The sequence below is a fragment of the Hemicordylus capensis genome, chromosome 5 (assembly GCF_027244095.1).
Source record: "Hemicordylus capensis ecotype Gifberg chromosome 5, rHemCap1.1.pri, whole genome shotgun sequence".
NCBI classification, from domain to species: domain Eukaryota; kingdom Metazoa; phylum Chordata; class Lepidosauria; order Squamata; family Cordylidae; genus Hemicordylus; species Hemicordylus capensis.
The window spans coordinates 244533390-244652570 of NC_069661.1; the positions used below are offsets into that span (position 1 = coordinate 244533390).

Below are 119181 nucleotides of genomic sequence, written 5' to 3' on the forward strand. Positions count from 1 at the left end.
CACCTGCTTGGTGTCATGGACAGGATTTGGAGGCAATGCCCTTCTGGGGGTGGGAAGGCTGTAGAGGATGTGGTATGAAATGCTCGCCAGAGCCATATACCTGGTTGGCCTGGGCTAGTGGCTCAAATATTGAACCAGGTGACCACACCGGTGTCATGGGAATCCAAGATGGTAGAGTATCCGCCTTGGGATTGTTTTTAATGAAAGGCGGTATATAAATCTAACAATAAAAAAAATAAAATATGAGGACCCTACACCTAATTCGGTGCTTAAGAGTTACAGAACTTGGGGGCGGGGGCAGAAGGCAGTGATAGGAATGGGATGGATTCCTCTCACTGTGCTCCGTTATTCATTTATTCATTCATTCATTCGATTTCTATACCGCTCCTCCAGAAATGGCTCAGGGCAGTTTACACAGGGGAATAATAAATAAATAAGATGGATCCCTGTCCCCAAAGGGCTCACAATCTAAAAAGAAACACAAGATAGACACCAGCAGCAGTCACTGGAGGTCCTGTGCTGGGGGTAGATAGGGCCGGGATGTGTGGGAACAACTTGAAACCACTCAGAAGCAGATGCAACACACTCAGGAGATTCAGGATGCTATCCCGAGTCACCCGCTTTGAACAGTGTACCTGAATTCCCACTTTGGATGGTGTACCCAAGTACCGCATCCTTTAAGAATAGCATCTGGATGAGGCCAGTGGCATGTAGAATCAAGCTTGGATATCACCTGATTAAATGGCTTGAGGGAACAGAAGACTTCTCCTTGGCATTATGATTCTCCCTGTTAAACTGCTGCATTTTCCTCCCAGTCTTCCCACAAGCTCTGAAAGCTGTATGAATCAAGCCAGGCCCTTCATACTATATGCTGGGAGTTTGATTTATTTAATATGTATATACATTTATATTCTATTAAAAGGTCTTCAAGATACTTTTTTGAAGTGACTTGCAATCACCAAACAATAAGCAAACACAAATGGTGGGGGGGATGAAAGCAACAGTTAAACATTGAAATTAAAACTGAACACTAAAATTGAAAACACATCAGAAGCAGATAAAACAGTGCAGTATCAATGTTAGTAAAACTCCAGGTGCATTAGAGAAGAGATGAGAGAAATAGAACGATGTATATCTAGCAGCTAAAATTCATGAGGATATGTGCCAGGCAAGCAAACCTAGGAAGAACATTTCAAAGATGGGGTGCCATTATCGGAATGAGAGGGCACAACCCTCCCCCCTACCTCACTAGGCAAATCAGCAGAAAGACCTCCCCAGCTGACCTTGGGGCATTAGGAGGTTTGTGTGGGAATAGACAGCCTTTTAGATACCCTGGTCCTAAGATGTATTGCTTTTTTTTTTAGTAGCTGGAAGGGCTAAAATGGCCCGAGGAGGACAGCGGAGCGAGAAACCTTAGCCAAGATGGGAAGTTAGAGCCAGGTTCATAGTTCCTGTAGCTGTTTGGTTCAGTCATAGCTGGACAGAGTACTTAAGTGAAATGACCACAACCAGAACAGGTCTGGTCTAGCAATAAACTCAACTGTTCAGACCAAGAAAGTGCAATGGGTCTTGGAGCTCTACAAAATAATCAGAAAGACAAGACTGGCTCACTTGGATCACCTGATTCCAAGGATTAGGAGGATTCTGGTCTCTGATGTCTACGTCCAGACTTGAATCACCTGTAGTTCCCACTCTAAACAGTGACCTTGGTCATGCAGCAGGAAACTGGAGACTGGTGCTTGACCTGAAGCTTGCTATGTTTCAACACCACCTTCGGAGTACTTAGCAACTTCAGGGGAGGGGGAGAGAGAAGGGAGAAGGGGGTGTTTCCTTCCTTCCTTCCTTCCTTCCTTCCTTTCTTTCTTTCTTTCTTTCTTTCTTTCTTTCTTTCTTTCTCTTACAGTAAATGTTTTATTTTATTTTGTCTATTACACACTTTAAAAGCATACAAAAAGCAGGAGGCAAGATAATCTTCCTAAAATACTATAAATAGGAAACGCAGGTTGGGGGGGGGGAGAGAGATTTTCAAGGGAGAAATAACACAAAGGGTTAAAAAAACACCCCAAACCCCTGACTTCATGCTGTGGGCCACATCTGGACAGGCTCCACTTGTGGTTGCTATTTTACTTTACAATAAGCCCCAAAGTTGATAATGATGCATTTCACATTATGTTGAGTGTGATTCTACCTGAGCTCTTAAAAAATCTTGAAACCCCAGGAGGCCTTGAGTTACAAGGCTAAATCTGCCTATAAAGCATTTGACATACATTTGATGGTCTGTCTTCATTTGGCAAAGTTTGCTTTAGCCCCCAAATCTTAAATTATTGAGGATTAAGAGATCCTCAATAACTGAATATTGCAGTGATGAATTGGAAATTCAAGCTTTCTCTTGCTAATGGGATTCAAGGGCGAATTCTGCATGAAAAAATTGCTGGACATATTGCTCTGACAGGGAGCTATATACATACAGGCCAAGAAGCAGAACTCCTGTGTGAACAGTCTTTCCCATTAGCTTCATTGGAGAGAGGTCATCTCTGCATCATGTATGGTGCTTTGAGTGCACCGAGCTGTCTGTTCCATTGGACAATAACTCCTTGGAAATTAGGGAGCTCCACACAGCTCCTGGATGGCTAGATCAGAGTGACTGTTGCCTCACAGAGATGGGTTGGTTTCATTCTGGAATTAAATTGGCAGAACCAGATTTGACATCCAATGCTGAACTACTAGAATACAATGCACAACCTGTTTTAGAGTCCAGTTGTGTCCACAGAGCTTGGAATGGTGATTTGCCCTTGCTACATGTGTATGGAGTCAGGCACATTGAAGCGTTCAGGTTGGTAATTTCATCAATACAAGATCATGCAAGAAATCTCCATGCCCAAGCAAAGGGTTATCTAGATCCCTTTCAATCTAGCTTCTGTCCTGAATATGGGACTGAAACTGCCTTGTTCATTCTAGTGAACGACCTACGCCAGGAGTTTGATGGGGGAGTGTGTCCCTGTTGGTTCTGCTGGACCTCTCAGTGGCATTCGATACCATCAACCATGGCATCCTTCTAGACCTCCTCTCAAGTATAAGGATTGGAGGCATGACTTTGGAGTGGCTTCAGTCCTTTCTCAGGGGTCCAGAAGGTGGTTTTGGGGTACTACTGCTCGGCTCCTTGGCCATTTGCCTGTCGGGTCCCGCAGGATTCGGTTTTGTCCCCAATGTTGCTCAACATCCACTTGAAACCAGTGGGAGAGGTCATCTGGTTGTCAGCAATATGCAGATGACACTCAGCTCTATCTCTCCTTATCACTTGATCCTAGGGAGGCAGTGGATATCCTGAGTTGGAGGGGGGGCAGTGATGTGTTGAATGTGGGCTAATAAACTGAGATTGAGTCAGAGCAAGATGGAGGTTCTGTTGGTCAGTAGGAGATCTAATCAGGATGAGGGGACCAGTTCTAGATGGGGTTGCATTCCCCTTGACAGAGCAGGTGTGCCGCTTGGGGGTATTGCTGGACCCAGTTCTGCTTTTGGAAGGTGGAGGCGGTGGCAAGGGGTGCCTTTGCACAGCTTTGGCTAGTGCACCAGTCCTTTCTCAAGAAGGCAGATCTGGACACAATTACCCACGCTTTAGTCATGTTAGGCTTGATTACTGTAACACACTGTATGTGGGGCAGCCCTTGAAGAATATTTGGAAACTGCAGCTAGTGCAAAATGTGGCAGCTAGGATTTTATCTGGAGCTGCCCACTGGGATCATATTACACCCATTTTGAAGGAGCTACTACACTGGCTGCAAATTTGTTTCCAGGTCCAATTCAAGGGGCTGGTTTTGACCTTTTAAGCCCTTAACAGTTTGGTTCCTGGATATTTGAGGGACTGCCTGCTCCCAAGCGTTTCTGCCCACCTGACAAGGTCATCGGAGGAGATTCTGCTCCACGTTGCCAACAATGAGGGAGCCTCGGCTGTCATATATGCAGGACAGGGCCTTTTCAGTTATTGCTCCAAGACTTTGGAATGCTCTCCCGATGGGCATCTACTCCTCAAATCTCCATCACAGTTTTTAGAAAATAAGTGAAATCTTGGCTTTTTATCCAGGCTTTTACATGAGTGTTGTTTTTGTTGCTGCTGCTCTGTGTCTTATGGCCTTATTAAGTATGCTTTTTAAAACTTTTTAATTAAATTTGTATTTTTATATTCCAATTTAATATTTTTATTATGTAACTGCTTTATATATGCTAAATATGCTAAATCATTGTAAACCGCTTAGAGAGCTCCGGCTATAAAGCGGTATATAAATGTAAGTGCTATTGCTATTGCTATTGCTATTATAATTTTGTGTTGTTTTGAATCCTTTGTAAACCGCCTTGAGATTGTTTTAATCAAAGGCAGTATAAAAATCTAACAACAAATAAATACACTATGTAAGACCGGATATATCCAAGAAGCTGCTGGAATCACCACTGGAGGCTGGAATGTCTCCCACTGAAATTTCAGAGGAATCTGTCAAAGAGATCACTTGGCAACTTTTTGGCATTCAAAAGAACCCTTTAACTAACAAAGGCTTGTTTGTCCAGGACAGTGTATCCTTTCGGTTTCCTATGGCCTACTTGGGACAAGAAAAATAAGTAGAAGGAAATGTTCAAGAGATGGTTAACCCTTACATGGGAGGAAGCGGACTGCACCTCAGGTATGCCTGAAGACTCTACCTGGTTGGGGAGAAGGAAGAACTACACTGGTTTTTGCCTCCATGAGGCTAGATGAGGCAACAGCCTCAGGAGATGAGTGTGAGAAGGGGTGATGATTGCGTGAGCACCCTCTCCCTTGCTGCAGCTGTCACTTTATCTACCTGCTGCCAACACCCTGCCTCAAATCCCCCCCTTCCCCCATCACACTCATCCCTTTGCTGGCCCCACTCCTGTCTCTTTTGCCAGCTTCCAGTCTTTCCCCCAGCCTCAGCAACTGGGGCACACCACCACTGCCGATATTGTAGGGTTAATTTGTAACCTCCCATAGTGCACTAGTTCAGCATTGTCGGCCATTGCTGGGCACAATAAATTTCTTTTAAAAGCAACAACTTTGGGTTGAGTTATAAATACCGTCACCTATACTAGTAGCTTAGTGACTCGCCCTTCACTACTGATATTCCCTGCAGTGTCCAGATACCAGAGAGTGCTGCTGAATGTGTTCCAAGACAAACTCTTAAGTTTGGTTCCAACTGAGGTAGTGTCTTCCATTCGATGCTCACATTACTGAATGTTCCTCCATCCCCCCTCCCCCCAAAAGTATCCTCCATATAGGAAACTGGCATGTCAAGGAAAGGGGTTCTAGCCTGGACTTCTCATTAATATGCTTTTATGTGGAGATATTTCCCTCATTTAATCTTGCTGCCTCCTCCCCGCAAAATGACAGCCTAGGAAACTACAGCTAGAAGTCTTTCCCGCTAAGCATTTCAGCATGAACTGCCCTTAGACGACCTTACCGTTATGTTGACAGTGTCAAAGGCTTCGATCTCATGTACTGTTCTTCCAAAACAAAGTGAAGGGGTCACAAATAATTACCAGAATGGAATGAACAGTTGTGTAAACTTAAGTGCTGCTGAAATCAGTGACTCAGCAGTGTGTCCAATGCTGCAACCCAGCCTGGGGTCAAAAGAGTGCCTTGCATAATGAATTAATTTGGGAAATTATTTGAATAATTAGTGAATAATAGTTGTTTTTTAAAAAAATCAGTCCTGCCTTTAGACCTAAGGGGTTTTAGGCATGCCCAAGGATTTGTGTCTGCCCACTGATTCTGTTTCCAGCATGCGTGTGCGCACACACGCACACACACACCCATTCCTTGGGCATGAAGAATGAATTGTGCTGGTTTTTAGATCCAGGTACTTGTGACTACAGCAATGAAATATGCACAGTATTGGTTTGTTGTGTAAGAGGTGTTGCAATTTTCCCCTGGCAAGAAATGAGAGCATTGGGAGGAAACAAAAAACCTCTATCGTCACCTTCCTAGGAATTTTCAAAAAACCCTTTGGTATTTGCCTGGGTAAAAGGTAATTGGCCTCAGGGAAGAGATTTAGACTAGTTTGGAAGTAAAGAGCAACAGGAGTGAGGACTTGCATGGTAAACGTGTTATTACAAATCACACAGAGAGAAAACTTCCTATTGTCTGTCTGGCATCAATAAACACACTCAAAAATTGGCAACAGAAACATCTATTCAAGGCTCTACTCACAGGCATATACATGACTCTATATCTTAAAGCAGTTCAGTGCCTCATGACTGAAATGCTTCCACTGAAGCGGGAGGAGAGCTGGTCTTGAGGTAGCAAGCACAAACTGTCCCCTTTGCTAAGCAGGGCCTCAAAGGCAGGATGCCTCTGAGTACCAGTTGCAGGGGAGCAACAGCAGGAGAGAGGGCATGCCCTCAACTGCTGCTGTAGGCTTCCAGAGGCATCTGGTGGGCCACTGTGCAAAACAGGATGCTGGACTAGATGGGCCTTAGGCCTAATCCAGCAGGGCTGTTCTTATGGGTTGCATTTGGATGGGTGACTACTTGTGAGCACTTTAAACGTTTCCCCTTAGGTGATGGGGCCATAGCTCAGTGGAAGAGAATCTGCAAGCCTGCATGCAGCAGATCCCAAGTTCAATCTTTGGCCTCTCCAGGTAGGGCTGTGAGAGACGTCTGCCTGAAACCTTAGAGAGCTGCTGCCAGTCAGTGTAAATAGTACTGAGGTAGATGGAACAATGGCCTGACTCGGTATAAGGCCACTTCCTATGTTCCTATGAGATGATGTGCAAGCTCTCTGTGTGCTGTCTCTCTCACACATCTAGGCCCTCAGTCAGTGTGGCAGTCCCTGAATCAGGGACAGCTCCCCCATGAGGCGAGGTAAAGCAACAGCCTCAGGTGGCAAGTGTGCCACAGAGTGGCAAGTGTATTGCCGTTTCCATCTCCCCACTATCCCTGTAATTTGGTCGTTGATGATATTCTGGTCCCAGGACAGCACACACAGTGCTCTTCTGAGCAAAGGGGAAGATGGGCAGTGTCAGCTCCCAATCAGAGCTGCACCTAGGTAATTTTGGAGCCTGGACCTAAAGGCCTTTGGAGGGCCCCCGCTGCAAGTTAAGCATCATTTTTTAACACGTCGGTTCTTGAGGGCACAAACCATACCACCCAGAACAGACTAAAGAGGATTTGGGGGGGCCCAGGGGGTGTGGAGGCCCTGGACCTCAGCCCCAAAGTACAGGGGTAAGCGCGCCTCTGCTCCCAATGCTGGAAGGGAAATTCAGAGGCCAGTAAATCTGGAGGGGGCACACGCTGCTTAATACAGCAAGCAGCTGTTGTCGGAGAGAGAAAGTGGCTCCCGGAAGGTAGAGAGGAAGATGAGCAACAAGGTAGGGTTTGCAAGAGCATGGCTATGGCAGCAGTCTCTCAGGCGGGGGCTTTACTTTAATCATAAACATGCACATATAAGAACACCCTCAGTTACAAAGACCACTTCATACATTCCACAAGGGTTTTCGAGGGTGTGTGTATATACCCACTAAGGAGCTGAGACTATCCCGAGCATGTGCCCCTGTTACGGTACTTGTGGTTTCGTTGGTGGTTTCATTGGTGGGTAGCTGAGAAAGGCATTCCAGTTCCAAAGTGTCCAGTATCTGCTGCACTGGTTTCTGAGACTCTGCATTCAGCACTGAGTATTCTGTGCTTGCATTCTCCATCAGAATCTAACTACTAGACTGGACCTCATCCCCCATTATCAATATTTGATGGTGACAAATATTGTCATCAGGCACATTTATTTTTTAAAAATAATGGGTACCTAGACAATAGGCACGTTTCTTTTTTAAAAAATACTTTTATCCCACCTTTCAAACATGTCCCCCAAGGCAGCTTATGGCCATCAACTAAAACATCGTTATTAAAATAAAATGAGTGTAAGCACAATTACCAATAAAACACAACAAAAATAACATAAAAACAGCAACGTTGAGGAGTGCAAGCCAGCATGAGTAAATCAAACCCTGCTAAATGCCTGGGCAAATAAAATTGTTTTACACAGCATCCGAACAGTAACAAGGCTGCTGCCAACGGAGGCGTTAGTGCCTAAGGTCATGACTAATGGTGCATTTGCAGAAGGATATTGTGCAAGCAAGTTCCACAACCAACAACAAAATAAGCCTAGTGCAATACAATAAACAAAACACTCAAACTAGAACAAGATAATACATTCAAAGTATAGAATGATATTTATGTAAATAATCATATTTCTTTTAACCATAGCCTGCCCATGAACAGGCCCAGAGGGGTTGAAATGTGTCTGGCCAAGGATCTGTACTTTGGATTTGATCCATCTCCTTTCTGTTATATTCATTGGTAGTCTTCCGGTCTCATGTCATACAGGAGAACCCTGTTATCTGTGGGGGTACTGTTCCATGGCAGGGGATAATGGGATATTAGGGCAATGGGAATTGGGTGGGTTAGGTTCCTGAGGCAGCAAAAAATGGGAGAAAAAGGACAAAATTGGGCTGAAAGTAGGGGGAATGGGGGATTTTCTATGTTCTGTGTGTCCCCAGATATCCAGCAATGCCCCCCAAAAGTAAATAAAAAAATAATGTGCTGGAGAGGGGGTTGCAAAAAAAATCACACACACACACATTTTTCCCCCCTCATAAAAATGAGCAGCTTTCAGTCTGTCCTGACCATCAGGCCTGCAGCGGCCACATTTGCAATGGTGTTCTCAAAGCTTTTAGAAGTATTAAAAACACAAAGACGACTAGAAAATTTTATCAGTGTTGTCAGAGGGATAGATACGAAAATTGGCAGGAATGTCCTCCAAAGATTACTCCATGAAGAGAGTGCAATTTTTTCACTTTTACCTTAACTCTGATCTTAACCATTTGCTCTGTGCAAAAAATGACTGCAACTTTATCCTGACTGTTTGGAAATAGGGATAAAGAAGAGGTGATGACACAGAGAAAGCTATAAGTGCAACAAGGCTGTCACCTATTCGCTGCCTCTCAGGAGCCAGGCATTGCCGAAAATCATTGTGAGCATCCATCCCAAGATGGTACTGACAGCCAACCATGGTGGTCAGTGTTCCCTCTAACAGGGATTCCCAGACGTGGTTGACTACAACTCCCACAATCCCCAAGCAGAAGCACAGCCAGATTAACCTATTAGCAAAAGTAGCATTTGCTATGGGCCCCGCATTTTTGAGGGCCCCACACTAAATGTTTGCAAGCTTTTCTCCTATTCCTATAACCTCCTCTCGTGTATAACCTCCTCGCAGCTTAACTCATTCTTGTTGAAGGGAAAGTTCACTTTTCTGCCCAGGTAGTGCTCCAAATGGCGAAAAGCCGGGGCTTGCAGCAGCTCGAAGGAAATAGCCTGTCCATTGGCTCTTGGAAATTTCTTGTCACACTTACTTTAGGGTCCTTTTATAACATATGCTCCAGGCCCCGCACTAGCTTAATCTGGCCCTGAGCCATTGCAGCTGGGCATTCTGGGAGTTGTAGTCAACAACATCTGGGAATCCCTGTTAGAGGGAACACTGATTGTGGGCCGGGCTCATGGAATAAGACTGCACTGCAACATGGATGCATGGGCGGGTGGGGAGGCTTCCCAAGCCTTGCCTTTTCCCAGCCCCAGACAATCCTTGTAAGCCTGGTGGTAGCGCACTCCATGCTCCCACACAATCCTCCCTGCTCTGGGCAGCACAGAGAGGACGGATTGATCCGAGGTTGGGACTCATTGTCTCGGCCTCCATGGATCCCACAATGCAGTGTGTGACACGTTCTAGGCACCTGTCTCTGTGTGTGGCCGGGCCGGAAGCAACCCATGCTCACACACGAGCAGGTAGCTTGAGGTAAGGACAGCTGGACTTAAAAGCTGGGCTAGGCAGCACTGACCTGCCGGGATCGGCACCAATCTCAGGAGTTCTCACACACAGCTTAATCCAGGCTGGGTGTCCCTAGCCCAGGTTAGGCTGTGTGCGAGAACAGCATCAAGGTCTTCCACTAGTGGTTGTGCATCATCACATTGCACCAACTTCACAACAACTGTGTTCGTTATGCAAGTGAACCCATTTGTTGAGATGGCAGCCACTATGCATAACTTTTTTAAAATGGGTAAGGCTCATGGTTCAGTGGTAGAGCAGAAGATCTGCCTGCAGGATGTCCCTGGCTAAGTCTCTCATATCCCCTGTTTAGAAAGAATTACAGGTAGCAGGGATTGGGAGAAGTGAGGACCTTGGAGAGTTGCTAACAGTCAGAGTAGACCAAACTACATGTTAATGTTAAACTTATAGTTTGACCTTGTGTGTTTGTTTTTTAAGGTTAAGTTTCAGTGGCATATGGAGAGAGGGTGTTTAACCCTTTGCACTATAGTCCTGATGAAAAGCTCAGTGTTAAAGGATCTTTGCATGCAGAAGGTCCCAGGTTGAATCCCTGGCAGCATCTCCAGGTAGAGCTGCCTGAAACCTTGGAGAGCTGCTACCAGTCAGTGTACTGTAGACAATACTGAGCTAGAGGAACCAGCAGTCTGACCCAGTCTAAGGCAGCGATGTTCCTAACTACTCTTTGCCTTAGGAGGGAGGCTTCCATGGATGTGACTAGGGTTATACATAGCAAAGACAAATGTGTTAAGAACCTGACATTAAGATGTAGAATTTTGCAGTTTTATGAATCACTAAATGTTTCAGCTTTTTGGAATTTCTGAATTTGTGGAGACTTGAGAGTATTTTATCTTGGATCCAAAATATTAGGAAAGAACACAAGCATAACTATAACCTAATTTGTCTATAATGTGCAAGAACTTTGGTACAGACACAGTCTGACACCCTCACTAACCATGCAAAGAGTCCTTGCTGAGGAGAGCTTCTGGAACTCAGCTGCAGCTATCATGCAAGAGTGGCAATTTTTGCCAATCCCTCCTTCTCCCAGAAGTGCTCTGCACCAGCCAAAAATACGTACCTGAGGGCTGCACAACCCTCAGGGATGTATTTTCCAGTAACACAGAGCACTTCCAGGTGAAGGACAAATCGGCAAAATCCCTTGAGTGATATCTGTGGTGGATCTCTGGAAGCTCTCCTCAGTGGAGACACAATTCTGCTCAGCGCATGGCCCCATGGTTAGTGAGGGTGTCGGCCTGTGACTGTAGTGGTTTGGGGACAGATCCACATAACCCTCTCTCTACTCTTCTTCTAATCTGTATTGACTTTTTTCAGTCAACTCAAGTTGAACTTCAGTATAAGTTGTTCCATATTTGTTTTATATGCTGGTTGATCAACCCGCATCAGGGAGACTAAAAAAGTAGGCTATGCAAATATGGATTAACTCACAAACTCAACCTGATCTCCTGGAGGCCCTTGAGCCCTGGAGACTAGTCCCTGTTTTATCCCTGAACCCAGCAGACAAGTGAATAAACTATAGTGACTGCCCTTGTTGCTTCTCATCTCTTGAGCTGAGAGGCTCACGCCCTGACCCTACAAATAACCCCTAATGCCCCTTCCATACTTTTCAACAGATCTTGAAACAACAATGGAAATAAGTGAAATACCAGGAAACTTGGATGTGGTGCTAAACACACATACGCAGTGGGGTAGTATAAGCCTTAGTCATCTACTACTACCTGCTGTGTGTACCTTACATTCTGCAAGGTTTGCTGTAGATGACATGCACACAAGTTATAATTGGCTACGTAACCTTCATCTGAGGTTCAAGCTTTAAGTTTCAGTCATTCATTATTACTTAAGCTTGTGTTTATATAGGCAATGGTCTCCTGATGTACGCTTGTACAGTTCTGAGCTTCATGTACATCCTTCTGTTCCACTGGTCTGTTTTCCTCTCCTTTGGCTTCCATCTCAACATTCTCACTCATCAGACTCTTGGACTGTTTCTTTAAAATGAGAAGTATAAACACACAAGGGATGTAGGATAGTGCACGGAGGACTGATGGAAGTCCCAGGTACAGCAATCTGAAATACAGTTTGAAACACATTAACAAAGAGTAGCCACAAATCACCATGGCTGAAGGCTCCAGTGTACAAGGACCTCACTGCACCAGTCGTCCTGTTTTCTGTCTTGTTTTCAGTAACTGTTTCAGTATATTGTAATGTGCAGTTCTACCATTAGCACACATTACACAGACTGACATACAGTGCAAGGATACACCAGTGCAGCAAGAGAGCAGATGAAAAGAACTTCCCAACTAACTGCACTGGTACAGCTGGGAAGCGTCAAGTTTCGACACCCACCCGTTCTCCAGGAATCCCTCTGTGCCATCCAAAAATATGTCCCTGAGGGTCAGCAAGGAGGGTCGACTGCTTCCTGTGGAAGCGAGGGCATCAAAAATTGCTGCTTCCCTGCTCACCAGTGCAGTTAGTTGGGGAAATTCTGTTTGGCTGCTCTCTGGTAGGGATGTGCACGAACCTGTTCGGAGGCCCTTTTACGGACCTCCGAACAGGTTCGAACACTGGGGGGTTCGAAGTTTGAAGCGGGGAGTGTCTCACTTTAAGAGCAGGGGAGGGTGCACTTACTCCTCCCTCTGCTTTCCCCCCACCAGCACCTGGCATTTTACACGTCCTACGGGTGGCAGCATACTTCCCTCTTGCCCTGTTTGCTCTTTGGCCAGAAGTAGCCCATCAGCTACATACATGTTGCACTCACGCACGTTGGGCAGGCACATGCAATGTGCGTGTTCATGCACATGACGTGCGCATGTGCACCAGCTACTTCCAGCCACTTCCAGCTGAAGAGCAAATGGGGCGGCAGGGAAGTGCATTGCCACCCCGTAGGACATGTAAAATACCGGGCGCCAGCCAGTGGGGGGGGGAAGCGGAGGGAGGTGTAAGTGCACCCTCCCTTGCCATTAAAGTGAGACACCGCCTGCCCCCTGCCATTTAGCCAGCCCCGCTTGGTTCCGTGCACATCCCAACTCTCTGGCTGCATCGGTGCATCCTTGTTCTGTATGTCAGCCATTGACTTGGTGCAAAGGGAAGAGATCCCAAAACAGCAGTCTCCATAAATGGCAAATGTTTACAGTAAAAACCTGCTATTCTGATCTTCCGTATCATTTTTATTCTGGTAGTCTTGCCATTTTGAGAGGGTTTGAAATTTTTCAGAAGGGAATTCCGCAGAAGGAAAAACAACTTGGGGCATGCTCTGCAGCAGAGAAAGAAAGAGCAGGGAAGGTTGACCACTCCCCACCCCCACCCTGCTTCTCTGCTCTAAATTCCCTTCTCCTCATTGGGCTTGCTTTGGGGGAAAGTGGGGGGGAATGGGGTTCTGTTGCACAGATTAGCATCTATTGTGTAACGAGCCCTTGAAGTATGGTAGAATGAGGTAAAGCCACAGAGTGAGAAGTCGGATAACGATACCTGTAAGTGTCAGAATCATACATCCGACACGCTCCTTCTGCATCACAGCTCTTGGTTCCCCATTTCAAGCATGTGGTGTCTATCATAGCTCCAAAATAAATGGGTGATGGGATTCCAGCTACAAGAAAATATGACATGAAGGTAAGAAAAACAGTTGTTAGTGCTTTTGTAACCCATGTATCTATTCCGCTGTTTGAAGGAGCCATAACAAAGCTCTTGGCTTGCTATTAGTTATACTTTTTTCCTTCTAGAGGAGGGTCTGAGCATTTTATCAGACATGCTTTTATCAGATACGGCTTATCAGACATGCACTGAACCCACTGAAACATCATTCAGATGTCCATATTCTTCTGCATGTGTTGTTTTTTTAAAACATTTTTTTAAAAAAAAACGGGTTTTTTAACATCTAAGATCATACTTATGCCCATATTCTTAGAGAATGCATAGGGATGTGTGAATGGTTTCAAATTCGAACCAGTTCAACATCAAACACGGTCAGTTCGATGGTTCTCTGTAAAACCAACCCTGAACAGAACTGGCCCCTGTTTAGCCCAATCTCAGACTGAACAAGCCTCAGTTTTGGTTCGGTGGGCAGGGAGTGTTTAATTTTTTCAAAAGTGTAATTAAACTCACTGCCACCTGGGGGCTTCTCCATGGCCAGGGGTGGTGTCTCCCATCCTCCAGCTAGCCTCTATTTAATTCCAAATAGCCTGGTACGGGTGGTCTTCGGCCCATTCCAGGCCTGTCCTCCATGGCAGCAGCCATTTTGGAGGCCACTATGCATGCCGAATGGGCCTCTGCATGGCCATTTAAAAAAATGTGTGTGTTTTTTAAAAAAATTACACCCCCCCCCCCCCACACCCGAACCCAAACCAAACTGGGTGTGTGTGTGTTTGGGGGTGGCAAAACTGAACATGCCTGGTCAGGTTCGAGTCCAGTCCAGACTTGAACCGAACCGGGCAACACAGTTTTATGCACCGAACCGGGTTTTGTTCGGTTTTGTGAACTGAACCGGGCAACAGAGTTTTGTACCCCCTTGAGTCAGCAGGGAGTAGCTCAATAATCTACCACCTGAGGTGATTCTCTCACTTTGCCTCAGGAAAGGGCAACCCCTGCACAAAGACATAGCTCTTCTGGCAGCTCTCATCAGCCAGGCTGGGGAAATATCAAGCAGGGGTTGACTTCGCTTCTCCAAATATCCTGTTCATGTCCTCAGGTAGAACAAACTCAAATGTATCATAAATACAAGTTGCAGGGGAGCAACAGCAGAGAGGGCATGCCTTCATCTCTGATGTGTTGGGCCACTGTGGGAAACAGGGTGCAGGACTAGATGGGCCTTGGGCCTGATCCAGCAGGGCTGTTCTTATGTCCACCCATGCTGATATGACCAGACAGAGCCATAGCTGCTTCGGTCTCCCATTCTGCTACAGCAGCCGAGTTGTTCAACTTGGAACAGATGCAAGGGACTATCTACAAAGTGCTTTGCAAATAACCACAGTGGCCCATTGAGGGATCCTTCAGTTCTCCATGTAGGCCAGATTGTTAAAGGCCTCTCAGTACTCAGAAAGCTCTGCAGACCAACACTGTGCAGATACAACGCAGTCAGAGAAATACAGTTCAATGTAACACATGTGCCTTACCAAATACTCTTATTGCCAGGGTATGGAGGCCCACACCAAATGACTTCTCCTCAGGCTTTAGGGACCTAGGAAATGAGAAGAGCATTTATACTAAAACAATCATTGGAATATTTACTCTTGGGGTTTTTCCCCATCTATTGCTGCTGAACTGTGTCTGCCACCTGGGGGCTTAATAATAATAACAATAATAAATAACAACAACAACAACCACCACCACCACAAAAACAACATTTTCCTTCACTGGGCACCTTTGGACATAATGGAGAACCTGAGGTGAACTCACCCCGGTTCGCCACCTGTGTCTTCCAAATGATCAGAACCATGGTTCCCAGACCCAACCATGGTTCTGATTTGGCCCCCAAATCTTGGAATGAAATCTCAGTCTGTAGAGAGTTTCACTCACCCAACCAAGGGTCCATTCTGTCCACTGTTATGTCCAGATTCTGCCTTCACTCAAAACCACAATTAAGGGAAGAAGCTCCTCCCCTGGGCTGCAATGCTACTGGCTGGTGTAGGCTATCCTTCCAGGGTCGGAGGAAGCCCCTTCAGCCAGTCTAATGAGAGCTGCTGCTGCGCTGCTGGCTCAGGGCACTTTGGGATGCAGGAGGACCTCCCCGCCCAGTTTCCAGCTTTGGCCTCTGCCACGACACCACGTGTGGGTGTGTGGCATAGCAGAGGAAAAGACAGATACCACTTGTCTGCCGAAGAAGGCAGGTGAGCTCCTATCATCCACCCAGCCCTCCCAATCAGCGGTGTGAAGTTGTGTGAACAACCCCAATTACTTTCTAAGATTTAAAAGGCATTTAGGTTGCCATTCTGATGCTACAATCTTAGACATGCTTCCCATACAACATTCTATTATCACGTGCTGATACCTGAATGTTCATCATCGGATACAGTGGAGGGAAATATTTTAATGGTATATTTGCACCTGCTTTTCCCTGTAGAATTGGTGCATTTCACGCACACAGCAAGCAATGAGTCCCTTATTCATGAAGGACTCGAGTTCCCTTCACATGCACGCCCAACAATACTGAGTTGCTTCCGCATGGTACAATCCCATGCTGTACAGGCACGTGCGTGTATAACGTGACCACATGGGTGGACTGATTACATGACTCTTTACCACAAAAGCATCACCCCAAACCATTATTCTCCAAAAGAGAAGGCGGGCACAGAACTATCATCTTACTAAGCTGAAAAGATCTGCTCTTTCATATAATCCACAACAATCAACAGAGGAGAAAAATGGACATTCCCATGTCAACAACATTGCATTTTGGCTTTTTGAAACAGATGATTTCCCCCATACCTTATTAGGACCATATAACCAGGCATGGCTCCAAAGGAATAAATTAAACAGCAGATGAAGGATAAAATTAAGAAGTACTGCAGCATCACACCACATTTGTCCTCTCTGTTGCACTGTCCCAGCACTGCCGAGCCATTTCCAGCTGGAAATTCTGGTGTTGAAATGCAGGAGCAGTTTTTAAATACCTGCCAAAACAGAAATTGTACGTGCAAATCCAGCTGTGGACATTGATGGGGCTACAGACTGAAAAATGCTGCTCTCTGGGATATTGTACTAGTAAATGAAGCTTACTTTCTGCAACTGGCAGATACTGGAAACTCCCTGCCTCTAACTTAAGAGGGTGAGAAGGTACAGGCTAATCATAATAAATGCATGCATACATACAAAAATAATTCTAGTATGCAAGAGGACAGAGAGACTGTTAACAGGCCAACATTCCATCTCATGAATGGCTTAGCTGTGCTACAGTGTTAGACTCTACACTGTTTTGACTGTTAGATGCAAAATGTCCCATCTCAGTAGTAGTCCAAGCATCTTGGACTATATGTACACCAAATTCCAGCTATCCACTATTTCAAGGAAGATAAATGCATCTCATTGGACAGGTCCACACGTAACAGTACACAGAACTGTAGTGTAACCTCCAGACTTGATTACTGCAATGCGCTCTATGTGGGGCTGTCTTTGTAGTCCCTGCAACTGGTACAAAATGCAGCAATTAGGTTGATCTCTAGGGCATCTTGAAGAGACCACATTACACCTATATTAAAAGAACTATATGGGCTACCAATACATTTCTGAGAGAAATACAAAGTGCTCTCAGCCCTATCTTGGAGATGCCAGGGAAGGAATTTGGAACCTAGATGCTCTTCCCAGAGCGGCTCCATCCATCTTACAGTGCTCACACTTCTAGTCTCTCATTCATATGCAACCAGGGTGGGCCCTGTTTAGCTAAGGGGACAAGTCATACTTGCTACCACAACACCAGCTCTCCTCTCCAAGTTTGCATGTATTAATGACAGTGATGTGCCTTTGGAGTGGTATGCCTTACTGTATTTTTCCCAGTTCCATTTGAGACTTCACATCCAGCAAGGCATGCCGAGATGTAGGCTATTCCGTTCTCTCCACAAACTGGATCCCACACCTTGGCTGGGCAGCCACAACCATGATTGCAGTCTGCATACAAAGTTGTTCCTTCATAGGAGACTTGATCAATCCTGGAAAATATGCAAAAGATGAGCAAGGAGTGTGTAGCTATGGGTAAAAGACCAATGAACCTCTTCCAGATGGTAAGAGTTCCATGTCTTGACTTCAGGTGATGGCAGCAGAAAAGGAACTTACTGGGTAATTTTATGATGCTCACATTGCAACCTTTTGAGTCAAAGATTTATGAAATCCTTCTTGATTATCCTTTCCATTTCCCCCATCAGGAGTGGGGTCAAGACAAAGAGAACAAGGAAAGGTTATAGAGGCAGGAGAGTGCTGGAGACACAGCTCTATTGCATTGTCGGTTTGTACCTTCTATCCTAGTGACCACCAGGGGCATTAGGAGCAGAGATAGTGAGAAAGGGCCTTCCTCTTTATTCTCCCTCTTGTTGGCTCTTCCTCTGCTGTGGCTTCCTCTGACTGGTAGACTGATACTCCCGCAGATGTTCACTTCCTCCTTCTTGCTCCCTGCTCTGCTGCATTCTCCATTAGCCTTGCAGGTTTTTTTCTCTCCCTCTCTGCTCTGCACTATGAAGACAGAAAGCGCAGAGACACGGGCCTTTCCTGTCCAAGTCTGTAACTTCTCCAATAAACCTTACTTTATTTTGAACCTTAAACATCTGTCCCAAGATATTCTGTAATGGGCTTGCTCTTCTCACACACATCTGCTCTGCTGTAATTGGGCTGAACTAGACTTCCCCGCCCCCAACAGGGAGATGTGCTCCTGGGTTTCCAGAGAGACCAAAGTCTGGCCGCTACTTGTGCCCAAGAGGAAATCTGAGTGCAAAGCTAAAAGACATACAGCAATTATTCTCTTGCCCATTTCATTTCCCTCCTCTCCTTTGTGTTATCCTGCAGGGACAGAACAGAGGGCATCTCCTCACAACCGCCCGTAAGTAGTTACAAAGTAAGTAGGAGGGAACCAGAGGTTCCTGGGGAGTGCCTCCTCCTGGTGGGGCTTGTTGTCCAAACCCACTGACAGCCCCGTTACCACCTGACATGGAAGATTCTACTGGGAATCTCTGCCCAACTTCAAATCTAGGTGTCAAGTTGGATGGAGATTCTTGGTAGGGATGTGCACAAACCATGGTTTGAGCACATTTGGAGAGTGAGGCCTGGCCGCTTTAAGAAAGAGGAGAGCAGGTCCTTACCTACTCTCCACTGCCCCATGCAGCTTCCTGCTAGGGCGGCACACGTCCCAGGACGTCCCTCACGACGTCAGCATACACATGGCACCCATGCATGTGCAGACACCACATGCGTGCTGATGCCACATGGGACTTCTTGGGGCACGGCCCACCCCAGCAGGAAGCTACATGGGGCAGCGGAGAGCAGGTAAGGACCTGTGCCCCTCTTTCTTAAAACTCCTGGGCCCCACTCATGAAATGTGCTCGAACCATGGTTCATGCACATCCCTAATTCTTGGTAGAATCTCGGTCAGAAGTCAGTAGCTGGGCATGTCACTGGGTTGGGCTGACACACCACGCGCAAGCTACAGGAGCCTCTGGTTCCCTCTTATGGACTTTGTAGGTACTGCAGGAATTATTTATACCCAAGCCTTGGATAACCTTCCCTGGCCAGAACTTAGCTATGGGGCTCAGGTTCATGTTCAGCTGTTGTCCACTGCCTATAAAATGAAGCCCACACTCCATTGTTTTTCAAAGTAAATGCTTCGGACTCCCAGGACACTTAGTATATTTGGGGTTGGGAGTAGCTCTGCTGTGTTTTCACCCTCTTCTGCTTTTTCCCCCTCAAATTCATATTGGGTTTTCAGCTCTGGGCTTGACCATCCAATTTTGTGTGTGTTGCTGAGCTTTGATCAAAGTCTACTTGGACCGGTAAGTCTCTACTAAACTTTTTAAATGTTTTAAACTCTTTAAGCTAGCTCTTTTAACTTAACTTTCATTTCTTGGAGTGTGTGCTTCATTTTCTAAGCAGTGAGCAAACAGTTGAAGAGAAACCTGAGCCCCATAGCTAAGCTCTAACCAGGCAAGTCTAATGGGGAATCTTGGGTATAAATAATTCCCGCACGACTTATAGGCGATCATGAGAAGGTGCCCAGAGTGAACTGGTTATAGGTGGGAATCTATTGGTGATGGAGTTCGAGTGCATCGAACTTTTGCACCAACTATCCCATTGACCACTAGGGGCACTGGGAGTAGAGGTAGTTAGTGAGGGTCTTCTTACCTGCCCCTGCTTTACCTCTACTCTATGATCCCTGCCTTGATTCCTCAGGTATTTCCTGTGGGGAGTCAGTCCACTTCCTTTCCTATTAGAGAGTAGATGGAAACATATCTCTCTCCCCGCATCTATCCATTATGTAGCTCTTAGACAGAGCTAGGTATTTACTATCCAGAATGTACTTCATCAATAAACCCATTTAGTTTCGACTGTATTACAGTTTCCATGCATGTTCTTTATATGGCTGCAGCAACAAAAACTCTGCACTCTACTCTGTAACTGGAGTGGGTTGCTTCCTTTGTTGGCACTCTGAAAGATAATTAGAAACTCTAACAGAATCACCTCTCACAGAGGGAAGGTGGCAAGGGAGGGACAGATCAGAGTGGGTCAGGCACAGGAGGAAAATTCTCACAAAATCCGGGGCTCATCCTCAGTACTCTGTGGAGATAAGTAGTGACAGACTGGGCCCAAGCTCAAGCAGCTCTAACCACCTTCAGATGCTGGGTGAAACCAGCCCCATGTTAGATGGTATGGAGCTGGTGCTGCTGCCACTTCTCTTCCCAAACCATTTTACATGTTGCATGTATGCACTCAAAGTTATATATAGAGCATTCCCCAGACAGCAGGCTCAAATGTGGGCTTACATTCAGGAGAAGGGTATTCTAGAGCAGGGATTCTCAGTGTTAGGTCCCCAGATGTTATTGGACTTCCACTCCCATAATCCCCAACCAAAGGCCTCTGGGGCTGAGAATTATGGGAGCTGAAGTCCAAAAATATCTGGGGAACCAATGTTGAGAACCCCTGCATAGAGCAAATCTTGGCCAACCCCCACAAAACTGATGCCAAAAGTGGTGTGTGTTTTTTAGCCCACACATAAATCGGGATAAGCTCCAATATGCAGGGAAAAACCTGAATCATGTATAGAGTGCTTTCTGATGTGCATGGACCTTGGGGTAAATCTGACCAATATGTGAACAGCAACCTGCCCTTCCAGGGGTGAAGCAAAGTAAAGTTGCCATCTGGGAAAGCTCTTGGTGAGCTTTTCTCCCAATTTCCACTGCACACACAAGACGGAATGCTTCTTTGGGTTCCCCGCTTAAGCACCCTGTCTGCGAACCAGCAGCAAACCAGGAAAACCGCCCACTTGTGGAACAGCAGTCAGCTGCAAGCACAATGGCAGACAATATAAAGACAAGATCAGTATGGACATGTACCCTTCATAGGAGACCGTTAGGCCAGCAACCGATGCATTTTTGCAGACCATGGAAAAAGCAGAATAGTAGATGAGATACTCGATCAAAGAAGACCAAAAACCTATGTGGGCAGCTTTATAGGTGCTTATCTTGAATTTCTTCATCATAAGGCCTCCAAAAAAATATCCAGCACATATAATTGGTAAATTGTAAACACCTAAAGAGAAAAGAAAAGAAAAATTGTTTTAGACCCTATAAGGAGAGCTTTTTACAGCAAAAATGTTGCAAACATACAAGTAGGTCAAGTAGAATTTCATTGTTAATCTGGAGGGAGGAGGAAAGGACATATAATCCATGGACCAAATATATACCTTGATATGCTTTTATACTGGTTACAAGATTCTTTTGGAATCCTGAAAGTCATATGCCCTGTTGAATTATATAAAAACCATAGACACCCAGCATTCTCAGTCATTGGGAGGAACTTTCTCTGAACAGCATTTTGTCTCTGCAGACAAAACTGTTTTGTTTTGTTTATATCTTGCTATATCCCATGGGCTCAGAGAAGCTCACAGCATTTTGGGGGCGGGGGGAGAATAGTAATTTCAGTTAATATTTTAAAACCCACCCACCAACCAACCATGCGAGTGGAAAGTGGGAGGCATGCTTTATCTTTCCAGTGTGCACCATATTTGTATACAGTACTCACAGTTTTCTTAGCCAGTGAACAGGGCTGTGTTTACACATTTTACTACTTCTAGCATTTATGTAGAATTTTTCATTGAAAAAATGCTCAAAGTGGTTTACAGAGGAAAAGGATGATAATAATAAGATGGTTCCTGTCCCCCACAAAGGGCTCACAGTCTAAAAAGAAACTCCAGGTAATAAACATTAAACTATAGTTCTTGATCTTTCTTTCTCGGCATTTTGGATCCAGCTCCAGATGGCATCACCCTTTTGCACCAGTAACCCTAATGACCACTAGGGGCATTGGGAGTAGAGATACTCCCTGTTAGGGTATCCCTTTCTTTCCTGTTTATCTCTGCCTCTATGACCCCTCTATTGATAGAATTTTCTCAGGAACTTCCTGGGAGTGGCTTCTTTCTTCTTCTTCCCAGAATGCATCTAGCTCTCTCTCTGAGCACCATGCTTCTGCTATAGGTCTCTCTCTGACCAACATGTAGCCAGAAGTTAGATATAGGTCTTTTCCTATCCGCATTTATTTAATTTTATTCATTCATTCAACGCATTTGCATATCTCCCAAAATGCAAGTCTCTGGGCAGTTTACAACAAAGCAATAGAAATAATGCACTTCAGAATAAAGTAGATTAGTTCGATTTGATTGATTGATTTGATTTTTGATTGATTTGATTTGATTGATTTCTATACCGCCCTTCCAAAAAATGGCTCAGGGCGGTTTACATTAAAACAAAACAAAAATCAATTAACTATTAAAATCAAAAACTGTAAAGACAACATATAAAACCATTATTAAAACAGTTTGTAAAACCCTGGAAAACCAGACTGAACCTTTATAGTTTAAAAACCCTAGAAGGCCAGTCCAAACAGATATTATTATTATTATTATTATTATTATTATTATTATTATTATTATTATTATTTCTATACCACCCTTCCAAAAATGGCTCAGGGCGGTTTACACAGAGTAATAATAAATAAATAAGATGGATCCCTGTCCCCAAAGGGCTCACATTCTTCAAAGAAACACGATAGACACCAGCAACAGTCACTGGAGGTATTGTGCTGGGGGTGGATAGGGCCAGTTACTCTCCCCCTGCTAAAAAAAGAGAATCACCACATTAAAAGGTGCCTCTTTGTCCAGTTAGCAGGGGATACGGTCTTAAGGGCTATCTTGAAGGCCAATAATGAACTCAGATTACGAATCTCCATGCTTATCATTTGCAAGCTCTTGCCACTGAGACCCTGTTAACTTCTGCAATGGGAGCGAGTTAGCTCCTGAAATACTCTGCTATATAAGTAATTACCCCTAACACATTTGGACACCAAACTCATCATCAGTCCTGGGTGTGCTGGCTCAACAGCATCACAGGTTTAGAAAACATTTACAGAGTCATGTCATTATTGTGTTAGACTTACCGCAAGTCTATGGAAACTGTGCTAGTTTCTTAGTTAAGAGCCACAGAATTAGCCAGAAGCACCTGATTGTTTAAGCAGAGATCCGCTAGTAGAGTCTAACTAGTAATCGGTGTAGAGAACATTTTTCTCAACCAGCCAATTCAGTGCTGGTAGCTCTGCCCCTTTGTGTTAGTTTGATTCCTGGTGCCTACTGCCATGAGAGCTCTCCGGAAGAAGTCTTTGTATTTACTTAAGCCACATTCTTTGTACCGAGCAAATTATCCTCCAGCCTCTTACAACCTCAGAAGGAATGCCTCTCCTCCAGTCATTCTGAATCCCTCTGAATTCATGAACCTATCCTGAAGAGGTAGTTGTGAATGTGTAAGTCTCTGCATGCTAGGAAGTACATAAAACTACTTAAAGTAAATAAAACTACATGATTGCTGTTGTGATGCTTGCTCAAGCGACACGACCTAAGATCTTGGGTTCTGAAGGCAGGGGTGTTAGGGCATGCCCAGCTCAGTAACTGACCACCCAGCCGGCAGTAAGGAGTGGTATGAAATGGAAAGAAAAGACAGGAATAATCACCATATTCTGACAGGGAGTGGGATTTCAACCTTGAGCCCCTGGTGGCGCAGTGGTAAAACTGCCGCCCTGTAACCAGAAGGTTGCAAGTTTGATCCTGACCAGGGGCTCAAGGTTGACTCAGCCTTCCATCCTTCCGAGGTCGGTAAAATGAGTACCAAGAATGTTGGGGGGCAATATGCTAAATCATTGTAAACCGCTTAGAGAGCTCCGGCTATAGAGCGGTATATAAATGTAAGTGCTATTGCTATTGCTATTTTGGCAGGCAAAAAGGCCACCCCAGGAGAGAGAGAGAGCGTGCACATGTAGAGGCACTCTTACTCATGGACCTCGGGGCCCCGGCCTGTGGCCTCCAAGGTCCAGGGGCTAAAAAGGCTGGGGGGGCCTCCTGCTACCACCCAGCACCCGCTGCCATTCCCCCGCCATGAGGCTGAACTGCTGATTTTTTCAATAATTTTAGCCTCCAGGGTGGATGTGGGGGGGTGAGCCGAGCAGGCCTCCCTGGCCTCCCCATGGCGGCGGCAGCGGGTGGAGCGGGAGCAGCTGCTGGGTCTGACCGTCTGGCCCAGCGGCCCCTAAGAACTGTGAGGCAGGGGCGAAGCCACTACTGGGCGAACTGGTTCAAAGAACCTGGGCTGTGCCCAATCAGGGGCCACGCTTCGCGGCCCCGACACGCCCCCACATCTCACGTCAGATGTGGAAGTGCTGGTTTAGCTCCTGAGCGGGGGCTGCACAAGCCCCGCTTGGGAGTTAAATGGCCTCTGAGTTCATGGCGCAGCCAGGAGCGGCTAAGGCAGGGAAGAGCTGTTCCTGGCTGCTCTGCAAACGCAGCACCAGCCCAAATCGAACTCCCAAAGGGGCCGCGTGGCCCGTTCAGAAGTTAAGTGGCCAGTGCTACATTCGCGACGTGGCCAGGAGTGGCTCTTCCCTGCAAGAGAAGAGCTGCTCCTGGCTGCAGACTAGCTCTCAAAGGGGCTGCGTGGCCCCTTCGGGACTTAAATGGCCGGCGGCCTGACACACACTCCCAAACGGAATCACAGGGCTACATTTGGGAGCCAGACCACGCCCCCCGCGTCTGACGTCAGATGCGGGGGCTGGGTGAGCGGGGCCACCACTGCGGCCGCACACAGGCCACTGACGGTCAGGCTCCATGCCTGCTGTGAGGCACTCCAGCACACCTGCGCAGTTGGAATAGAGTGTTGTGAGCATGGCAGAGAGTGTCATGACCTCCCTTTACCATGGCAGCTGCTGCATGCTTCTTTCATGCATGGTGTACTGGCAGCATCAGCAACGGTGCTCTACCAAGTGGCTTTTGCTCTCTAGCAAGAATGAAAGAAGCCTTTGCCCATCACCACATTAAGAGGGGGAAGACCTACCAAGGGAGAAGGAGGTGTGCCAGAGACCACCTGACCCTCAAAACTGGCCCTGATCTTCTAGGTAAGCCCTCAAGTTAACAGGAACCCCCTCATGCCCATGCACACACACACACACACACTTGCATGCACACACAACATGTGTTTGCTTTACCTATTAAAAAAATGGCCTCTGATGCAGAGATCCCATACTGCTGCTCCAGATATTTTGGCATAAAGGTGATCATCCCAATCCAAGCACTAAACTGCAGCACGGTGATGCACAGAAAAATCATGTAAACTCGGTTGCGAAAAAGACTTTTCAAGTAGGGGATGAAATCTGCAACAAAATAACAACACAAATATTCTCCATCACCTTGTAATCTTACAGCCACAATGGAAGATCTCACTCTGAAATATATGCTTGTTTGTTCATGTATGCATGTACCTCTACCACACATCTCCCAAAGCTTGAGGCAGCATATGAAAGATGATGGCCCCATTCACACACTGTCACCGCTGATGAGGGGATGTGTGCATGGGAGGTCCTCCTCTGGCTGTTTAGAATTATGATAAAAGGAAGAGGACTGCCTCCTATTTATTTATTCTATTGATTTATTGATTACATTCTTTGGCCACTTTTCATCTTTTGTCCCCAGATGTGAGAGTTTCTAGAATTGAATGTTGGGTAGTCCCTATCCCCACCTTCCCAGGAGAACTGAAAGACCTCTAGGCCCTGAGCGGAAGGCAAGAAAGGAGGCGCCCAGCCCAGTGAACTCTTTTCCACCAGCTCCTGAAAAGACCAACAGCCTGAGACAACCAAGCTTTTAATAGTATTTAATTTCTTTGTTTTTTAATATTGTAAACCGCTTTGGGTGCCTTTGTCAAGGCATAAAGGCGGCATAAAAATGCAGCAAACAAAGAAACACAGGACACTATGTGGCTGATGGTACCAAAACAGATCATAATAATTAAGCTGGAAGTGTTGGAAATGGATTTCCATTGCATCTACCTTTTGCACCAACTATCCTAATGACCACTAGGGGCGTTGGGAGTAGAGATAGTGAGTAAGTTCTACCTGTCTCTACTCTATGACCCCTGATATGACTCTACAGGTATTTCCTGTTGAGAATCAGAATCCCTTCCTATCCTCTTAGAGAGCAGATGGAAACATCTTTCTCCCTCCCTACCTATTCATCCTGTAGTTCTATAGATTAGGGTTAGGATTTTCCTATCCAAAAGTGTACTTCACCAATAAATACTTAGTATTCCGTTCTACAAGAATCTCCATGTGTCTTCTCTAAATAGCTGCAACCACTAAACTATGCCACTGGAGTGGGTAGCTTCTTTGGTGCTCTGCTAACTAACTGGGGGAGTTAGAGTTATAAGAGTTAGAGTTATAAATTTATTCGGTCATTGACCAGCAAACATTTACAATAAACCAGTACGTATTTTACAAATAAATAAACTGGGGGATAAGAATTACAACCCCCAACTGGAGGTTCCTGTTCTTCTGCACGTGCATTCCCAAATGAACAATGGGACAAAATATACGCAATTAGCAGATGTCACACAAGACCCTGGAGTAGGGTTTTTTTAATCCCCTAAGGCTCAGATCCTGAGATGGGTGGATCCTGCAGCTAAAGGAAGTGGACTTAGTTGGATACCAAAAGAGTCTAATTGTGTTTGGTGGAGGCAAAAGCAACATCTGAGAGACATGGGTAGTGGTGGGAAAGGGGCTCTCTAGCTAAAGAGACATGAAAAGCTCTCAAGCCATTCAGAAAATAGTATGTCCTCTTGATTTTGGCTCATCACCTTAGGGTGGGTTTTTCCCCACCTTAGGATTTTATTCCATCTCCTAGTGACTCTGGATGATATCCTGACTAATGTGTGCTTCTGCAAAAAACAAAGTTGCTCTAATGGGCGAATTGTGCTCTTGAGCAAAAGTTCCTTGCAAAACACTGAAAGCGTGCACCTTGTCATACAAGTGCAAACTTGTTGGAACTAGCGCAACACTAGCCTGGAACATAAGCACCAGATATAACACAGCCAGCTTCTGCAACATCCATCTGCAAGTGCAGTGTTAGTCTGGATGTCGACCCAAGAAGAAGACTAAAACCTTGGAAGTGCAGATCTAAACCTGAGATCTGGTAAACTTTAAATGGAGGAAATTTACAACATTGTATATATTCCCTGAGGAGCCTTTTCCTCCAGTGTACAAGAAAGACGTTTTAAACAGTGACTGTGCTCACCTTTAGCAATTTCACATATTTTTTCTTTGGTGCGAGCTGCACTTTTGGTTTGAAGTAATGTTCTGTTTCCTTTGATTGCCAAGTCTATGTTGTTTTCCTCGCCTTCCTTCGGCAGAGACTTGGGCAAGAAGCAGAATGGGATTGCAACAAGGAGGTTCACCACTGCGCATATCAGCACTCCCAGCCACCAGGCCCCAACCCAGCGAGCATCAGTAAGATTCAATGTCACATCCACTGGGAAATGAAATGGGAAAATTGTATTAATAGAAACGGGGTGCCATTAGGCATGGACCTGGGGGCCCAGGTCTGAGTGCCCACTCTCCTAGAGGGCCCCAGGATTTTTCACAAGGGAAAAGAAGTTCCTTTTATATTTCTGGAACAGTTTGGCCTAGAGTTCTGAAATTTGGCACAGGTATAGAACAGGTTCTCAGGACTCTGTGTATAGATTTTGAAGAGGATTGGCCAATTTATTGATTTTTAATGATTTTTTAAAAAAAATTAAAACTCCCAAAAAGTCCTATAAGTGGCTTGTTTAATGGCAGAAAATTACAAAAACTTCTGGAACTGAAGCCGTCCCCAACCACACCATAATTCCACCCCCATGTGGGGAATCTGTTTTCATTAAAAAGGATAAATAGCAGCCCCCTTTTCACTCCCTTTTCTCTTTAGGGAACTGCTTGGTATAGAGATCTGATATTAGGCTCAGATGTAGGAAAGGTTAGCAGGACTCTGGGTATTGATTTTGAAGTGGATCAGTCAATCTATTAATTTTTAATGATTTTTTTAATTTTTAAAAACTTTCAAAAAAAAGTCAAAGTCCTATAAGTGGCTTGTTTCATGGAAGAAAATTACAAAAACTTCTAGAACTGAAGCCCACCCACCCCCAGACCATCATTCCACCCCCATATGAAGGAATCTGCCCTTTGCCTTCATAACAAAAAGTGCAATATGCGTCCCCTTTTGCCCTTTACATTTCCAGAATAAATAGGTTTAGAGTTCTGAAATTGGGCACACATGTAGTCAAAGATGGCAGGACTCTGTGTATTTTTATTTCAAGGAAATTAGTCAGTCCTGTGATACTTTAATAAATGTTTCCCTACTCCATTGTGTGTACCTAATATGTTGTGGTTTTAATGTTTTTTCCTTATAAAATCAGTTTTGTGTATTTATTGGTCCAAGTTGGTTTGTGTTTGAACTGTGGAGCAAGGGCCACATATTGTGCCCCAGTTAGTTTGTGAATGGTCAAGAAGGTATGCTCTTTGGCCCAGATCTGAGGGTTTGTGGTGAATGATCAAAAAGATGTATGGATCCTTTGGGGTTGTGTAGTCTTTATTTTTCTTCCCCCAAATGCACTCTGGCCCAGATCTGTGGGTTTGTGGTGAAATGTATATATACGGAAATGATGCTTATTTTGCAGGGGCCCCCATAAGTTCATTAGGTCCAGGGTCTAAAATTACCTAGCTGCACCTCTGAAGAGAACCAAGTTCTCTTCATCCAACATTCTCAGCTGTTGCTTTTCCCACTTGCTGGCTGTTAAGCATTTCACTTATGAAAAAGAACGCTGAATTCTGGCCAACTTGCTAACTTAAAGTCACTGTAAGGCTGAAGACAGATGTATATGTTCTTAAGGACATTTGCAGCAAGTTCTTCGCCCATAGTGTGTGGACCTACCATCACAAATTGCATTTCCTAGGTACATTCCAGCCAATTGAATGCTGGATCAGCCATCAATATGGCCTCTTCTTGTGTGCATCAGCAGACTCCTTGCCTTTCTGGAATGTAGCAAGAGCACTATGACACCTTCGCTATCATGCGATCATGCTTACATTAATGCCAATGTAGGGTGGAGAAAGTATGATCAGAGCAGCTAACACTCCAAATTGGGAGAATTCAGAGTCACATGCAGCTCATTTCTCTTGATGAATACTTACAGATTTAACTATTTGATTGCATTACCTAGGTTTATGAATCCAGTATCCACATATAACTTGGCACAGTATGAACCAATCATTAAACCAAGCAAGGGGCCCAAGACTGTAGCTATCTGTAGACAGCCTAAAGCAAGGGAAAGAAAAAAAGCTTCTAAAACCACAAAAGCAGTTATTTTCATGATAGAAGTTGCTTCTTTTCCAACTTGTGTTTGACTTGATGTCTTCAGCTTCTTAGAAGTCCATATAATAGGACACAAGCTCATACAAATGTTTAAACATTGTGGTTGACTTCCACACACATTCAGATCACATCAGATCACATTCCACATTCCACATACATTCCACAGATATTCAGATCACATTCCACGCACAATAGGTTGACTCACATTCTATTGGCCTCTGCTAACTCAGCAAAGAGACACCTTTTAAAGTGGTGATTCTCTTACATTCATTCATTCAGTCAGTCAGTCTCTATACTGCCCTTCCAAAAATGGCTCAGGGCTATTTACACAGAGAAATAATAAATAAATAAGATGGATCCCTGTCCCCAAAGGGCTCACAATCTAAAAAGAAACATAAGATAGACACCAGCAACAGTCACTGGTGGAGAGCAACTGGCCCTATCCAACACCAGCATAGCATTCCTCCAGTTGCTATTGCTGCTATCTGCCTTATGTTTCTTTTTAGATTGTGAGCCCTTTGGGGACAGGGGACCATCTTGTTTATGTATTATTTATATTCCAATGTAAACTACTTTGAGAACTTTGGCGGAAGTGGGGTATATAAATATTTGTCATTGTCATCATCATCATCGTCATCATCGTCATCATCATCATCATCATCCAACACTACCTATCTGATTAAGAACTTCAGCTTGCATTAGAGTAGGGCAAAACAAGATGTGACCTACCAAATCTGAGCACAGTCTAATAATAATATACAACACATGAGAGGTAGGAAAGGTGTGTCATCCACACTGGGCAGGACACAACACCTGGTGAGTTTTGTCACTAATACTGTTTGATGTGGCTACTAGAGTAGAGATAGTTAGTGTATGGGTCTCAGATTTTAATCCATGACCACAAGAGTTTTTTAAGGGAGGTATCACAAAACTAAGTATGAGAACTAAATTCGTATCTGTGATTCTGGGGCAAGCTGAGGGTCTTCCTCACTATTTGTTCAAATGTTTTCTGTACACACTTTTCTGTTAGCTGTCAAAAAGAGCTCTTGGTCCCAGTTCTTGCTAGAATGCAGTTTTAGGCAACTGCACAGAAGATTTTCTCTCTCTCCTGTTAGAGATGTTGAGCTGTCCTTGAAAGTCCCAATCAAAGAGCGGAGTCCTTAACTGTGACAGTAGCATACCAGTGGCTGACATCATGACTAAGAAAGCATTTGTGTACGTAAGAACATAAGAGCAGCCCTGCTGGATCAGGCCCAAGGAGGCCCATCTAGTCCAGCATCCTGTTTCGCACAGTGGCCCACCAGATGCCGCTGGAAGCCACAGGCAGGAGTTGAGGGCATGCCCTCTCTCCTGCTGTTACTCATCCACAACTGGTACTCAGAGGCATCCTGCCTTTGAGGCTGGAGGTGGCCTATAGCCCTCAGACTAGTAGCCGTTGATAGACCTCCATGAAGTTAGCCAAACCCTTCTTAAAGCCATCCAGGTTGTTGGCTGTCACCACATCTTGTGGCAGAGAATTCTACAAGTTGATTATGCGTTGTGTGAAAAAGTACTTCTGTTTGTTGGTCCTAGATTTCCTGGCAATCAATTTCATGGGAATGAGCAAAGTGTCAAGAGGTTTGCATAGATGTACTAAAAATCAGGGGCCAATATGCTACACAGTCCAATACTGGTGCTTCCAGTCCACTGGGGCTGCTGATCTGCTGTGCATATATGAAAGGCAGCTTCAGTGGAGCTCCAGAGAGGAGAGCTGGTCTTGTGGTAGCAAGCAAGACTTGTCCCCTTAGCTAAGCAGGGTCTGGCCTGGTTGCATATGAATGGGAGACTAGAAGTGTGAACATTCTAAGATATTCTCCTCAGGGGACGGAGCTGCTCTGGGAAGAGCATCTAGGCTCCACGTTCCCTCTCTGGCATCTCCAAGATAGGGCTGAGAGAGATTCCTGCCTGCAACCTTGGAGAAGCTGCTGCCAGTCTGTGTAGACAATCCCGAGCTAGATGGACCTATGGTCTGACTCAGTATATGGCAGCTTCCGATGTTCCTATATATGTTCCGATAAGTGGTCAGTAGTGCAACAGTCTAAAACAGTGCATGCCCTTGTGTTGTGTGACTTTCCATTCCTGCAAGTGTGCCCACTCACTGAGGCTGTTCTCACGAGCAACCTAGCCCAGATCCAGGCGCTCCCACCCAGCCTAACCCTGCTCCCAAGTCCAGCTCTTAGCCAAGGTTAAGGGAGCAAGTATTCCCTTAACCCGGCTGCCGCGATTGAGTGCCTCCTCAGGCTCCACACATCCCAAGGAGACAAAGAGGCTATTCCCACGATCAGCCGAAATGGGGCTAGGGGAGCCTAGCCCTATTTTGGCTGATCATGGGAGCCACTGGGCTTGCAGTTAACCTGCCTAAATACCCCTCCCCTTAAACCGGGTTTGCAGAGCGAGCACTCCACAAACCCGGTTTTTTTAATCATGAGTAGCCACAGCACGGCTCCGCACCATGGCTACTCATGAGTAGACCCCCGGAGGGGAAGCAAAAAGCCGCCTCTCAGCTCCGGGGGTCTCTCCAGTATGCCCTGCACACTCACGCAGGGCATACTGGAGCTTGTGGGGGCCGCGCAGCCCCCGAACTCCCCAGCCCCCGCCGGCTCCGTCACGGAGCTGGTAGTCATGTGGGCAGCCGATCCAGCCGCCCAGGGCTCCCGCTCTGCTCATGTGCAGGGAGAGCGGGCTTAGCCCATTCTCCCCGCAAACCCGGTAAAAGTGATTCTCTCTGATCGTGGGACCCGCCTCAAAGAGACAAGTGCCTAAAGCACCTGTCTGATGGGGAAATCTCACAAGGCACAACATAATGAGCGTGATGCCTTGCAGGATTTCTCCATCAGAGAAACACGGTGCCTTGTGGGATATACGGAGGCCGGCAAAATGAGTCCCAGCCTCTGTTGATACATGCTGCCAGGAGCAGCATGGGTCATGTGGACATGCAGCTCATGTGCCGAAGAAACACAGAGCAGCCTTCTGGGGGGAGGTAGGTTGAATCCTGCCCCCCCCCCGCTCCTCCAATCACCTGCCCCTATGGTCGTTTGAATAGCCCCACTGTTTTAGGTTGTTGAACAACTTCCCACCTCTGCAACACTTCCAAGGCTGCCTTTCACATGTGCAGCAGCCCTAGTAGGTCAGAAATACCAACATTGGATGCACAGCGTGTTGGCCAGGGAATTGCACAATTGCACAAACAGTCTCTCTAAGAGAAATGGGATGCGCCACAGTTGTGCACGATTGTGCAAACACAAGCATGCTTGTGGTAGCACAACGCTAATCGGGAATGTAAGCTACAAACTTAAAAGAGCAGCTTTGCTCTAGAGTGGTGTCCTGTCCTTAACACAAGAACAGCCTTGCTAGATCAGGCCCAAGGCCCATCTAGTCCAGCATCCTGTGACCCACAGTTTCCCACCAGATACTTGTGAGAAGCCCACAGGTAAGAGAGGAGGGCTGCCCTCTCTCCTGCTGTTGCTCCCCTGCAACTGGTATTCAGAGGCATCGTGCCTCGATGCTGGAGGTGGCCTAAGGCCCCAAGACTAGTAGCCATTCATAGCCCTGTCCTCCATGAATTTGTCTAAGCCTCTTTTAAATCCATCCAGGCTAGTGGCCATCACTACATTATGTGGTAGAGAATTCCATCGATTAATTATGCACTGTGTGAAAAGAAACTTTCTGTTGTTGGTCCTAAATTTCCTGGCAATCAGTTTCATGGGATGACCCCTGGTTCTAGTGTTGTGAGAGAGGGAGAAAAATTTCTCTCTATCCAGTTCTGACCCAATTATGCACAAAATTGGGAGATTGGTTTAAAGTGCAAAAGAGCATGTGAATCTGGAGTGTGTGTCCCTCCCTCTGCCTCTTACCCACCTCCTTGCACTACTCCCCCAACAAGGCTCAGCATAGGTAGATGATTGAGCATCCTCCATTTCTTCATCCCTTTTACTCTTAAAATCAGACATGCACATCCTCCGCTGGATGGCGCAGCAGAACTGGGTGGCATTGCAGACCTGGACATGTATCTCCCATCATCACATGTAGTTCGAGCATGAATGTCCCAACATTTTTGTCTTTAATTGCATTTCTATTCTGCCTTCCTTTTGAATCCCAGATGGTCACATGTTAGAAACCAAAGAACCTGTTTTGAAACTGATATATAATACTAAGGGGGTATTTGTGGGTTTACCAATATAGAAAGGAGAATTCTCTGTCCTTGCAAAATCTTCCACATACGAAATGCCTAGAGGAGTGATGGGAGTTTCACCAATGCCTCGAATGATGTTTCCCACCAGCACCAACACCCACATCAAAGATCCAGCCTGTTTTTCACACACTGAGAATAAAAGAAACAAAATCTGAAGGAAGACATTCAACAGGTAATAAAAGACTATAATGCTTCCCATTCAGAAGTAATGAAATACTTATTACACCTTCATGCACTATGCGTCAACTGGATCAAGAAGAAGTGACCGCAGCTGATTTTGTGACATATCGGTTTACATTCCCTGTTTCCCCATGTGCTAGGAAATTTGGGGGGCCAATCAAAAAGATCACAGCCATACTGGCTGCCCTTGGCTCAGGTGCTGTGATGTCACACAGAGGTCTAATGCTAGTCTTCAGAGTGCTAAGTGAACCAGGGAACCCCTTAACATTGCAACTTCAAAGGACTTGAACAACCTGTGAAACTGAACAATGGGTAGGTTCACACATAATGCAGAACTTGAGGTTAACTGCAGACTTACACATATTTCAGTTTGTGGGAAGTCGCTGAGTTGAGCCAGAGCTATGCCATGTGCAGGCCTTCCAATGAGGCCCTGGTTGCTAATTCTGCTTTGCTCTGCCCTTTGACTGGCAAGCCCTCCCTATGTCATCAGTTTCTAACCCATTGGTCCAGAAGGAAGAAGGGGTTAGCTTGCCACCTGGTTTGGCAAGCCAACTTCAACTCTTGATTATACGTCTAGGTTTGAGGCTCTGAGTGAACCTCTGATTCCTGCCTTAGCAGGTCAGTTGCCATCTTTGAAGGTAGGTTTTGGATTATGTGTGAATTGGGCTCTGCTCAATGTAAATATTGGGGCTATTCTGATGATCTGCAAAACTCAGGCTAGAAGAGCCTAGCCCGATTTTTGCAGATTGTCAGAACCACCGGGTTTGGCTGCGAGCCCGGTGGTTCTAGAGTGGATAACCCACTCAAGAACCCCTGCCACAAAACCAGGTTTGCGGAGCGAGCACTCCACAAATCTGGTTTTCAAAATCGTGAGTAGCTGCAGCACGGCTTCGCGCCGCACCTACTCATGAATAGACCCCCGGAGGGGAGGCGAAAAGCCGCCTCCCGACTCTGGGGGTCTCCCCAGTATGCCCTGCGCACTCGTGAGCCGGCAATCGCATCTCGGAGCCGGCAGTCATGTGGGCGGCCGATCCGGCCACCCAGGGCTCCCTCTCCACTCTCCCTGCTCATCCAAAGAAACTGGGTCTCACGGGTCATGAGACCCGGCTCATTGACTGCCCATTAGTTGAGCTATTTCAGAGTTTTCTAGTGACAGATGACATGTCCTGGTCTTGGGGCATACCTCCCCTGAATCATGCCCATCAGTGACCTGGGTAGAGTGGGCACAGGATCTCATGGTACCATCAGGCTTCAGGCTAAAATGGCCTCCACACAAGCATAGTGGCCCTAACTGGGCCAAAGAAGGCTTGAACAGGCCTGGTCTAGAGGAGGCTGGCCCAGGAGATAGGAAGCCGCCACCTGCAGCCACAGTTGCTAGAGGCACTTTTAAGTAGTTTTTTCGTCCCCTCCCACCTACTCTACCCATAGGGAAGCCCCCATGCCCCTTTACTGGTAAAGGGGAATCATCACTGGATCCCCCTTTACCAGAAGAGCCCCAAGCCAGTCGAACCAGCTTGGTTCAAACCTGAACCAGGTCCAGCTCGACCAGGCACAATACCAAGCCGGGTCGGCTCAAATCCAGCCTAGATTCGAGCCAAGCCAGAAAAATCAGTTTTGTGCACATCCCTCCTACCAAGCCCATGTTGCTTGGCTCACTTCTCACTGAGGTGATGAGGCTGTATATGGGCTGCACCATTTCAAACTGTTTTGCCTCTTTATTTTGTGGATCTCTGTCCTGCTTTTAAACCATGCACCCCACAGTGACTTACAATTATTATTTTTTAAATGGCAATAAATACATTACAGCTCCACTTTAACAAGACTAAGCCAGAAGAGCAAAATCAGTCCAGCTTCCTCAGAGGACCGTTGGTGTTAGATGACCCTGTGATGTGGGCATGGGGCGGGGGGGGGCAGTCCCATTGGAGCAGACGCCTGATGTTTTGCTTGCACCCCTCCCTGATTCTTCACCCTCACAGAAGATGGCTCTGTGAGGAGGATGGGTGGGATGATTCTTCTGCATACCAAAATAAATTTTCTGCACATACAATGTGCCTGGTTCATAGAATGTTCTCTTTCTGCCTAGTCTTTTGTGTGCCTGGAACCTGTGTGTGTATAAGGACACATGGCCCACATGCAGATGGACACTTATGTTGCTACTCACCCTTCACGCAGGAGGATATGACCATGGCCGGGGTGGAGCCACCATTGTGTGGACAGGTTCAAAGAACTCGGGCTCTGGAAAAAACCCCAAACAAGCTCTCCCTTGTCCTTTTCAGGCAGCACTTGCTGCCTGACAGAATGTATTTCCCTTTCTCTCCCTCGCTGGAGGAAGAGAAAGGGAAATACATGATGTCAGGCAGCAAGCACAGCCTGAAATGACAAAGGGAGAGCTTGCTTGGGCTATCCCAAGCCTGGGCCACGCCCCCTTTGTGTGTGACATCACGCACACGGGGGCATGGCTTGGGCTCCATATCTCAATATCTCGCTGGAGGAAGAGAAAGGGAACTACATGCTGTCAGGCAGCAAGCGCTGCCTGAAAAGGACAGAGGAGAGCTCGCTCAAGGCTCTTCCGGAGCCAAAACGTGGGCGGGGGGAGTTTGCTTGTGGCTTTTCCGGAGCCTGAACATGGGCGGGCAGAGTTCATTTAGGGCTCTTCTGGAGCCTGAGCCACACCCCATGCGTGTGACATCACGTGCACAGGGCATAACTAGAGGAGCCAGACGAGGCTGGACACAGGCCAATGTTTGGCTGGCTCCGCACCCGACCGTGGCTCTCACTATGGCCGACTTCACATGTAACACAGCACCTGAGCTTGCTGTGAGCTGCCACAACCTACTTCTGGTCATGGTAGTTCAAGTTCTTTAATGTTACAGCCACAAGCCAAAACAGAAGAGAAAGATTACAGTTATCTAACAATAAATTGATTGTATATCATTAAAACAGGCTGAAGTTAGAATTAGGTCATGGTAACAATTTAGCTAGATTGGGCAACTCCCTTAATATCTAACTTACAGATGTTTGGTTTAATGCCGCAAATAGGGTGAGATAGGCCAAGACTGGTGGGTTCGTACAACAAGGGCAATCTTGGAGATTTGTTACCGTGACCGGAAGTAGGGCAGCTCATGTGAAGCCGTCCAATGGAGAGATGATCTTGTGGTAACAAGCATGAATTGTCTCCTTTGCTAAGCAAGGTCTGCCCTGGTTTGCATTTGAATGGGAAACTACATGTGTGAGCATTGTAAGATATTCCCCTTAGGGGATGGGCCACTCTGGGAACAGCATCTGTATGCTTACAGGTGGAAGGTTTCAAGTTCCCTCCCTGGCAGCATCTCCAAGATAGGGCTGAGAGAGACTCCTGGCTGTAACCCTGGAGAAGCCGCTGCCAGTCTGTGAAGACAATACTGATCAAGACGGGCCAATGGTCTGACTCGGTATAAAGGCAGCTTCCTACATTCCTATGTAGAGGTGTCCGCTCTTTTTACTACCTCATACTGTAACACAGAGTTCAGCCTGATCAGGAACACTTACAAAGCCCTAGAATCCAATTCACTCCAAATATATTAACCAAGGCATTTACATGGGAAGAAAGAGAAAGCAAGTGCTGCAAACAGAGGGGACACTCACCTGCTGAGGGCTGATTGGTAGGCATGGAAAACTGGCTGTGATTTGCAAGACAAACAGCCACACTTGAAGAATTTTCAGACAATGTAACCGTGTTTTCATACTCGTATCTGTTGAATAACATGCATGTGAAATGAAGATAAGCTATTTATTTATTTCCCTTTACCATATAATAGGGGCGTCATCATCAAATGCTCTAAATCAGGAGTTCCCAACCTTCCTCCAAGGAGCCCAGAACAATGTACAGGGTTATGTTTATCCCCACAACAACCCTGTGAGGTAGTCCAGGCTGAGAGACAAGTGACTGGCCCAGAGTCACCCAATGAGTTTCATGGCTCGAAGGGGGATTTGAACTCGGATCTACCTGGTTCTCGTCCAACATTCTAATCATTGTACAAATTTAGTGTAAAATTGTGAACTCACTTCCACAGTTCCAAGGAGGATATATGGTATGTATGTATGGGAAACATTGGTACTGGGACATTAGTACTGACATTATTTGTTCCTTATTTGTACTGACATTATTTGTTCCTTATTCCATCCTCGGAAGGATGGAAGGCTGAGTCAACCTTGAGCCCCTGGTGGCGCAGTGGTAAAACTGCCGCCCTGTAACCAGAAGGTTACAAGTTCAATCCTGACCAGGGGCTCAAGGTTGACTCAGCCTTCCATCCTTCCGAGGTCGGTAAAATGAGTACCCAGAATGTTGGGGGCAATATGCTAAATCATTGTAAACCGCTTAGAGAGCTCCGGCTATAGATTGGTATATAAATGTAAGTGCTATTTATCTATTTATTAGATTTTTATGCCGTCTGATATATACATCTCTAGGCAGTGTACAAAATTTAAAAACAATATAAAAGTCACAGATTAAAATCCACAAAACACAATCAAAACAATAGCATAAAACAGTTATTAAAACAAATTATTGAAATTAATTCTAATAAAAAGCCTGCGAGAACAGATGAGTCTTGAGGGGCTTCCTGAAAACGAACAGAGAAGGAGATGCTCTTATTTCAGCAGGGAGCATATTCCAAAGTCTGGGGCAGCCACAGAGAAAGCCTGGTCCCAGGTCGCCACCAGACAAGCCGGCGGCAACCGTAACCGGAGCTAGCCAGAAGATTGTAACAGGTGGCAGGGTTCATGACAAAGAAGGCACTCTCTTAAAAATCAATTAGTGCTAAGACTCACCTTCCCATCAGGAAATGAGGCAGTGCTATCAAAAAACACCCCAAAGCCATGACTGCACAACCAAGAGCAATTAGGCGAGGTCGGTGGAGTTTTGCTCCCAAGTAGCTCACAAAGGGTATCACCAGCAAGTTGCCTGCAGAAATAAGGAATACAGAACATGATCCAGCCACAAATAAAACAAATACCTAGTGTTTAATGTTTGGATCTAGGTTAGCATCAGTTAGTACATTGGGCCCTTTGGCTGAAGTGGAGCTGTGAGTTGGATATCTCAAACCATGGAAAAAAGTTTGCCCCTGCTAACTTGGCAAAGAGCCACCTTTTAATGTGGTGATTCTCTTGATTTAGCAGGGGGAGAGTACCTGGCCCTATCCACCCCCAGCACAGTACTTCCAGTGACTCTTGCTGGTATCTATCTTATGTTTCTTTTTAGATTGTGAGCCCTTTGGGGACAGGGATCCATCTTATTTATTAACCACCCTGAGCCATTTTTGGAAGGGCGGTATAGAAATCAAATCAAATCAAATAAAAAAATTAATAATAAAACCAATGGGTAAGCTTAGCCCCCTGCGTACCCATTTCAAAGCTTCCATTGATAACTCCAACCAGTGAGGCAGGAATGTTGAACCGTCGTTCAATTTGTGTGAGCATGCTGTTCATGTAAGCCCCAGACATGGTCTTGCCCAGATAGGCAAAAGATAAGGCCAGTAGAAATATCTAGAAAAGGAAGAGGAGAACTGATTACATAAATACCAGCACATTGTTAAATAGAATTAAAGTGGGACCTCAGACTTCTGGTCTTTAGGGACTGCAAAACAAACAGCTGGAACACTATTTATTCTTGTGAAACCATAAATAGAGCTAGCGTGGTGTAGTGGTTAGAGTGTTGGACTAGGACCAGGGAGACCTGAGTTCAAATCCCCATTCAGCCATGATACTTGCTGGGTGACTCTGGGACAGTCACTTCTCTCTCAGCTTAACCCTACTTCACAGGGTTGTTGTGAGGAGAAACCTAAGTATGTAGTACACCACTCTGGGCTCCTTGGAGGAAGAGCGGGATATAAAATGTAATAATAATGATAATGTACTATAAACAATGGTATGAAACTATTATAGTATATATGTCCTGTCTCTTTAAGATTAGGTTGTGTTTGGTTGGGTGTGACTTAGCTTTCTGTTTTCTAAGATACTACAACTATAAAATATATCAATAAAACATACCTGTTTAATCAGGCTTTTCATTTATAGTTTAAGTTTTTGAGTTTTTATTTATATTTTAAATTGCTTTGTGTTAATGTTTTCATTATCCTTGGGTTTTAAATTGCAAACTTCCCGGAGATTTGTATATGGGTTAGTACAGAAATGTCCCCAATAAATAAATAAGGTTGAAGTGAGGAAGCTTTTTTTAATGGCTTCCCAGTGGCAAGTGCTGGGAGTTAGCAGCGGCAGAGATAATAGCAAAAGCTTGTGTGTGCCTTTGAGCCTGGGGGTGGCCCACGCAGTAGCCTCTGCTTGCGCTACACAGGGAAGCGGCTGTGAGAGCAGTCCCCACAGCGACGAGGGCTTAATTGCCTGCCCAATGCCCATTTGGCCTGCCTCCGTTTGACACAGCCAGTGGGGTGGGGTGGGGACGGGGCGGGTTGGTTATGCAGAGGAAATACACATATGTTCTCTGGTGTGGTCTCTTAGGCGGCAACAACATGGGAGATGCTGTCCTTGGACTAAGCTCGACAACCTGACTTCTTAGACCATGCATCGGAAGCATATACAATTAGTGCAGGGGTTCTCCAACTTGGGTCTCCAGATCTTGTTGGACTCCAACTCCCATCACTGTTTGGCCATTGTTGAGTTGTAGTCCAACATAATCCTGGGGGTGAAGGCATTACTGACCCAACTAAGTAACCTGGACGTTTTTCACACAGGGCTTTTAAAGCCCTTTGACTCGCATCTCCTCCAGAATGGGGGGGGGCACGTTCACATATTGGCCAGATTTACCCCAATGTCCCTGTGAATTATTGGGGAGTAGTTCACACACAATTTGGGGTTTTCACTGCACCATAGAATGTAGCCCCGATTTATATCCGGGGTAAAAAAAATCCATTATTTGTGTCGGTTTTGGGGGGACAGCTTCGAGTTCTCAGTAAAGCCTCCCCGTAACCTGACAGTAAAGCCTGCTGTGTGTAAAAGTCCCTGGTGGACTTTTAGGGTTGGTTCACAATAGGGATATGCACAAGCTGCTCCCTTGCAGGGCGTGGAGGGGTGCCTTAAAAAAACAGGTAAGTTGCTCCTTACTTGCTCATCCCCTCCCGCCGCTTTTCCCTCACCACCTCTTGTTTTAGGGATCGGAATCAGCATGCAAATGGCCTTCATGCATGCGCCCCAGTCATTTGCATGCTGGCACCGATCAGTGGCAGGGAGGGGGCGAGCAGGCAAGGAGCTCCTTACCTGTTAAAGGCACCCCACCCCCGACCGCCTGTCAATCCTGCTCAAATGCCGGCGTTTGAACAGGTTCAGTGCTCTGGAAAGAGAGCACCAAACTTGTTCGTGCACATCCCTAGTTCTCAGATAATACGGAACCCAAAGTTCACATGAGTTCTTGCAGTGCCGGGAACGTGTGTTTCATTCTCTCAATCTAGCCTAAGTGCTTACTTTCTTTCTGCTGAAATCAGTCATAATGTCTGAACCCCACAATCATGGCATATCCTAACCTACCTGCTTCAGGCAACCTGAGATCTGAAATGGAGCCTACAACTCCAATCATCAAATGGCCAAATTACCAAAGGCCACTGTGGCTGAGGATGATGGGAGCTGTCGTCTCAGTTTTGGATCTCAGGTTCCCTAAAGTGGTAGGCTGGGAGATGCCGAGATTGGCGGAGGGCAGGGGGCTCAGACATCTTGACCAATCTAAGCATATCCTAACCGACAAAGGAAGTAGATGTGCACATGGGGTAATAGGGAGAGAGCTTGCACTCCAAGCACTGTGGGAGCTCACTCAAACCTTGGACTCCGTGTTAAGTGTGAACTACCCTTACTCTGACTTCACTCAAAACAATTCTACCATCCAGCCCAAATTTCTAACTTTAACACACACAATCCTGCCATTAGCCCAGAATCAAAACCCCAAAGCCTGCTGGTTTCCATTTTTGCTGCTCTTGCATAATAGTAAGCCTGGGCCTGGGCCTACTTGACACGAAGCGACTAGCGGAGGTTCGGTTCAAGCAATCAAACCAATTCAAACCGGTTCGACTGCCCTGCTTATAAAGGGGAGTTCCCCTTTACAAGCAAAGGGGGCCAGGGGGGATTGGGGTGGGCAAGAGGGTACCTTACCAGCTCTCACAATGGCAATGGCTCCTTGGCAGGGGCTCCATGATGGCAGCCCCTCTCAGCCCTTGCCATGCTCCCCCCTGCACCACGAGCCAGTGGGCAGCTGGAACTGGGCCACTCACCAGTCTGCAATGCGGGGGTGGAGCACCGGCGGGGCTGAGAGGTGCCGCTGCTGTGAGAGCCAGTAAGATGCCCTCTCACTCCCCCCCCCTTTTAGATAGGGGATCCACCCCGTCCCCCTTTGCTTGTAAAGAGGAATCATCCCATCCAAGTATCAACCAGGCCTGATCCTGCTTAGTTTCCTAGATCAGACGAGATCGGGCATGTCCAGGGTAGTGTGGCCATAGACTGTAAAGGGGAATCCTTACCGGAGCGACCTTGTTCAACAACTCGAACCGAACCACTGACCAGTTTGGTTTGAACTTGGACTGGCCCGCTAGTCCAGTTCAAGCTCAAACTAGCCAAACTGTTTCACACAACCATACTGATAGGGTCCCTTGCAACTCCAATTTTAGCATTTTTATTTTCAATCCCCTTCCTAAAGATCTCTAGCATGGAATTTGCCTCTTTCACAGCTGTCGACACTTTCAACGAGCTGTTGACTTTGATTCCAAGATTTCTCTTCTGGTCAGTCACTGACAGCTCAGAACCAATCAGTGTATATGTGAAGTTGGGGTTTTTTGCCCCAATATGCCTCACTTTACACTTGCTTACATTGAACCACATTAGCCATTCTGTCACCCACTAATCCAGCTTGGAGAGATCCTTTTGAAGTTCTTCACAATCTGTTGTGAATCTCTCTACCCTAAATAGTTTAGTGTCTTTTGCAAATTTGCCCAGTTCACTGCTTACCCCAACTTCTAGATCATTTGTGAACAAAAAGCACTGGTCCTAGTGCAGATCCCTGGGGGACCCCACTTCTTACTTCCCTCCATTGTGAAAACTGTCCATTTATTCCTGCTCTCTGTTTCCTGTCCTTTAACCAGTTACCAATCCACACATGAAACTGTCCCGTTATCCCATGATTGCTAAGTTTACTCAAGAGTATTTGGTGGGGAACTTTGTCAAAAGCTTTTTGGAAGTCCAAGTATATTTGTGTACTCAGTCCAAGTATACTATGTCAACTGGATCACCTTTATCCACATGCCTGTTGACACTCTCAAAGAACTCCAAAAGGTTGGTGAAGCAAGACTTGCCCTTGCAGAAGCCATGCTGGTTCTCCTTCAGCAAGGCCTGTTCTTCTATATAACAATTTTGTCCTTAGGTGTGCTTTCCATCAAATTACCCGGCACAGACGTTAGGCTAACTGGCGTGTAGTTTCCCAGATCCCTCTTGGATCCCTTTTTGAAAATGGGAATTACGTTAGCTACTTTCCAGTCCTCTGGTACAGAACCTGATTGTAGAGGCAAGTCACATATTTTTGCTAGGAGATCAGCAATTTCACATCTGAGTTCCTTCAGGACTCTTGAGTGGATGCCATTTGGCCTTTGCGATTTGTTAATTTTTAGTTTTTCAAGGCAGTTTAGAACATTCTCTCTCATTACCTCAAATTGGCCTAGTTCTTTAGCCTCCAAGCCTGAGAAGCTCAGTTCCAGAGTGTGTATATGGTCAGTATCCTATGCCATGAAGACAGATGCAAAGATGCTATGCAAGCAAATTACACTCACATACCATTGTTGTGGCACTTCTGAATTTTCTTTTTAAAAAGCCCTATGGAGTGAGCTAGATAGACCAATATCAATACACTTTTTTGAGTGTTAGGCCACAATCTAACACACCTGCCCAGAATTCTACCTTAATAATGGACTAGATAAACCAACCTCTGACTCTGTATAAGAGCTTCACATGTTCTCTTCTGCAAACACCCGCCCCAGTTCCAGTTACTTTTCTCTATGATGTTACTAACATGTTTATGGAACTCAAGCTGGCAGAAAGGTTTTGGAGAAAATTGGGGGGTGCAAAGGGTAAATGGTGGGCGAGGGAACAGTTTTAAATACCTCTTTCCTATACCTGCCATTTCTCTGCTGTAAATTTCTCTGCTGTAAATCACTATTTGCTGCTGTTCAGCAGCAACTCAGGGGTGCTTCCAGATGGCTATTTATTCCAACTTCAGTGCAAATTCTAATGGGAGATGTAAAGGGCCATCTAAACGATGTTCAAAATATATTGCCTAAGTTCTTAATGCCATCTGCTGGAAATCTGTGAAAAAGCTGTGTCTTTTCAAACTACTTTTATTCTAACTTGAAAAGGAGATGGCTTTTTAATGGATTGACAGCAGACTGCCAACAGATGATGCTAAGAACTTACGTGACATGCTTTGAACATTGTCTAGATCAGGGATTCTCAGCATTGGGTCCCCAGATGTTAATGGACTTCAGCTCCTATAATCCCCAGTCCCAGTGGCCTTTAGTTGGGGATTATGGGAGCTGAAGTCCAACAACATCTGGGGACCCAACGCTGAGAATCCTTGGTCTAGATGACCTGTTACATCTCCCATTGAAATGTGCACCAAAGTTGGAATAAATAACCATTTGGAAGAACACCTAGAGGTGGGTCTCACGATCCATGAGACCCGCTTTCTGTAAAACTGTGGGGAGAGCGGGCTAAGCCCGCTCTCCCTGCAGACAACCAAGCAGGGAGCCCTGGGTGGCCGGATTGGCCACCCACACAGTTGCCAGCTCTGTGACGGAGCTGGCAGGGGCTGGGGGGAGCCGGGGCTGCGTGGCCCCCGGAAGCCCCAGTATGCCCTGTGTGAGCGCGCAGGGAATACTGAGGAGACCCCTGGATCTGGGAGGTGGCTTTTCGGGGGTCTACTTGCAAATAGCCACAGCGCGGAGCCATGCCACAGCTACTCACAAAAACAGATAGCCCGGGTTTGCGGAGCACTCGCTCCACAAACCTGGGCTAAGGGGCGAGCTACTTGAGCGGGTTAGCTGCTCAAGAACCACCGGGCCCGCTTGCATGGTTCTTACGGTTAACAAAAATCGGGCTAGGCTCTCCTATCCCGATTTTTGTTAATCGTGAGAATAGCCGCCTAGTCTTCTCCCAATCATCAGATTCAGCTGCTAATTAGCCATTTATGTCCACCCCGTTGAAAATCTCTATGATGAAATTCAGCATACATTTCCAGTATTAGATATTTAAGCTGTTGTCTTGGTCGCAATAAAACTACAAGCATTCCCAAAATAAAGAGCCTTCATTTTTTTAATCCATGGGCATTATCTGCAGCATCTGTTTATCCTAAATCCATTTGTTTGAAGCTGATGGCTAAAGTGCGGATGGTCAAATATTTGCTACCCTAAGTCCAATATTTCCATCATAGTTCAATTCCACATAGCAAGCAGAGCATGTGACCGGGTGGGAGAGCTTGGGAGGAGCTCTGGATGTCCAATCACAGGCCTAGAATGAGTTCCAGGATGATATATGGATGACCCTATGAGACTTTGGGGCAGATTATTTTCCTTGCCACTCAGAAATTTCCTTGAGGGATCTGTATATAAGCAGCTGTAATAAATGAATTTGAATTAACAATGGAAGTATAAAATCCCAATACCTTTAGCTTGGACATACAACAGAACACGGGCAGCTTTTTCTTCGCACCTTTCATGTTGCTTCTCGAAGTGGCCATGGAGTCTTCCTTCTGGTTACTGGTAGCGGTCTCTGTGTCCTTTTAAAAGCAAAAAAAGAGATGTGTTGGTTACCAATATGTAGAAGAGCAACTTTTTAAACCAATAGACACCTAAGGGGCTTTCCCAAGGGATGAGAAAAGTGCTTCAAGTTGCAGACCGAGTTTTTCAAGTGTTGTGTGTGATAGTAGGCATATCTACAAGTTAATATGTTGCATTGCAATCCTTCTTCAAGCACCACAGTGAGACAGAGGCAGAGATAATAACATATGGGTGTTTGTCTCTTAGTCATGTTCTGCACAGCATATACCAAGACTGAAAGAACAAAGACTGAATGGATGAGGGCCCGAAGGGATGGTTTAGATTTGAGAATGAGGGACCCTGCTGGAGATGGTCCCCAAGGAAAACAGTTAACCTGAAGCTAAAACCCTAGAACTCTGGGTCAAACCATGCAGCCTGGAAACCTTTCAATAGGGTTTAAGGCAAGTTCCCACATGCATGTTCCTCACTTGATGAGTGTAACATCACAGGATGATTTTATTTAAGTCAGTAAGTCAGTTAGATGTTAACTACTTTGGGAACTTTTGTTCAAAAGTGGTATATAAATATTGGTAGTATTCATATAAATATTCGCCGCATTCGTATGATTTGCATGTGTGCATGGGCTACCACTGATCCAGCACCGCAGCTTGAACCATGTAAATGGCTTTATTCTCACGATCCTCTTCAGGGCAGGAAGAGCAGCTAGGCTGGGTTAGGGAGCCATGCACACTCCCGACTGGCCATCATGAGAATTCTTCAAGCAAGGGAGGAGGAGGGGAAAATGGTAATCCATGATTTGGGTACAGGGGCGGGAGGTGTGGGGAGTGCTTTCCTTCCACCCTCACTCTGGAGCTGGGTATGAGTTCTGGGCTTGCCGTTGCTGCCCGCCTCCATACCCAGCTTGCAGATGAGCATTTCCCCCTCCTCCTAACTTGCTTGTAGAATTCTCATGATGGCCAGTCGGAAGTGTGCCTGGCTCCCAAACCCAGCCTGGTCATTCCTGTTACCCTGAAAAGGATCGTGAGAATAGCCCCACTGCTTGTGTGAATAAGCCCATTCCTGTGGCTAACTTGCACTTGGTTGCTCTTCCTCGGGCCCTCCCAAAGCTGCGACTATTTTTCTCTCCTCCTTGATCCTATGAGAGTTCTGGTCTCAGTAGGTGTCTGGCAATCCTTTTATTCTGGATATATGAGGAGTTCCATTCCCCACCCCCATCTACACAACCCACATGATTCTCCCAGCTCAGGTATTGCCTTTGAGATCATTTTTGGAACAATAAATAATTTATTCTATTATTTGGTTTAGAGACATTTGTGTCATCCTGCTGGCTGTTCTTTTGTAAGGCAGTGCTTGGAGCGGGAGAGAAAAGAAGGTGAGATGGGTTCATTTCCAATTAGGCCAGACGCAATTACGTCCACTGAAAAGAAGTGGGATGGTTGTAGGTCCAGTGAAAAGAAGTGACCTGGCATCCTCTTCCTATCCCACCTCATTTCTGGCCCTGTTTCTAGGTTAATAGTCCATAATGGTCGGCTGATGGGAGAAAATGGTGAGCAGATAGCTGGAAATCTTTCTCTTGTCTTTGAATGTGATAGCCATCAAAGCTTGGGGAAGAAGGCATCCCCCCACACACACACCGGCTAAGAGGAGGGAGTGTGTGAGTCTGTGTGTGTGTGTGTGTGTGTGTGTGTGCAAAGAAAAAGCAAACTCTCATCTTGGAGAAACTGAGGAGAGCGAATGAGCTGAGCTGACTGAAGGTACCTTGAAAGTACAGGGTATCCAGGGGCGACCCTTCCATGAGGCATGGTGAGGCAGTCACCTCAGGCAGCAGATTACTGGGGTGCAAGCAGGACAGCATTTTAGGAAGCAGATTATTAGGGTGCTGCCTCAATGGGATTTTTAATCTTTGGCAGCAAACTATCAGGCCTCTGCTGCCGCCGTTGGAGCAGCTCTTCACTACTGATCCAACCCTTCTTGGCAAGGAGTGCCTTCCTCATCCTCCTTGCAAAGCCTGAAAGAAACACGAGGAGAGGAGAGGAAGCTGCTGGCAACCTTTACTCCTCCAGGCTCTTGCAAAGCATGCAAAGGTTACAGGGCCAGATTATGACCTGCTGAGGCCCTAAGCTTAGATCAAGCTTAAAAGGCCCCAGTGCATTATGAAATGGGTCAGAAGTTCCGCCCCAGCACGTCACTTGTCTCACCTCACCACACTGCTCACAATTATAGCAATGTTCATTTGCAGAGGCAGATGCTGCCTGCTGGACCTGTGATCGTAGGCTTTGGTACTGGGCTCCATACTAAGAACATCTCAATGTAACTTACAGTTTTTTCTGCATAGTCCTGTGAACTCAACATGATAAACAATTGTGTAGCCATATACGTATATTTTTTTGTCTTATAAGAATAATAATGTCTGCTTTAGATTCTCTTCCCCGCCCAACCTCCGCCTTATCCTTGATTTTTCTAAATATTGAAATTTAATCGTTTTTTGGTATTCAGAGGCCACTCAAAATGTGAGGCCCTAAGCTGTAGCTTACTTAGCTTGTGCCTAAATCTGGCTCTGAAAGGGAGCTGGGCAAACCTTCGCTAACTGGGCAAAGAGGCACCTTCTCTTATTTTTAAGAGGGGACAGCAACTGTTTCTATCCAGCAACAGTGCAGCATATTTCCAGTGGTTGTTGCCGGTGCCTAACATAGCTCATTTTCTTTTGGTTGTGAGCCCTTCGGGGGCTCCTTTTTCTTTGTAACAACAACAACAAATATTTATATGCCACTTTCCAACAAAAGTTTCCAAAGCGGTTTACATAGAGAAATAATAAATAAATAAGATGGCTCCCTGTCCCCAAAGGGCTCACAATCTAAAAAGAAACATAAGATAGACACCAGCAACAGTCACTGGAAGTACAGTGCTGGGAGTGGATAGGGCCAGGTACTCTCCACCTGCTAAATAAAGAGAATCACCGCATTAAAAAGGTGCCTCTTTGACCAGTTAGCAGGGGGGTTGTAAATCACTTGTGGGGTGTGTGGATTTTTTTTTTTTTTTTTGGTTGAAAAATTGTATATATTTATTGGTGGAGGTGGGGAGGGTGAGAGTGAGGATAGCTGATCCCCTCACCAGGGTCGGGGGACAAGCTAGTATTTGGTGCCTTGCCTTAGGTGCTTCGCTATATTGAGGGTTTCTCTCTGGAGAACTCGTGTAGGGTAGCAGATCTGCTGCCTTGTAAGTTTGCCTCCTGTTTGCCTCCACTTGTATATGCTCTGGTTGCATATGTGTAAATAAAGCAGAGCTTTAGAAATGCCATACGTCTCCAGCAGTCTTTTTCATTCAGAGGAAAGCAGATTCAATCAGTGCTGCCTTTAGAATATCTCACTTCTCAGGGAAATGGGCAGAACAGTGTGTTTATCTGTTTCCTTTCCCCATCAGATTCTTAAGGCTAGCAGAGAGTCGGGATGAGGACTGGCCCTTCACATCCTGCTGTGGGGAAAACAGCTGCCTTAGGGAGCATGGTTCCCTGAGCCCTCTTCCTTCCTGGGTCCCTGCCAGTTTATATAACAGCCAATTCCTAGCATTCCATCACACTTGAATAGGATCAGGAAGATCTCAGCATAAAGCTATGCAGATAGAAGCAGGATCTCTCTCTCTCTCTCTCTCTCTCTCTCCATTTTTAAAGGCTGGTGTTACTGGAGACTTACTGCAGGTGTGTTCCTGAAACCCTAACAATGTCCCTGAGAGCACTCCCATAACAATGAGTGGTTGCCAGTGGAGAAAAACTGTTCTCCACACCAACACTGGCCCTCACTAATAAGGGTCTTGCAGAAGGTCCCAGGTTCTCCAGCCAGTGGGGAAACCCCCCATCTGCAACCCTAGAGCTGCTTTAGGCAGTGATGAGCATGCTGCGCCCATGGTCTGCTCAGTGTAAGGCCGTTTCGTTTTAGGGGAGAGACTGAAGCTCAGTAGTAGAGCATCTGCTTTACATGCAGAAATGTCACAGGTTCAATCCAGGGGTGGAGCCACCATTGGGTGAACGGGTTCAAAGAACCCAGGCCGCCAATGGAAAAGGCCGCCGACGCCCTGTGGCTCGAGCTCCAGAGGAGCCCAGAGCAAACTCCCCCCTCCCACTCCCGAGCCGCTGGGACCCTGGGCGAACATTTTGCCAATTATTTCAGGCAGCTCTGACTGCCTAATAGGACGTTTACCCCTTCCTCTCCCTCTCTGGAGGGAGAGAAAGGGGGAAACGTCCTATCAGGCAGCCGACACTGCCTGAAATGACGAGCTGAGGGGGAGTGGCCTGGGCTGATGAGGGCCTGAATGAGCTCTCAGCTCATCATTTCAGGTAGCATTGGCTGACTGATAGGACATTTCCCCTTCTCTCCCTCCAGAGAGGGAGAGGAAGGGGAAAATGTTCTATCGGGCAGTCGGAGCTGCCTGAAATAATTGGAGAAGAGTTTGCCCGGGCTCTCGGCGGCCTGTGTGTGGGAGGGGGAAGTTCGCTCTGGGCTCCTCTGGAGTCCGAGCCATGCCCCCATGCACATGACGTCATGCGCACGGGCATATTGGAGGGGGCTGCCAAGCAGGGCTGGATGCAGGCCGCCGCTTGATGGGCTCCGCACCTGGTTCAATCCCTGGCAACATTGCCAGGTAAGGTTGGGAAGGACCCCTGTCTGAATCCTGGGATCTGCGCTGTCGGTGACTGACCAGGAGAGGGATCTTGGGGTCATGGTGGACAGCTCGTTGAAAATGTCGACTCAAGATGGGCCTTGGGCTTGATCCAGCAGGGCTGTTCTTATGTTCTTCTGATTCAGTATACAGCAGTTTCATATGTAGAAGTATATAGAGGAGATTCCAGGAACTGGGATCAGTCTCCAGGAGACTTTTGAAAGCAACCCAGGAGATTTTAATAAGTTGATATTGTGCAAAAATAAAATAAAATAAAAAGAGGGACAGGGAAGTCTCCACAAATCAATCCAAATCCAATCAGAGTTTTTAGTGTTAAGGCATTATACATCCTCCCCACCACACACACACATACACACATACACATACACACACCACATAAGGGCAGGCATTTTGCTATCTAACCAGAGGAACATCAAATCTGCATGCTGCAAGCTAATGTTTTGAAACTTTTCCTGTTTCTTTAAGGAAAGGTGCGACACAGCAGATTACCCCCACCCCACCCACATCTCCACCCCACTCTCCCATCTACCCTCCAGCACAACTTTGGTTATGAAGAGCAGAGGTCTTCGCAACCTGAAGTCTTCATAATGCATTCCATACACCAGGCAAATCCTGCTAGCTTCCCCAATGCATGTACTAACAGCATCAGGTTTTTCTGAACTTCTGCTTATGCAATTGTTTTGGACATTTCCGCAGGGCAATCAAAGGGAGCCTGTATTTGGAACACAAGCACTGTGCTACGGCTTTAATTGCTTGCACAGTCAGTTCAAAGAAAGCCAGCAAAAATAAACTATGCTACAGTCTAGGATTTAACAGCATGCCAACTGCAGATAGCCTGTGGCGTGTGTATGTCCATGTGTCCATGTGTGAGTGCAACAATGAATTCTAAGAATCTCAACTTTTCCTCTCTTTCTTTCTTTCTATTCTTTCTTTCTTTCTCTCGCTCATGGTTAAAAGATAAATTTGTAGATGTAATGGCACCCATTTCCTGTGCCAGACAAATTGCCCACCTCTGCACTAATTAACCAAAATCTCCAATTAAATATTTATTTTGAACGTTCTCATAGAACAGTTCTCCCCCATGAGAAATCAGCTGATTCTCTTTCCTCCCATCCCTTCCATCACTTAATATCCAAACAGCCTCATGTCTTTATTATTGTCCATACCTCGATAATCCTGATAGTGGCAAATGAATTGGTCTCCGTCCTTAAATTTAGCACAGCCTGGGGTTTCCTCTGGGTTATATGCAATGCAGTCTGGAGAACTAAATAATCTTTCAAGTTAGAGAGGCACACCAGGGCAAAGCAGAGAAAAGAGTAAGCCTGAATTTGTCAGAAAGAGTCTGTGAAACCTTTGTTTTACTCAACAGCAACTTGCTGGGCGACAGAAGACAGAACTTGAGCCAACTGAATAAACCAAATACTTGCCCTGTGTACAAAATGGACAGTTAGCACTCCTTCTTGAGCAGTCAGGCAATAAACTGGGCATAATCTATTTGATGGGTCACCCACCTTGGTGCTCTCACTCATCTTGGCTTCCATCTCCATATCAGACCAGGATCAGACCATACACTCCCTGTATGCTTTCTCTGCTCTCTCTACTTTTCTAACCAAGCCTGTAAAAGACTTGGTCTCTAATTCCCTAAACAATGTTAATCCTTGCAGGTCTTTGATTACCTTGATTTCTGGCCAGTCCACTGACATTAACCCCTAATAGGACCTGAACTTCATGTTCAAATATATATATAAATGACAAAATACGGGCCCAGTGATACCAGAAGCAGAGCTTCTTGTACAGGGCAGCAAATAGTATTCTGGGACGGAGAAACTATTCCCTTCCTCAGAAAGGGAGCATGCAATCCCTTATCGCTCAGCATCAGGAAGGGAGCATGCAATCCCTTATCACTGAGCTCTGGGCTTCCATAAATAGGTCCTCCAGTATTCTCCTGCCTAAAGCACTATTTTTATACTTGTTACCTTGCTTTCTGACCAGAGCAGCCACCAGGGAACTCTCCAAGCTCCTGGCGCTACCACCAAAGTAAGCCTCCTCCAATGGCAGGCAGGGGGATATTAAAAGAGTAAACAGAAAAGAAAAGAAACAAGAGGAGATGCTTTTTAAAAAAAATTAAATGCCCAATGGGTTTTGGATTACACCAGAGTTTCTTAAACTTTGGGTACCAAGATGTTGTTGGAATACAACTCCCATCATCCCCAGCCACAATGTCAAAAGGCCATTGTGGCGGGGGGTAATGGCAGTTGTAGTCCAACAGCATCTGGGAGGATCCAAGTTTGAGAATCCTTGGATTATTCCTTTCTCAAGGGCTCTTGTTGATCTTTCAAACAAATGACATTCATCTAAGTAAGAATAATTGGGCTTATAAAAAATTTCTGAGGCACTATGAGAGGTGAGAGGACTGTCTTATTGGTAAAGAAAGAGAGTCTGTCAGTGTGACTGTGGAGCAGTGCTCCGAGCTGCCAGTATCTCCACTGCTCAAGAAAACCTTCTCAAGAGTTTGGGGGAGGATTCCCACTCCCTTCATGTTGGCAGTGGCCCGGAGTACTCTTTAGTTGCTGCCTGTCTTTTGACCAATAATGCAATGCCGTGACCCCCACAATTGCAGCCCATGATGCAATGGCAGAGCCCAGGGCTGTCCTGAGAGAGCGGGGTGCAGGGCAGTGCCCCCTCATGGACACACAGAATGCCGGATGATCTCATAAGCCTTCTGGAAAGTTGGCTAACAAAAAATGAGCTAGTGTATTGTTACAAGTACAATGCCTTCTCTTATGACACTTTGAGATGGAGGGTAAGGAGGGGCAGAGAATATTTAGAAAGCGCAACGGGAGGAAAGGTTTGGTCAGGAAACACTGAAGGGGTGAAAAAAGAAAGAAGACACTGAAAGGAGACCTACAGGAAAAGAGGAAAAGACATAAGAAGATCAACAAGACAACTCAGAGGAAGAGTGAACACAAGCAACAGGACTATCTCAACTGACTTTAATCTATAAGATAAAGAAATTCCATTCATTAGACTCAAGAGTGATTGAGGCTATTCTCACGATCGGCCAAAAGCGGGCTAAGGGAGCCTAGCCCGCTTTGGGGTGAGCGTGAGAACCACCTTGCTTAAGTAGCTCTCTTCTTAGATAAGGTTAGTGGAGCGAGCTGTTTGCTAACCCTAACCCTGTTTGATTGTGTATTGGTGCAGTGTGGCTCCGCTCCGCAGCAACACACGGGAAGACCCCCACCAGGAGACTGAAAAGGGCCTCCCGCCCCTGGGGGTCTCTCCAGGATGCCCTGCACGCTCACGCAGGCCATCGTAGAACTTCCAGGGGCCGTGCGGCCCCCGATCCCCGCAGCCTCCACCATCTCCATGACAGAGCCGGCAGTCGTATGGGTGGCCGATCCGGCCACCCAGGATTGCCGGCATGCTCGTCTGCTAAGCCCGCTCTCCCAGCTAACCCCCTTACGGTAAGTCTCACTGATAGTAAGGCTCGCCTCATTGTCTATCTGCCTTTCCTCACATAAACCCAGCGTGGTGTAGTGGTTAGAGTGCTGGACTAGAACCAGGGAGACCCGAGTTCAAATCCCCATTCAGCCATGATACTTGCTGGGTTACTCTGGGCCAGTCACTTCTCTCTCAGCCTAACCTATTTCACAGGGTTGTTGTGAAAGAGAAACTCAAGTATGTAGTACACCGCTCTGGGCTCCTTGGAGGAGGAGTGGGATAGAAATGTAATAATAATAATAATAATAATAATAATAATATCACTGAGAACCGTGTGCATTACACAAGCAACCAGTCATGACCCTGGATCTGGAACCCCTTAGGCTGGGGAATTAAATTCAGGGGATGGGAAGGGGTAGGAAGCAGTGTTCCCTCTAACAAGGATTCCCATATGTTGTTGACTACAACCCCCAGAATCCCCAGCTGCAATGGATTTTGCTTGGGGATTATGGGAGTTGTAGTCAACAAGAGCCACTTAATGGCGCAGCAGGGAAATGACTTGACTAGTAAGCCAGAGGTTGCCAGTTCGAATCCCCACTGGTATGTTTCCCAGACTATGGGGAAACACCTAAATCAGAGAGCAGCGATATAGGAAGATGCTGAAAGGCATCATCTCATACTCCGCAGGAGGCGGCAATGGTAAACCCCTCCTCTATTCTACCAAAGACAACCACAGGGCTCTGTGGCCGCCAGGAGTCAACACCGACATCGACAGCACACTGTACCTTTACTCTTAGTCAACAACATCTGGCAATCCCTGTTAGAGGGAACACTGGTAGGAAGACCCAATGACCAAGACCTTGGGTGACCCCATGCCACATGGTTGTCGTGGTATTGTCCCCAATACCAGGACAATCAGAGGAACCTGAGCCAGCATTTCCACCAAGACCCAAGGACACAGCCCTGCCTTCATCCTCTGACTCAGAAGAGTCTGCTGAAGGCTCACCAGCCCTTGTACAGATCCCCCAGCACTGCTGGAGCCCGTTCTTAGAAAATTGGGCAGGACTCCTTTAAACAACAGAGCCTTCTAAAGGGGAGTGGTGGGGCCAATTCACTTTTCCTGAGCAGCAGCCATAAAAGCTAACCATCTACTCCCAGCAGTTGCTGGAGCAGTATCCCTCTTATGTTGCTAAACCCAGCTCTTGTAGATGCCTGTCTGGAGCTATCTAAGGTCCTGACCTCTTTACCCTGGGAGCTGTCTGAGGTCTCTGTCCCTCCCAGATCCCTGCCTTTGTGGGGACTGTGACTTGGCCTAGAAGATGATACAACCCCCATCCCCAAATCTGTGAGAAGTGTAGGAACACCGTTTTGGGGTTTTGTTTCCTTTAGAAGAGAATCGTGGAGACTTTTCTCATGCATTATACTAAAATCACATAGAACTTTAAGAAGGCCCAGTGTTCTGAAGTTTTCATAAACATGCTGATGTAACTGAAAACTTGAATTCGAGAAAAGCAAGCTTCAGCCTACAATTAACACATCAGTCAGTTCATCTCTGGAGAAGCAGCAGCAAGTATGTGAACACAGGGATGGGTGGAAATGCTCTATTAACAAAAATCAACTTCCAGCGGGTGGCTGTGTAAGTCTGTAGTGGCAAAAATTACAGTGCTATTCACACGTTATGTTCAACACTCATACAATGACTATGCAGTGTACACAGGTACAGATCTGCACACAAGTGCAGTTATTCACATATTATGTTGAACTCAGGTAAAGCAAGACATTTCCTATCTGTACCATGCATTTGAGGGATCTGTATCCAGGTTCACTTTTTAAAGCGAATTCAGGTAACAGTCATTCAAACACATGTATGAGTGTGCAGTCACCGGTACACATTATAAAACATGTCATACAACATAATGTCTTAATAGGGCTAATGTGTCAGGAACGATCTATGTTAAGGCTGAGAATCTAAGAACTTTTCTACTGCTGCCTCATGTGGCAGTCAGCTGAATTACAGCAGCCTTGCCACACGTGAAGTTCTCAGGCTCTGGACTGACTCTGCCCAGCTGGGCTGCTCATTCGATCCTTCCAGGACAAGAGGGATATAAAAACTTCCCGTCTGAGATCAAGCACAGCCTCAGTAACAACGTATCCTTAGTCCTGATTCCTTCCTGCTCAGCCTGACATCTGCTCAAATTGATCCTGGTCTTTGACTCTGACTCATAACTTGTCTCTTGAATCAACTTGAAGTGTTTGGCTTTGACATTGACTTCCGACTTGTTTCCTGGCCCCAGTTCCTGGCCTGTCCCTTGCTGGACTCAGGGCTGGCCCATCCACTAAGCAAACTAAGTGCCCGATTAGGGTGCAAAGAGGGCAGGGGCAGCGACGTGGGGCCCAGGGTTGACCGTCCTCAGACCCCTCCCCATAGCCTCTGCCCTGCTCATGTTTTCACTGTGGTGAGAAGGGCAGGCATGAGGTGGGTGATAGGGAACACCCACCCAATTTCTGCTACCAACTTCACTCACCATGAAAGCATTGGTGGGGGCTGTGGGGATGGCAGGTGGGAAATCCCCATCACCCATCACACTGGGAGGGCTGCGAGGAGGGCACTCCCTATTGCCTGCCCACCCTCCTGCCTGCCTCTTCTGTAGCATTCAGCTATTGCAGATGCTGTGGCCAGAAGGGCAGGCGGGTGACAGGGGTGATGAGGTTTCCACAGTTCCACCTGCTGGTCTACTCTTGCTTTCTGTGATTAAACAAAATCTCCTGTATTCAGGCGGACTCCATTATTTCTGCAAGGTTTGTGAAGGAGGTCGGTCCAGCAATCCCTCTTGCAGTATTAGGTGGGATCAGTTTCAATTTGCGACTCCTGAGAATGTGGACAAGCTGTTTGGGGCGGGGCGGCCTACCACTTGTTCTCTGGATCCTTGTCTGACTTGGCTGCTTCTATCTAGCAGGGAGATTGTTGGTGGTGACCTAGTTGATATCATAAATGCATCGCTGAGGGAGGGTAGAAAGCCTCCTTGTCTGAAGGAGACAGTGGTTAGACCGCTTCTTAAGAAGCCTTCCCTGGACCTCTTAGCGATGGATAGTTAAAGGACAATCTCCAATCTCCCCTGTTTGGGCAAGGTGATTGAGAAGGTGGTGGCCAACCAGCTCCAGGGAGTTTTGGAGGAAATGGGTCAAGATAATAAAACTGGCTTTAGAGGTGGCTATGGGGTTGAGACAGCCTTGGTCGGCCTGATGAAAGACCTTTACCGGAGAATTGACAGAGGGAGTGTAACTCTGCTGGTTCCTTTGGCTCTCCTGGTGGTGTTCGATACCATTGACTATGATATCCTTCTAGATTGCCTGGGGGAGTTGGGGACAGGGGGCACTGCTTTTCAGTGGTTCCGCTCCTATCTCTTGGGTAGATTCCAGATGTTGGAGTTTGGTGACAGCTGCTGCTCAAAACAGGAGGTGTTATATGGGGTCCATCAGGGCTCCATCCTGTCATCAGTGCTTTTTAATATCTACATGAAACTGCTGGGTGAGGTCATCAGGAGGTCTGGTGCTGGGTGTTTTCAGTAAGCTGACGACACCCAAATCTACTTCTGCTTTTCAGCTTCATCATCAGGAAATGGCACTCAATCTCTAAATGCCTGCCTACAGGTAGTAATGGGCTGGATGAGAGATAACCAATTTAAGCTGAATCCAAGCAAGACGGATGTGTTCATTGTAGGGGCTCAGAATCTGAGGGATGGTGTTACACTGCCCCAGAAGGAGCAGGTGCGTAGCTTGGGGGTAGTCCTTGACCCAGGCTTCACCCTGGTATCTCAGGTGGAGGCCATGGCCAGGAGTGCTTTCTGTCAGCTTCGGCTGATTCGACACTGCACCCTTTCCTTGAAGAGGATGACCTCAAAACAGTGGTGCATCAGCTGATAACCTCTAGGCTTGATTACCGCAATGCGCACTATGTGGGGCTCCCTTTGTATGTAGTTCAGAATCTTTAGTTAGTTCAAAATGCGGCAGCCAGATTGGTCTCTGGGGTAACCCAGAGAAACCAAATTATGCCTGTTTTGGAACACTTACACTGCTGCCGATATGTTTCTGGACAAAAAAGCCCTGAATGGCTTAGGTCCAAGTTATCTTAGAGAGTGCCTTCTTCTGTATGATCCCCACCGCACATTAAGGTCATCTGAGGAGGTCTGTCTCCAGTTACCACCAGTTCATCTGGTGTCGACTCAGAGGTGGGCCTTCTCTGTAGCTGCCCCAGGGCTGTGGAATGCACTCCTGGCAGAAATCTGTAATTTGAGTTCATTACTTACTGGCCTTCAAGAGAGCCCTTAAGATCTATCTGTTTGGCCTGACCTTCCAGGGTTTTTAAATTGTTGTAAATTGTAACGGTTGTAAATGTCCGGCCTGGTTCTCTAGGATTTTTAACTAAATGTTTTAACTATTAATTAGTTTTATGTTTTTTAATAGTTTTGATTTTAATCGTTAATTGATGTTAATTGTTTTCACTTTGACATAAACTGCCCTAAGCCATATTTTGAAGGGCAGTATATAAATCAATCAAACAAACAAACAAACAAACAAACTGAATCTGCAGGTGGTACTGCAGAATTCACATGAGGTCCCTACTAGCCCTGTGACTAGCCTCAGTTTTCCAACACAATCTCACACACAGGTCACAGGGCTAGTAGGGACCCCACGTGAGTTCTGCAGCGCCACCTGCTGGCCAGCTCTTGCTTGAGGTGATTAAACCACCCTTTTCTGTTTTCATCAGAAAAAATAGTATTGAAAAGTGGTGGGTTAATCAGAGAAAGCAAGAGCAGACCAGCAGGTCAAACTATGGAAATTGTGCAAAGTTCCCACTGCCCACCTGACTTGTGAATGAGATCACACTGAAAAAAACAACAAAAGTCTGCAAGAATGTGTGGATGCTGAATACGCTATCACCTTCAACATACGCATACATTCTACTCACTCTTCAAAGCGCTGCTTATTGCTGTCTGGAAAAGCCTTTTTAAAGAGATAAGAGATGTTCCAGAAAAGGTAATGGTAGTAACCCTAATCTCAACATAAAGTTTAGTTTCAACAAATCTCTTGAATTCACATTGGTGCTCATTTGAATGTGAATATCTGCTAAATCCAGACTGTTCAGAAGCAAGTTTTCCTCTTTTGCCAGATGTCTCCTGTGAATTTGTAACACTGCAGCTTTACCTTTTTTTCTGTGCACCATCATCAGTACTATGTAAATTAATATGTACTATTTTAATTGAATATCTGTTAAATAAACTCACTTTTTCAAAACTAAAATGGTGGTGTCCGGCTACACGTCCTGTCTCCTCTATCCAGCCTGGCTAGGCTTATTGGGACCGGCCTCAGGGCAGGGACAGGGATTGAGCGTTAGGGATGTGCAAATTGATTTGCGTACAAATCAATTTGTACCCAAATCTAGCTGATTCGGGGGATTTGGAGACAAAACAAATCACCCCTGTGGTCCATGGGCTAGATTCGGGTACATATCAAATCGTGCCTGATTTGATTCCAATCGATTTGAGATTTGTATCCCTCCTATTAATTTCCCCAGATTCCCAGCTTTCATTTTTTAAAAAAATGTGTGGTCACTATTTCTCAAGTGTTTGGATTCTTTGGTGTATAATAACTTCCCCTCAATGAATCCCTATGAGGATTCATTATTTATATTATTATTTATTTATTTATTTGATTTGATTTGTATACTGCCCTCCAAAATGGCTCAGGGCAGTTTACAATTAAAACACACCACTAAAACAGTAAAGAGCTAAAACAAATTAAAAAACAATATAACAATTAACAATTTAAAAACATTTTAAAACAACAATTAAACAATTACAGTGATTAAAAAACCCGAAATCGGGTTTTGAATTTTAAAATAAACCAGATATTAAAACCCCCACAATTTAGGAAGCTGAGAAAGCTTGGATGAAAAAAATGGTTTTCAGGTGTTTTTGGAAAATTGCCAGAGATGGGGAGGATCGTATCTCAGCAGGGAGCGCATTCCACAATCTCGGGGCAGTGACTGAGAAGGCCCGTCTCTGTGTAGCCACCAAACGAGTCGGCGGTAACTGGAGACGGATCTCCTCAGAGGACCTCAATGGGCGGTGGGGCTTGTAATGAAGAAGACGCTCTCTTAAATACCCAGGGCCTAAGCCCTTTAGGGCTTTGTAAGTTATAACTAGCACTCTGTATTTTGTCCGGAAACCTATTGGCAGCCAGTGTAACTCCATCAGTAAAGGAGTAACGTGGTCTCTCCGAGATGACCCAGAGACCAACCTGGCTGCCGCGTTCTACACACCTTCATTTCTTCTATTCATGTTGACTGTCTTTTCAACAGTGCCAACTGTCACCTGCCATATGCCAACTACACCCCACTCCCACCCGCAAGGCGGTGGGGTACTGCTCAGTTTATGTTCTGGGATTTCTTTCAAGTGATGGGATCTTTGTTGTCTAATAACCTTTCCTCATAATGAATCCCTATGAGGATTCATTACACACCAAAGAGTCTAAACACCTCAAAAATTCCTAAAATATAAACTGAGTACCCAGTGGCTTGTGGGTTGTGGGGTAGTTGGAACATGGGATGCCACTAATTCCCCACCCCCACCTGCAAAGCAGTGGGGTCAAAATGAACAGAAGAAATGAAGGTGTGTAATGAAGACACCAAAGAATCTAAACACTTCAAAAATGACTAAAAAATATACTGAGTACGTGTGATGGGATCTTTGTTGTCTAATAACCTTTCCGTGTGTGTGTGTGTGTGTGTGTGTGTGTGTGTGTGTGTGTACGGGGGTGTAGTTGACACATGGCAGTTGATAGTTGGCACTGTCCAATGATAGTCTAAATAAACAGAAGAAATGAAGGCATATAATGAATCCTCATAGGGATTCATTATGAGGAAAAGTTATTAGACACTAAAGAATCTAAACATTTCAATATTCCTAAAAATTAAAATGAGCACCCCACTGCCTTGCAGCTCGTGGAGGGGTGTAGTTGTCGCATGGCAGTTGACAGTTGGCACTGTCCAGTGACAGATAAAATGAACAGAAGAAATGAAGGTGTGCAATGAATCCTCATAGGGATTTATTATGAGGAAAAGCTATTATACACCAAAGAATCCAAACACATGAAAAATAATGACTGCCCATTTTGCTCCGTAACTCCACTTTTACAAGGGCTAGCGCTTAGCTTTTAAAAAAATGAAAGCTCTGGCTCTGTTTTAGGGTTAGAATATGGCAACTTCGAATCTCCATTGTTTCCTATGGCGGAAATGTTCAAAATCAATAAAAACTAAAAATAATAATTAAATGTCAACCAAGTGACCCACTGCCTTGAACTTTGGTTGGTAGGTGGCACCCATGGGGACCTTCCCACAACCAAAATCTGGTGCCCCTAGGACCTAGTTAAGTGGTCTGAATCGGTCCAAATCTGAATCAAAGCAAAGCAAATACAAATAAAATCTGGGGTGATTTGGAAGGGGGTTGATTTGGATACAAAACAAATCAGGGGTGATTTGTTCTTGGCACAATTCGAATCAAAAAAATCAATCTGTGCACATCCCTATTGAGCATCCCCTTTTGCCTCCTCTGTCCCAGGCTGCTTGTTCTTCTGTCTGCCCCTCTCCGGGGGCCCCCGACACTCTCCACCAGCCTCTACTCATCCCTGGCTGGCTCCTTATATGCCTCCTCACAGGATATGCATCGTCCGCCCCCAATTATGGGACCAACACCCCTCTTTATGACCTGTAATTGATTACCCCTTACAGCTGTTGCCAATGCCTCTCCCACTTCTCTTTCCTCCTGCTCAGACCCCCTCCCTTCAGGAGGTGTGCTGCTGATGTTATCCTCGCACACCTCCCCTCCAGTCTTATCAGGGCTCTGCTCCTTCTCCACTGGAGCTGAGTCCCTTCCTGTTGGCAGTCTTTCCTCCTTCTGTCCCCGGTTGCCACCCGTACCTATTGCCTTGGGCCCTCTCACCATTCCATCCTCGGAGGTAAGGAAAACCCTGCCTCGCCGGACAGTTGGCCACAATCCTAAAATCACTTATTCTGAAGCTGGAGTGGTAACTTGAAGACACTCAGGAGTCTGTAATTTTGCAGTCTGCAGTCTTTACCATTTTTGCCAACTTTTTAACCAGCTGATATAGCTAAGCACTTGCTAGCAGCTTGATGGAAAAACCATAGCAGCTGATCATCGTGATCTCTGTGCTATGAAAACATTCACCTGATCATCTCTGCATATCCCATTGCAGAAGAGTGACTCAGCCCTGTTCTTCTGATCAGTTGGCAACCCTGCTCCACAGAGGCTTATCTAGGGAAAATAGCGGCTAGGGCAAGCACTGAAATTGCTCCCCCTGTCTAAACATCTGACACCCATCTTTCAGATAACTTCACCATAATATCAGCTGAAAAATACAAATCAAGCTCATTAATCTTTTAATATTTCAAAAACTATTTAGCAGTGGACGTAGCCAGACCAAAAAATGCTGGAGAACTACAGATTTCAGTATGCTGGGGCTCATGAAATACCCAAAGACTATGTGGAGGTGTACTTGGAAAACTAAACAGAAGTGCCTGTCTAATTCTCTACTATGTATTGTAGCATCACCATTACATAAGTTTTAAAAATCAATGGAGAATTTGACTTTTCCCAGATACTCTGTAAATAATTAAAGGATATGCAGAGTAAACTGTGTCAGTGTTCGGAATATATTCTAATATTTCAGAAAGACAAAATGAGAGAAAGAGAGCAAGAAATTCCCAGTGGGCCTTAATACTACGGATTTCACACTGATTCAAAGACAAACTCACCATTAATAGCCATATTATTAAGACATCACATTTAACTCACTTATCACAAGAAGCAAAGTAAGAGCAAATGAATACAATCCTAGCTCATAAACTTCAGCTCAGTATTCACAAGCCCTGATTCTCTGTACATAGTGCCAATCTGAATATGTGTACAGTGTCTTATATTAATTTTTTTTAAAAAAATTTTTTACCTGTAGCCCCTTCAGGGGGCTTCCTAAAGGCCGTGGGGGGTCTGCAAAAGTTCCCCCTCCCCCCACTGGCCTCTAGGGCCTCACAGAGGCCATCTGAGCTTGCGTGCTGGCCATTTTTTTTTTGGCAGCCTTTTTTTAAAAAAAGATAATTTTACAAAATGGCGCCCCCCCTTCAAGTGGCACCCGGGGCACGTGCCCTGCCTGCCCTACCCTAGATACGCCCCTGCTGCTCCAATATCAAAACAAACTAAAATTGAAGAGCATTCAGAAAATAAATACGGTTTACTTACTGAGATTGCTGTGAGATCTTGAATAAGGTCTCCTGATTTTGACTTCTGATCTATATTTCCCAGTGTGTTGAAAATTAACAACACAAAGAGTGATCACAATTGAATGTATCTCTGTCAAATATTTGCAGTCTCACCTTTTAACTGGCTGTCTTCTAGTCAAGGAAATTGTTCATCCATATCTATTCTTGACCCAGTAACCACAATAACCCCCATAATAGCTAATGGATTAACAGATAGATGGTACATGATGGATTAGTGCATTTCAAAAGCACAAAAAAGAGCTCTCTGTATGATAACCAAAGACCATTGTGGATGGGGACAATGCGAGTCCAGCAACGTCTGGACATGTTTCCTGACAAAACATGATACACCATAGCAGTCTCGCTTGCACTATATGTGATAGCTAGCATGCAGCAAAAGTTAGTATATCTGATGGACTTGCAATGGCATTTAGCAAGCATGTATTTGATTAAATGAATGAATGAAACCATCAAAACAATCAAATTTTAAGTGCTCAAGAGTTCAGATTTCAGCATCTGAGTTGTAGATTTTGATCCTGTATCACTTTCCAAATTCTGCAAACATTTTGTTTGGTTATCCCCTTACTGGAGCACTTCAATGTTTCCTGAGAACTTGCACTCAACAGTGATCATCATAAAAGCTGTGGCAGACTAAATGTCATTGCATTCAAATGACTTTCCATGGATTTCATCACAAGCTCAAGGTCCCAACGTTTAGAAAGTGCTACATCACTGCAGTATGTTGCTAATTGATTCACGGCTCTCATGATTTGCCTGGGGAGGGGGGCAGATATTTTGTATGTGTTTCTTAACATTCCATTCTATGCTGGTCTTTGGCCATAATGAAGACTGATTGATTAATTGATTAACATTTCATTCTGCCCCTTTCCACTCCCCAGAGCAACACTAATCCAATCAAAATTACTTTTGTAGGTTTCCCCAAGATTTAAGATCTCTAAAAAACATTTGGAATATAGAAAATGTGCATATATGTACACAGAGTTGTTAGTTAAAACAAAACACAATTAGGGTTGCCAATGGGCCAGGGAAATAGCCTGGCCCACTCCTGTGCCTTTAACAGGTTATCTGCAAAAACCACTCAGTGAAGATTTTTGCAGCACATGGAGTCAAGCTTCATCAGCAGAGAGTATCTGCAGCTCATGCTGCTGCTGAAGAACAAGAACTGCAAAAATCCATCCTATCCTATCTACCAAGCATGCACCAAAACATACAAGGAACTGCCTAATTATCATGGCCAGATTGCCAGCTCAGATATGCATATAAATATTTTCGTTTCAGGGTCCCATTCATTTGTGGGGCCGCTGTTGACCTTCATTTCAGGCTCATTTGGGTCCATTCAATTTTGATTTGGGACCCTTCCTTTACAAGGGTCCCAGACCCAGTTCATTTCATGCCCTCATTCTTGGGGGGGGTGGTTCTGCAAACTGAAGTCCCAGGTTAAATCTCTGACATTTCCAGGTAGGGCTGGGAAAGACTCTTGCCTAATGTCTTGGTGAGCCTGGCCAGTCAGACTAGATAATATTCAGCAAGACGGACCAATGGTTTGATTCGAAAGAAGGCAACTTTCTATGTTGTGTTTTACCACAGCCTGTGTTGTTGCAATCAAGAGTGTTGAGATAGGCAGATGTCTCTTGGCTGGTGCTATACTGAATGCTCCCACTGCCCAGCATTACCCCAAGGCTGTGTGAGTAAAAAAAAAATTATGACTACCATTGTGGGGGGAAATGGCCGCCACCAGTAGTATTGCCTGTAACAGGGATTTTCCAAAGTTGACTACACCTCTCAGCATCCCCAGTAGGGATATGCATAGAACCGCAGCAGGGAGACTCGAAGGCAGCGGGGGTCTCTCTTTAAGAGTGGGAGAGGGGGCACTTACCCCTCCCGCCGCTTTCCCCCTGCCGGCGTCCGTGTTTTACAAAGCCGATCCGGGCGGCAGCATACCTCCCTGCCGCCCCATTGACCAAAGAGAGTGTGTGGAGATACAGCAGCAAATAAATCATCAGGGCTTACAAGTCATGGAATGTATGTGAGGAGGAGACTGGAAGCCATTCTACCTGTACCTTGTCCACTTGGTACCTTAACGAGAGGAAGAGGAGGAGGAGAATTCCCAGGCCTTATGGTAACAGTGAATTGGGGGGGAAACAAGCCCTGTCTAAGGTGAGAATTGGATTTTTGATGGAATCTAGGTTGCCAGGATCAACACAGAATATTAATCTTAAGTATTCTTCCCAAAGTGGCCCCATCCCCTAAGGGGAATAACTTACAGTGCTCACACTTTAGTCTCCCAATCAAATACAAACCAAGGCAGACCCTGCTTAGGAAAAGGAACAATTCATGCTTGCTACCACAAGACCAGCTCTTTCCCCTTAGAAACTTCCCATTCATAAACTCATGGGGCAAACTTAGATAAGGCGCTAGCACTCAATTAGTCCTCCATTTGTAGCCTGAAAGTTATGATACTGGCTTCCTTTAGAAAGTTGTTGGAAAGGTTGTTTAGATAATGTATGTGAAATTACTCTGAGCACTTAAGGAAACTATCTTTACCTCTAGGCCTGAGCCACAATGAAAAACTATTGGAAAATGTGCTTATTGAGACTGAAGCTCGACATAGATAAGGAGGAGAGCTGGTCTCCTGGTAGCAAGCATGCATTTCTCCCTTTGCTAAGCAGGGTCCACCCTGGTTTGCATATGAATGGGAGACTACATGTGGGAGCACTGTAAGATATTCCCCTCAGGGGATGGGGCTGCTCTAGGAAGAGCACTTGCATGATCCATCTCCAGGATATGGCCGAGAGAGACTCCTACCTGCCTGCAACCTTGTAAAAGCTGCTTCCAGTTAAGGATATGTAACTGTCCGGCAAGGCCGGCTGTCCTTACCTCCGAGGACAGAGTGGTGAGAGGACCCAAGGTGACAGGTTCGGGTGGCAGCCGGGGAGAGACGGAGGAAAGACTGCCAACAGGCAGGGACTCAGCTCCAGTGGAGGAGGAGCAGAGCCCAGACCGAAGGGGAGGCATGCGAGGATAACATCAGCAGCATGCCCCCCGAAGGGAGGGGGTTTGATCAGGAGGAAGGAGAAGGGGGAGAGGCATTGGCAACAGCTGTAAGGGGTAATCAATTACAGGGAACAAAGAGGGATATACTGAGTCAGACCATTGGTCTAGCTAACTCAGTATTGTCTATACAGACTGGCAGAGGCTTCTCCAAGGTTGCAGGCAGGAATCTCTCTCAGCCCTATCTTGGAGAAGCCAGGGAGGGTACTTGGAACATAGATGCTCTTCCCAGAGCGGCTCCATCCCCTGAGGGGAATATCTTCGAGTGCTCACACTTCTAGTCTCCCATTCAAATGCAACCAGGGTGGACGCTGCTTAGCGAAGGGGACAAGTCATGCTTGATACCACAAGACCAGCTCTTGTCTTGCATTAGCAAGCATGAATTGCCCCCTTAGCTAAGCAGGGTTGGTTTGCATTTGAATGGGAGACTATATGTGTGCACTATAAGGTATTTTCCTGAGGGGGTGGGGCTGCTCTGGGAAGAGCACCTGCATGCTTGCATGCAGAAGGTTCTAAGTTCCCTCCCTGGCATGTCCAGATAGGGCTGAGATAGATTCCTGCCTGCAATTTTGGAGAAGCCATTGTGAGTCAGTGTAAACAATACTGTGCTAGATTTACCAATGGTCTGACTCCATGTAATGCAGCTTCCTATGTTCCTATTCTGAAAATGAACACACACGCCTACTTCTCACCTGATGCTTGCAGTTGTGTCTTTAACAAGACACAGTTTGTCTTTTTATGTTTATCTCCATGCTAATTCCTGTAAATCAATTCGTTGGAGGCACAGCTGCAGGGGCTGCTCGAAAGGCTGGCAATTGCGATCACGGGTAGAGGACAGTCAACAGTAAGCAAGAACCAAAGTACAAAGTTCATTTTTAAAAACTCTCACTCGGAAAGGAATGGTACACTGAGAAGCCAAATATTAAGGATTTTAACAGAGGTGCCTCCATGAGGTCATTACCTTCATGCAAACTCTTTCATTGTTGATCACTTCATATCATGGGTATAGACAGGATAGAACTTCCTGACCTGGATGAGGTTACACTCCCCCAGAAAGAACAGGTTCATAGCTTGGGAGTGCTCTTGGACCCAGGTCTCACCCTGGTGTCTCAGGTTGAAGCTGTGGCCCGGAGCACTTTCCCCCAGCTGCAATTGATCCAACAACTCCTTGAGGAGAATGTCCTGAAAACAGTGGGACACCAGCTGGTAACCTCCAGGTGGGACTACTGCAATGTGCTCTATGTAGGACTACCTTTGTATGTAGTTTGGATACTTCAGTTAGTTCAAACTGCAGCAGACTGGTATCTGGGGTATCCTGGAGATACCATATTATGCCTGTTCTTAAACAGTTGTACTGGCTGCCAATATGTTTCTGGGCAAAGCACAAAGTGCTGGTTATTACTTTTAAAGCCCTGAATGGCTTAGGTCTGGGGTACCCGAGAGAGCACCTTTCTGCACAAGATCCCCACCGCTCATTAAGATCATCAGGAGCTTTCCCACACAGAGCTTCCAGCTCTCGGGGTACATGATGAGCGAAGCCACTTAGAATTACACTCTCAGCATGAGAGAAGCAGCCCCTCCCCTCAGAGAGAGAGTGTGAGTTTGAAAGCTCCATGGGGAGGAACACAATGTTGCCATTAAAACCTTGTGTCCTAGACTGGGAGCATTTGTATGATTGATTAAGTGCTGTCAGGTTGGTGTTGACTCTTAGCGACCACATAGATAGCTTCTCTCCAGGATGATCTGTCTTCAACTTGGCCTTTTAGGTCTCTCAGTGGTGCATTCACTGCTGTCATCATCAAGTCCATCCACCTTGCTGCTGGTCGTCCTCTTCTTCTCTTACCTTCAACTTTTCCCAGCATGATGGACTTCTCAAGGCAGCTGGGTCTTCGCATATTGTGTCCAAAGTACGATAGTCTGAGCCTGGTCACTTGTGCCTCGAGTGAAAATTCTGGATTGATTTGTTCTATGATCCATGTATTTGTTTTCCTGGCTGTCCATGGTATTCTCAAAAGTCTTCTACAGTACCAGAGTTCAAAAGTGCCAATACTTTGTCTATCTTGCTTCTTTATGGTCCAGCTTTTCCATCCATAGTGTCATGGGGAAAAACCATTGTCCGAACGATTCTAATCTTTGTAGGTATAGACACATCATAGCATCTAAATATCCTTTCCAAGGCCTGCCTTGCACCCCTCCCAAGTGCTAGTCTGCAGTGTATTTCTTGACTGCTGGATCCTTTACTCTTGATGGTCGATCCTAAAAGGCAGAAGCTATCCACCACTTCAGTGTCTTCATTATCAGTTCTGAGGCTGGTTGCTGTGCCCATTGTCATTAGTTTAGTCTTCTTTACATTTAGTCATAGTCCCATTTTTTCACTGTGCTCCTGACTTTCACTACTAGAGCTTGCAGATCATCCGCATTTTCAGCTAACAGAGTGGTGTCATCAGTGTAGCGCAGGTTATTGATGTTTCTTCCTCCAACTTTAAAACCATGCTCATCTTCTTCCATTTGTATACACTAACAGATTTCTTCCCTTTATTCCAAGACATGTGAGGTGTGCTTTACATCAGTTTGTTGGTAAAACCTTTCTTTAAGCAGCAAAAACCTTAAGCAAACAGACTAACCCCTGCTAACTTGGCAACGTGGTGATTCTCTTTATTTAGCAGGGGGAGAGTAACTGGCCCTATCCACCCCTGGCACAGTACCTTCACTGACTATCTTATGTTTCTTTTTAGATTGTGAGCCCTTTGGGGACAGGGATCCATCTTATTTATTTATTATTTCTCTGTGTTTTTCCATTCTTCTCATCTAGGCAAGGCAGTTCTATTTACATTCCTAAAGAGTGCTTTCCCCTTATCATGTTAATAATTATGGAAAGACTCTAGTCAGTGCCTCTCCCTGGCATCTACTGTGGTGTATTCAGAAAAACTCGCCTAAAACCAGGATTTTTTAAACCTGGAAATATATTGGGACAAGCTAGAATTTGGAAGAGAAAGCCTGATTGGTGTGTGGGGTTCCAAAGATCTCAAATGGACTTCAAAGTAAGTCTGGCTGGCGTGTGAACGACTCACTCTCCTCTGGAGGAGATTTGCGGTAACAGCCCTGTGTGAAAACCCTCCAGGAGGGGTCTGTCCTTGGGTGCCACCAGTTCATCTGGCAACCTGGAATAGGGCCTTCTCTGTTGTTCCCCTAGGTAGTGGAACATGCTCCCCCCACCCCAGATATTAGTGGATTATCTTCCTTGGGGGCCTTTAGGAGAGCCTTAAAGACCCATCTTTTTAGCCTGGCTTTTAATGATATTTTAATTGGAATTTCAATCTGTTTTTAATTGGTCTCTGATTTTAATTGTTTCTGATTTTGGTGTAAACTGCCCTAAGCCACTTTAGGAAGGGTGGTATATAAATCAGATAGATAGACAGATAGATAGATAGATAGATAGATACAGGTGAAACTCGGAAAATTAGAATATTGTGCAAAAGTCCATTAATTTCAGTAATGCAAATTAAAAGGTGAAACTGATATATGAGACAGACGCATTACATGCAAAGCGAGATAAGTCAAGCCTTAATTTGTTATAATTGTGATTATCATGGCGTACAGCTCATGAAAACCCCCAAATCCACAATCTCAGAAAATTAGAATATTACATGGAACCAAGAAGACAAGGATTGAAGAAAAGAACAATATCGGACCTCTGAAAAGTATACAGTGTACTGTGCTTGATTGGCCAGCAAACTCGCCTGACCTGACCCCATAGAGAATCTATGGGGCATTGCCAAGAGAAGGATGAGAGACATGAGACCAAACAATGCAGAATTGCTGAAGGCCGCTAATGAAGCATCCTGGTCTTCCATAATACCTCATCAGTGCCACAGGCTGATAGCATCCATGCCACGCCGCATTGAGGCAGTAATTGCTGCAAAAGGGGCCCAAACCAAGTACTGAATACATATGCATGCTTATACTTTTCAGAGGTCCGATATTGTTCTATTCTTCAATCCTTGTCTTCTTGGTTCCATGTAATATTCTAATTTTCTGAGATTGTGGATTTGGGGTTTTCATGAGCTGTACGCCATGATCATCACAATTATAACAAATTAAGGCTTGACTTATCTCGCTTTGCATGTAATGCGTCTGTCTCATATATCAGTAATTACTGCATTACTGAAATTAATGTACTTTTCCAAGTTTCACCTGTATAACTTGGGAAGTTTTGAGCCAATCTATCCTTCCTCCAGAAAAATATAAGCTTAAGAATGCCATGCCCCTCTGCATCTTGTTTATAATGGTAGAATGCAATTTGTGTTGCATGCCCCTAACCATGCAGTGCCAACAGGCACTCCAAAAGGAGGCTTATATTAACTGAGCTCTCTTCATAGGATGGATTTATGCTATTTCCAGGGCTTCAGACTTCCATTCAGCTTTGCCTCTTCATATTTTTGCCTGCAGCTCAAAAGCTTTCTGTCTTCTCTGGAGAGTGTACTCAAAGATATCAGCTAGCGTGGTGTTATGGATCCCACCTTGCTGCCACCGTGTGTCACAGCGTGGTCTCAACCAGCCCCGTGATCTTAAGCTTCACACGGCTGCCACCAAACAAACTTTTGCCCCCATCCCACGGCTGTGCCTACTAAACCAGCCTTCCAAATCACAGTCTCATTCAAAGTTAGGTAGGACGGAAAGGCTTCTAAGCATGGAGTGGGAAAACAGACAGAAACTACGAACTTTTAACATCATAACAAGAAAACTTTTCTTTAAAATAGTTCAAATCCACACAGTAGTTCTTTTGGTAAATTTAGTACAAAACAGCAACCATAAGAGCACAAGGAACAAATAAAATATGAGAAAGATACATCCAATCTATCCTGCGCCGATGCTGGGCACCTACCAAGAGTCCTCTTGCAATCACCCCTAGTCAGCTTCTGCAGCAAGCCTGGTGTGTCCCTTGCTCAGCCTCAGGTCCTGCTCTTCCTTCCCAGTTCTGGGGGTTCAAGCCCAGACTGTTCCTTCTGCTGCTTTGAGAGAGATTCAGTTCTCCAGAGAGTTTCAACTCTCCCAGTGATTGCTCAGCTCTATTTCCAGAAGCTCTTCTCAGTTCTTCTTTCCAACTCCAGCTCTGATTCACTCTGACTCTGCTTTGGACTCTGACAGCAACTTGCAGTCCTTGAACTCCTACACTTGAACTAACGTCAGCTCTCTAACTTGCACTAAAGCTCTGGGGAAGGCAGCGTCCTTATATTCTACATTTCCCCTTTAAATTTCTTCAAACCAATCAAAACAACTCAAGCTCCCTCCATTATCTTAAAACATATCCAGTCCAATCAAACTCTCTCTTCCTTCCAAAATTTAACCAGTACAACCCTTGGAACATAAGAACAGCCCTGCTGGATCAGGCCCAAGACCCATTCAGTCCAGCATCCTGTTTCACAAAGTGGCCCATTGGAAGGCCCTGAGAGGCCCACAGGCAAGTTGAGAGCATGCCCTCCTTCTTGCTGTTGCTCCTAGTATTTAGTGGCATCTTGCCTCTGAGGCAAGAGGTGGCCTATAGCCACCAGACTGGTAGCCATTGATAGTCCAGTCCTCCATGAATCTGTCTAAGCCCCTTTTAAAGCTAACCAAGCTAGTGGCCATCACCACATCCCATGGTAAACTCCATAGATTAATTATGTGCTATGTGAAGAAGTACTTCCTTTTATTGATCCTTGATTTCTTGGCAATCAGTTTCATGAGATGGCCCCTGGTTCTAGTGTTGAGAGAGGGAGAAAAAATTCTCTCTATCCACCCTCTCTATCCACCCTCTGTGCATAATTTTATACACTTCATTCATGTCTCCCCTTAATCACCTCTTTTCCAAACCAAAAAGTCTCAGATGCTATGGCCTTGTCTCATAAGGAAGGTGCTCCAGGCCCCTGATCATCTTGGTTGCCCTCTTCTGCATCTTTCCCAGTTCTACAGTGTCCTTCTTAAGATACAGTGACCAAAGCTGTACGTAGTACTCCAGATGTGGCTGCACCATTGTAGGGAGAAGTGACATATTTTTGCTAGGAGATCAGTAATTTCACATTTGAGTTCCTTTGGTACTCTTGGGTGGAAGCCATCTGGCCTTTGCGATTTGTTAATTGTTAGTTTTTCAAGGCATTTGAGAACATCGTCATTCGGAAGCTCAAATTGGCCCAGTCCGCCTCTTCTCCGTCCCAAATCAACTGCAGAACAGGAGCTGTGAACCTTTGACCCCTCCAAAGCTTTTTTAACACCAAACCTAGGGAGAAAGCAAATAAATATGCAATACAGAATTCTTTAACACAAAAAGAGGGGGTTCAAGCCTCATTCCTTCACACGTGGTGTAGTGGATGAGTGTTGCTTCTCTATAGAAATGGGTATATTCCTGTATTTCCAGGACCAATAACACATGGATCCATCTGTCCCTATTTACCAGGGACAATCTCTATTTTCAGGACTCTGTCTCTGGCAGATCATTGTCTCTATTTTGTCCTGATTTTTGACTCTGATGCTTTGTTCAATATTTTTTTCCTCATGTGAATTGCTAGAGTTGTCATTGTCTAGGATTCAACTCCATCCCTTAGTTTCTAGATATGGAATTTCACGGCAGGCAGTGGGCGGGGGGAGAGGAAAGCGGTGAAGGGCAGCAGCCGCCCACTGCGGCTCTCTGTGTGTGGAGGAACGGGAGGGGAGGAGGGCTGGAGAGCAGGATCCGGAGGGAAGGGGAAGAGAGGATAGACCGGGGAAGGAGGAAGAGGGAGGGGAAAACAGCCGGCCCCAAAGCGCCGCACAGATGCTCTGTGTGGGGTTGGCTTGTATTTTTTAAAAGAAGTATCACAAAAGAGTGAGTTTTAGGCAACCTCGCCTTTATTGCAGGCATGAAAGGACTCTTTGGGTGCATCCATTATGTGTTTAGAGGAACCTTCTGTTTCAAGGCATTTTCTGTATAACTAGAAGAAGAAGAAAAATCCGGGAACAAACGTGCAGCAGGTTGACTGACAATTCAAAGGCCATTAACTATGATTCATCAATCAATGCTTTATATAACCTGATCATATTTCCATTTCATTATCCATTGGGTCCTATTTCGTCAAGTGGGGCACCAGTGCTCCCCCTGGGCAGAAATTGTCAAACAAATCTGGTGAAATTGCAAGACACTCAAAAAAGAAAAGGGCCATTTTTTTTAAAGGGTGGGGTAGTTACTGCTTTTGAGTTTGTCTCCCTAGCTATTGTTTTTAGAAGGCTGTGTGGGCAATTTGGCTAAAATTCAGGGAAATCAGAAGGTAGGACCTATGTGTTTCATTAAGAGGCCCTACTGTGTCCTCCATAATTTGAGTACTGTGTTCTGTGGTGATTCTAAAATGCCGAGACTATTTTTATTTGGCATCAGAATGTAGCCAGGGTGCTTTGACCGGTAGACCTTCAGACTTGAATCAGTGAGCCTAGGGTTCAAATTCTTACCCGATCACAAAGCTCACTGGGTGATATTGGATCAATCACCATCTCCCAGCATAACCTACCTTACAGGGTTGTTGTGGGTATAAAATAGGGGGAGGCAATTCAAGGCATTTTGCTCCTCAAAGGAGAAAATCCCTCAATATGTTGTTGCCTCCTGCGTTTGTTGCTATGACAACAGTTTAGGGATGTGCATGGACCAGTCCGGAGCCCATTCTAAGGGCCTCCGGACCAATCCGAACCTGGGGCCTGTTCGATGGTTCGATGCCGGGGGGGGGTAGATCTTTAATGGTGGGGGAGGGTGCACTTTCCCCTCCCACTGCTTTTCCCCCTCCAGCGCTCCCCGCTTTATAAGCATTTGGGGCAGCAGGGTACCTTCCTGCCGCCCCTACCCCCGTTCCTCGTCAAAAGGCTTCAAAAGCCTCACTGCGCGTGCGCACATCGCAAGCATCACCTCCGTGCATCGCACACATGCACACACCCAACATGCACATGTATGTGACGCAGGACATGACACACGCGTGCAACGTGTGCATGCGCAGTGAGGCTTTTGAAGCCTTTTGACGAGGAACGGGGGTAGGGGCGGCAGGAAGGTACCCTGCTGCCCCAAATGCTTACAAAGCGGGGAGTGCTGGAGAGGGGAAAGCAGTGGGAGGGGTAAGTACACCCTCCCCCACCCTTAAAAACCCCTCCTCCCCCGTGCCAGACCGGTTCCGTGCACACCACTACAACTGTTTAAATCAATGTGTATTGTTTTATAACTCCAATATGATTAATTCCTTCTTTTTAAAAAAATCATTTTGCTTTTTACCATAAGCCATCTGGGGCATTAATTGTGTGACCAAAAATATAAATAACTTAAGATTACAATGAGTGGTGTCTCCCCAGTTTTAAAAATACAGGCACAAAATATAGGCCCTTTGAGATCATCTGGAGAGGTTCATCTGCAGTTGCCACCGGCTCGTCTGGTGGCTACTCAGGGATGGGCCTTCTCCATTGCTGCCCTGAGGCTTTGGAACGCACTTCCTGCTGAAATAAGAGCCTCCCCATCTCTTACAGCTTTTAAAAGGGCAGTCAAGATGCATTTGTTCACCCAGGCTTTTAATTAGATACTGTTTTAATTGTGTTTTTAATAGTTTTAACATTTTTAATTTCAATTGTTGTAATGTTTTAATATGTTTATCTGTTGCTTTTATTGTTTTGTTGTAAACCGCCCAGAGACTTGCATTTGGGGTGGTATACAAATGTGCTAAATAAATAAACAAACAAACATACGCAACGTGAGCAGTTGAAGTGGAGAGAACCATTTAAACACCACAGACCATGCTGCACTGGTATAAGCATAAAGTTGTGCAAATGCTGCCATGCAGCACAACACCTGTTTCCAGTAGAAATTGCACTGCACAAACACAGTTGCACAACATGATATTGGAGCAGAACAGCACTGTTGTACAGCATCACTAGCCAGGGTGAAGCTATAATTGGATGGGTGGGTTCAAGGGACCCGGGGCCCCCAGCTCCTGAGGGTCCCCAACTCCACCCCTCCCTATTTTCTTCATTATCTCCTTTCCTCTGAGGGGCCACCAGGGAGAGGTGCGAACACGGGCCCCCTCTCCCCTAGCTATGACCCTGCCACTAGCAGTGGCTACAGCAGCATGGGCAGTGGTCCAACAGCCCACATTGTGTTGTGCGGTATCTGAGCCACTATTTTGACAACTGGATGTAGTGGTACTCCAAATTCTGCTGCTGGAGCAGGTCACTCACTCTGCCTGATGGTAGAGCTGGCTTCAGAAAAATCCCACACGTGCCACCCTAAGTGCCTTGCAGGGAGTGTGGGATGAAGATGCATCAGCAATGGATCATGGGAGCTACTGGAGGATCAATCACAGCGCCAAGTCAGGACCAGGAGGGTCCAGCGGAGGACCAGGTGTGAGAGAACTCACCAGGAACCACAGCCAGGAAGCAAGCTGGGGGAAACTTCAAAGCCAAGTAGACAAGGAGGTACAGAAGACCAATAGAAAGCCAGGGTTAAGCTGAACAGGCACTAGGCTCAGAATACACACCAGGGCCAAGTACACCTTGAAACTGAGGCAGAGCCTAAGCCCAGGTAGGAAGCCTTTACAGACATCCCTTGCCAAATGCGGTTTTGCCAACCACGGTTTTGAGTCTCCACGAACAGGACATTTTGCTCAGTCTCGCCAACTGCAACCCGAGTATCCACAGTTGGCAAGATTTTTTAGTGGTTGAGGGGGGTTAGTAATTGGGGGGGCTCAACCCACTCATTTTTCTTGCAGTTCCTTGCTGACCCTTGCCAATTCCTCATGATTTTAAGTGCCTTTGAGTGATTTTGGAAGGAGGTTCAAAACATTTTCAGCGGTTCGATCTGTCCATTCCTCTGGGTGACTCTTGGCAATATTAAGGGATATGGAGGAAATTTTGCCGATTCACCCCCCCACCCCCACCCCCCCACACACTTACTTTTGGTCTTTTCACAATCTCGGTTCCCCAACCCCCTGTTTCCTATTCATTTCAATGGCTCGCCAACCATGAGTTTGCCAATAGTGGGGTTTTGCCAGAATGGAACTCTCACGGTTGGTGAGAGGTGACTGTATATCTTTCCTGTCTTGCAAAGAGCCAATGCACTGCCTCACTGGGTGGGGTCAGTCCAATGGCTGAGAACTCCAGGGTTGGCAAAGCTGCTGAAGTTCCTCTAGCTGCCACACAGGGCAGTGGTAGGCAAGTTCTCACATTCAAAGCCTGCTACACTTACCAACGCAGGTAGTCCCTAATAAGATGCAATTTCAAAGTAAAAAATATTTATGCAGCTTTCCTTACCCAGCAATTCCTATATGAGCTATGGGTAATATGAGAGAGAAGCAGTGGTCATGCTGTCTTCGTGTACAGTGTGTCCGTGTGTGTGGCAGCGAGGGAATCGTCTCCTTTTGCGGGGCTGGTTTTCTTGTGCAAAAATACTGGAAACAAAAGACGAAGCGAAACACGCAGTGGCAGGCCCACCAATGCCGAACTGGAGCTACGGCTGAATCTCTATAAAGTGGTAAGGCAGTGGAGGTCAGTTTAAGTGGCAGCATTGAAAGGTGGGTGGACAGCAAGTGTGATAAGAACAATTAGTTCTAGAGGCAAAGGGGTGGCAAAGAATGTTATTAGGGGAGTGAAGATTTTACATAGGAACATAGGAAGCTGCCATATACTGAGTCAGACCATCGGACCATCTAGCTCAGTATTGTCTCCACAGACTGGCAGTGGCTTCTCCAAGGTTGCAGGCGGGAATCTCTCTCAGCCCTATCTTAGAGAAGCCAGGGAGGGAACTTGGTTACTTCTGATGCTCCTCCCAGAGCAGCTGCTCCATCCCCTAAGGGGAATATCTTACAGTGCTCATACTTCTAGTCTCCCATTCATTTGTAACCAGGGCAGGCCCTGCTTAGCTAAGGGGACAAGTCATGCTTGCTACCACAAGACCAGCTCTCCTCCTTTGCTATACATTGAATACTTATTGAGGAAAGTCAATTACTGTTATTAATTTATTTACCGTATTAAAGAAGCTTGTGTGACATGTTCAAACATTCAGAAATGGGCCAGATTCCTCTTATAAAATACTGGCCAGGTCCAGACGTGCCACTGCGCCCCACTCCCCCTGCTCTCCTGTCCATGTTCGGACGTTGAGAAGAGGCAAGGAAGCTGGCTGTGCATGCCTCCTTCTTGACAGAAGGACAGCCTGCACAGCCAATTGGGCCAGAGTGAGGGAGGAGCTTCTTCCTTCATCTCTGGTCCTGTTGGGCCCAAAGTGCAGTGCCAGCATTTGAACGTAGCATTGTCACCGTTAAACCGGAGTTAAGGGCATCAAAACTCCACTCTAACTGAAGGTAAAGAGTGGAGTTTGACGTGGGAAACCACAGGTCCCTTTTCACCCTTAACTCCGGTTTTCCACGTTTGGATATGCGGCTTCAGAAACCAGAGGTGAAGGGACCTCTGGTTTCCCAGTACATCCGAACTCGGACACTGTCTTTCTGGATTAGGCCAAACCTTCAGGCTAGTTTTTCTGGTCCAAGACCATGTTGGGTGGGGAAAGAAGTAAGTACCAGGCCAACTGAAATCTTCATGGGAGCTGAAGCTGCCCCCCTTCCCTACATACATGGCCTCATCCGGCCCAGTTCCTGGCCAGGAAGGAAGTGAAGTGGTTGATGTGGCTCCTAGGAGGCTGGAAGAGTCTCCTACTGACCTGGCGGCACTGCCTTCTTCTTCTTTTTCTGGGGGAAGGAAGTGTGTGGATGAGGCAGGCATCTTTAAACAACAGAGGCCTTTCAAAATAATTAATTCTGGCTATAGGACTATAATGTAGTCTTACAGTACTATGACTGTATTGTTTGACACTTTGTAGTAATGTTCCAGTCCGGTTAAATGGGGGAATGGGGAATATTTGTGGGGAGCATCACCCACTGCCCTTTGTTACCCCTTGGAGTCATCCCTGGAGGGCAGAAGAGAAGGGGCATCTTTCCCAGTCTCCCCCCACTAACTGATGTGGCTTTTAAAACCCCACTTTCATCCCAATAGGGAATCTAAGACTGGAAGCAACTTCTGCTGGAGACATATGTCTTTAGAAAGCTATTTGGAATGGGAAAGAATGGGTGGGGTTCAGCTCCCCCACCCCCGTTGCTCATGCTTTGCTTTATGTTGCTCTTCCCCACAAATTCCATGATTTATAGAGAACAGGGAGGACAAAGCTTGGGTCCTGTTGCTGCCACATCTAGTTGCCTATGAATGCAACTACAAATATTTATATGCCACTTTTCAACAGAAGTGCTCAGAGCAGTTTACACAGAAAGAAAGAAAAATAAATAATAAACAAGATGATTCCCTGTCCTGAGAGGGCTCGCAGTCTAATTTCTTTTTAGAAAAAGAAATATATGGGCTCCTTGTAGGAAAAGCAGGATATAAATGTGAATGAATGAATGAATGAATGAATGAATGATTAACATTAAATTAAACACAAACCAACCAACCACTGGAGGGATGCTGTACTGGGAGGTTGGACAGTCCCCGCCCCCTGCTAAATATAAGAGAACCACCACCTTTAAAAGGTGCTTCTTTACTCTCTTAGCAGGGTGCTTTGTGTAATTAATTCTTCATTTTCCAATGTACACGCTGAGCAGAAAGGCAACAGGCATACAAGCCCATAGCGCCAGATTGTATTGGGAATTAACAGTGCTTCTTGAAATACACACTTTAGTTGCCGAACTACAGGTTGAACAGATGAGAGTGGAAAGCATGAAGGCAGGACCAGAATGCACTGGGGATGCATGGTACCTTTTGTCATAAATGGTTTATTTGCCAATGTGCAGTCTGAGAAGATGGAAAGTTACTAGACAAGCAGACAAGCTTGTCCCAAATGCAATATCACCCAGTATCACAGAAGCAGTTTCTGCCATCTAGAAATATCTTATCTACCCTTTCCTGCAAGCTCCAAACTCCAATGCAAAAACCAGGTCTCTGCCTTTACCCTGAAACTTCCAACCACTCAGGAAAGTGAGGAGCGCAAAATGTTACATTCATTCCAGGCAGCGTAAATCCACCTACGTGAGTGACTGCATGTTTGTTTGTTTGCTTCCTCGCCTTTGCTGCTGGCAGAAAACTCTTACGAACATCTCTTGATTCCCAGTTCGGCTCATGCTATTATCTCTCTCTTTTTTTTTCCAGACCGCAGAGAAAATGCCACTATTAATAGCACAACTGTCAAGGAAGCATCATCTGAAAACCCTTAAGAGTGCCTTAAGACAAAGGCAGGTTGTCATTTTTCTCCCTCACTCTCTGCATTTTTCAGAAATCTCTGTGTGTTGGGGGTGATGGCTGGGATGAGAAAGCTGACAATTGAAAGTGAGACACGACCAAAACTTGGATAGAACTTGGAGCAAACTACACATTACATGAGGTTGCAGGCAGTTTTCCCCAACCATTGGTTTAAAACAGAAAGCAGCCAAGAAAGGCTGTAATCAGAAATGGTTGGTGGGAGAAAAGGAGTTGCTCAAATATTTCTGCTATTTTTCTGTTCAGATTTCACCCCCTGCAAACTGTTTTACCACTCGCCAGGATACCCATAGTGGGAAAGCACCTAGGGTGATTTTAGTAGGTAAACGGCAGGAGGCTTTACAGACAGGGCTTCTACCCCAAATCTCCTTCAGAAGAGAGAGTGTGTGTTCACACACCAGCCAAACTTACCTCAAAGTCCCTTCGAGATCTTTCGACCCACTCCATACACAAATCAGGTGTTATCTTGTGAATTCTAGCTTATCTCGAGTTATTTCCGGGTTTTTAAAATGCTGGTTTTAAGCTACTTTTTCTGAAAACACTGAAGCAAATAGGGAGAGGCAGTGATGTAGAATCTTTAGCATGATAAGAAGGATACTCTCTTTAGAAATGCAGATGTAGCTCTTTAGTAATCTCTCCCCCACACACCATTGGCTAGAAGGAAACCACAGAGACATGCCATGTGAACGTGCATCAAAACAAAAACCAAGAGCAGAGGGCAGAGCTGCTTCCCTCAATGCCATTGAAGTGGCTTCGCTCAACATTGACCCCGCAGCATGAAGCCATGGGTGAATAACTCCCAGGAGGGGAACGGGTAAAACGGTTTCTATGAAAAGCAGCCTCTATGGCTGCTTTTCATTTAAAACACTATGAAAACATTCATCTTTGGGAGATGGACCAATGGATTTCCTGTGTAACACCCTGTTTGGCTGGAACAAAGTAGGCAAGGCTGAAGATAGTCTTTCTGTGATATTCAGACACACAAAAAGCAGGTCTACACAACAGACCAGTTGAACTACAGATATTGCTATTACCACAAATATCTACAGTATATACCACTTCTCAACAAAAAAAATGGTTTATGTAGAAGAATAAATAAGATGGCTCTATGCCCCAAAAGGGTTCATAATTTAAAATGAAACATAAGGGGGGCACCAGCAACAACCAGTGGTGGGATTGGCTAGGGACGCTGTCCAAAGGATCCTGTGAAATGTAGTTTGATGAAGGTGCTGAGAGTTTTCTGGTAAAGATCCTTTGCGTGCGCCTCCATCCGAATGGGTTTTTTCAGTGTTTCCTGGGAAGGGGGATGAGTATTAAATCCATTTGAGTCTGGAGTGTGAATATACACAAAGTCAGAACACATTCTTCTCACAGGGGAAGGGAAGCAGGGTCAAGAGTCCCATAACTGTTTTACTTCTCTAGGGTGACACTCATTTTTAATCTGAAAAGCTTATTTTCTTGTACAGATATGGGAAGAGGGAAATTCCTGCTTGTGGACTATTTTACTTTCAGTTGGGAGGAAGGTCTTGAGAGTGTCTTGTGAAGTGGTGTCACAGTTACTATCCAATAGGTGCCCATGACAGCTGAGCAGCCACATTCCTCATTTTACAAGGCAGAACCAAACTTCAGCTTTTGTCTACCCATAATATGGGGAGATCCACACAGATCTAAAATACAAACCATGGTGGTTATCAGGGTCACAGAGATAATGTATGTGGAGGGCTTTGTTTATAATTATTTAATTTTTATTAAAAGGTAAGTTATCATTGAGGCTGTTCCCACAAGCCGCCAAGACCAGGCTAGGGCAGCTAAGCTTGGGCTTAGCTGCCCGTGGGAACCACTGGGAGCCAAGCGGATACCAGTGGCAAGCCTGCCTGGGGAGCCCGCCTCTTAAACGAGGTTAAAGGAGTGAGCACTCCCTTAACCCTGTTTACCTGACCATGTGTCAATGCTGGCTGCATTCAGCCGGTGCTGAAACACTGACAGGTGCCCGCCTGTCGCTGGTTGGATCCCACAATGCACTGCACACTTGCGTGGTGCATTGTGGGATTTCTGCGGGCCTGGATGGCACATCCTGGCCGCCGCACTTCCGAGCTGCCAGGGGCAGCAGCGAAGCATCTGGATGCGCAATCCGCATGCCCAGCACCAACAGGATGTTCATCTGTGGAGGAAGTAAGCTTTCCAGGGCTTCCTTCCTGCCGACACAGCTGGCCGCCCTCACGCTTGAACATGGGAAAGGCCTCATTGTTTTCTATAGCTTGCCTGGCATATAGATAGATCTGGATATCTACAATTTTTGTGGTGACTGGTTTTTCTTTTATTTTCCCATCCAGAACTCCTATTTGCATTTCAGTGTCTCTGCATTCTGCATTTTATTTCTTCTTGCTTCCTTCATTTTTAAAAAATTGCTTTGTTACCTTATTTAGCTGTCATGAACACCCCCAGGAGCCATTACTTCAAGCTTTTTATTAGAACTCTAGAAACGGTGGCATCCGTTCTGGTGTCACAGTACCACGTCTTATTAGGAATCACTTCACAAGGGCTGGCTGAATGGGCTTGACAAAATTTTACCAGTGCATTAATGTAGTTGTGACCCATCAACCCCTGCTCTTCACTGGGGAACTTTCTATCTATAGGGATAGACGTTAATGACAGAATCTCTCTCTGTCTCTGTGTGTGTTTCTCTCTGTGCTGCCTGATGTCAGAGCTGGGAAAGGTGTGAAGGCTATATAAGAGCTGTATGCTTGCCAGCAAGGGAAGTGGAGGAAAAGGATACCCCAGAGTCAGAAGCAAGTAATATTGTTGACTGCCCTCTTCCTTCTAAAAGCAGACTTTTCTTGGATTTTCCTCCAGCTAATTCCACTGAAAGGTAACTGTGCTGCTTAGGTTCTAACTTTTTATTCCTACAGATAATCATGCTAATCGTAAGATAGAGAAAAACAGAGAACTTTGAAGCAGTATAGTTAGTACTATTTTTCCAACTAGCATAGAAAATTCTTATTTTTCTTTTTTATAACAATATAGCATTTGGGTAAACATAGACAATGATGGAACAAAATTATTTCTGATCCTTTAGATTAGAAAAGGGACAGATATTATATTTTTCACCCTCCGGAATATGCTTTTTTCTGTACTTACCAGATATCCTTTGTATTCCCACTCAATATTAGTTCTGGCTTATTTAGGTCTTGCTAAAGTTGTGGTTAAGTGCATGCTTTTGGCTGAAGTTTTTGCTGAATGGTTCCTTTTCAGAAGCATCCAAAGAAGAGATGTGCAGTCTCAAAGGACCCTTTCTTTTCATCATTATCACTTTAAATTCCCTGGAAGCAACGCCTGTTGAGAGGTCAGTATGGAACTCATTCAGCATATCCTTTGCAAGGAGAAATCCAATGGTCTGATGAGAAATCAGATTATATGGTTGCACAGTTGACTTTTCCCCCATGTTGTTACAAAAGATGGGGAGGGGTGGGGAAAAGTGTAAAACTGAAAGAGGAATATTGCCTCTCTCTCTCTTTTGGTTATTATTTTAAGACTTCTCTCTTTGGCTGACAATTTATCTGATGGGACTCACAGCAGACAAGAGTGGCTCTTACCCATCCTGTCAAGAAGTACGGGCTTCTTGGGACTTAATGGAGCGCTGCTGGGAGATGAAGCAATCAAGCCCCAAAGGTATAAATTACTTCTGATTGCTTTTGATTCAAATGCAAAGAATGCACTAAGTGCCAGCAGATGTAATTTGCATGAGAGATTTTCTTGGCTTAGATGTCTTTGAGTTTTATTCAAACTCTTGTGATCATTCATATCTCAAAGCAGTGTTTTATGATGTCCTCCAGATGCAACTTGATCAAATATCTCAATTCAATGCCGTTTCACTAACTTCAGTGGAGTTGTTCTGTATGCAGTGGCTTATGGGCCGGTGGCTCAGTGTTGGAAAGCCAGCTATTAAAATCTTCTAAGATCTCTAAGATATTCATTCTCCTTCTTCTTGTAAAAAATCTTCACTAATTAGATATTGGGGTTCAACAGAACCCCATTTAGACATAATTAACCCCTCCCTCTGCTTGTATAAACTCTTTATTAATTAGATATTGGGGTCCAACAGACTCCAATTTAGACTTTAAAACAACACAGATAAATTTGACAGTAATTCCAATTTAATGAAAAAAAATATGACATTGCATTATGGATTACTGTTTATTCTACAGAAGTACGAACAAAATAAGATGGGATCTGGTTTCTCTAATGATCTCTGTTACTTCCTATTTGTAACCTTTTCTTTTAGCTTAAAATATTCTGGTGATATGAATCTTTTTAAAAGCACATTTTAAACGCGTTATCTTAATTATTGCAAACAATATAGCTCTGTAATCAATATAAAGTATATAGTGTATTCTCTTTTTTAAATTTATTTTTTATTAATAGTTTTACATATCTTTTTAAAGGTGGGGGACAAAGTGCGGGGGGGGGCACCAACAAACAAAAAGTAGCAATAATGCAGCAAGATGTTAGCATTGCGGGGGATCTGTCAGATGCAAGACAATTAGAAAAAGAAAAATAGAATAAAAGCGAGTTTTCTTATTTCTGAGAGAAAAGAATATCATTCCAACACGTAAAGTTTCTTCTAGAACCACGTAAGATATTTGGATGCTTGTGTGTGATATAAGAGGATCCCAATGGTTAATACAACAATCTGAGGTGGAAGTTCCTCAAATTTGAAGTTGTTGAGCTAATTTGTCCATCAGTGCAATGTTCCACAGAGAAAGACCCATAATAAATTGGAGGTGTAGGGTTTCATTTCCTCCTGTTCACTTGAATTAGGGTAATTGATCCTAATGCCATTTCCATGAAGTGAAAAGGAGAGGAGAATGTCAGACATGTAAGACTTACGGGCACATTCAATATCCGGAAACTCATCAGAAAGTGTGGCCCAGGCTTTGCAGTATACTTCGTATGGTTGCTGACAGGTGGCATTTTGAATGTGTTTTCTGTTACATCTTTTGAAATCTGAAGAAGACCATCCAAAGATGGGGCTGTAGCTAGAGCACCTCCTTTGTATGCAGAAGGTCCCTGTCTCAATCCCTGGGATTGCCACGTACAGCACAAAAAGACCCTTGCCAGAAACCCTGAAAAGCCATTGGCAGCCAAAGTAGCCAATACTGAGTTAGATGGACCAATTGTCTCATGGGGGATGGAGCCATAGCTCAACAGTAGAGCACAGGCAAAAGAGCCAAGGTTCAGTGCCTAACATCATCAGGTAGTCCTGGGAAAGACCTCATCTATCTAGAACCGTGGAGAACCATTGCTAGTAAGTGTAGACAAGACTGATCTAGATCAGGGTTTCTTAACCTTGGGCCCCCAGATGTTGTTGGACTACAACTCCCAGAATCCCCAGCCACAAAGGCCATGTCTGGGGATTCTGGGAGTTGTAGTCCAACAACATCTGGGAGCCCACGGTTAAGAAGCCCTGATCTAGATGAACCAATGGGCAGATTCTGTATACGGCAGCTTCATATGTTCATAACAGGAGTTTTCATTCCTCCTGAAGCAAAACAGTTTGTGAGGGAGAGTCTTGTCAAGCTTGGAAATAAGGCTCTTTTTTCTCAAGTATTCCTTGTTCTGGAAAATGAACTCAGAATCACATGGACAGATCCTCATTTTTGAATGGTTCCGAGTGCAAATGCATTTCAGGAACTCTAAATGCCATCTTCTCGTAGAATGTAAATTGCCATAAAAATAGCAATGCAGAAGTGATCTTGAGTGATAAATAGAAAGAGGCATAATAAAGGGGGGAGCCCTTAATAGACTTCTTGTGCCCCATCAATTTTACTCAGGAAGCAACAGATAGACTCAGATCGTGTCTTCCAACCTGAAAAGAGATTATTCAAAGAATGATAAATTCCTATAGATCATTTAGACAAACATAAATGCACACATACCCTTGAAATGCTTTGTAGCTAGCTCCTCACCACATTTCCTTGAATCGAAGACGACTCTGAATTTAAGACAACCCCCTTAAAAAGCAGAGGTTAAATACAGGTTATACCACCATGGGCCAGCATGGTGTAGTGGTTAGAGTGCTGGACTAGGACCGGGGAGACCCGAGTTCAAATCCACATTCAGCAATGATACTTGCTGGGTGACTCTGGGCCAGTCACTTCTCTCTCAGACTAACCTACTTCATAGGGTTGTTGTGAGGAGAAACCTAAGTATGTAGTACACCGCTCTGGGCTCCTTGGAGGAAGAGTGGGATGTAAAATGTAAAATGATGATGATGATGATGATGTGACAGAAGAAGACCAAAATAATCCCAGTAGTAACTGGCGCCCTAGGTGCAATTCCAAAACACCTTGAAGAGCACCTCAACACCACAGGGGCCACAGAAATCACCATCAGCCAATTACAAAAAGCAACTTTACTGGGAACAGCCTATATTCTGCGACAATATCTATAATAATAATAACAACAATATTGACCTTAAAATTCAGCCAGCCCAGGTCCTTGGGAAGGACTCGATGTCTGGATAAAACAAACCAGTCAATAACACCTGTCTGACTGTGTAAACAAGAAATAATAATAATAAGACCTGCATTTACTCGAAAGGAACAGGACTCTGAATTTAAGATGACCTCCTGATTTCCAATATTAAAAATAACTTGGGAAAAACCTAACCTTGGGTTCAAGTGACATCCAGACAGCATGCTACAGTGGGAAGGGAGTGCAGCTGAATAACTGAACACAGATTGTAACCATATAGGTAGCTGGTCATCTGTAACCTTCCTCCCCGTGGTGAGGAGCATTTCACTGCTCTGCTCTTTCTAGGGATTTCTGGAGTGGCTACAGGCAGGGGTTTAGCATCCAAAGAGCCATGAGTGGAAGGAAGGAAGCAATTAGTGCTCTACCTCAAACCTTTGGGGAAGAGCTTGCACAAGGAATCACACATTGCTATAAATAGGTAGATTCTATTTATTTAGTTCATATCCTGTTCTACCCCACTGCAATTCTGATGCTCCTCCATGCACAAGAGCATCACTTTGGATTTCACATGCAGAAGGCTACCTCTGGATCCAATCCAATAGAATCATGCAACTGACAAAGGCCTTGCAGAGCATCTAGCCCAACCCTGTGCTTTGATGCAGGAAATCCAGAGCTGGAGTATCCACCACAGATGGCTGTCCACTCAGCCGCTTCTTGAAGTCCTTCAACAAGGGAGAGCTCACACATTCCCTAGGCACTGGATGGTTCCATTGTTGAACTGCTCTCTTACTGTAAAGAGGTTTCTCCTAATCTTCAGGCAAAATCTACCCTCCCATGACTTAAGCCCATTAGACCAGGGGTCTCCAACCTGTGGTCCACCCCATGTTGCTGAACTACAGCTCCCATCAGCCCCAGCTACAATAAATTGTGGCTGGGGGTGATGGGAATTATAGTTCAGCAACATCTGGAGGACCACAGGTTGGAGACCCCTGCATTAGACCAAACCCTGTTCTCTGGGGCAACAGAGAACAAGCCTTTGTGCTCATCTACGTGACAGCCCTTCTAATATTTGAAGAGAACTATCATGTCGTTCATGCAGAGGTGCACCTAGGTAATTTTGGAGCCTGGACCTAAAGACCTTTGGAGCGCCCCCCCCCCCCGCAAGCTAAGCATCATTTTCTAACACATAGGTTCTTGAGGGCACAAACCACATGACCCAAGATAGGCTAAAGATGATTTTGGCCCAGGGAGTGTGGAGGCCCTGGACTTCAGCCCTGAAGTCCAGGGGTAAGAGTGCCTCTGCTTTCATATCAGTTTTCTCTTGTCCAGGCAAAACCAATCCAGTTCCTTCTACCTTTTCTCACAGGATGCATTTTCCAAACCCCTGACCTCATTGCCAAGAGGGGAAAAAATCAAGGTAGAATGAGGCATTAGAACAGACCTAAGGCTGCTGCACTATGTCACTTCCTTACCGTAGGGTCCAGTACATCAACAAAGAAAGAATGAGGTCATCATGCTTCAAGTTTCTTCACCACTCATCCACCACTTGGATTACCACCACTAACCCACCACTGGTAATCACTGGCCACCACTATCAGGGGTGGGAAAACTTGACACAATGATATCATGTCTTACATTTTTATTTAACAGACATGACAAGGAAGATCAGAACAAAAGAGATGCTGTTTAGGGGCAGTCACTCATTGCTTCTTTAGCTAGTTTGTATTTGTTTGTTTGTTTGTTTGTTTGTTTGTTTATTATTTGACATAGTTATATCCCGCCCAAAACGTCTCTGGGCAGCTCACAATAAAATACAATTTACAACAAGATAAAAAGTCTAATACCACAAAAAATTTAAATTTAAAACAATGTTTAAAATTATCAGAATAGTATCTAATTAAAAGCCTGGGTGGACAAATGTGTCTTGACTGCCTTTTTAAAAGTTGTCAGAGATGGGGAAGCTCTTATTTCAGCAGGGAGTGCATCCCAGAGCCTTGGGGCAGCAATGGAGAAGGCCCATCCCTGAGTAGCCACCAGGAGGTTATTCACACATGGCTTTATGCCTCGGGGTATATAAGAGGAAATCTGCTTCGCAGCAAATTCGCAAGATGTTTAATTTGGGGCATTAAACAGACAGTTCACATAGTGTTGGCTCCTCTCCGCAATCCCTGGCAGATCTTTTTCCTGTGTGTTCCCACCAGCTGGTTCTGGGTTTCTCCTCCAACCAATCCTCACAGAGGGGGAGGTGAGAGAGCTTTTGTTTGTTTGTTTGTTTGTTTGACAGCATTGCGGAAGAACAGCATGATGAGTTGCCAAGGGATCAAACAGCAGAATGCTCAACCCGAGCCTGCCACACCTGACCTAAAGCTCATTTTTAGAATGAACTTGCCTTTGTGAGCGAATGCCTTCATCACCTCATGTCCCCACCACCACCACACCCCAGAGGCAGGGAAGTTTAAAGTAGAAAAATGCAGGCGAATCAGCTCAAACAACAACAACAAAAAGGTTCAGGTTACATCAGGCTGTATATCTAAAACCTATGTTAAGACCCACAATTTGCAGTTTGTGCGTGCATTTGACTCAGGAATTTCTCCCTCCCCCTCCTCTGGACTCCCTCCACAGAATTTCACCATTCTGCTAAAAACCCTTTCCTCCGCCCCACGCTTGTAATTGCAAATACTCAGAGCAGACCATACCCAACAGCTGCCAAACTCTCTTTCATTGCGCTTTGAAAAATGCTGAGTTTTGAAGAACACCACTCCACACATCAAGGGAAATTGGTGGGGCATAACTGTTTTTTCCCAAAAGCCACTGGAAATAATTTTGTCAGACATAAATCGGGCTAAGCCAGAATGTGCAGCCTCGATTCAGGGGGAAACAGAGTTCTGTCTGTACTGGTCCCTGATAGCCCAAAGGGACTTTGAAGTAAAGATATGATATGTGGACTCACACTCTCCATCCTGAAGGAGATTCAAACCAAAAGCCATGTGTGTAAAGCCTCCAGATGAGCCAGTGGCTACTGCATTATGTCCCCCCACACACACTTTATTCCATCATGGAATTCAAGGTGGTGTACACAGGGTTCCCAGGAGGTCTCCCATCCAGGCACTGACCAGATTTAGACCTGCTTAGCTTCAGTAAGGTGGCTGTCATCACATGCCATACCCTGAGATGTCTCCTGTAACAGATGGTTCCTTCTTCAGCTGTAGAGCAAGACTGGGAAGAACTGACAACTCTGTTGTAAGGAAAATAATAGAGACAATTGTCATCCATGCAAATTCAAATGATCACTCATGCAAATTCTAGAGAGTTTGGGTAATTAGCAAGCTCACTGATGACCTTGAAGATAGTGAAAGAGCTAAACACCTGCACAAGAAAAGAAATGTCTGAGATTTTAAAACATCGCTTAGCTAAACATCTTTGCAAAGCTGATGATAAAAAATGTTAGCAAAAATGTGCCTCCCGCTAAAAAAACACCTGTACTGATTTCTCCCCACAGTGGGAGCACAGTTAATGTGCAGTGTCAACTCAGCACACTTTCAGTAGTCTAAAATTTAGCTGCAGAATTTGCTCCCCTTTGTCACCTGAAAACTCACCTGCATGTTTATAAATATATCACATAGTACAGTCCTTTCAGGACTGTACCACTTCCGAGTATGGGTGGGGACTGCATGTTGAAATCATACCCCACATTTCTTTTTCTTTTTTTTAAAGTCTTAGCAGCTAAGATCTGGCGCCATATCCTGCCAAATAATTTTTGAACTATGAAAGTCAAGATACACATTTCCCTCTATCCAAGGCTGAAAGAAACTAGATGTTAGAGAGATGTTACTAGAAGGCTGTTGCCAGAAATAGGATTTCATCTTCTCCTCTCTCTGTCTCCCCCGGGGAACATCTAGTTAACTAAAATGTCTGACGTGACATCATCAAGCTGTGAATTTCCACTCCTGCAAACAGCAGTCAATAAAGTGGCGGAGGGGAATGGAAGGAACTCCCAATGGGATGACATCACGTCAAGTGGCTACGTTTATTAGGCTGAGCAATAGACGGGAGCAGGGACAAGTGGAGTTACTGTGGTCTCCATAATAGGAACATAGGAAGCTGCCTTATACTGAGCCAGATCATTGATCTTTCTAGCTCAGTATTGTCTACACACAGACTGGAAGCAGCTTCTCCAAGGTTGCAGGCAGGAGTCCCTCTCAGCCCTATTTTGGAGATGCCAGGGAGGGAACTTGGGACCTCCTGCATGCAAGCAGGCAGGTGCTCTTCCCAGAGTGGCCCCATCCCTTATGGGGACTATCTTCGAAGGCTCCCACGTGTAGTTTTCCATTCAAATGCAAACCAAGGCAGACCTTGCTTAGCAAAGGGGACAATTCATGCTTGCTACCACGAGACCAGCTCTCCTCCTTATCTATGTTTAGGGAACATATGTTCAGTCTCAATAAGCACATTTTCCAATAGTTTTTCATTGTGGCTCAGACCTAGGGGTCAAGATAGTTTCCCTAAGTGCTCAGAGTAGTTTTACATATATTATCTAAATAGCCTTTCCAACAACTTTCTAAAGGAAGCCAGTATCATTACATGGCTGAGTGCTAGGGCCTTATCTAATGTTACCCCATGGGTTCATGAGTGCAAAAAGAGAACATAAACAATACAAATAACAAAGTCAATATAACAAATATAAATACAATAAAGGAATAAAATTCTAATTAACAATGGTAAAATATCCAACTAAGGAGTATTCATAACCTCCAGACGTATCCTACCCACAATGTAACAAAATTTGGCAACCTTCCACAATCTGGCTATGTTCTGTTCAGCTAAAAGATGAGATAAACATAAATTATCGTCCAAATCTGGGTATAAGGCATGTTCAGGGCAAAGAAGCTCAAATCTAGCTCAAAACTGGCAATGTAAAATAACAAGGGCCATACTTTCCATCTCTCCCGAACCACATAGGCACACCCGATCTTCCTGGGGGATACCATGAAACCTTCCTTCCAACACTGCTGTGTGCAAAGCATTACAGCAGGCTAAAGTCAGGGCCCGATGAAATTTAGAGATAGCTAAGTGGGAAAGGTATGCTGCGGGTGAATAATTCGAAATCTGGCTGCCCAGAAACACATGTGCTGGAATGGCTCCTTGATCAATCTGGCGTTCCATGTCAAAAATTCTCTCTCGCAGCCTGGTCTTTGCAGTATCATACTTTAGGGATAGTATAGCGTCCAAAGAGAAGCCATAGTATGTTATTCTATCCTCCACATTCTTAATCCAACCTGAATGGTATGTGTCTTTAAGTACTAAAGATACTAGATCCTTGGAGCAAAATATAAGTTTTAACCAGTAGTCAAAGATAGCTACCCAAGCCCAGGCCTCAGGGTTCATGAGTGAGAAGTGTCTAAGAGAAGAGAGCTGGTCTTGTAGTAAAGTGTGCTGTCAAGTCAATGTCGATGCCTGGCGCCCACAGAGCCCTGTGGTTTTCTTTGGTAGAATACAGGAGGGGTTTACCATTGCCTCCTCCCGCACAATATGAGATGCTGCCTTTCAGCATCTTCCTATATTGCTGCTGCCCGATATAGGTGTTTCCCGTAGTCTGGGAAACATACCAGCGGGGATTCGAACCGGCAACCTTCTGCTTGTTAGTCAAGCATTTCCCTACTGCGCCATTAGGTGGCTTGGTCTTGTGTTAGCAAGCATGAATTGTCCCCTTTGCTAAGCAGGGTCTGCCCTGGTATGCATTTCAATGGGAGACTACATGTATGAACAGCACTGGAAGATATTCCCCTTAAGGGATGGAGCCACTCTGGGAAGAGCATTTGTAGGTTCCAAGTTCCCTCCCTGGCATCTCCAGATAGGGCTGAGAGAGACTGAGTCCTGCCTGCAGCTACCTTCAGGAGAAGTCACTGGCAGTCTGTACAGATAATACCGAGCTAGATGGACCAGGGGTCTCACCCGTTATAAGGCAGCATTCTCTTTTCTTATGTAAGTGGAGACTTTCACTAGCAAAAGAAGGGATACATTGCTGAAAGCAACGGAAAATTTGCTTCCAGTTCTGTTCTGTCCTCCACTGATTTCACAGCAACCCTACAAAGTGATGATGAGTCCCAGCTTACAAACTGAGAAACAGCAGCTGAGTCAGTGGTGTGATCAAGCTATCCAAGTGAATTCATTGTTATGATAAACTATGGCACAGTAGAGATAAGCTCAGAGATCAGCTCTTATCACAGTGGTTGCCAACTTTGGGTCCCCAGATGTTGTTGGACAACAACTCCCATCATCCCCAGGCACAATGGCCAAAGGCTGGGGATGATGGGAGTTGTAGTCCAACATCAGGAGACACATGGTTGGGAACCCTTGCCTTAACATGTGGGTCATATGTCCACCTCACTTCCATCACAGGCATAGGTCAGCAAACGTTCCTATTTGCTTATTGGGACAAATCTTGAAAACAGCAGATGTCTAGGCAAGATTTTAGAGGGAGTATCCAGCTCCAGGGAAGAGTTACTGCTGAATGGATTTATTCCACTTCAGGAGTAGCTGACAGGAGCAAGTGATTGACAGGCAAATCATTTCTCATGATATCGGCAAGATCTTGAAATAGCCTTCAAAAGTCCATGTGAAAGCTAAACACTGAATCACTGTTGCTACTAGGAGATTTAGCGATACTATAATTATCCTTTTCTGGGGGTGCCTTGAAGGTGCTGCTTTGAAAATCAATAAAATGACATCTATATCTTTGCATCTAACCTACTTGTATTATTAATATACCTTACAACATATCTCTTCCCCCCACCCCCCAGCACAAAGATGATGGTAAGCGCTCAGGATTATATTTGTGGAAGGCACAGGGCACTTCTGGAGGCATAGTCCAAATTTGCTCCGTTCTCTCCCACCACCACCGTGCCCCATACCTCAAGCATACAGGTATAGCAGTAGTATGATACAGCTGCCACTGTATCCTTGCTTGGCTACCCTGGATGTCAATCTCCCTGTCAAAGTCCCATCTTTTTAGTTTAAAGGGATCTGAAGGAACTTCACTGACTGTTCATTTAGATGCCGCAATCAACTGCATAATTTTGACCAAGGATTGAAATCCTTTACGACCGACAAAAGGAAGCACTTTTTCAGGCAGCGCATAATTAATATATGGAATTCTCTGCCACAGGATGTGGTGATGGCCACCAGCTTGTATGGCTTTAAAAGGGGGTAAGACAGCTTCATGGAGGACAGGTCTGTCAATGGCCAATAGTCTTGATGGCTACAGTCTACCTTCAGACTCAGAGGCAGGATGCTTCTGAATACCAGTTGTAGGGAGCAACAGCAAGTGAGGGGGCATGCCTTCACCTCCTGGTTGTGGGCTTCCCAGAGGCATCTGGTGGGCCACTTTGGGAAACAGGATGCTGGACTAGATAGGCCTTGGGGCTGATATAGCAAGGCATGTTCTTAGTAAACAGGAACTTCCAATGAGGGCAACTATAGGGCTTTTGAGTATTGAACGAGAGGGCTGAAAGTGAGACTTCCTTCTGCTCTGTCTGCTACTGAAACAAAGGGTGGCTCCTCATAACTGCTGGCAAGTAAAGTGGGAGGAACCAGAAGGTCCCAGGAAGTGTGTGCTCCCATGCGAGTTGGTACTTCCAACCATTTCTGTGTTATGCAAAACCTTTAAATGTTGGGTGGAGAAAACCAGAGTCCCTCTGCCACCCGGTATTTGCCCAACATCTGCAACCAAGTGCTGAAGTTGGGCGAAGAATATCAGGGGGCTGAGGGAACCTGACATTCTCTACCTGACATTTCCCAGTCCACACAACACAATGTGGCTGTTTAATTTTCAGTCCCTTTCCTAATCATCTCTAACATCGTATTTACCTTTTTTTATGGTCACTGCATAGTCACTCTGCTTATCTATCATTTTATAAAATGCTTTTCTATAAAAGAGACAGAATGCTGTACAATAAAATCAAATTAGAATTACAAAAGGCGGGGTAACCATAATCCAAATGCAAAAGGCCATCATAAATCAGCAGCAGCAAGTATATGAAATCAAAACCTTGTCGCCAACCCCAGGAAAAACTGTTTCCACAGCCAGGCTTTAATTTATGAAGATTATACTTTATTTCCTTGCAAAACTCCCAAAACAGCTCACCAAAAAAATAAAAATGCAAAACAAGCAACAGAATACATTAAAACTCCAATGGACAAGCGCCCATGAGGTTGGCAAGGCAATAGGACAAGTTGACCCAGCAGCAGTCAAAGGTAGACAGAGCTCTTAAATAAGTCTGAACTCAGACTACCCCTCCTGGGCTCTGCCTCTCTGCTTAGAGAGCAGAGGCCTTAAGGGACAGCATTCTGGAGTCTGGCATTCCTCCTCCTCTCTATCTGATCCTGCCTAGCCTTTTCACACTGCTGGCATGTATGTAGATATCAGGAAATGCAGCGGTGTGGGAGGAAACAGCTTTTGGGGGGCTCTGATTCCAAAGGTGCCATTTCAGGGGTTTAAGGTCTGAAGGTTCTCTTTGGGGGTGGGGGCCTCCAATTCCAGGCTTCTTTCAGGGTCTAGCACAGTGTCAAGGCCCAGGATTGGTCCAGTGCTGATTCTGCCTCCTCAGGCTCACTCAGACTCCAAGTAAGGATGGGGATCCTGGCACGAACAACCTGATTAAAACAATCATTCTATCTAAGTGCTTGTTGCCAGGTTTTCATGGTGGTGTCTTTTTGTTTCTTTGGATGCCTCTAGCCATCGCTTGGAGAAACGGAAGTGTAACACCGCCACGTGTGTGACGCAACGTCTGGCTGACTTCTTGGTCCGCTCCAGCAATACAATCGGAGCCATCTATTCACCTACCAACGTAGGATCCAACACCTATGGCAAGAGAGACAAAGAACCCCCCAACTATCTACAGCTTTAATGTCCCAAGACAGCAATGGCTGTGGTCCTCATTAGGAATCCCTCCTCCCCTCCCCCAGTTCTTATGTACAAAGTCTGGTTCTCCGAGTCCTCCATACAAGTTCTCTTCATTGGGCAAGATGTTTGAGGATTTGGTCGCCCACACAACGCCCACCCCACCCACCCCGGTCACTCACTACCTGTTTATTCTTACGAGTGCCTTGTTTTCTTTGTGCAATTTTCTGTATGTGACTTTCATGGATCCGTCATTCCACTTATACAGTGCAGAATGACACACATTGGGTTCTGAAGCAGTTGATGCTCCTACAATCCTTGTGCTTGTGAAATTCCTGTTCAAAAGAAAATAAACCTCAGACACACACCACAACAATCTGAAATGTAAAAGTGCTACAGGTGTTTGGGGCTTCTTCTTTTTTTAATTAAAAGGATGAAAAAGACCAAATGAGGGGTGTACATCTTTGTAGTCCTACTGTGGGGTGGAGCAGTTTTCTGCCTGTTCAATCTGCCTTGAGTCACATTCTTATGAGTAGTTCCTTGCAGTGCTGGATTAATGGACAGGCAGAGTAGGCATTTGCCTACAGTGGCAAAATTAGAGGAGCAGCAAATTTTGCCCCTTCTCAAATTTTGCTGCCCCTCTCTGTGGACAGTGGGAGCTGGGGCAAGGGTGGAGTGGGCGAGGAGAAAGTCCCCCTCTTTTACCCTGTTAGAAAAACAAGGCAAACCTTTTTTGTTTAAGGTAAAAGGGTGGCCAAAGCCTTTTTGCCTAGGGGTGGCAAAGAGCTTAATCTGCCCCTGATTCCTTGAGCTTTAAAAACTCACAATGTGGTTTCATTCCTGTAAAATGTGTTCTCAAACATGGTTCTCTAGATGATGTTGGTCTACAACATCTCCATCACCCTCAGCCACAATGGCTTTCGGCCTGTAGTCCAATATGTGGGGAGTCGAGTTTAAGAACCCCTGCTGCAGCATTTTCACTGAGAGCTAATTCATGTGATAAGGCCATCATCTGCAGATCACTTGCAACAGCAAGGCATTGTAGGTGTACCTGTTTGTCATGTAGGTCAGCCTCTCTGCTTGACTGATATTCATGCAGTGGCCACCAAATGTCGTGGGTGGAAGAATGGAACCAGCAGGGGAAGGGGCAGCTTTGTAGTCTATCCATATACGTGAAATCATTCATTGGATAGAGCAATTATCACACAAATTCCACTGGCCTTCATGTGGTGGCTGTATTTTACAAAGCAGTCTTGAGAGAGGAGGAAGTGGTCCTGTAGGCTATAGCAATTATTTGGCATCCCAAGAATTTCCAGAGAAGCAAAGACTCCCATTTGGGAATCGGACACTGGAGAGCCACCATCAGTCAGTGTAGACCTGGGGTGTCCAACCAGTGCTACTCCAGATGTTAATAAACTGCAACTCCCATAATCTCCAACCACAATAAACTGTAGCTGGGATTGGTGGGATTTGCAGTCCAGCAACATCTGGAATACCACTGGTTGGTACTCCACTGTAAGGCTACAACTCTGATCACCCTTAGCCACAACATAAAAGGCTATCATGGCAGGGGATGGTGGGAGTTGTAGTCCAACAGCATCTGGGGACTCAAGGCAGGGAACCCCCCAAGCGAGCACATCAGTGGGAGGATGCAACTGTGATGTGCTGTTAGCTCACTATTCAGGGCATTTATTAAATAAGGGGTAGCATCTACCAATTTGGTTTTAAAAAAAAAAAGCATCTGAAACGTGTTGTTGCATGCTGCTTTGAAAGTCATTTTGGGTGCAAAAGCCGCTATCAGTTCTAATATAGACTGAACAAATAAGTAAAATGTGACCCTCCCCACTCTGGTTCAAGGGCCAGAGTCCAGATCAAGTCTGGGCTAGGGGTGGAGCCAAGGTGGCAAAGCCCAGTCATTTTAGCCATTTTTTTAGCAGGAGGAACACAGGAAGCTGCCTTCTACCACGTCAGACCATTGGTCTATCTAGCTCAGTATTGTCTACCCAGACTGGCAGCGGTTTCTCCAAGGCTGCAGGCAGGAGTCTCTCTCAGCGGCCCTATCTTGGAGATGCTGCCAGGGAGGGAACTTGGAACCTTGTAGTCCACTGGTGTAGACAATACTGAGCTAGATAGACCAAGGGTCTGACAGTATATGAAAGCTTCATATATTTGGTGGTATTCAAGATCTCCAGACAAGATCTCTCTCTCTCTCTCTCTCTCTCTCTCTCTCTCTCTCTCTCTCTCTCTCTCTCTCTCTGACTTTTCCTGCTTTCTTCTTCATGGAGCATCAGTGGGACTGTAGCACTAGCTACTGAATATCCTGCGGCAGCCATTTTAGATTTGTTCTTTCCCTCCTCCGCTGCCCCATCATCAAGTCAAACCCTTTGCTGTCCATCACTGTTTTTGTTTATATACCGTCTTTCTGCAGTGAAGGCAATTTACAACCCAAAATAATGGGTCACAATCGAATAGAAATGTTCACAAAGCAAAAGGAGATGGGACTGGAAGAGGAAAAAATAAGCAAATGCAAGCATCAACCCTTACATAAAACAATGGCCACATATGACCTGGAGGAACAGCCACTGGAGAAGACAATATTGGGAGAGGAGGTGCCAAAACAACTGATGGGCCATGTTCAGCTGAAGGAGGGGGCCTCATCCCTCCCTCTGAGGCAGCCAGGTGGAATCTGGAACAGCCTTTGTCATTCCTATAGTTTTCAGACCAATTTGTGATCCTGGTAGAACGCCACAAAAACCACTTTCTGCAGCCTGCTCCCAATCCTAATGGCCTTCCAGGCATCCTGTACAGTACATACTCCAGGCTTACATACATACACCCTGTACAGTACATACTCCGATTCCAAAGAAGATTGGTCTCCTGTTCCTTGAACAGTTCTTGAGGAGAGGGAATTTTGGCAGTTCTTGCTTTTCTCACTTCTGCAGCACTGTGAGAGGTACTTGCTTGAATTCCCTCTTCTAAAAATGCAGGAGCTCTTGCACCCTGCTGCTCTGCTGTAATTATGGCAAGGGTGTAAGGACGGAGCACATCCACACTACAGATTTAAATCAGTTTAGTTCTGGTTTAACTGGCAGTCATGCGAAATGGGAAAGTGCACAAAAAATGCTGGGAAAGGAAATGCAAGACAAATTAAGGCGCGCAGGGGTGGTGGGGGTGGGTTAGAGGATCTTTCCACCCATTACAGGGTCTCAGACTGAGGTTCGTCACCAAGTGGACACTCAAGGGTACAAGAAGCAGAATCCTGATCAGTTTTCCTGCATGAGATACGCGCTTCCTATGTTGTTTCAGGATTAGTCTACACTAATCGGGCCAGCATCCATGCCTAAAAGGGAGACCCACAACTTAGTTCACCAACAACTTAGTGTTGTCAGTTAACCAAGAGGAAAAAACACAGCTCCATCTTTGTGGGAGGATCGGGGAAGTTGTTAGAGATCATGGGGCAAGGCCGTTCCTCTCTCCTTCCTGTCACTGGTTTCTTTGTTTAGCTAAACTGTACTTCTTAAATTGAAAAAACTGCTGTTGCCCTGGGTTCACCCACCCACCCACCCCCTGCAGAGCATCGGCATGCTTGCATGCAGAAGGTTCCAAGTTCCCACCATGGCAGCATCTCAAAGATAGGGCTGCTGAGAGAGACTCCTGCCTGCAACCTTGGAGAAGCAGCTGCCAGTCTGTGAAGACAATACTGAGCTAGATACACCAATGATCTGACTTGGTATAAGGCAGCTTCCTATGTTCCTCCAGACCTGCTAAAAATGGCTAAAATGACTGGGCTTTGCCACCTTGGCTCCACCCCTAGCCCAGACTTGATCTGGACTCTGGCCCTTGAACCTGAGTGGGGTGTCACATTTTACTTATTTGTTCAATCTATATTAGAATGGGTAGCAGCTTTTGCACTCAAAAGGGCTTTCAAAGCAGCATGCAACAACACATTTCAGATGCCAATTTTTTTTTTAAAACCCAAATTGATAGACACTACCCCTTATTTAATAAATGCCCCGAATAGTGAGTTAAGAGTACATCACAGAGAGCAGTTGCATCCTCCCACTGATGTGCTCACTTGGGGGGTTCCCTGCCTTGAGTCCCCAGATGCTATTGTACTACAACTCCCATCATCCCCTGCCATGGTGCCTTTTGCTGTTGTGGCTAGGGATGATCAGAGTTGTAGTCCAACAACATCTCAAGGTTGGGAACTCCCAAACTAGTTTACCACATGCAAGATTTTTATGAGGGAAGTGTTGGAACTAGGACCCTGGCAGTATCAGCACTCAGCTGTAATGTTTCATAGTGATCACTGCGGGGTGGGGTTAGGGTCATGGATAAAAGTGCTGGACTCCTCTCCTCTTTGTTCTTCCAGTGTTAGTCTCCATTTTGTCTCTCCAGAGATGGCTGTTTGCTTTTGGTCTCTCTCCGCTTCAGCCTTTACCTCAGCTTTCCTATCCTTTTTGTAACTTCTGAATAAATCCTTGTTCTTCAAACTTAAAGAACTGTCTCCAGACCTCTTGCTTGCCTGAATTCTCTCCAAACTGGATTTGCTCTGTTAATGGGAGTTGAACTGCCATCCTTCCCCTACAGGAAGCACTGGAAAATGTGACACCATAGTTGCAGACTGAAGTGCTACAGTCCTTGTATCTTCTTATTTTTCACAACAGCTCTAAGCCTGTAATATAGAGAGTTCAAAATGTGGGTTCCTCAGCAGGCTTGCCTGGAAGGAGCTAGATAAAAAGAAATGAAACATTGTAAATGAGACAAAGATAGGAGCTGTTTTTTATCCATGAAGTAAAAAGAAGCAATCATTTCCACCCCCCCCCCATAATCAACTGCCATTAAGGCGTGCAATAAAAGGAGGCAGAGAACAGACTCTGTAGAATCAGCTAAGACCACTATCAATTTAAAACACTCATGAATGGCATAAAGAAAGAACAGGCTACATATGTGAAGAGCCCATTAAAATGGCAGCTAGATCTCCAGGGTCCAGTTTGCAACCTGGAAATCGTGACGTTTTCATCAAAGGTGGAATTTGTGTCTTCTCTCAGTGACCATCCTAGAAACCAATTTCCCTTATGAAAGAACTTGGATTAAAGGAATAAATAATGTATATATACAATATTCAGGAAACAAGGCAGTATATTTAAATAGGAAAGGAAGTTCATTTTGAGGGGAAAGCTAATTTAAGGATGAATGAAGGAAATATAATGCTTTCCCCCCCACACTGGGCAGGAGTCCAAGGAGTCCAAGGACTTTTTCAACTCGGCACATTGCTGAAAGTATTAACACAATCACCAGAGAGACAAATGCTCAATCTTAGGCATTCAGACACCAGATTTGGCATAAGAGCTTGAATGGCTTTAAAAATGGATTAGACAGATTTGTGCAGGGGGGTAGGTCTTTTAACAACTATTAGCCACGACTGCTAATTTTAAACAAGAATTTCTGGTAAGAACTAATCTGCCTACTTACCTTTCACTATCATCTTAACTGATAATTACCATTTTCACAAGTTAGCCCACTTCAGCCTCAAACTTTCATGCATCCACCATCTTGAACTGCAGTGAATGACATCTTCACAAACTATGCTCTTGAGGTGTCCCTATGTGTTCCTACAACTGTACCAAATTTGGTTCAAATCACTTAGGAGGTTCATAAGATAGCCCCCTTGCATCTCAAATGTTTGTATGTCCGCCATCTTGAATTGGGGTGGATGACATTATCACATACTAGTCCATAGAAGTGTGCCTATTTGTCACTATAACTATACTAAATGTGGTTCAGAATGCAAAGCTGAAAAAGGGACACACACACACACACAATGAGCTGGGTGATTTCATATATTTAAAAAATATTTTTTATTGATAAATTGCCATCTGCTTTCAACTTTACAACTGTATTTCAACTTTACAAGACTTGCTAAAGAAGGGGAGACTCTGTAAGATGGCTGTGCCGATGACTGGGTTAGAGGCGGAGGAGGAGGCGTCCTTGGCAGCTCAGACGCGCATTATCATTGAGTCTGGTGCCATAGCTAGGGGAGACGGGGCCTGTGTTCACCCCTCTCTCTGGTGGCCCCCCAGCGTGAGTGAAATAATGAATAAAACAGGAATTGGTGGAACTGGGGGGCCCTCAGGAGCTGGGGGCCCTTGTTCTTTGAACCCTTTCACTCAACTTTAGCTACACCCCCTGGTCTGGCAGTCTTGGTGGCAGCTGCTGCTATCTCTGAGGCTGCTGAGGGAATGGCTGACTTGCCCATCCAAGAGGCTCCCCTTGCCATGACCCTTGATGCTTCCGCTCTTCTTTCTCCAGGTTCAGCTGCAGTGCTGTGGCCGTGAGCATAGGCACTTTTACTTCTGGACTTCCGGGCTGAAGTCCAGGGCCTCCTCTACAGCCCCTGGGGCCCCCCAAATCCTCTTTAGTCTGTCCCGAGTGGTGTGGTCGCTTAGCTGAGCATGATGATGCTTAAGTTGCAGGGGAGGGGGCCCCTCCAAAGGCCTTTAGGCCCAGGCTCCAAAATCACCTAGGTGCACCTCTGGCGGTGAGAGGGAGAGAGCCCAGCCCACATGCTGCTTCCTGTCCACCCCGCTTCCTTCCCAGTTGCCCAGGAGAAGGAGATGCAAGTTGCACAGTTGCCTCTTTTCCTGCTGCCTTATACCAAGTCAGAGCAACTTCTGTTTCTCCACCATCAACTTCTCTCCTGCATGTCTGCACATCTGTAACTGGCATATCACCAGTTTTGAGCACAGCAGAATTAAAACAGATATCTGACCTTGCTTCAGAAACTAAACCCCCATTTATAACATTGTTTCCTTTGGGGAAATAGGTTCTGAGTTAAGCTATTTCGACTTAAGACACAGTATAAAGGAACCAATTGTGTTGTAAATCTGAGGACTTCCTGTCCTATTGTCTAGCCAGCCTTAGGTGAGAGCTGATGTGCATCTTCTGCAGATAAACCATGCAGTACAGATTGAGATCATGAGACTGTATGTACCACTTCAGGTTGCAGGTGGGGGCATATGTTTTAATGCTTCCCCTATGTAAAAGGATGCCTTACACTCAGAAAACTAGCTAGGCTAGAATCCTTCCCCTGACATGCTGCTAGTTTTCCATGGCTAGAGATTTTTTTAAATTATTATTATTTATTTATTTTTATGTGCTAGAACATTTGAAGTGGCCACTGCCTGACTGCAGGCTGAAACAGTACAGATACAGGAACTCTTATCAAGCATGAATTGGCCCTTGCAGAAGGCTTGGGGATCAACCTTAAGGCAGGGGTTCTCAAACTTGGGTCCCCAAACATTGTGAGACTACAACTCCCATCATCCAAACCACAATGGCCTTGGGCTGATGGGAAATGTGGTTCAACAACATCGGGGGTTTCAGGACCCCTGTCTTGGGAGTCCTAGCTGAAATGAGGCTCGGTCAGATCTTCAGATCAGTGTGCCAGGAATAATATTTGCCTGCCATACAACCAGCTAAGCTGATATTTCTTTCCATGCAAACTAGCTTTGTCTTTTTTAAAAAAGAAAATTCTGTTCTTCTAAAACTCACATTATTATATTTCATACACCAGTCAAATCAGAAAACAGATCATCTTCTTCTTGAAAGTCATTATAGACTACTCATCTGAAAAGCCAACAAAGGCTAAGTCAAATCTCAGGGTGAGATAAATCATTTAAAATGCTAATCATTGTGCAACTTGGTTCTCCTTTTGTAATGTTAAAGGTTTTCTAACAATAGACGATACTGAAATTACTCCGATCATGCAGGCAGGTTTATGTTGCTCTGATGGGACAATGCTGAACCGTTTTACATAATCAGTTCCTGTTTAAATTCTCAAATTACAGATAAGAATTGGATTTGGGGTAATATTTTAGGGTATGTTAAAGAGAAAGGAGAGGAGAGGAGAGCTGGTCTTTTAGTAGCAAGTATGACTTGTCCCCTTAGCTAATCAGTGTCTGCCCTGGTTGCATATGAAAGGGAGACTGGAAGTGTGAGCACTGTAAGATATTCCCCTCAGGGGAGGGAGCTGCTCTGGGAAGAGCAGAAGGTTCCAAGTTCCCTCCCTGGCTTCTCCAAGATAGGACAAGATTTTATAGGACGAGATTTTTTTATTGAACCAACAAACTACCTAAGCATACAGTACAGTTGCCAAAGCACAATTATATACAAAGTGGTTGCTTGTACATGATATATCTACAAAGATTTACACACAAGGATTTGGAAACCCACAAGGTTATGACGTATATGCAGGTAGTACTGTAACTCGGGGGTGGGGGATTTCAAGGCACATCAGGTAATGGGGGGGGGGGTTACGTCCAACATCCTGAATCCATGTTCTTTGATGTTAGAAATTGGGGGGGGTCTTAAATTTAGGGTCCTCTTCCTTTTGGGTAAATAGTAGAACATATATCTAACCTATATTTTTAAAGGGAGTCATCTTAAATTCAGGGTTATCTTCTATTCGGGTAAATACAGGTACAATTTATTGTGGCTGGGATAGGGGTGTGCACAAAACCAGTTTGCCCGGTTTGGTTTGAGTCTGAACTGGATTCGAATTCGAACCGGGCAGTTTTGGCAACCCGAACAAACCCCCCAGCTCAGCTTGAATCTAAGCCAGTTTGAGAGTTCTAGAGTTGGGGGAAAAATATTTTACACTCACCACCTCCGGGGGTGCAGCCGTGGCCATGGGGAGCAGTCTCTGGTGATTGCCCTCCCTCTGCTGGCCTTCCCCTGGTCTCAAATGGCCCAGTTTGTGATATTTTTGGCCCGTTCCAGGCTTCTCTGCACTGTCAGAAGCCATTTAGGAATCTTCCATGACCCAGCCATGCAAATGGCTCTCACACATGTTTGGCAGCTTCCAAAATGGCTGCCACCAGTGCAGAGAGGCCCGGAATGGGCTGAAAATGGCCCAAACCAGGCCATTTGAGACTGGGAGGAGACTGGCAGGGGGTGGGGGGACCATTGTAGCCCCCCCCCACCCGAGGCAGTGAGTGTAAAAAAAATTCTTTCAGCTCTAAAACTCCTGAACCAGCCTCAAGCTGGCCTGGGGTTGGGGAGGTTTCGACTTGACCTCAAAATGGACCAGTTCGATGTCAAACCATCTCGAGGTCGAGCCGGTTCACACATCTCTAGCTGGGGATGATGGGAATTGTAATTCATCAACATTGGAGTACCACAGATTAGGAACCCTGCTCCAGGTTTAGTGCTACTAGCTACTGGAACCAATTTGCACTCGTATAAAGTCCTTCTGCTCATTGCTCCGGATGTCGGCCACTAAGTTTGCAGTCCTATGCATATTACCCCTGATAACTTGGCAAAGAGGCACCTTTTAATGTGGTGATTCTCTTTATTTAGCAGGGGGAAAGTAACTGGCCCTCTCCACCCTTCCAGCACAGTACCGCCAGTGACTGTTGCTGGTGTCTATCTTGTGTTTCTTTTTAGATTGCGAGCTCTTTGGGGACAGGGATCCATCTTATTTATGTATTATTTCTCAGTGTAAGCCACCCTGAGACATTTTTGGAAGGGCAGTATAGAAATTGAATAAATAATTGAAATTGAAAGGCTGTGGCAGAAAAAGAGCAAAATAATCCCAGTGGTCATTGGCGCCCTGGGTGCAGTTCCAAAAGACCTTGAAGAGCACCTCAACACCATAGCGGCCACAGAAATCACCATCAGCCAATTACAAAAAGCAGCTTTACTGGGAACAGCCTATATTCTGTGACGATATCTATAACAATTGACAATAAAATTCTGGCATCCCAGGTCCTTGGGAAGGACTCAATGTCTCGATAAAACAAGCCAGTCAATAACACCTGTCTGACTGTGTAAACAAGAAATAATAATAATATTTCCTCAGAAGAACGTCCCATTGAGTTAAATGGGGCTTGTTAAGTGTGCTTAGACTTGCAGCCTAAATGCGGCCTTCGCTCAGTGACAGAGCATCTTTTTTGCATGCAGTAGATCCCGGGTTCAATTCCTGGCAGCATCTCCAGTTAGGGCTGGGAAAGACTCCCGCCTGAAACTTTGGAAAGCTTCTGTCAATCAGAATAAACCATTCTGAACTAGATGGACCAATGATCTGATTTGGTATTAGGCAGCTAGCTGTGTTCCTGTGTGGTCTGTAAACTAATAACCATAACAATAATGTTTTCAAGGAGACAGGACAGCCTAGGACAAAACAGTCCTAGGGATTCCTTGCAACTTAGGTAAACACAACATATGACATGATGTCATCACATGTTGCCTTGTTTTTTTCTTGTGTCATTGGCTAATGGCTACAGGGGCGGGGCGGGGCAAAGTGTGATGATGTCACATCACACATTGTGGTTACCAACATAGTAAGGCAGTTCAAACAATGATAAATAGGAAAGGACAAGTGTCCTATCCAAGTTAGGGAATTGTTCACACTCCTGATTTTTGATCATCTGTGAGGGGAAAGCAAAGTTGGAGGGAGAGGAAGTGATTGTGTGTGGGGCTCACACTGGGTAGGAGGGGTCTGCCCCACCCAGCAACTGTACCCAGCCGTTGAATGAGGTAGAATAGGGGTCCCCAATAGGGAGTATTAATATCCAAGGGTACTTGAAGGGCTTCCAGAGGGTACCAAGAGCCCTACTGCAGTACACCACTCATAAGCAGCCTTACTGAAATTCAGTAATCCAAAAACCTTCGGTTTAAAATGAGAGTTAAGCTGCTTTACTTTTTCACTCGTGCCCTAAAAGGAATGGAAATGGCAAATTAAGGTGCCCATCTTAACTTCCGCACTATATAAATTGTAAAGACTTTGTACAGTCTGGTATATGATGATGGCCCACACTTTGCCTTGGTCTTTCAGTCCAACATTGGGCTGGGGAGGGATGCATCCAGCCAGACATTTAACAGATGCAGTTTCCCTAATCACTTCCTAGAAATGCTCCTGGTGAATTTCTGCCTAATGCATCTCTGTATAATTGTCCCAGTATAATAAATAAATAAATAGTAATAATAATTATTATTAATTATAAATAAACTTGTCCCAGTATAATTAATGGGACAAGTTTACCTCACATGTGACTAGGTTCAAAAAGGTTATTTCAACAGGAGTAAAGTGTGCCATCGAGTCAGTTCTGACTCCTGGCACCACAGAGCCCTGTGGTTGTCTTTGGTAGAATACAGGAGGGGTTTACAATTGCCTCCTCCTGCACAGTATGAGATGATGCCTTCTAGCATCTTCCTATATCACTGCTGCCCAGTATAGGTGTTTCCCATAGTCTGGGAAACATACCAGCGGGGATTCAAACAGGCAAGCTCTGGCTTGCTAGTAAAGCCATTTCCCCGCTGTTCCTTTAGGTGGCTTTTCAATAGGAGTACTCATGAGTAAATGAGCCTGGACATAAGCCAGTGGCTGGAGTAGCCTGTCACAGAAATTTTAAATGTTCCAATTGTGTGTGTGTGTGTGTGTGTGCGCGCGCACATGCGCGCATGCGCGCATGAGCGCCCACCAACACAATCTCTATGGGGTACCTGAGCTCAAGAGGTCCACTTGTTTTTAAAAAGGTTGGGAATCCCTGAAGTAAAAGAACCTCTCTCCTAGTGCTGCTGCCCCAACCTCATTCCAAGTCTCCTCCATCCATGGTTGCTTTCTAGTTAAAATTAAAATCTTAAGTGTCGTCTCCCATAGCCCATTTCTTTTTGACCCTCAGAGAGGTTGTTAAAATGACCCGGTGGGTGGGGAGGCTTTGCAAACTTTCCTCCCTCCCCAAAAGAATGACCCCAGACAAGCAGCACTGCATGCCTGCGGCGTGGTGGAGGTGCAGGGCTCAGGATGATGCATCCTGGCCTCTGGAAATCCCACAATGCACTGTGCAATCCCACAATGCACTGTGATCCCATTGATGGGATCTCCCCAGCAATGGGCGGGCGGGTTCCCATCAGTGCTTCAGCACCAGCTGAAAGCAGCCAGTGCTGACACACAGTCAAGGAAATGCGGTTAAGGAGCATCCTTTAGGAGGCAGGCTCTCTAGGCGGGTTTGCTGTCAAGGTGCCACTGAGGCACCAGTCAGCTCCTGTGGATTCCCATGGGCAGCCAATCCTGGGCTTAGCTGCCCTAGCCTGGTCTTGGCTACTCATGAGAACAACCTCAGAGAGTCCTCTGAGTCTATCCACCGTCTACCCACTGCCTATCCACTCCCTAGAATGGTGGATAGAATGGCAGGGGATAGAATGGTGCTGCTGGACCATGTAGCAAACTCTTGTTTGCTTCTGGGGAGGAAGAAGAGAATCTAAGACATCATCAAGAGCCCCTGGTGGTGCAGTGGTCAAACTGCCGCCCTGTAACCAGAAGGTTACAAGTTCGATCCTGACCAGGGGCTCAAGGTTGACTCAGCCTTCCATCCTTCCGAGGTTGGTAAAATGAGTACCCAGAATGTTGGGGGCGATATGCTAAATCATTGTAAACCGCTTAGAGAGCTCCGGCTATAGAGCGGTATATAAATGTAAGTGCTATTGCTATTGCTAGTGCTATTTCTCCTCTGGGGGTACGTGAGACACAAGCAGAGAGTACAGGACAAGGGGGAGAGGGGGAAAGAAGCCCAGTGAGGAGGATGGAGATGAGATAAAGATGCTTGTTCTCTTTTAAACTTACCTCCCCGCGACCGCGACCCCAGACAAGCAGTACTATGTGCCTGTGGTATGGAGGTGCAGGGGTCAAGATGACGCGTCCCAACCCCCAGAAATCCCACAACGCACTGTGCGTTGCTGCTGGTTACTGCCTAGAATTAGTCTCTCCCTCTCCTGCTCTCTCCCAGCACTGCTTATTAAGATATTTTGGAGAGGTCCACCTGTGGTTGCCACCAGCTCATCCAGTGACGACTCAGGATTGGGTCTTTTCTATTGGCACCCCAAGGCTTTGGAATGAACTCCCCGTTCCTGTAAGAGCTTCCCCATCTCTAGCAGCCTTTAGAAGACCTCTCAAAACACATTTATTTATTCCAGCCTTTGGTTAGCTGTAAGTTGGTTGGCTTTGTTGTTGCTACTGTTTTTAATTGTGAATGTATTATTTTTACTTTTGTGGAAACTGCCACAGGACGCCTGGTTTTGGCAGCCTGAAAAATTTAAAAATAAACAAACACTAGAAAATCGAGGTGCATCTTACATCTTTCAGAAGTTAGGGGGTGCTTGCTACTTAAAAGGTTGAGAAACACTGGTCTAAGGAACTCAATCCAGGAGGATTCCCATCCGTGCCCTATGAATCTTCAGATAGAAGAAAGAGAGTTTTACCTTTGCAATGGCCCATTGAGTCATTTCAGTCCCCCACTTATATTAAGCGTCAGCAGGAAATTCCAATTAGATCAAAAATTCCCATAAAAGTTGTGTCGCTGGCATTACATTAGATTTATTTCTGTGATGCCTTCAGTGCTGTTGGGGCAGCGAGATTGGGTAGCTCTGACTAATACGGTGCTTCTGAATTACTAAGACAAGAAATCAGAATCTTGTCAAGCTGAAACACTGTGAACCTGACGTTCCTCTGCACTTTCATCATCGGAAGTACACTTCGAAGGTGGCGGGGAAGGAAAATGGATACACAGAGAGACATCTTGGTGCTTTATCTCAAGAAAAAAACATCTATCCTCGCAGGAGCTGAACAGACACCAGCATCAGAGAAGGAACAGGCTGGGTTCTCACCATTTTCAATAGTATAAGTAGTGTCAAATTGTAACTGCTTATTTGTGTTATCTTTGTTGCAGAGAAATTACAGGAAGCAACTTTAACTGAGAAACAAGAGTTTGATATTGATTACTAATTAAACATAGGCTAAGAAAACAATAAACGAACAGTCTCTTATGCAGTGAGAGAGAACTCTCAGTTTGAATCAGTACAGCAAGTAAGGAGCAGACAAACAAATTGTAATCCCACAGGCCCTGCTGGGGGAGAACCAGCATGGCTTCTACACAGGTAAATCTTGCCTCACAAACCTTTTGGAGTTCTTTGAGAGTGTCAACAAGTGTGTGGATAAAGGTGGTCCAGTTGACATAGTATACCTGGACATCCAAAAAGCTTTCGACAAAGTTCCTCATCAAAGACTCGTGAGGAAACTTAGCAGTCATGGGATAAGGAGACAAGTACATGTGTGGATTGCTAACTGGTTGAAAGACAGGAAACAAAGGGTAGGTATAAATGGAGAGTTTTCACAATAGAAGGAAGTAAGAAGTAGGGTCCCCCAGGGATCTGAACTGGGACCAGTGCTTTTTAATATATTCATAAATGATCTAGAAGTAGGGGTAAGCAGCGAGGTAGCCAACTTTGCAGATGATATCAAACTCTTTCAGGTAGTGAAATCCAAAACAGATTGTGAGGAGCTCCAAAAGTATCTCTCCAAATTGGGGGAGTGGGCGACAAAATGGCAAATGCGGTTCAGGGTTGGCAAGTGTAAAGTGATGCACATTGGGTCAAAAAATCCCACTGTCAAGTATACGCTGATGGGATCTGAGCTGTCGGTGACTGACCAGGAGAGGGATCTTGGGGTCATGGTGGACAGCTCATTGAAAGTGTCGACTCAATGTGCGGCAGCCGTGAAGAAGGCCAATTCCATGCTAGGGATAATTAAGAACGGGATTGAAAATAAAACGACTAATATTATAATGCCCTTATACAAAACTATGGTGCGACCACACTTGGAGTACTGCATACAATTCTGGTCACCACATCTAAAAAAGAACATTGTAGAACTGGAAAAGGTGCAGAAGAGGGCAACCAAGATGATCAGGGGCCTACCGCACCTTCCTTATGAGGCAAGACTACAACACCTGGGGCTTTTTAGTTTAGAAAAAAGACCACTGTGGGGAGACATGATAGAGGTCTGTAAAATCATGCATGGTATGGAGAAAGTGGATCGAGAGAAATTCTTCTCCCTCTCACATAACACTAGAACCTGGAGTCATTCCCATGAAATTGATTGCCACAAAATTTAGGATCAACAAATGGAAGTACTTTTTCACACAACACACAATCAACTTGTGGTATTCTCTGCCACAAGATGTGGTGACAGCCAACAACCTAGATGGCTTTAAGAGGGGTTTGTATAACTTCATGGAGGAGAGGTCTATCAACAGCTACTGGTTGGAGGGCTACAGGCCACCTCAAGCCTCAGAGGCAGGATGCAGTTGCAGGGGAGTAACAGCCGGAGAGAAGGCATGCCCTCAACTCCTGCCTGTAGGCTTCCAGCAGCATCTGGTGGGCCACTGTATGAAACAGGATGCTGGACTAGATGGGCCAGGAGCCTGATCCAACAGGGGTGTTCTTATGTTCTTACCCTGTCTGCTCCATGAACAGGGCACAGATGTTGAGCCAGGTGCCCTCCAAGGCTGCCCTTGGCCATTCTTGTGCCCCCACCTGATTCCTCCCTATGAGCAGTCGTTGAATCTGTCATCAGTGGCCACCCCATCTGTCCTTAGTGATATCTACTGCCCTGCAGCTGGCCCATTGTTTGATGTGCTCCACTGCACTACCGTTGCATTTTTGCAGTAGATGATGGGTCCTGGCGGATATGAGGGCAATGTCCCTGCACCTGGCCCTATGCCGCTATGGGGGGATTTTTTGCCCGGCCTGGGGGTTAAGTAGGAACAACTGCAGTGCCCTGCCAGCCTCACACGTCTGCCACACTCTCCAGTTTGGTGAAGGTGTCCATGAGCTCCATCTTCCCTGGCCCCTCACATGCACCTGCAGCTGCCCAACAGCAGGTAGGAGGGTCAAGGGCAGGGGAAACCTCCAGGAATGCTAGGGGCCATGGGAAGCCCAAGGCTGTCCAGTTTGTGGATCCCTCTGGACATCCCCTCCAATCTGACATCCCCTCCATTCAGTCGGGCAACTATGATGATGAGTCCCAGATAGAGGACCTGCAACCACTATCCCTGAGCCCCCTCCTCAAGGATGAAAGCCAGGCCTCTCCGATGGACCATGGGATCCTTGAGGTGGCAGGCCAGGGGACTGGCAGTCCCCAGGACTTTGGCCTGGGAAAAGACCTTTCCGGGGAGATGTTCCACCACACTCCACCTGGTGTCATAACCGGTGTGGGGGTTTCCACAAAAGCCTGGGCACTGCTGGTAGGTGGAGTGGTGGCTGAAGGTGCAGGTCCCTGCCAGCACACCCACAGGGATCAAGGTCCTGTCTTTTTGTGGGTCATGAGGGGGTGAGGCACAGGACTGGAGTGGGGTGGAGGGGTGCATGCGCAGGGTGCATTTTCTTCCCTCTACCAAAGCACATTTCTGTATGGGATAGATGGCGCAGGGGGTGGATGGCGCAGCGGGGTCGAAGGTGCAGAAGATGGATGGAGAGTAATGGTTGGCTGGGAATGAAACACGCCCTGTCGGCGGGGGGGGGGGGACTCCCCGACCCCGCATCACACCTTGGCAGGTAATGCCACAGGATTTGGTGATGAGAGCTGGTCTTGTGGTAGCAAGTACGACTTGTCCCGTTAGCTAAGTAGGGTCCACCCTGGTTGCATTTGAATGGGAGACTAAATGTGAGCACTGTAAGACATCCCCTTAGGGGATGGAGCCACTTTGGGAAGAGCATCTAGGTTCCAAGTTCCCACTCTGGCATTTCCAGGATAGGGTTGAGAGAGATTCTTGCCGGCAACCTTAGAGAAGCCGCTGCTGCCAGTCTGTGTAGACAATACCGAGCTAGGTAGACCAATGGTCTGACTCGGTATATGGCAGCTTTGTATGTTCCTATTAATTGCACCTAAACTCTTATACTGCTCTACCTCTCCATGCCCGCTCTCCGCAAAATCATCAGAGAGAGATGATCCCATCCAGCCACGAACACCACCCAGCGATGCTAGCCATGCCCGCTCCGCCACCTTCCCCTGCCCGCTGCCCCACGCAGGCCGATGGCCAACGCTGAGCACATGGCCCAGGTGTGCAACAGGAGGAGTATGGACCGCCTGCCGCTTGCCAAGAACCTGGTCTCAGAGCAGTCCCAGGACACCTGTGATGTGCTGCACGAGCTAGACGTGAGAGAAGGGGAGAGGCATGAGGAGGAGAGGAAGGTCTTTGAGGAGGCCACCAACTGGACTGTGCCTCCCATGAGGGAGGCAGTTTGTGCCCATGAGAACACTGTGGTGGGTGCCTTGGAGTGGTCTGATGAGGCTGCGGCCAGGTGGTTTGAGCTCTACAATGGCTATTTCAAATGGATGGTCAGCTCCAGGGAGCGGCTCGCTGCCAGCTTTCCCCCCGCACACACCCAGCAACCACTCTATCAGCCCTAGATTGATAGGGCCCTTTCTACCTGCTGTCTCTTCCTCAGGTTCTTCATGCTTCTGAAAGTTTCTCTCTAAACTTTGAATTACAAAATGTAGCACTTCTGCCTGCAATTTATGTAGCTGGGTGGCTAACCAAGATTCTTCATACTGGGCTCCTATTTCACCATCATCATGTGACTCCAACCCGTGCTGGAATTAAAATTTTTACAGGAATATATTGATTTCAGCATTAGTGCAAGATTACGCTGCAAGCAATAATGCTTGCATAACAACTTGTTTATCTAAGGTTATTTAAAAGATTGCAACATCTTAGGTCAGTGTAGTGATAGTTATAAACTATATTTGAAGGCATTCCTTTATCAGTCGAATGGTTCCTTGGAAAATGGTTAACTTGTAGGCAGGCCCTAAGGTCAGAAGGATCTGCCCGCTAAGTGGAAGGTTTTGGCCTTCCTGTTCAGACTTGCTCCAGATAAAGTTGTGTTCTTCGCCAGACTTCATTCTTTCGTTGGTATTTATAGACCACAGTCAGGATTGTCCAGTTTATTATTTATTATTTATTTATTTGATTTAGATACCACCCTTCCAAAAATGGCTCTGGGCGGTTTACATCAAAATAGAAACAATTAAAATCAATTAAAAATTAAAATCAAAACTAAATCAGTTAAACAATTAAAATCATTTAAACATTAAAATCATTAACATTAACATCATTTAAAACCAACATTAAAAATTTAAAACCATAAATCTAATTAAGAGCCTGGGCAAACAAATGTGTCTTCAGTGCCTTTTAAAAAGTTGCCAGAGATGGGGAGGCTCTTATTTCAACAGGGAGCACATTCCAAAATCTAGGGGCAGCAACAGAGAAGGCCTGTTCCCGAGCAGCGGCCAAACGAGTTGGCGGCAACCACAGATTAACCTCTCCAGATGATCTTAACAGGTGGTGGAGCTCATGGTGAAGAAGACATTCTCTTAAATACCCAGGACCTAAGCTGTTTAGGGCTTTATAAGTAATAACCAGCACCTTGTTTTTCGGTAGCCAGTACAGTTCTTTCAACGCAGGAGTAACATGGTCTCTCCTAGATGACCCAGAGACCAACCTGACTGTCGCATTCTGGACCAACTGCAGTTTCTGGACTACGTACAAAGGCAGCCCCACATAGAGTGCATTGCAGTAATCCAGCCTGGAGGTTACCAGTGTATATACCACCATTTTGAGAACATTCATCTCAAGAAATGGACGCAGCTGGCATATCCGCCGAAGCTGATAAAAAGCACCTCTGGCCACCACCTCAACCTGGTTTGCAGCCTGTAGTCTGATGCCAACCAATGAGATCTTTTAAACACCTCACCTGAGTGGTAGATGGGCTAGTACCAAGGTGGTGATTCATGTTTAAATCATGTTTAATATGGTGCCACATCATGTGTGTTGAAACCACCACACATTGACTGTCCTGGGGGATTTTGATATGGTGCCTAGGCTTATAAAGGCTTCTTGACACAGCTGCAAAATCAGCTGACTGTGACATGGAAAACCGAGAATGGAAATTATGAGTTGCACACTTGACATTTTTCTAAGCACTGATCTGCTCCCACAACTCCATTATTCCTTAGCCAGGTGAATCACCAGCAGGATGGTCTAAAACTGTTTGACAGAGTTTCATTTCTGAAGCTAAGTAATGGTCCTGGACAGTACCTGGAGAGAAGACTAGAAGCACATGGTATTCTGCCTTGCACTCCTTGGAAGAATGGCAAGATCCATTTTTCCCCCACTAGCATGATAATTTGGCTGTGGAATGTGTTGCTTCCAAGTAAAAAAAAGTTGTGTTGAATGCAGCTTAGATAGCACTAGAAATTCTATATTAGCTTAAGGCAGTTTTCAATCAGTACCTTGGATAACTCCAGGATTCAGAGGTTCCCCTTTACATGTACTTTGGGGATGGGGCAGTTGCTATATACTTTGTGAGTGATCTCATGTTAGTCCTGGTACACTGAACATTTCCTACCCCTGGCATCATAATTAGCAGCCATGCAAGGGGTGCACAGAGTCAATGCAAGCATTAGAACTGGTGTCGAAATATTCTATGTGGTGAAGAGGTAAGAAGTAGAGAATGATTCTAGATGCACTGCAAGGGAAAGTCATAATTTGGAGGCCATTTCCGGTAGTGTACATGTGACAAATACTTCAGGGCATAAAGAGCATAGCTTGAGGGTGTTGCTGGTCTGGACCCAGCTCTACTTTTGGATGCTCAGGTGGAGGCGATGGCCGGGGTGCTTTTGCACAGCTTCGGCTAGTGCGCCAGCTGTGTCCCTTCCTTGAGAAGGCAGATCTGGCCACGGTGTTATTTCTATACCGCCCAAAACTCACGTCTCATGGTTACCCATGCCTTAGTCAAGTCATGGCTGGATTACTGCAATGCACTTGCGTGGGGCTGCCCTTGAAGAATATTGGGAAATTTCAGTTGGTGCAGGATGGAGCTGCCAGGTTTCTCTCTGGAACTGCTCGAATGGAGCATATGACACTATTCTGAAAGAGCTCCACCAGCTGCCAATTTGTTCTGGATCCAATTCAATGTGCTGGTTATTACCTTTAAAGCCCTTAACAGTTTGGGCCCTGGATCCCTGAAGCACCGCCCACTCCCAAGGGTTGCTGCACACCCAACAAGGTTGCCAGAGGGGTCTTTGCTCCATGTGCTGATGTTGAGGGAGGCTAAATTGTTGTGCAAATGTTGTTGCCCCCAGGCTCTGGGATGCTCTCCCAGTGAATGTCCACTCTTTGACATCTATAGCTGCTTTTTAAAAAACAAAACAAAAACCAACTAAATACCTTTTTATTTGTTCAGGCTTTTACCCCTTAGGGGCTGCTGGATCTCTCAGCTCTCCTGCTTCTGTTTGTCTTTTTTAATGGTGGTTTTTGCTATCCCCACCCCCACCCCCGGTGGCGTGTGTGTGTGTGTGTGTGTGTGTGTGTGTGTGTGTGTGTGTGTGTGTGTTTTATGGTTTTTACTGTTTAACTGATTTTAAGGTTTTAAATGTGATGCTTATGGAGTTTTATTGCATTTTAACTTTTGTAAACCTCTCTTATGCCTTATGAATGTTTGTATAAAAACTGAACAATGGAAACAAATACCTAAATAAAGTAACATAAATCAGAGGCAACACAGTTATGATGAAAGAAGTGATTGTCTGCATTGACGTCTGGGCACAATTCAAGGTGATCTTTTTGTCTTTTATGTGCTAAATGGTGTGAGTCGATTATACCTAAGAAACCACCTCCTACCCTATTTTTTACTGTGTTCTTGAAAACTGAAAGATAGCACCCTTGTTGAGAGAACTAAAGAGGTGCTCTTCTCTGCACATGTAGCACCCACTTCCTCTGTAGACTTCTGAAGACCCACACCTGAACATTTTTCAAAAACACTGGTATCCAGACTAACATACAAGAGCATTTTTCATTACATGAGGGGGGAGAATAATATTTATCAGCCCCCCCTTTCCCTTTACTGCTACCTGTGCACCCCCAAAATATGTAAATATGTCCCTGAGGGCTCTGGGACCCTCAGGGACATGTTCCTGGGAATCAAAGGTGGCTGCAGAGCGAAGGGAGGTTGGGAAAATATTGCCCCTCCCCCCTTGCACAATGGATAATCCTTTTCTGCCAGCTCAGTGTTTGTTCAGATGTTGACCACTATAAGTCTTCTCTGATCAGGAGACTTGGCTTTTGGAGTTTAGACAAAGCTGATTGGTGAGATTTTAATCATTTTTTTGTGTGTTTTTGATTTTTTAAAATATATTTTTATTCTGATTTTTCATTTTCTCCTCCTCTATCCACCTTAGGTTTTATTGTGACTAAAACATCCATTATGGTTTCAGATCAATAAGTCATTGCTGTTAGCTATAAATCAAATACAAATTATGACTGAACTGCAAATGAGTCAAAAGCCATTGATTTCATTTAACCATATACCATTAGTCATTATTGGCATTTATACAGTTCTTTTCTTTTAAAAGCAGGGAACTTCAGCACCATGAATTAAACTAATTTGGCTTGTTCATCCGTTATGCATCTACTTATCTCATAATATAGCCCATTACTCATTAATAATGAGAACTTTCTTAAGACTCTTGATTTAGAAGGCTTAATGCATCTCATCATTTTTCGATGAGTCGAAACTTCACACATCCCTGGTACTCCTTGGACTCAAATTCCATTGGCTGAAGATGGTGATTCTTTAATATACCAACCAAGTCTTATATGACAGAAAGGAATAATGGGCCATGGTCACTGTGACCAATAATTTGAGAGACAAATTGCTGTCCTAAACCTAGTATGACATCAGGTTACTATGGATTTCTTTTTTTAAAAAAATCATGCTACATGACCTTTGAACCTCAGTATTCATGGCATATTTTAACAGAGAACATACTGAGCCAGAAGAAGAGTGGAAGAAATTAATTGACATTGCTTCTTTACGGAATGGAGGACATGTTGGTCTGGAAAAGTTTGAATGGCACTGGAAGAAATGGATTGCAGGCAGGGGAGGGGGTGTTAACAAACGGTAGCTGTGTGGATGTTGCATCAAAATATCTGAGGAACCATTTTCTAAATGTGACCAAAATGTAAGAAGACTAAAACTTTTGCTGGATTCCCCAAGTAGCAAAGTGGTTCATCCAAAAGGAGAAAGCCATCTAGGTTTTCAGTTTTCTTTCCCAGAACTTTACATTTATTTCCAAATCTATAATCCTTCCTATACACAAGGGTGAGCCATGTTTCCTTGTCTCATTTACACTCACAAAACACCGGTGCCATTTGTAAATAAATAGAGAACCGGGACGAAATGTCTAAGACCACCATGTTAAGTCCATGGCTGCACTGACATTTCTAAAGAGGTAGCGCCAATCCAACATTATATCCATTGAACTACACTGAAGGCTAGCTTGAGCTCTTGTTGATGAATGCTCAAAAATAAAATACCTTTTATGAGAACCTATGCAACCAAGCATTGTGTAAATACATGCTTAAATTCAGTTCTCCACATCATCCCACTGACTTCTCAATGTGATTTCTCACCATGTATCCATTTCACAGAAAAGGGACTGAGGCTGGAAGAGAATGAGTTCTACAAGGCTACTCAATACAGTTTATGACCAAGACGAAACTTCAATAGGGTGATCAGATGCAGATAAAGCTCCTGGGTGATGGATTCATCATCCCAGGCAGCAGTTCCACATCAAAGGATCCTGGTACACCCATAAGGATGCTTTTAATACATCAGATGCAAGAAAACCAAGTTGCTTTATTGAATGTTCGGTCCACAGGAATGTATAAACTCTTCATTCTGGGAGAATCTTCTCTTCCTCCGTAGGCCTGGTTTGCTGGATTCACAGCCAGGAGTTCCTGAGGGAGATGTGTCATTCCAGTGAGGGCCACTGACCTGTCCCTTATCAGCCACCAAGCTGTCTCCTTTTGTAGTGCAACCCTCAGCATCTACCTCCTACCCTTCTCTAGGTCTCAGCCTGGGCAACCAAGGCCCTCAACCAGGGCCAGGTGTGGTTGGGTTCTGGCCTTCATAGGGTCTTTCTTTGAGTCTTGCAATCAGTTTCGAGCCTGGTGTTCCCTCCTCCAACCTGATTACTGATCTGAAACATGTACTCAAAGAGTGATCATTAATGGCTTCTCAACAAACTGGAGGGAGGTTTCAAGTGGGGTACTACATGAATGCCCTTCAAGATTTTTATCGATGACTTAGATGAAGGGATGGAGGGGAACTTATCATATTATAAATATCACAAAGCTGTGAGGGATAGCTAACACCTTAGAAGACAGGAATAAAATGCTTAATGATCTTGACAGAATGGAAGACTGGGCTGAAACTCATAAAATGAAATTCAACAAAGAGAAATGCAAAATTATGCACAAAATACAATGGACTGAGATATTTTCAGTTGTCCTTCACCTTTTTGGGATAGTTCACTTGTGCATAAGATATAAGATGGGTGAAACTTGGATTGGCAGTTGGTTAGAAAGGAAAGGTTGTGCCGCTGAGTCGGTGTTGACTCCTGGTGACCACAGAGCCATGTGGTTGTCTTGGAGGGGTTTACCATTGCCTTTTCCCACGCAGTATGAGATGATGGCTATATCTTCCTATATCGCTGCTGCCCGATGTGAAAAGGAATCACAGCTGATCACAAGCTGAACATAGGTCAGTACAGCAGTGTCATGCAGCTCTAAACAAGGCTAATGCAATTTCAGGCTGCATTAACAGAACCATGGTTTACAAATTATGATAAGTAATCGTTCCCCTTTATTCTATACTAGCCAGACCTTGTCTGGAGTATTATGTCCAGTTCTAAGAACATTTTGAGAAGGATGTCAACAAATTGGATTGGGCTCAGAGGAGGGCAATGAAGACAGTCAGAAGTTTGGAAAACAAGTCCTATGAGGAAAGGAGTTGGGTATGTTTAAGAATTTGATATGTTTGGCCTGGAGAAGAAAAGACTGAGGGAGACAGGATAGCACTCTTCAAATGCATGAAGAAGATCCTGCATTTTCTGCCTTGGGTTTCTTTCCAACTCTGCAATTCTATAATAAAACTATAAAACAATCATCTTACAATGTGACAGCATAGCAGAGCAAACCATCATACAATAAACATAAAACTAGCAGGTCTAAAATGCCTGGGGAAATTTAAAGGCCTTTGCCTGATGCTGAAAATATATGAAATTTGGTGATGGGTGAGCCTCCTGATTGAGAAAGCTTCAGAAATGGGATGTCGCAACTTAGGAACCCATCTCCAATCACCACACACCTCGCCTCCAACAGTAGAGGGACCCAAAGAAAGCCCCTGAGGATGATCTTAATACATTGGCTAAGGTACTTGACAAGCGAAGCACACAGAAAGTGCAATATCTGATCTCTTCAAGAAGGGCGGGGAAAGAACCCTGTCTGAAATACTAGAGAATACTGTGAGGCAGTGTACACAATACTGAGCTTGATGAACTAGTAGTCTTATTTGAGATTAGGCAACTTAATTAAGTGGATTTCAAAATGGATTCTCATGGGAGACTTTTGGGCAAGGTTAGAAAGTGTATTGAGTGCCTTGAATGAGAATGTCATTGAGGTGGTGGTGGGTGGAATATGTTTTATAATAGTTTGCTCATTCAATCAAACTCCCCTTGCAATGTGCAGTACTATGTTTTAAGGCATGCTCTCAGAATACGTTCCAGAATCCTCTGCAAGTTTCACTGGTTATATGTTGGAGACCATGGGGCTTCTCAA

At 45.4% G+C, this 119181-nt stretch overlaps 1 protein-coding gene across 1 annotated transcript; it reads right to left on the minus strand.

Annotated features, from left to right (window-relative positions):
• Positions 1-7759: 7759 nt before the first annotated feature.
• Positions 7760-51461, minus strand: LOC128328521 (solute carrier organic anion transporter family member 1A2-like). Its single transcript, XM_053258586.1, has 15 exons — positions 51338-51461; positions 45383-45496; positions 39081-39222; positions 38509-38641; positions 37324-37430; positions 33502-33648; positions 29133-29231; positions 27177-27410; positions 25100-25264; positions 20911-21106; positions 17361-17526; positions 16310-16494; positions 14998-15062; positions 13358-13475; positions 7760-11956 (listed from the first exon to the last, which is right to left on the minus strand). Exons 2-15 carry the CDS (start codon positions 45455-45457, stop codon positions 11716-11718), a joined length of 2073 nt encoding a protein of 690 aa, XP_053114561.1. The 5' UTR covers positions 45458-45496; positions 51338-51461; the 3' UTR covers positions 7760-11715.
• Positions 51462-119181: the final 67720 nt, after the last annotated feature.

Coding starts and splice junctions, on each gene's coding strand:
- LOC128328521 (XM_053258586.1), bottom strand. CDS start 45,457: ATGGCCACTTCGAGAAGCAACATGAAAGGTGCGAAGAAAAAGCTGCCC. Junction 39,223..45,382: donor GTTGTATGTCCAAGCTAAAG/GTATTGGGATTT, acceptor TTCCTTTTCTAG/ATATTTCTACTGGCCTTATC. Junction 29,232..33,501: donor GAATTCTCCTTTCTATATTG/GTAAACCCACAA, acceptor CCCTTGCTTTAG/GCTGTCTACAGATAGCTACA.